This window comes from Oncorhynchus mykiss, chromosome 13, assembly GCF_057628025.1.
Source record: "Oncorhynchus mykiss isolate SJ-2025 chromosome 13, ASM5762802v1, whole genome shotgun sequence".
NCBI lineage: Eukaryota > Metazoa > Chordata > Actinopteri > Salmoniformes > Salmonidae > Oncorhynchus > Oncorhynchus mykiss.
The window spans coordinates 58,195,230-58,326,585 of record NC_143034.1 but is presented as its reverse complement, the minus strand read 5'-3'; the positions used below and the strand labels follow the sequence as shown (position 1 = coordinate 58,326,585).

Below are 131,356 nucleotides of genomic sequence, written 5' to 3'. Positions count from 1 at the left end.
TGAAAAGCATCCCCATAGCATGATGCTGCCACCACCATGCTTCACGGTAGGGATGGTGTTCAACAGCTGTGTGTGCCTGGTTTTCTCCAGTCATAGCCTTATGCTCTGAGTCTTTCACATGCATTTTTGCTTACTCCAGGTGTGCTGTCGTGTGCCTTTTTCTCAGGTGTGACTTCAATCTGGTTATTCTCCTATAAAACCCAGATTGGTGAAGTGCTGTAAAGACGGTCGTCCTTCTGGCAGGTTCTTCCATCTCAGCCAAGGAACTCTGTAGTTCTATCAGAGTGGGCATTTGGTTCTTGGTCACCTCGCTCAGTTTGGTCGGACAACCAGCTCTATGCAGAGTCTGGGTAGTTCCATATTTTTTTTAATTTCCCAATGATGGAGACCACTGTGCTCATGGAAACTTTCAACACTATAGAAATAGTTTTATAGCCATTCCCAGATATATTCCTCCTTGCAATTGTATCTAGTCGATCACAGGACAGTTCCCTGGACTTCATGGTATAGTTTCTGCTCTGACATGCGCTATCAACAGTGGGAACTTATATAGACAGGTGTGTTTCTTTCTAAATCATGTCAAAACAATTGAATTGGCCACAGGTGGACTCCAATCAAGTTCTAGTGACATCTCAAGGATGATCAGAGTATATTGGATGCACCTGAGCTCAATTTGGAGTGTCATAGAAAAGTGGTGTGAATACTTAAGTAAATAAGATATTTCTGTAAAAAAATATAGCAATTTAAAATCAGGCTTTAATTAAACAAAATGTCATTTTTAGGTGTATGAATAATATAATATAAGGGGTATGAATTCTTTCTGAAAGCGCTATAGAGAGAATACAGTAGACGGCATGTGTGAAAAAGTGATTTATGATCTATTTTTAGTGTCACGTGTTTATGCCCTTTTATGGACATCCTGTCTGGATGTTCTCAAGCTATCAAGAGTGAGTGCTTATGTAATATGATAGTGCAGCTGTTCCTTTGAAGTAAAGTACACTGCTCAAAAAAATAAAGGGAACACTAAAATAACACATCCTAGATCTGAATGAATGAAATATTCTTATTTAAATACTTTTTTCTTTACATAGTTGAATGTGCTGACAACAAAATCACACAAAAATGATCAATGGAAATCAAATTTATCAACCCATGGAGATCTGGATTTGGAGTCACACTCAAAATTAAAGTGGAAAACCACACTACAGGCTGATCCAACTTTGATGTAATGTCCTTAAAACAAGTCAAAATGAAGCTCAGTACTGTGTGTGGCCTCCACGTGCATGTATGACCTCCCTACAACTCCTGGGCATGCTCCTGATGAGGTGGCGGATGGTCTCCTGAGGGATCTCCTCCCAGACCTGGACTAAAGCATCCGCCAACTCCTGGACAGTCTGTGGTGCAACGTGGCGTTGGTGGATGGAGTGAGACATGATGTCCCAGATGTGCTCAATTGGATTCAGGTCTGGGGAACGGGCGGGCCAGTCCATAGCATCAATGCCGTCCTCTTGCAGGAACTGCTGACACACTCCAGCCACATGAGGTCTAGCATTGTCTTGCATTAAAAGGAACCCAGGGCCAACCGCACCAGCATATGGTCTCACAAGGGGTCTGAGGATCTCATCTCGGTACCTAATGGCAGTCAGGCTACCTTTGGCGAGCACATGGAGGGCTGTGCGACCCCCGCAAAGAAATGCCACCCCACACCATGACTGACCCACCGCCAAACCGGTCATGCTGGAGGATGTTGCAGGCAGCAGAATGTTCTCCACGGCGTCTCCAGACTGTCACGTCTGTGCTCCGTGTTAACCTGCTTTCATCTGTGAAGAGCACAAATCTTATTGCAAGAACTGGGAGCTCTTTAAATTTGAAAATATGGTAGTAATCTTGCTAAGACCAGAAGAGCTGAGGAGGAAAAGGTGATCATTAAGATAACTTCCCTTTCTCAGAGGTCCCCAGCCAGCCTCTCGGGAGAGGAGAAGATGGAACTAATTGAGTTACAAAATAAACTGGATAATATATATAGATTAAAAGCAGAAGGAGCCTTTATTAGATCTAGGAAAAAACGGATAGAGGAAGGATAACATAATTCATCCTATTTCTTTAGACTTGAGAAATTTCACTCTAAAAATAACACTATCCATAAGTTAAACATTGATGGTGTTATTACAGACGACCAACAATTAATCGCTAAATACTGTAGCAATTTTTACAGAAAATTGTATAGCTGTTCGTACTGTCAGGAATCCACAGATATGTTTTTTAACTCACAGAATAATGTTCACTCTATCAGTGATATAGAATCTAAACAGTGTGATGAACCCATCAAAGTTGAAGAGATTATAGAGTCTATCAAACATCTAAAGAACAATAAATCACCAGGTGTTGATGGAATTACATCAAAATTTTACAAATTATTTTCTGAACACTTCCTATTTGAAGTCTTTTTAGAGAGTATTAAAAACAATGTTCTCCCTCCTACAATGAGTCAGGGGTTAATAACACTGATACCTAAGCCTAAAAAAGAAGTGATGCTCATCGACAACTGGCGTCCAATTCTTAATAATGACTATAAGATATTAATTAGCCTTACTACTTGCAAAAATAATTAAAGAAGTCCTGGATGCAATCATTGATGAAACACAGTCTGGCTTCATGAGGAACAGACATATTTGAACTCATAGCTGTCAAAAATTGTGTGACACCTTCATATTACGGTATTCCAGTAAAAGAAGAACTTACATATTTAGGCATAATCATTACAAAGGATCAGAAGTCTAGAGGCTTACTAAATTTTAACCCTCTTATTAAAAAAACCCAGAAGAAGCTAAATCAATGGCTACAGAGGGACTTATCTTTAAAAGGTAGTCCTAATAACCAAGACTGAAGGTATCTCTAGACTAACATATGGCGCTCTATCTTTATATCTTGACAGTAAAATAAGCAAGGAGATAGATCTGATGCTTTTCAACTTTCTTTGGAGAAACTGTACCCATTACATTATTAAAACTGTTGTAATGAACACTGTTGTAATGAACACTGAATTTTCTGGACTTTACTACTTTAAATAATACTTTTAAGATCAATTGGATAAAACAATTCCTAAGAAGACCAACTTCTATCTGGAATTGTATTCCTCATCATGTCTTCTCTACTTTTGGTGGCCTTAACTTCATGTTGTTTTGCAATTATAATATTGGAGTTCCAGTGAAACTTTCTGCTTTTCATCGACAGGTTTTCTTATCATGGTCCTTAATTTATAAACACAATTTTTCTCCACACAGATATTATATATGGAATAATCGGGATATATTGTATAAAAATACTTCTTTGTTTTTAGAATATTGGTTCCGAAATAATATCATATTGGTGAGCCAACTGGTAAATGCAGAGGGTATTTTACTCAGTTATAAGGAATTATTATCACTTTACAAGGTTCCTGTAACACCTAAAGATTTTGCAGTTGTTTTAGACGCCATTCCCTCAGGTGTTGCTATGTTATTCAGGAACGTGTCAAGACCTGACCCTCAGAGCCTACCTTCTGTTGACCCTGTTGACTCATCAGGAGGAAAGATTTGTTTCTCTTTTGGTCCATTCAACAACAGAGAGATACAAACCTTGTTTCAGCAGGATGTTGTATCTATACCTTATGTCATGCCTTATTGTACTCTGAAGCATTTATTTGGGCTGCAATTTCTGAGGCTGGTAACTCTTAATGAACTTATCCTCTGCAGCAGAGGTAACTCTGGGTAGTCCTTTCCTGTGGCTGTCCTCAAGAGAGCCAGTTTCATCATAGAGCTTGATGTTTTTTGCGACTGCACTTGAATAAACTTTCAAAGTTCTTGACGTTTTCCAGATTGACTGACCTTCATGTCTTAAAGTAATGATGGACTGTTTCTCTGCTTATTTGAGCTGTTCTTGCCATAATATTGACTTGGTATTTTACAGAATCTTCTGTATACCACCCCTACAACTGATTGGCTCAAACGCAATAAGAAGACACCTGTTAATTGAAATGCATTCCAGGTGACTACCTCATGAAGCTGGTTGAGAAAATGCCAAGTGTATGCAAAGCTGTCATTAAGGCAAAGGGTGGCTACTTTGAAGAATCTCAAATATAAAATATATTTTTATTTGTTTAACACTTTTTGTTGTTGTTGGTTACTACATGATTCCATGTGTTATTTCATAGTTTTGATGTCTTCACTATTACTCTAGAAAGTTGTAAAAATAAAGAAAAACCCTTGAATGAGTAGGTGTGTCCAAACTTTTGACTGGTACAATGTGGGTATATATGCCAAGATGGGGCCTTTAAATGTATTTATTTTTTAACACAGATTTTTTGGGTGATTGAGAAATGCTTTCTGTGTTAACTTAAACAACTCTAAAACCAGATTCAAAGAATGTAGAAAATATAATCAATCTATATAAACTCAGTAAAAAAAGAAACATTCCTTTTTCAGGACCATGTCTTTCAAAGAATTTGTAAAAATCCAAAACTTCACAGATCTTAATTGTGAAGGGTTTAAACACTGTTTCCCATGCTTGTTCAGTGAAACATAGACAATTAACGACCGTTCCACAGGTGCATGTTCATTAAGACACTAACAGCTTACAGATGGTAGGCAATTAAGGTCGCAGTTATGAAATCTTAGGACACTAAAGAGGCCTTTCTACTAACTCTGAAAGACACCAAAATAAATATGCCCGGGGTCCCTGCTCATCTGTGTGAACATGCCTTAGGCATGCTGCGAGGAGGCATGAGGACTGTAGATGTGGCCAGGGCAATAAATTGCAATATCCGTACTATGAGACGCCTAAGACAGCGTTACAGGGAGACAGGACGGACAGCTGATGGTCCTCGCAGTGGCAGACCACGTGTAACAACACCTGCACAGGACCGGTACATCCGAACATCACACCTGCGGGACAGGTACAGGGTGGCAACAATTGCCCGAGTTACATCAGGAACGCACAATCCCTCCATCAGTGCTCAGACTGTCCGCAATAGGCTGAGAGAGGCCGGATTGAGGGCTTGTTTGCAGGGAGCTGTTGTAAGGCAGGTCCTCACCAGACATCACCGGCAACAACGTCGCCTATGGGCACAAACCCACCGTCGCTGGACCAGACAGGACTGGCTAAAAGTGCTCTTCACTGACGAGTCGTTGTTTTGTCTCATCAGGGGCGATGGTCGGATTTGCGTTTGTCGTCGAAGAAATGAGCATTACACCGAAGCCTGTACTCTGGAGAGGGATCGATTTGGAGGTGGAGGGTCCGTCATGGTCTGGGGTCGGTGTGTCACAGCATCATCGGACTGAGCTTGTTGTCACTGCAGGCAATCTCAGCACTGTGCGTTACAGGGAAGACATCCTCCTCCCTTCCTACAGGCTCATCCTGACATGACCCTCCGGCATGACAATGCCACCAGCCATGCTGCTCATTCTGTGGGATTTCCTGCAAGACAGAAATGTCAGTGTTCTGCCATGGCCAGCAAAGAGCCCGGATCTCAATCACATTGAGCATGTCTGGGACCTGTTGGATCGGAGGGTGAGGGCTAGGGCCATTCCCCGCAATAATGTCTGGGAACTTGCAGGGTCCTTGGTGGAAGAGTGGGGTAACATTTCACAGCAAGAACTGGCAAATCTGGTGCAGTCCATGAGGAGGAGATGCACTGCAGTACTTAATGCTGAATGTTACTTTAGATTTTTAGATAGGTTTCTCAGTTGTTGAATCTTATGTTAATACAAATATTTACATATGTTAAGTTTGCTGAAAATAAACTCAGTTGACAGTGAGGACTTTTCTTTATTTTTTAGTTTATATATATTTTTGAACTACTGGGAGAATTGAAAATGCCCAAAACAATTAATTTAGCACTGCATTAGCCATGGCTAAATTCTTAGGATTGCAGGAAAATGATTTATATGCAAAGATGTATCTACACTGCCAAGATGTGGCCTTTAAAAATGCCACTAAGCACCCTTTGATCCAGAAAAAACCCTGCTATAGTATATATCACACACTGAGTTGATGATTGAGGGACAAAATTCTTGCTTCGACAGAATAGGTAGAATGGTATGGTTCCCAGCCAAGGTTGAGTTTGTGCCATTCCCAGCTATCCCTTCAGTTCGCTAGCTACAGTTTTACCTCTTCAGACTTTTCGATAGATGTTTGAGAATAACATATCGTTTAAATTAAGTGAATACTTAGTGTATTACATAGCGTGTTGACTATTCTACATTTTATTGTAATTATGTTATGTTGCAATTTGTTGGTCATATTGTGTTTATGTGCATTTGTTATTACAGGCATGGTTGGCACTGAATCTGGGAAGGAAACGGCTGGAAAGAGCACAGTTACAAGGGTCTCCTTTTTTAGGAGCATCACAGAGTAACACGGATGGTAACACCATCAGTAACACGGACGGTAACCCCAACAGTGAACCATCCTCTGAAGATCATCATGCATCATGGAAACCTAAATAATTTATTGGATGAGCGCTCTATCAGTCATGCTGCCATATTTTTGGGGAGTAGGTTATTTTGCTTTTCTAAGGTGTGATAATTTTGTTGAAAAACACTTTGGCTCAATGTTTGGCTGGTGCACTGTTTCAAGATTATTAGCAGAGACATCAGTGGGTCAGGAATTTATGTACCACCTGCATCAATTCAATCAGCCAAAACATACATAGATTGATTAATGATAAGGTTATCCCTAAAAGCAATTGCTTTATTTTGAAATCAAGTTGTATTTGTCAAGTGCTGAATTCAACAGGTGTAGGGTGTACTGTGAAATGCTTACTTAAGAAAGGAAACGATAACAATAAAATAACAACAACCAGGCTCTATACAAGGAGTAACAGTACTGAGTTCAATGTGTAGGGTACGTGGTAGTTGAGGTAATATGTAGGGGTAAAAATGACTAGGCAATAAGGATAGATCATTAACAGAGTGGCAGCTGTGTGTGTGTGTGTGTGTGTGTGTGTGTGTGTGTGTGTGTGTGTGTGTGTGTGTGTGTTGGAGTGTCAGTGTAGCCAGTGCAAAAAAGGGGGGTCAATGTAAATAGCCGGGGTAGCAATTTGATTAGCTGTTCAGCAGTCTTATGGTTTGAGGGTAGAAGCTGTTAAGGAGCTTTTTGGGTAGCAGAGGGAAGTCTATGACTTGGGTGGCTGAAGTCTTTGACCATTTTTAAGGCCTTCCTCTTACCCCATCTGGTGTAGAGGTTCTGTATAGCAGGGAGCTTGGCCCCAGTGATGTACTGGGCTGTACACACTACCCTCTGTTGCGCCTTGTTGTCGGATGCCAAGCAGTTGCCATACCAAGAGCTGATGCAGCCAGTCAAGATGCTCTCAATGGTGCAGCTGTAGAACTTTTTAAATATCTGAGTGCCCATGCCAAGCTTCCTGAGGGGGGAGAGGCGTTATCATGCCCTCTTCACAACTGTGATGTCTTTGGACCGTGATCGGTCCCTAGTGATGTGTACAATGAAGAACTTGAAGCTCTCGACCTGTTCCACTAGATGCAAATGGGGGTGTGCTCAGCCCACTGTTTCCTGTAGTCCACTATCATCTAATTTTGTCTTGCTGACGTTGAGGGAGAGGTCGTCCTGGCACCCCACTGCCAGGTCTCTGACCTTCCTGTAGGCTCTCATCACCGGTGATCAGACCTTACTTGATCTTGATTTCAAAGGACATGAAGACAAATGTATTTCTAGCTATTTTAATCATATGTACCATATTAAAGGCTGTTGAGGCCATACTATAATTCCAGTTGGGGGCATGGGCGCTGCCATGTTGGTGGGAGCATGGTCACTGATGTCTGACATGGGTAAATCCATTTGAATTTAATCACTTTTTAACAGCAACTCTTTTGATTTGAACAAAACCTCACATATGCATACTGAACCAAAATATAAACGCAACATACAACAATTTCAAAGATTTTACTGAGTTACAGTTAATATAAGGACATCAATCCATTTTTAAATAAATTATTTAGGCCTAATCTATGGATTTCTCTTGACTGGGCAGGGGTGCAGCCATTGGTCAGAATGAGTTTTTACCCACAAAAGGCCTTTATTACAGACATACTGTTTACAAGTGGTCTACAGTTGTAAGGCCAGTTGGACGTAGTGCCAAAATATCTAAAACAACGTTGGAAGCAGCTTATGGTAGGGTAATGTACTTTCAATTATCTGGAAACAGCTCTGGTGGACATTCCTGCAGTCAGCATGCCAATTGCACGCTCCCTCAACTTGAGACTGTGGCATTGTGTTGTATGACAAAATTGCATACAATTCTAGGATCTTTTATTTCAGCTCATGAAAAATGGGACCAACACTTTACGTGCTGCGTTTTCATATTTTTGTTCAGTGTATTTTATAATTTCGTGAAAGGAAAAATGAAATGGGGTATCTAGTGCAAGCAACTCGTGCTTGTCTTTTACTTTCAATTTATCCACCAGCTGATCATTCTTTTTAGTTTATTGAAAAGCTATTTAATGGTACAATGATACTGAACACTATGGCTTGTCACAAATGAAAACAATTAAACTTAGTGTTTCACAATCATTCAACTACTACTGCAGCTATATAAAGGACATGTTCTGAATTACAATGCAAAAATATGACGTATAGCTTCTTTAACCTTTTAATGTAAATTATTTAACGTGTACACTTCGGTTCAACTTTGATCTCCTTGGCATTCAGGTCCAAAAAGTAACTTTCTTACTACTTATTCCATGATCAAACATGTAGGAAAGTTTTTGTTTAAATCAAAAGGGATGCTTTAAAAAAGTGATCGAATTCAAATATTTTTACCCACTTGCAAATATTTCTCTCATGGCTCTCATCAAAGGCTGGAATACGAACCACATGGAATTGAGTTATTTGTTAAATGCAAAGATACTTGTATGCTTTATAATGTATTTATTATGGGTGTCTCTTGTTATTGTGGAGCATGCAGGTGGAGTTTTAACCAAATTTACAATTTAAGAAATATTCTCAAAACAAAGTTGTTACTACAATTTGTGGACCTAAGAAGGCAAGTGCTGTGTGCCCCATTCTGGCATATTGCACACACACACTGCTTTTGGACCGCTGTTGTGTGAGGGGTTTTACTAGGATGTATACAGCTACTACCAGAAGTGACTTTTTCGTAGCAGGTTAGGAGAATTGGGTTAAGGTTAGGGTTAGCTAAAATGCTGTCCTAAACTGCTACGAAAAGTCACTACCGGTTCTAGCTGTACTCCATAAAGTCCCAACCGGATGAGTGTTTTGTGATTCTCGCAGTGCAGCATGGGATAACGTTGGCGTTAGTTCAAACCACTGAGTTAGCATAAGAAGCGACCGAGAGAGATAGTGAGTGAAGAAGAGAAAAACATATTTATTTAAAACTAGCTTTAGCTTGACCGTTATGCCATTTTGCAACTTTGGAAGCTGGGGAACAACAGTTTGTCAAGGGAGAGGGGGTGAAAGAAAGGGGAGATGGAAAAGAGAAGACAAAGGGTAGAAAAGAGGAAGAAAATGGTATTGAAAATAGTGAAATTCCACTTAAGAAATCAAATGTTTTTGATAGACAAAATACATCTGAGGCTTAAATTTACTGGGATTGATTCCCCATCTGTATTATGCTTTTACATTTTTTTTAAACACTTAAGAGCATGATGTGAACAAAATATAGACCAACAATTTTAGCAACATTGCAGTTTATTACCAAAATAAATATATAACAGAAGGGCAAAGTAAACCATATGCAATGCACAAAATAACAGTGTATAAATAATGTAAGTGTTTGAGGGGAAACGGATGGTGATGCAGCTAGAGTGTAGGTGGAAAGAGGGTTTAGTTTGTGGATAGGTGGGAAGAGAACATCATGCAATTATTGACAATTTGAAATACATATATTTAATCGTTCTTTGTCCGAGGGAAGTTTAAAAACCCAGCAAAAAGCTACAATAAACAAACCCATGCCATGGTCAACACAATAGTTAAAACATGCATGGAATTGTTGAGAGTACTATATTGTTGAGAGTACTTTATAAAGGCAGTGCCTGTCTGCTTGTTATTGAACTGCCCATTTTTTTATATATATATATTGCCTCTAAGTCCTTTTGTAAGCTTGTTTTGTGTGGGGAGGAGGGTTACGGATGAAGCTGCTGTGGGTGCCGGTGTTGTCTGGAACGTCACTTGGGAAACAAATGGCACAAAGCACTGTCCAGGGCAGTTCAGGACTGGACCAGTCCACCACTACTGGTGCCACAGACATTCGGGGCTACAGACAGCTGGCGCTTCGGTGAATAGCTGCATCTTTGAAAGTGCATGATTGAAAGTGGTCCAACCGGGGCTGTGTGTTTTTAGTTTTGGCCTGCCCTGCTAGGTTTTGGAGGTAAATGTTATACATGCTCTTCTTGGTTGTACTGAGGGGCAGCAGGGCAGGTTTTTGCAGGCTGCAGAGGCTCTGTGGCTTGTGGGCATGGGTGAGGGAGCTGAATGCCCTGGAGGAGCACTGACACGTCCTGAGTTTTCTGCCTGCTGTTGTGCCACTGCGCTCAGGTGTTCTGGTTCACTTCATACAGCTGCAGTGTGCTATTGGTCACCACCCGCTGCCTGATCTTCTTGTAGTCCCACGGAATGAGGGTCCACCTTGTCCGAGCTGCCTTACCCTTCTTCTGAGGACTAGGGTAGAAGCCACACAGTCAGGTGAACACGGTCTCTACCTGATAAGGGAACTTATATGTTTAAGTAATGACTAAAGGATTCCACCCTGAAATCATATAATTGTATTAAATGTTAGTAGTCAGTGTGGCTTGGTTGGGTTGTGTTTCGGAGGACGCATGGCTTTCGACCTTCGTCTCTCCCGAGCCTGTATGGGAGTTGTAGCGATGAGACAAGATAGTAAGTAACTACTAACAATTGGATACCACGAAAAGGGGGTGTTAGTAGTCATAATTCCATAATATGTGTGACTAGATTCTTGTGTTGCTGTGTGGTGGTGTGAGAGTTGAGAGAACAAAGGACAACAGGAAAGAGGCTCCTTCCAAGGTCCCTCTTATCTGGGGAGGAAAGGAATGGCGAGAAACTGCCAAGGCGGGTAGAAAAGTGATAAACTGTGTGTGTGTAAGTAGGTGGGGGTGAGAGTTATAAAATGACATGTCTTTGCATTTTGGACTTTAGAACGTTCTCTGAAAAAACCTTACGGACCTTTTGCAGAAGTTGAGTCTTTGCCAAATGATTATTAAACCCAGGTTCTTACAAACATTGGGGATTGGTCAAGCTTAAATAATTGTTTAGTTATCATCATTGGGATTGAACATTTTGGTGACACTACCACATGGCAGCGGTCAGGCCACTGGCAGATTTACCCCCACTTCCCCGAGTGCATCTCCTTGTGATCTCCACTCCAGGGATACAGGTATTGTTTTTTTGTGACCGGATGCAATCAATCACCAGCCTGTCTTGGTGAGGGACAGCATAAACAATCTGGTCTTTGTCACGCTGGCTCAGCTTCTTCCACAAGGATTTTATAGTGAAAGCTGTCTGGTTTGACCGAGTGGGGCCAGAGGAACTATGTGGCTCTACCAGGTACTCTGCCAGCTTGTCATTGTTGGCCATGCCAGTGAAGCCATCCTGATCCACAGCCTGTAATTACATAAGTTTTGAGTGCTGTGATAAAATGTAAATCATGTCTTCAACCCGATCGACAACACAACCCCTGAAATGGTGAACTAGCATTTCCAACTACCACACCAGGGACTTCTGTAGTGTCACCAGGGATGGACTCAAGCATCTCTGCTGTGATGTCATCAGATACTATCTCTGGGATGTCAGAGAGACGCAGAGCATCAACAGTTCATCCTCTGTTCCATCCCTGAAGTCCTCATCTTCTTCGAGTGATGTGCTCCAGCATCTTATTGGCTGCCTCTGCATGCATATTCTGGAGGGGCTGGCCGGTCTGGTTTTACAGGTACTGAATACCTATGAGTTATCCTGGAAGAGAATGTATATTTAGAACATTCAAAACTTTACAGAAGGCAGAAATAATTTGTTCCACTGGCTGTCCTTCAAGGAGGTAGAGCTGGAAATTGAGTTTATTTGGCACTGGTTCCTATACATAAACTCTTTAACCTGTCTACGATATTGGTTCCCAATTGGGAATCAACCCTCCCACGTTCAGCTGAAACGGTGGCGCATGGAACGCAAAAATATTCTTAAAAATATTTAACCTCCACACATTAACAAGTCCAATAGCTCAAATGAAAGATAAACACCTTGTTCATCTAGCCAGCAAGTCAGATTTCTAAAATGTTTTACGGCAAAAACATAGCACATATATATGTAAAACCACCACCAGACACAGCTCATTTGAATAGCCAAAACATGCAATCAACAAACGCAGGATTAAAAAATAAATCGCTCACTAACCTTTTGAAAATCTTCATCAGATGACAGTAATATGACATGTTACACAGTACATATATATTTTTTTCAATAATATGCCATTTATATCCATAAATGTCCATTTACAGTGAGTTCACGTTCAGAAATTACTCAAAAATGCCCGCAGGAAATCTATGTAGCGCGGCAAGATAACGTAAATAGACATCATAAACTTTGACTAAATATACATGTTCTACATATAGTTAGAAAGATACACTGCTTCTTTATGCAACCGCTTTGTTAGATTTATTTTTAACGTTACAGAAATCGCACACTATTCAATATGCTGAGACAGCGCTCAGTTCCAAGCTACATTTCTACGTAATGTTGGAGTCAACAGAAACACAGATTTAAGCATAAATATTCCCTTACCTTCGATGGTCTTCGTTCAGAATGTTCTGGAAGGCTTCATACTTACCCAATACATTGTTTGGTTTCAAGTCTTGCGTCTTTGTATTAGCTACTGCTAATAACATCAGCTGAAATGCACCCAAAACGTCCTCTGGTCCGGAAAAGTTGCGCATCAAAACTTCAAAATTACATATTATATGTCGACTAAACAGGTCAAACTAAGTGCAGAAGCAAGCTTTATGATGTTTTAGACACGCAAAACAAACTTCAATTCAATCGGCCATCGTCTGCCCTTCTCTTGAGTGCTGGAACAAAGGAATGGCTGGGACCAATTCGCGCCCCTACGCACAGCCTATTCTCTCGTGGCACGCACTAATTTCACTCCCATAGGGTCAATTCTCGCGGGATTTGAACGATTCAAAGCTCTACTGAAAGAGGACATCTAGCGGAAGAGATAGAAAGTGTCCCCAGAATCATAACTGGTTGGGAAGGGTGGGGGCCATGACGTCAAAGTTGCTCCAACTTTCATGGCCACAAAAACTAGTTTGGAAGAATGCCTGCCCTGTGAGTTCTGCTATACTTACAGACATAATTCCAACGGTTTTAGAATCTTTAGAGTGTTTTCTATTTTTGCATATATTAGCAATTTTTGACAGATTTTTTTTTCAGTTTACTAGGGGTACCCAATCTCTCCAAAGGGGGCATATGTCTGCCATATCCTTAACAGGTTTTAATATAAGTATCCACAAAAAAATTCCTCAATCTGAATGTGGTTATAATAATAAGGTCAATGTAATTAACATTTTGATAGACAAAACTGGGATAAATCTGTTCAGATGAAGATGGAAGGACTCCAGAGATGTGGCGCTTCTGGCACACACATTTTGACATGAGGCGAAGTTGAGAAGAAGTGGGTCTACAGTAGACTGCTGTGAGTCTTTCTGGGTAGGTCTCTAAAAGCTTTCCGCACCTGGATTGTGCAACATTTGCCTATTTATTATTATCAAAATTCTTCAAGCTTTCAAATTGGTTTTTGAACATTGCTGGACAACCATTTTCAGGTCTTGCCCTAGAATTTCAAGCAGATTTTTAAGTCAACTAACTTGGCCACTCACCGTCTTCTTGGTAAGCAACTCTAGTGTAGATTTGGCCTTGTGTTTTAGGTTATTGTCCTGCTGAAAGGTGAATTCATCTCCCAGTGTCTGGCGGAAAGTAGGCTGAACCAGGTCCTCTAGGATTTTGCCTGTGCTTAGCTCCATTCACTTTATTTTTTTACCCTGACCCCCCCAAGTCCTTAACGATTACAAGCATACCCATAACATGATGCAGCCACCACTATGCTTGAAAATATGGAGAATGGTACTCAATAATATTCCCCAAACATAACACATTGTATTCAGGACAAAAGGTTAATTGCTTTGCCGATTTTTTGCAGTATTATTCGAGTTCCTTGTTGGAAACAGGATGCATGTTTTGGAATATTTGTATTCTGTACAGGCTTCCTTTTTACTGTCATCTAGGATAGTATTGTGGAGTAACTATGTTGTTGAGCCATCCTCAGTTTTCTCCTATTACAGCCATTAAACTCTATAACTGTTTTTTAAAATCGCCTTTGATCTCATAGTGAAATTCCTGAGCGGTTCCCTTCCTCTCCGGCAACTGAGTTCGGAAGGACATCTGTAGCTTGTTGAGGGGAGAATGGCTCATAACAATGGCCAAAACGGAGCAAATGGAAGGGTATCAAACACTTGGAAACTTTGTTTGATGTATTTGGTAACATTCTGCACCAGTCATTACCACGAGCCCCATCTCCCCCAATTAAGGTGCCACCAACCTCAAATCAAATTTTGTTTTGTCACATACACATGGTTAGCAGATGTTAATGCGAGTGTAGCGAAATGCTTGTGCTTCTAGTTCCGACAATGCAGTAATATCCAACAAGTAATCTAGCTAACAATTCCAAAACTACTACCTTATAGACACAAGTGTAAGGGGATAAAGAATATGTACATGAAGATATATGAATGAGTGATGGTACAGAGCGGCATAGGCAAGATACAGTAGATGGTATTGAGTGCAGTATATACATATGAGATGAGTATGTAAACAAAGTGGCATAGTTAAAGTGGCTAGTGATACATGTGTTACATAAAGATGCAGTAGATGATATAGAGTACAGTATATACATATACATATGAGATGAATAATGTAGGGTATGTAACATTATATTAGGTAGCATTGTTTAAAGTGGCTAGTGATATATTTTACATCATTTCCCATCAATTCCCATTATTAAAGTGGCTGGAGTTGAGTCAGTGTGTTGGCAGCAGCCACTCAATGTTAGTGGTGGCTGTTTAACAGTCTGATGGCCTTGAGATAGAAGCTGTTTTTCAGTCTCTCGGTCCCAGCTTTGATGCACCTGTACTGACCTCGCCTTCTGGATGATAGCGGGGTGAACAGGCAGTGGCTCGGGTGGTTGTTGTCCTTGATGATCTTTATGGCCTTCCTGTGACATCGGGTGGTGTAGGTGTCCTGGAGGGCAGGTAGTTTGCCCCCGGTGATGCGTTGTGCAGACCTCACTACCCTCTGGAGAGCCTTACGGTTGTGGGCGGAGCAGTTGCCGTACCAGGCGGTGATACAGCCCGACAGGATGCTCTCGATTGTGCATCTGTAGAAGTTTGTGAGTGCTTTAGGTGACAAGCCGAATTTCTTCAGCCTCCTGAGGTTGAAGAGGCGCTGCTGCGCCTTCTTCACGATGCTGTCTGTGTGGGTGGACCAATTCAGTTTGTCTGTGATGTGTCCGCCGAGGAACTTAAAACTTACTACCCTATCCACTGCTGTTCCATCGATGTGGATAGGGGGGTGTTCCCTCTGCTATTTCCTGAAGGCCACAATCATCTCCTTAGTTTTGTTGACGTTGAGTGTGAGGTTATTTTCCTGACACCACACTCCGAGGGCCCTCACCTCCTCCCTGTAGGCCGTCTCGTCGTTGTTGGTAATCAAGCCTACCACTGTTGTGTCATCCGCAAACTTGATGATTGAGTTGGAGGCGTGCGTGGCCACGCAGTCGTGGGTGAACAGGGAGTACAGGAGAGGGCTCAGAACGCACCCTTGTGGGGCCCCAGTGTTGAGGATCAGCGGGGTTGAAATGTTGTTGCCTACCCTCACCACCTGGGGGTGGCCCGTCAGGAAGTCCAGTACCCAGTTGCACAGGGCGGGGTCGAGACCCAGGGTCTCGAGCTTGATGACGAGCTTGGAGGGCACTATGGTGTTAAATGCCGAGCTGTAGTCGAAGAACAGCATTCTCACATGGGTATTCCTCTTGTCCAGATGGGTTAGGGCAGTGTGCAGTGTGGTTGAAATTGCATCGTCTGTGGACCTATTTGGGCGGTAAGCAAATTGGAGTGGGTCTAGGGTGTCAGGTAGGGTGGAGGTGATATGGTCCTTGACTAGTCTCTCAAAGCACTTCATGATGACGGAAGTGAGTGCTACAGGGCGGTAGTCGTTTAGCTCAGTTACCTTAGCTTTCTTGGGAACAGGAACAATGGTGGCCCTCTTGAAGCATGTGGGAACAACAGACTGGGATAGGGATTGATTGAATATGTCCGTAAACACACCAGCCAGCTGGTCTGCGCATGCTCTGAGGGCGCGGCTGGGGATGCCGTCTGGGCCTGCAGCCTTGCGAGGGTTGACACGTTTAAATGTTTTCCTCACGTTGGCTGCAGTGAAGGAGAGTCCGCATGTTTTAGTTGCGGGCCGTGTCAGTGGCACTGTATTGTCCTCAAAGCGGGCAAAAAAGTTATTTAGTCTGCCTGGGAGCAAGACATCCTGGTCCGTGACGGGGCTGGTTTTCTTTTTGTAATCCGGGATTGACTGTAGACCCTGCCACATACCTCTTGTGTCTGAGCCGTTGAATTGAGATTCTACTTTGTCTCTATACTGACGCTTAGCTTGTTTGATTGCCTTGCGGAGGGAATAGTTACACTGTTTGTATTCGGTCATGTTTCCGGTCACCTTGCCCTGATTAAAAGCAGTGGTTCGGGCTTTCAGTTTCACGCGAATGCTGCCATCAATCCACGGTTTCTGGTTTGGGAATGTTTTAATCGTTGCTATGGGAACGACATCTTCAACGCAAGTTCTAATGAACTCCTGTGCTTTGTATTGACTGGGTGTATTTATACACTATCCAAAGTGTAATTAATAATTTCACTATGCTCAAAGGGGTATTCAATGTCTGCTTTTAGTATACCCATCTACCAATTTTTTGTTTTCCCTTTTTTTTAACCAGGTAGGCCAGTTGAGAACAAGTTCTCATTTTCTATTGTGATCTGGCCAAGATTAAGCAAAGCAGTGCGACACAAACAACAACACAGAGTTACACATGGAATGAACAAACATACGGTCAATAACACAATAGAAAAGTCTATATAGTGTGTGCAAATGAGGTAAGATTAGGGAGGTAAGGCAATAAATAGGCCGTAGTGGCAAAGTAATTACAATTTAGCAACTAAACACTGGAGTGACAGATTTGCAGAATGTGCAAGTAGAGATACTGGAGTGCAAAGAAGCAAAAAAAATAATGAATAACAATATGGGGATGAGGTAGTGGATGGGCTATTTACAGATGTGCTACGTACAGGTGCAATGATCTGTAAGCTGCTCTGATAGCTGATGCTTAAAGTTAATGAGGGAGATATGAGTCTCCAGCTTCAGTGATTTTTGCAATTCGTTCCAATCATTGGCAGCAGAGAACATAAGGAAAGGCGGCCAAAGGAGGAATTGGCTTTGGGGGTGACCAGTGAAATATACTGTTACGGATTTCTTCCGGTGAAAGAGAGGAGGACCAAAACGCAGCGTGGTTATTCATAAACATCTTTAATGAAAGATGAAACTACGAATAATATACAAAAAAAAACAAGAAACGTGAAAAACCGAAACAGCCCTATCTGGTGCAACAAACACAGAGACAGGAACAATCACCCACGAAACACTCAAAGAATATGGCTGCCTAAATATGGTTCCCAATCAGAGACAACGATAAACAAATGCCTCTGATTGAGAACCACTCTAGGCAACCATAGACTTTACTAGACAACTCCACTAACTACAATCCCATAACCTACAAAAAAACCTAGACAAAACACACCACATAAATACCCATGTCACACCCTGGCCTGACCAAAATAATAAAGAAAACACAAAATACTAAGGCCAGGGTGTGACATATACCTGCTGGAGCGTGTGTTACGGGTGGGTTCTGCTATGGTGACCCGTGAGCAGAGATAAGGCGGGCTTTACCTAGCAAAGACTTATAGATGACCTGGAGCCAGTGGGTTTGGCGACGAATATGAAGCGAAGGCCAGCCAACGAGAGCATACAGGTCGCATTGGTGGGTAGTATATGGGGCTTTAGTGACAAAACGGATGGCACTGTGATAGACTGCATCCAATTTGCTGAGTAAAGTGTTGGAGGCTATTTTGTAAATGACATCGCCGAAGTCAAGGATCGGTAGGATAGTCCATTTTAATAGGGTATGTTTGGCAGCATGAGTGAAGGATGCTTTGTTTGCGAAATAGGAAGACAATTCTAGATTTAATTTTGGATTGGAGATGCTTAAAAAAGTCTGGAAGGAGAGTCTGGAAGGAGAGTTTACAGTCTAACCAGACACCTAGAATATGTGGACAACTACAAATACCTAAGTCCGAACTGTCCAGAGCTGTGATGCTGGACGGGCGGGCAAGTGCGGGCAGCGATCGGTTGAAGAGCATGCATTTAGTTTACTTGCATTTAAGAGCAGTTGGAGGCTACGGAAGGAGAGTTGTATGGCATTGAAACTCGTCTGGAGGTTAGTTAACACAGTGTCCAAAGAAGGGCCAGAAGTATACAGAATGGTGTCGTCTGCGTAGAGGTGGATCAGAGAATCACCAGCAGCAAGAGTGACATCATTGATGTATACAGAGAAAAGAGTAGGACCGAGAATTGAACCCTGTGGCACCCCCATAGAGACTGTCAGAGGTCCGGACAACAGGCCCTCCGATTTGACACACTGAACTCCGTCTGAGAAGTAGTTGGTAAACCAGGCGAGGCAGTCATTTGAGAAACCAAGGCTGTTGAGTCTGCCGATAAGAATACGGTGATTTACAGAGTCGAAAGCCTTGGCCAGGTCGATGAATACAGCTGCATAGTATTGTCTCTTATTGATTGCGGTTATGATATCATTTAGGATCTTGAGCGTGGCTGAGGTGCACCCATGACCAGCTTGGAAACCAGATTGCATAGCGGAGAAGGTACGGTGGGTTTCGAAATGGTCGGTGATCTGTTTGTTAACTTAGCTTTCAAAAACCTTAGAAAGGCAGGGTAGGATAGATATAGGTATGTAGCAGTTTGGGTCTAGATTGTCTCCCCCTTTGAAGAGGGGGATGACCGCGGCAGCTTTCCAATCTTTGGGGATCTCAGACGATACGAAAGAGGTTGAACAGGCTAGTAATAGGGGTTGCAACAATTGTGGCGGATAATTGTAGAAAGTGAGGGTCCAGATTGTCTAGCCCAGCTGATTTGTATGGGTCCAGATTTTGCAGCTCTTTCAGAACATCAGCTATCTGGATTTGGGAGAAGGAGAAATGGGGAGGCTTGGGCAAGTTGCTGTGGGGGGTGCAGAGCTGTTGACAGGGGTAGGGGTAGCCAGGTGGAAAGCATGGCCAGCCGTAGAAAAATGCTTATTGAAATTCTCAATTATAGTGGAATTATCGGTGGTGACAGTGTTTCCTAACCTCAGTGCAGTGGGCAGCTGGGAGGAGGTGCTCTTATTCTCCATGGACTTCAGTGTCCCAGAACTTTTTGGAGTTTATGCTACAGGATGCAAATTTCTGTTTGAAAAAGCTAGCCTTTGCTTTCCTAACTGCCGGTGTATATAGGTTCCTAACTTCCCTGAAAAGTTGCATATCGCAGGGGCTATTTGATGCTAATGTAGTATGCCACGGAATGTTTTTCTGATGGTCGAGGGCAGTCAGAACTGGAGTGAACCAAGGGCTATATCTGTTCCTGGTTCTAAATGTTTTGAATGGGGCATGCTTATTTAACATGGTGAGGAAAGCACATTTAAAGAATAACCAGGCATCCTCTACTGACGGAATGAGGTCAATATCCTTCCAGGATGCCTGGCCAGGTCGATTAGAAAGGCCTGCTCGCTGAAGTGTTTTAGGGAGCGTTTGACAGTGATGAGGGGTGGTCGTTTGACCGTAGACCCATTACGGACCCAGGGAATGAGGCAGTGATCGCTGAGATCCTGGTTGATGACAGCAGAGGTGTATTTAGAGGGAAGGTTGGCAGGATGATATCTATGAGGGTGCCCGTGTTTACGGATTTGGGGTTGTACCTGGTACGTTCATTGATCATTTGTGTGAGATTGAGGGCATCTGGCTTAGATTGTAGGACGGCCGGGGTGTTAAGCATGTCCCAGTTTAGGTCACCTAACAGTATGAACTGAAGATGGATGGGGGGCAATCAATTCACACATGGTGTCCAGGGCATAGCTGGGGGCTGAGGGTGGTTTATAACAAGCGGCAACGGTGAGAGACTTGTTTTTGGAAAGGTGGATTTTTAAAAGTAGACGCTCTAATTGTTTGGGTACAGACCTGGATAGCATGAGAGAACTCTGCAGACTATCTCTGCAGTAGATTGTAACTCCGCCCCCTTTGGCAGTTCTATCTTGTCGGAATATTTTATAGTTAGGGATGGAAATTTCAGGATTTTTGGTGGCCTTCCTAAGCCAGGATTCAGACACAGCTAGGACATCCAGGTTGGCAGAGTGTGCTAAAGCAGTGAATAAAACAAACTTAGGGAGGAGGCTTCTAATATTAACATGCATGAAATCAAGGCTTTTACGGTTGCAGAAGTCAACAAATGAGAGCGCCTGGGGAACGGGAGTGGAGCGAGGCGCTGCAGGGCCTGAATCAACCTCTACATCAACAGAGCTGGAGTAGGATAAGGGTACGGCTAAAGGCTATAAGAACTGGTTGTTTAATGCATTCGGAACAGAGAGTAAAAGGAGGAGGTTTCTGGGCACGGAAGAATAGATTCAAGGCATAATGTACAGACAAGGGTATGGTAGGATGTAACCTAGGCAAGATGTAAAATGAACGATTTAGCAGCTTGCTTAGTTCAAATTGTCAGACTAATTTATTCAACATGCGAGGTGATTTCGATGTTTCCCTTCCTACTGAGGATGGGGTTATAATTTCAATCACTGAATCAAATATTAATAACATGGATAGGAATTGAATATGGCCTATGCTTGTCAAAAACAGTCAGTGGTTTTTATATATAATTTATCTGTAACCTAATCTGACCCTCAATCTACTGCATTCTAATAACAGCTGATCGGCGATTGCGAAAGAACTGTGATGATGACACACAATTGATAACTTCCAATTTCATTAACCAAACATGGACATTAATAATACAAGGCAACAACAACAATAAACGGAAGTTATAGGCTATTTATTACATCGGTTTGCCAGCTCCAGATAGACTACACAAGTGGCACAAATTGATTTACAATGACTCCAGTGATATCATTTCAACATAGTTATTGTATCAAATGGTAGGCTACAGTAGCCTACATAGGCATATAAATTAATAGGCTACTTGATTTATTTAACTAGACAAGTCAGTTAAGAACTAATTCCTAAATACCACTACGGTCTACCGGGGAACTGCATTGTTCAGGGGCAGAAAGACAGATTTTTACTGTCAGCTCTAGGATTCGATCCAGCAACCTTTCAGTTACTGGCCCAGTGCTCTAACCACATTTAATGTCCGTTTTATTGTCGACTTTTTTCCCATAACAGAAGCATGTGAGGGAGTTCTATAACTTCTATTTCAAAATTCTACTGCGCATAAAAGCTTATTTAACTAAATGTTTTTTTTAGGGTGTAGATCTTTAATATTGCAGATAGATTGTAGTTTCTATCAATGTAATTGATGTAAAAGAGGGGTAAAAAATGCAAAAAAATAATAATAATAGATGCAGATAGACTGCATGACCTATTAACTAAAATATGGGTTCATGATTGTAATTAAACTTTGTCATAGATAGTTTGGTCAAATAGATGCAGCCTCCCGGGTGGCGCAGTGGTTAAGGGCGCTGTACTGCAGACCCCTAACCCGGGCGACGCTAGGCCAATTGTGCGTCGCCCCACGGACCTCCCGGTCGCGGCCGGTTACGACAGAGCCTGGGCGCGAACCCAGGACTCTGATGGCACAGCTGGCGCTGCAGTACAGCGCCCTTAACCACTGGCCCTATCTGCATCTATTTAACCAAACTATGACAAAGTTTAATTACAATCATGAACCCATATTTTAGTTAATAGGTCTAGCCTATGCCTATTGAAATGACTAGTCAATCTCCCAAATAGACCATTTACAGTGCCTTGCGAAAGTATTCGGCCCCCTTGAACTTTGCGACCTTTTGCCACATTTCAGGCTTCAAACATAAAGATATAAAACTGTATTTTTTTGTGAAGAATCAACAACAAGTGGGACACAATTATGAAGTGGAACAACATTTATTGGATATTTCAAACTTTTTTAACAAATCAAAAACTGAAATATTGGGCGTGCAAAATTATTCAGCCCCCTTAAGTTAATACTTTGTAGCGCCACCTTTTGCTGCGATTACAGCTGTAAGTCGCTTGGGGTATGTCTCTATCAGTTTTGCACATCGAGAGACTGAAATGTTTTCCCATTCCTCCTTGCAAAACAGCTCGAGCTCAGTGAGGTTGGATGGAGAGCATTTGTGAACAGCAGTTTTCAGTTCTTTCCACAGATTCTCGATTGGATTCAGGTCTGGACTTTGACTTGGCCATTCTAACACCTGGATATGTTTATTTTTGAACCATTCCATTGTAGATTTTGCATTCCTGTATTTGGCTCCATCCATCTTCCCATCAATTTTAACCATCTTCCCTGTCCCTGCTGAAGAAAAGCAGGCCCAAACCATGATGCTGTCACCACCATGTTTGACAGTGGGGATGGTGTGTTCAGCTGTGTTGCTTTTACGCCAAACATAACGTTTTGCATTGTTGCCAAAAAGTTCAATTTTGGTTTCATCTGACCAGAGCACCTTCTTCCACATGTTTGGTGTGTCTCCCAGGTGGCTTGTGGCAAACTTTAAACGACACTTTTTATGGATATCTTTAAGAAATGGCTTTCTTCTTGCCACTCTTCCATAAAGGCCAGATTTGTGCAATATACGACTGATTGTTGTCCTATGGACAGAGTCTCCCACCTCAGCTGTAGATCTCTGCAGTTCATCCAGAGTGATCATGGGCCTCTTGGCTGCATCTCTGATCAGTCTTCTCCTTGTATGAGCTGAAAGTTTAGAGGGACGGCCAGGTCTTGGTAGATTTGCAGTGGTCTGATACTCCTTCCATTTCAATATTATTGCTTGCACAGTGCTCCTTGGGATGTTTAAAGCTTGGGAAATCTTTTTGTATCCAAATCCGGCTTTAAACTTCTTCACAACAGTATCTCGGACCTGCCTGGTGTGTTCCTTGTTCTTCATGATGCTCTCTGTCATGTACTGTCATGTTGTCTTGTCTCTGTCCTTTCCCTTCACCCTGTCTCCCTCTGCTGGTCGTTGTTAGGTTACCTTTTCTCCCCCGCTTTCTCCCAGCTGTTCCTTGTCTCCTCTAACTACCCATTCACCCCGTTTCCCACCTGTTCCCTTTTTCCCTCTGATTAGGTCCCTATATCTCTCTCTGTTTCTGCTCCTGTCCTTGTCGGATTCTTGTTTGTTTGTGTCATTCATGCCTGAACCAGACTGTCGTCATGTTTGCTGTAACCTTGTCCTGTCCTGTCGGAATCTGCCGGTCTATCTGAGCCTACCTATGTTTGGTTATTAAAGAAGCTCTGTTTAAGTTAGTTCGCTTTTGGGTCCTCATTCACTCACCGTAACAGAAGAATCCGACCAGAATGGACCCAGCGACTTCGGATCCTCTCCACTCAGCCGTCGAGATCCAGGGAGCGATGCTAGGCAGACACAAGCAGGAATTGTCTGCTGCTCGACATGCCGTTGAGACCCTGGCCACCCAAGTCTCCAACCTCACAGAACAGGTTCACCATCTCCGCCTCGATCCACCGGCCACTTCCAGGGCTTTCGAATCTCCGGAGCCCAGAATCAATAACCCGCCGTGTTACTCTGGGGAGCCCACTGAATGCCGCTCGTTCCTCACCCAGTGTGATATTGTGTTTTCTCTCCAGCCCAACACTTACTCCAGGAGCACTGCTCGTGTCGCCTACGTCATATCTCTCCTTATTGGACGGGCTCGTGAGTGGGGCACGGCAATCTGGGAGGCAAGGGCTGAGTGTACTAACCAGTATCAAGACTTTAAGGAGGAGATGATACGGGTTTTTGATCGATCTGTTTTTGGGGAGGAGGCTTCCAGGGCCCTGTCTTCCCTATGTCAAGGCAATCGATCCATAACAGACTACTCTATTGAGTTTCGCACTCTTGCTGTCTCCAGTGGCTGGAACGAGCCGGCCTTGCTCGCTCGTCTTCTGGAGGGTTTCCGCGCAGAGGTAAAGGATGAGATTCTCTCCCGGGAGGTTCCTTCCAGCGTGGATTCCTTGATTGAACTCGCTATTCGCATTGAGCGACGGGTTGATCTTCGTCACCGAGCTCGTGGAAAGGAGCTCGCGCTCTCCGTCGCCTCCCTCTCCGCATCACTACCATCTTCCTCTGCCGGCTCGGGTGCTGAGCCCATGCAGCTGGGAGGTATCCGCATCTCGACTGAGGAGAGGGAACGGAGAATCACCAACCGCCTCTGTCTCTATTGCGGTTCCGCTGGTCATTTTGTCACTTCATGTCCAGTAAAAGGCCAGAGCTCGTCAGTAAGCGGAGGGCTACTGGTGAGCGCTACTACTCCTGTCTCTCCTTCAAGATCCTGCACTACCTTGTCGGTCCATCTACGCTGGACCGGTTCGTCAGCTTCCTGCAGTGCCTTAATAGACTCTGGGGCGGAGGGCTGTTTTATGGACGAGACCTGGGCTCGGGAACATGACATTCCTCTCAGACAGTTAAAGGAGCCCACGGCCTTGTTCGCCCTGGATGGTAGTCCTCTCCCCAGGATTCAGCGTGAGACGCTACCTTTAACCCTCACTGTTTCTGGTAATCATAGTGAAACCATTTCTTTTTTAATTTTTCGTTCACCTTTTACACCTGTTGTTTTGGGCCATCCCTGGCTAGTTTGTCATAATCCTTCCATTAATTGGTCTAGTAATTCTATCCTCTCCTGGAACGTCTCTTGTCATGTGAAATGTTTAATGTCTGCTATCCCTCCTGTTTCCTCTGTCTCTTCTTCACAGGAGGAGCCTGGTGATTTGACAGGGGTGCCGGAGGAATATCACGATCTGCGCACGGTGTTCAGTCGGTCCAGGGCCACCTCTCTTCCTCCACACCGGTCGTATGATTGTAGTATTGATCTCCTTCCGGGAACCACCCCCCCCGGGGTAGACTATACTCTCTGTCGGCTCCCGAACGTAAGGCTCTCGAAGATTATTTGTCTGTAGCTCTTGACGCAGGTACCATAGTCCCCTCCTCCTCTCCCGCCGGAGCGGGGTTTTTTTTTGTCAAGAAGAAGGACGGGTCTCTGCGCCCCTGCATAGATTATCGAGGGCTGAATGACATAACAGTGAAGAATCGTTATCCGCTTCCTCTTATGTCTTCAGCCTTCGAGATCCTGCAGGGAGCCAGGTTTTTCACTAAGTTGGACCTTCGTAACGCTTACCATCTCGTGCGCATCAGGGAGGGGGACGAGTGGAAGACGGCGTTTAACACTCCGTTAGGGCACTTTGAATACCGGGTTCTTCCTTTCGGCCTCGCTAACGCTCCAGCTGTCTTTCAGGCATTAGTCAATGATGTCCTGAGAGACATGCTGAACATCTTTGTTTTCGTTTACCTTGACGATATCCTGATTTTTTCACCGTCACTCCAGATTCATGTTCAGCACGTTCGACGTGTCCTCCAGCGCCTTTTAGAGAATTGTCTTTTTGTGAAGGCTGAGAAGTGCACTTTTCATGCCTCCTCCGTCACATTTCTCGGTTCTGTTATTTCCGCTGAAGGCATTAAGATGGATCCCGCTAAGGTCCAAGCTGTCATTGATTGGCCCGTCCCTAAGTCACGCGTCGAGCTGCAGCGCTTTCTCGGCTTCGCGAACTTCTATCGTCGTTTCATCCGTAATTTCGGTCAGGTGGCAGCTCCTCTCACAGCCCTTACTTCTGTCAAGACGTGCTTTAAGTGGTCCGTTTCCGCCCAGGGAGCTTTTGATCTCCTCAAGAATCGTTTTACATCCGCTCCTATCCTTGTTACACCTGACGTCTCTAGACAGTTCGTTGTCGAGGTTGACGCGTCAGAGGTGGGAGTGGGAGCCATCCTTTCTCAGCGCTCCCTCTCTGACGACAAGGTCCACCCATGCGCGTATTTTTCTCATCGCCTGTCGCCGTCGGAACGTAACTATGATGTGGGTAACCGCGAACTGCTCGCCATCCGGTTAGCCCTAGGCGAATGGCGACAGTGGTTGGAGGGGGCGACCGTTCCTTTTGTCGTTTGGACTGACCATAGGAACCTTGAGTACATCCGTTCTGCCAAACGACTTAATGCGCGTCAGGCGCGTTGGGCGCTGTTTTTCGCTCGTTTCGAGTTCGTGATTTCTTATCGTCCGGGCTCTAAGAACACCAAGCCTGATGCTTTGTCTCGTCTCTTCAGTTCTTCAGTAGCCTCCACTGACCCCGAGGGGATTCTCCCTGAGGGGCGTGTTGTCGGGTTGACTGTCTGGGGAATTGAGAGGCAGGTAAAGCAAGCACTCACTCAAACTCCGTCGCCGCGCGCTTGTCCTAGGAACCTTCTTTTCGTTCCCGTTCCTACTCGTCTGGCCGTTCTTCAGTGGGCTCACTCTGCCAAGTTAGCCGGCCACCCTGGCGTTCGGGGTACGCTTGCTTCCATTCGCCAGCGTTTCTGGTGGCCCACCCGGGAGCATGACACGCGTCGTTTCGTGGCTGCTTGTTCGGTCTGCGCGCAGACTAAGTCCGGTAACTCTCCTCCTGCCGGCCGTCTCAGGCCGCTTCCTATTCCCTCTCGACCGTGGTCTCACATCGCCTTAGATTTTGTCACCGGACTGCCTTCGTCAGCGGGGAAGACTGTTATTCTTACGGTTGTCGATAGGTTCTCTAAGGCGGCTCATTTCATTCCCCTTGCTAAGCTTCCTTCTGCTAAAGAGACGGCACAAATCATCATCGAGAATGTTTTCAGAATTCATGGCCTTCCGTCAGACGTCGTTTCGGACAGAGGTCCGCAATTCACGTCTCAATTTTGGAGGGAGTTTTGCCGTTTGATTGGGGCTTCCGTCAGTCTCTCTTCCGGCTTTCACCCCCAGTCTAACGGTCAAGCAGAACGGGCCAATCAGACTATTGGTCGCATCTTACGCAGTCTTTCTTTTCGCAACCCTGCGTCTTGGTCAGAACAGCTCCCCTGGGCAGAATACGCCCACAACTCGCTTCCTTCGTCTGCGACCGGGCTATCTCCTTTTCAGAGTAGCCTCGGGTACCAGCCTCCGTTGTTCTCATCTCAGCTCGCCGAGTCCAGCGTCCCCTCCGCTCAGGCTTTTGTCCAACGTTGCGAGCGCACCTGGAAGAGGGTCAGGTCTGCACTTTGCCGTTATAGGGCGCAGACTGTGAGAGCTGCTAATAAGCGTAGAACTAAGAGCCCTAGATATTGTCGCGGTCAGAGAGTTTGGCTCTCCACTCAGAACCTTCCCCTTAAGACGGCTTCTCGCAAGTTGACCCCGCGGTTCATTGGTCCATTCCGTATCTCTCAGGTCATTAATCCTGTCGCAGTGCGACTTCTTCTTCCGCGATATCTTCGTCGCGTCCACCCGGTCTTCCATGTCTCCTGTGTTAAGCCCGTTCTTCGCGCCCCCGCTCGTCTTCCCCCCCCCCCCCCATCCTTGTCGAGGGCGCACCTATCTACAGGGTCCGTAAAATCTTGGACATGCGTCCTCGGGGCCGTGGTCATCAGTACCTAGTTGACTGGGAGGGGTACGGTCCTGAGGAGAGGAGTTGGGTTCCCTCTCGGGACGTGCTGGACCGTGCGCTGATTGATGATTTCCTCCGTTGCCGCCAGGTTTCCTCCTCGAGTGCGTCAGGAGGCGCTCGGTGAGTGGGGGGGTACTGTCATGTACTGTCATGTTGTCTTGTCTCTGTCCTTTCCCTTCACCCTGTCTCCCTCTGCTGGTCGTTGTTAGGTTACCTTTTCTCCCCCGCTTTCTCCCAGCTGTTCCTTGTCTCCTCTAACTACCCATTCACCCCGTTTCCCACCTGTTCCCTTTTTCCCTCTGATTAGGTCCCTATATCTCTCTCTGTTTCTGCTCCTGTCCTTGTCGGATTCTTGTTTGTTTGTGTCATTCATGCCTGAACCAGACTGTCGTCATGTTTGCTGTAACCTTGTCCTGTCCTGTCGGAATCTGCCGGTCTATCTGAGCCTACCTATGTTTGGTTATTAAAGAAGCTCTGTTTAAGTTAGTTCGCTTTTGGGTCCTCATTCACTCACCGTAACACTCTCTGCGCTTTTAACGGACCTCTGAGACTATCACAGTGCAGGTGCATTTATACGGAGACTTGATTACACACAGGTGGATTGTATTTATCATCATTAGTCATTTAGGTCAACATTGGATCATTCAGAGATCCTCACTGAACTTCTGGAGAGAGTTTGCTGCACTGAAAGTAAAGGGGCTGAATAATTTTGCACGCCCAATTTTTCAGTTTTTGATTTGTTAAAAAAGTTTGAAATATCCAATAAATGTCGTTCCACTTCATGATTGTGTCCCACTTGTTGTTGATTCTTCACAAAAAAAATACAGTTTTATATATTTATGTTTGAAGCCTGAAATGTGGCAAAAGGTCGCAAAGTTCAAGGGGGCCGAATACTTTTGCAAGGCACTGTATAACGGTTTTTAGTCACAATGTCACAATTGCCAGAAAATTGCCTAACATTACAATTATTAATTCATCCGAGAGTTTCTAGCATAGAGATTTTGAGATCCTCTGTCCAACTTTCATCCCTCAAACTCTCCTGTTGGATTTATCTATAGTTATGCACATGGATGGTTCAAGCCTTGAATGCTGATTGGCTGAACATGTGGCATATCAGACCATATACCACAGGTATGACCAAATAATTGTTACTGTTCTAATTGCGTTGGTAACCCGTTTATAATATCAATAAGGCACCTCTGTGGTTTGTGGTATATAGCCGATATACCACGGCTAATTGCTGTATCCAGGCACTCCACGGTGTGTCGTGCGTAAAGAACAGCATTTAGCTGTTATAGCCTTCCTCACCTCCCCGGGCCGTATTGTTTAATCATAGCAGTCAAATTAGTTAAATCGTCATCCATTGATGGAAAATTATTTTAATGAGGGCGAATTATAATTTCTCTTGCGATATTTAAATTCCTTTATTAGTCCCTTTAGCTCTCAAGAATTTTGATGGCAACCCGAATTGTTCTTCTTACGTCGTTACAAATTATGCCGATATTTCTTCTTAATTTGCTCGATAATGTTACGCAAAAGTTTTTTTGGCCTAAATGTGGCAACTCCCCTTGCTGCAGAAAAAAAACCATGTTGGGCTAGTTGTGTGCGGGTTATGAATACCTGGCAACCGTAAAAAGTGGCGTTTATGTAGACGTAGATGGACGTAGATGGTGCGTTTTATGTTTGCCCAATTTGTGAAGAACATTTGCAATTCACACTCCGACCTGTGAAAGGCAGCAATACGCAACAAAGCGTGTAGTCTGCCAGAAAACTACACGAAGAAGAACAAGAGCAGCCCGTGTAAAAAACATTAACATCCGGCGGCATCATCACCTCTTCGTTTAGCTAGGTAGTTGTGCCTCGTATTTTATAGTTGTTCATTTCACACAGCGACAAAAATGCCAACACTATGTTCAGCATACAACTGCAAAAATCGCGGTCCGAAAGCTGATGTAGGATTTTTTAGGTACGTTTTACCGTCTTGCTCGAGAGAGACACGTTAACTCTATTAGCCTTGGTATATCAGCTATATACCAAGGCTACCAAGAGGTGCCTTATTGATTTTATAAACTGGTTACCAACGTAATTGAAACAGTAACAATTATTTGGTCATAACTGTGACGCCTACTATGGGGTACGGTAGCTAGCTATGGTATTGTTAGCTGAAGTAAAAGTTATAGCTAGCTAGTACAAATAACGTACGTGTGCAGGAGGAAACCTATGACAAAAAAGCTTAATTAGCTGGATTATATGTTCTGTTGCGATACTGTTCTCTTATAAATCTACAAATCATTTATGGATTTACTATTCATCATGTGATACTTTTGTGATACCAATTTGCTGGTGTATTAATGTTTCTGGTAACAGTTTCCCCAAAAATGACCCTGAAAGACGCAAGCGATGGATTATTAATATGAAGTGGAAAGACTGGAATCCGCAACACCACCACCGTGTGTGCTCCATTCACTTTGAAGACAAGTACATTTGCCGGATGGACAAACGTCAACGTCTCACGCCAGACGCAGTCCCGACCATTTTTGACTTCCCAGAGAACTTTCAAAAGAAGAAGGTACGCTGAAACCAAACATGTATCTAGTGAGATACATCCCAAAGTCAGAACTAACTACACAAATAATACGGTTTATGATAACTAGATGTACAATATTGTAAAGTGTGATTTAAATTAAATGTGTTCCTTCTACAGGCATCCATCCACCCACAGAGTAGAAGAGCCAGGGTAAGGCACTGGAAGAGGCTAACTCAGTGGCTGTATTTTGCATCACACATTGCACATTAGTGTCCATCTTGGTATTGCATTTGATGTAACTCAGCTATGTTTTCACTTGGTAAGTGAAGCATTGATATGTAAATTAATAGCCTACACATGTTTAAAGTACAATCGTCCACACAGTAATGGTGGTCATTATCTTTGTTTTTGGCATGCAGAGTGATGGGTTGCCAGAGAAGTATACTGCTGCCCATGCTGTTACAGTGGCTGAACCGGTCACAACACCAAGCCCCACCGTCACATCAGAGACGAGCAAGCCGGCTAAAGACAATGCTAAGTAAATAACCTTGTGAATTTAAGTGAAAGTTACATTTGCTCTTTTTGGAATGCACAATGTCACTGTAGAGCAGTATGGTTTCTACCTGTGTTCTAGTTCTTGCTTTTTCAATTGTCAACTTCTATTTTGACGGATCAGAGCTCCAGAAAAAGTTACCTCTTCAAGTTGGTATATCCATGTAGATGAAGAAATCCAAATGGCTGAATCCCTCCCAGGTTTCTTCCACAGTGATTACTGTCTACCACACGTGAGTGGCTCTAGGTGGTCTGATTGGACTGTTGCTTTGCCAGATATACAGGGATTATTTACTGGGTTTTTGCATTATGTAGACATTTAATAACATTTCCCTCATATTGATCTTTGCAGAGTATTCGCTGGGGATTCAAAGATGATGTTGCCCCGAAGGTAAGTTGTTTGCTCACTGGAATAACCTGTAGCGTATGCTATATACCAATAGCTTATGCTAAGAATTTGATAAACAATGCACTTTATTTTCAGGTGGCATGTGAGAACATGGAGTTCCAACTTCCACCTCTCAAGCACATAATAGAGGTAATGAAGGATGTGTAAACATTCAGTCTCTAATACAGGGTTAGGGATAGAGCCTCCAAGTTGATCATTGATTCATTGGCCTGTCTTTTTCTAATATGTCTCACTCTGGATCGAAAACCAATAAGAGTGTCATTAAAACAGTACTATACATTGTCTCCCATTCTTACCCAGATCACAGAGGCATGGGAGTGGCTGGGTATGGACATTAGAGGGCCACTGCCCCTAACACCGAACGGACACCAGTACGTTCTGACCTTGACAGACTTCTACTCCAAATGGGTGGAGGCCTTCCCCCTGAGAGGTTGTAGCTCTACTGAGGTAGCGCAGCATGTCGCTGAAGTCATCTCTCACTTTGGCTTCCCTTTTGGAATCCTTGTTCGACTAAAGAGGAAGTTTACCAGTAAGGTGAGGCAAAATATATTTTGTCACATACTTACTGTTACACATACCTTGCAACAATCTTGAGGTTAGTTCATATATGCACTAGCGGTCAATAGGTCCAGAGTGGTTCATTAGACAATCGTATGAGGTGTTTTTATATTTATTCATGTTTTAGATCAACCTTGCCTTAAACAGTCATCTGAAGCTGAGGGGGTTCTCTCTCTTATACCGTCATCGGCAAGTTGGATCACTGGATCTGGCCACACAGACCCTGATCAGCAGGTTTGTGTTTTAGACTCATTCCTTTGGTTGGTTTTTAATGTCATACTCAACTTTGACCATGGTGGCCTTCACCCCAACAGGATGGTGTCTGATCTTGTGAAGGACCATCCAGACAACTGGGATGTCTGCCTCCCTGCAAAGGTTTTCAGCCTGTGTTTCAAGGAGCACCCCAAGACCAAGCAGAGACCTTTCTCTCTGCTGTGCTGCAAAGGACCACAGCCGGTCACCACCCCTAGGGATCTGTCTGTAAGTTTACTCTGTAGTTATAGCTTAACTTTTATCATAATGGATTGAATTTCAATTGAATGGGTGTGTTTCTGCCTGTCCTTTTTATATTTCCTACAGTTCAGTCCTGCAGAGCTCAGAGAGAGTTCCTTTGCAATCCAGTCAAATCAAGAGGGTGGGCATGACACTGATCCGCAAGGTGAGCGCAATCCCTGTACAATACGACATATCTCACACTGTGGTGGTGGTTAAAGGGACACTTCAGGGTTTTGGGAACTTCCCCTGCTTCAGATGAACTTCTGGATATAATGTCTCTGTGTCCAGTATGATGGAAGTTAGTTAGTATTGGCTCACAAAACTGCCTCTAAGTAAAAAAGGAAATTGTAATGAGATTAAAAACCATAACGATGCTGTTTATAAGGAGTACAAGTAACGAATCAATGTGCAGGGGTACAAGGTAGTTGAGGTAATACAATATCTATTATACAGGTAAACACTCTTGGTAAATAGTATGGTCTACAGCTTATCGTGAGGCATAACTCAGGCGAGCAGAACCTCGAGACTTACTTAATATTAGAGATCGCGCACCAGCTGTTCACTTTCCTAAAGAGGTTTGAGAATAACTTTGTCAACATATCTATTGTTCAAGTGAGTATTTGGTGTGTTAACTGTTCTAAATTGTAATTGTCTTATGTTATGTTACTAGCATAATTGTAATTGGTTGATCATATTGTGTTTATCTGTTATTACAGACATCGTTGGCATTGAATCTGGAAAGGAAACAGCTGGAAAGAGCACTGTTACGAGGGTCTCCTTTTTAAGAAGCAACACAGAGAGTAACAACACTGACGGTAACACATATGGTAACCCAGACGGTAACCCGGACAGTCGCACGGAGGGTAACCCTGACGGTAGCACGGAGGGTAACCCCGACGGTAGCACGGAGGGTAACCCCGACGGTAGCACGGAGGGTAACCCCGACGGTAGCACGGAGGGTAACCCCGACGGTAGCACGGAGGGTAACCCCGACGGTAGCACGGAGGGTAACCCCGACGGTAGCACGGAGGGTAACACCAACAGTGAGCGATCCTCTGAAGAACATCATGCCATGGAAAACTGAATAATTGATTGGATGAGCGCTCTATCGGGGGTGTAGTTTTTATTTTTATCATTTTGATTAGAAACACTTGTCTTATGGTTGTTTGGCTGGTGTACTGGGTCATGATTGTTACACAGGAGGATGATAGGAGTTTATGAACCAACTGGATCAATTCAAAATCAGTCAAAACATAATGCATAGCAGCATAGATGATGGAATAGTGATAAGCTTATCCTAAAAGCAATGTCTTTATTTTTCACTGTAAACTTTATTTTTTTCTTCCAGTAAATGAATCCAAACATGCGTTATTGTAGTACATTATTGAAGTATAGACATTTTCACCTTACGTTATTGTAGCATATACTGTAGATATTTTCACCTTACCTGATCTTAGAAAAATCCACTTGAATGCTCCTCCAACTGGTAATTAGTAGTAGGAAACGTATCTATCGTCCCTGAGCTCTGACTTCTCCCACACGCTGACCTCTGACGTCACATACTAAGGAAATTACTTCCATAACAGCATTTTCGGCAGTTAAATGCAACAACATTATTTATAAAAAGCAATCTTGTTATTGTTTTTGAACACTTAATTGTTTACAATCATAGCTGTACTTTTTTTATGGTTGACGTAGTTTGTTGGCCATTAGCCAATCGGCGAGTTCAAAGCTTGTGAATGTATCTAACTGGGATTTACGACTTCACAACTGGTAAATACTACCTTCCCCAATTGGTTATGAACGCAGGATTATTGAAGGAATGTTTGTTTTATGCCTTGAATAAGAGACTGAACAATCTAAAAAACAAACATTTGTTTATACAAAGATACTTACATTATGAAGCATGCATTTATTATGGGTCCCTTCATTGTAGAGCATGCCGGTGTTGGAGCTTAACAAAATGTACAATTATGAAATATTCTCAAAACAAAGCTTGAGTTTTTACTTCACTGCACGGACAGCTGGGGTGTATTCAGTCCGCCGATTCTGTTGCAAAACGTTTTTTAAACGAAACAGAATTTACCTCAATTTTCCAATAGAATTTACCCGAATATGACCAATAAACTCTTGTTTTGGTACTTAATTGGTAAACATCTCGCCAACTTGTAGTTCTAAAACCCGGTAATGAGTTACCTCTAGTTGGGGAAATAATAGGGGTTTGGAATAACTGCCTAAAATAAGGTCTGAGGAGGTCTTATATATTTTGTAATATGAGATATCAGTCAGTTAACATTACCTTTATGAATTCATAAATGCACAGAAAGTGACGTAAACTGATGAAGATTATCTCAGAACAAAACGTTAGATTTCCTAAACCTGTGTTAACCACATACTTTATTATCGGCGTATATTCAAAACCGCCATTAATTTCCCAATAGGCTTTGGCTAACGAACCATGGCGGAGTTCGCAAAGATGGTTACCCCTTCTGCCTGTGGAGTGAGTTAATGCCTACAAAAATACGCCATTACTAGTTCTCTGAATACCCTCCGCTGTGGTATGGGAAGGATCAGAGATATTAGAGAAAGGAGATAGGAATCCTATTGTGTAATGAATGAGGCACGTATAACGACCCACCCAGCAGACTGTTGACCAATCGCGTTGACGTTGTCTTGTTTCGTCACGTTGTTGCTAAAATAATCGTCATAAAATCCCTTCCCAAAGTCAGGGTATGAGTAGAGAAACGTGCATTTTTTTCTCCAAAGAACGCGATGTCACGATTCCAGATAGCAAGTTAATTATCGCACATATCGGAAAATATTTGTAATGTTGTACTTCTTGTTGACAAAATGCAAGCTAATGTTGAGTTTTTAGTTAGCGGCCAATTGACTCCCATTCACTCATTGAAGGAGAGCTCTCCTTGTCCAAGAATCGCCCAGAAGGCACCGCGCTGTCCATTGACGTAGCATGGGCAACGTGCACAATGGTCGTTAATACGATTTCAATGGAGTTTCCTAGCTCATAAAAAGTATCTCTGGTGTTATACACCACTGTTGGATGAGAGCGTTTTGTGATTCTCGCAGTGCAGCGTGGGATAGCGGAGGCGCAACCGACCGAGAGAAATGGTGAGTGAGGAAGAGATAAATAATCTATTTTAAAACTGTGACTTGACATTCTTATGGCATTTTGCTACTATGGTGAAGTAAATGTTGACATGTAGAAACCGTTAATTCCCTCCATTTAGACATATGGTGGGAAACGCTTGATATGGACTCCTTTTGTTTCGCAGCATATTAAGCTAACGGTAACTAGCAAGTCAACAGTAGCTGTTTAACTGCAATCAGCGTTTTGTTTTAGTCTAACTAGACGAGCTAATTATAGCTAAACGTTCACTGCCTGACTTGTTGAAAAGAAAGGAAACTTGCTAATTTATCCTAGACCTGTCTCATTTAGCTAGTTATCTAGCCTTGGTGACACTCGAACATACTTTCCATGTCCATAGAAACTAGGTTACGTTAGCTAGCTAGGTAACGTTAGCTACTGCCCAGATGGCTTGCTATTCGTTTGGTGTCAAGCGTATATTACCACACGTCAGTGAAGCATTGAGTGAATGGGCTAGCTAGCTAACGTTGTCTGGCATCTACTACTGTTGGCTAACTGAACAAGTAATGCAATATTACCTAGATATTTTTTGCTGACTAGTTAGCTACACAAACATCCCATTAGCTATTTAATTAGTTAGCAAGCTAACGTTATACATTTGCCAGCTTGGTAACTAGGTATTTTGACATTTTGTGTCCAGCATCGTTATGTAGCTAGCTAACAGTTAGCTAGCTACTAGCTTTTGAAGACAATGTTAACCAGCCAATGTTAATCAACTAGCTATTAACTGGTGCCAAGTTTAGGTAAAATGTGCTCATAGTCAACCGTCATTTTGTCAGTCAAGAAATGTAGCATTTTCCTCTTCAAGTTAAGCCTAGTCTTTTCAAACATGGGTGGAACTGGGATTTACAGTTGGTGGTGCGGTCTATACCAATTTACTTTGCACGATCCCCAACCTTAAATGATGAAACCCTGTTTCTCCCAAATATTGAAGCCCATAATTTAACTGTACTTTACCCACTATCCTCCAACCCTACATGTTGTCGACATTATTGGGTCCGGCCCAGGCTTGAGGCCTTTAATAATTAGGAAGATGGCTCTCTAGCACTTCTAATGATGAACGAGCGCATGTGGGGCAGTCACCCGGCTGAAGCCTATGTGGCAGATTTGGCTGCTGTTTGCTCAGTTTTCCCCTCTACTGAGATGGTTTAACATCAAACAGTTACATTGGTTCAAGAAAGGCTTCCACATATACAAATCATAGGCCATTGACTAGACAATTAATGAAATGGCAAAGGCAGCGGCACGTTTCACAGTCCTATTCGAGTGTTTCTTATTGTTCACTGGTCAGTTAGCTAGCAAACACAGAGCAACGGCATAGTGGTCCCTGGTACTAAAAGTTTGGGAAACTTTATTTTTTGTCTTAACTCCCTAACTTGCTGTTGTCTTAGGATGTGTTTCTGATGATCCGGCGTCACAAGACGACCATCTTCACTGATGCCAAAGAGTCCACTACGGTCTACGAGCTGAAGCGCATAGTGGAGGGTATCCTAAAGAGGGCACCGGAGGAACAGAGGTTGTACAAGGTATATAGAGTGCATACCCCTTGTGGAGGACAATTACAAAGTGGGGGAGTAAGAAATGGCCAGGCCAATGAGTCATTTGTTCTATTTGTATATATAAAAAGATTTGTGATGTAGGAACTCCCCAAGTCTAAGAGGAAGTTGATTTTATTAAACCCAAACAATACCCCAAAGTCTGCTCCTCTCTTTTTCTCTCTCCTGCCCTCATTTGTGGTGCGTGTGTATATTGATTAAATGGTTAACTTGATGGTGGTGTTACATATCTACCCTCTGCTCTGACATCTCTCTTGTATCAGGATGACATGTTGCTGGAGGATAGTAAGACTCTTGGAGACTGTGGCTTCACAAATCAGACAGCCAGACCTCAGGCCCCAGGGACTGTTGGATTAGCTTTCCGTCTCGGTGGTGAGTATTAATTTTTATGTTACGTAGTATCTGCCCCGTGTTTCAAAACATTCACTCTGTTTTATTCTGATGTTGAGCTGCAAGATGTCTGTCAGAATGGCTGTGAAATAGTTTGTTTAACAGAAACAAATTACAACTTCCTTGCACCCCTAAGTTTATCCCTCTACTAATGCCTCTTGCTTCCTCTGTTTCCCTTTGATACTCTTCACTCTCTCCTTATCAAACAAATCTCTCCCTCCCTTTCAGATGATGCATTTGAGCAGCTGAGGGTTGAGCCCTTCTCCAGCCCCCCAGAGCTTCCTGATGTCATGAAGCCTCAGGACTCTGGCAGCACAGCCAATGAGCAGGCTGTGCAGTGAAGGAAGCAGGGAGGGGGGGGGGGGGGAGGGGGTCTGGGAAGTGGTGCTTTGGATTAGGTAGGCTGGCTTTACAGACTGCTTTAGGGTAACATGCGAGTGTACCGGTGAGATCTTTAACTTTGCAGGAAGAACATGAATTCCCTCTCACACAGAGTATTTTCATGTTATTCCTGAACTAGCCTCACGCATGTTTAGATTCACTCACAAGATCCCTCAACAAACATTTCTAATTTGTCAGGCCACTGTCAGTAAGGGGGTTGGGGGAAAATGAAAAGTACCTCCTAATTTAATTCATACTAGGCTTTTGGAGGGTGTAGCCTGTGTTTTGGCTTGGTGGGGATTTGAGAAGGGAGTGGCTATTACATTTTTAGAATGCCCTCTTGCTGATTGCTTTTTTTTCTTTATTCAATATTAATATTACAATTTAGCGTTTTTTTTAATTACTCCTTGGTGGTAGTATGTGGAGCAACAAACGGTTTGTGAGTTTGTTATTAGCTTATCTAGATAACATACGCATGAATGGATCTATAATAAACACACAAACATGTTGATGCCATGACATAAAATGTATAGCAGAACACATGTACTTGCACACACGGATGGACACACACACAGAATGGTGTGAAGATTTACAATCGTCAGTTTTTATTTCAGTGTAAAGGTATTAAGCTTTCCCACTATCTGGTTTTTGTTTGCTTGTTTCTTTACCTTTGAACCTTTGCACTGGAGTTCCTGTGTAATTTTCTCCCCTTGATTCTCTATACAAAACTGTACCAATTTGACCCCCCCCCCCCCCCCCCCCCCCCCTCTCTCCCTCTTTTTTTTGGGCTGAAGTGTAAATGGAAACCTTCAGGGGAAAGAGACAGGCAGGAATCACTAATCTTTTGTGATAAACAAGCATGAAGGTACAAATTACTGGTGTTGAATTGAAATAGGTGTAAACTCTCAATTAGATTCAACAACCTGACTAGGGTGGTTGTCATGCCCTTTTTTTAAGATATGATGGAAATGGTTCACCAACAAGCTCTTTTAAAACAGGACTTTATGAAACAAGCAACACCTGTAATTGTCTTGAGTTGACATTAAAAAAAAAAAACATTTTCTTTGTCACCTCCTGTGTGGTATATTGCTAATGGACTTTGTGAAAGATTTTGTGCCATTCACTTTACTTGGTATTTGTCATTCATATGGTGAAATAAAATCAGTTCAGTGAAATTTGAAATTGCCAAGATTGTATGGTAGTGTTATACTACAGCCAGAAAGAGATGAGCTCTTGCACTTGCTTAATCTATTAAACTAGCTACAGCAGGAGAATGTGTTTGTAGCAGGCTGGATGAGAGCCAGTCAAAAATGTGGCTAGCTAATTTATATAGATAAAGGGTCAGGTAGGTAACTTTATTAATTTACACAATTGAGGATGAAGTGGATTAGCGAGTTAGCTATAACACAATAATATCCTATTTATTAGTTACCTTTAATATTTGTTAATAAATTACCTTGGTAAAATGTTTAATGGCTAGCTAACCTGTAATTTAGTGTGTTGGCTGAGCAAGCATGTCCTTTTGCATCAACTATATTTAAATGAATTAACTAAACATCAGTAAATAGGGTATTTAGCATGTTTTCGGTGGTCCTCGATCGTTTCGTTGGTCCACTCATCTTTCGTGATAAACAAAGGTACAAATTACTGTCTGAGTCAACAATCTGTTGTGGTTATCATTCTCTTAAGATATGATGGAAATAGTTCGCCAACATGCTCTTTTAAAAACAGGACAACCACAAAGTCCTTTTGTTGACATACAAACAACCCATTTGTCAGCCCCTGTATGGTATATTGTTATTGCTTTCGTTAATGCACACTATTATGTGAAATGCTTTTGTGCCATTCACTCTGTCATTCATATGGTGAAATAAAATCCGTTCAGCAGTAAAATTAGGAAATGTTCAGGATTTTATGATAGTGTATTATACTACCGCCAAAAGAGGGTGATGTACTTTTTTACTGTATTACGCTAGCTACAGCAGAATGTATTTCCCAGCGCCTGTCGGGATGGGCATTGGCAGTTGAATCTGAATAAAGAAGTTTAATTGAGTATAGTTTTAATTATTTGGGCTGATACAGCCAAAACAGTAGGTGGCAGCATGCACCTATAGCATTTTTCTTCGTACCCACTGGTGTCAAGTACTTAAGTAAAAAATACTTGAAAGTGCTACGTAAGTAGTTTTTTTGGGGGGGGGGTATCTGTACTTTACTATTTATATTTTTTGGCAACTTTTACTTTTGCTACATTCCTAAATCAAAATAATGTACTTTTTACTACATACATTTTCCCTGACACCCAAAAGTACTCTACATTTTGATGGGAAAATGGTCCAATTCACACACTTAATATCAAGGGAACATCCTTGGTCATTCCTACTGCCTCTGATCTGGCGGACTCACTAAACACAAATGATTCGTTTGTAAATTGTGTTGGAGTGTGCCCCTGGCTATCTGCCAATAAAAATGGTGCCATCTGGTTTTCTTAATATAAGGAAGTTTCACTTTTAGTCATTTTCTATTAAGATATCTTTACTTTTACTTAAGTATGACAATTGAGTACTTTTCCACCACCACAATAGTTCGTACTGCAATAATATCAAAGACGACCCCGTACAGTAGATGGCGGCAATACACCAGTAGGTGTAGTCTGCCATAATACTTTAAAGAAGAAGATTCTATTTTTGTTTTTAGCAGGATGGATGAGAGCTAGCTAGCTAGACAGAACAAATATTCAGCTATCTAATTTATTTGCATCTCAGGTGTCAGGTATCTAATTTAAGCAATCTACACAATTACTGATGTGGACATAGTGGATTAGCAAGCTAGTTCGATATAACGCAATAATAGCCACTTTACTAAATTAGCTAGTTTAGTTACCAGTATGTATCTGTGATAATAAATGACCCTGTATTATACATTTTAGATCGTTAGCTAGCCTGTAATTTAGTGTGTTGGCAGACCAAGTTCTGAACAATCATGGCATTATCCATAAACTATTTAAAGGAGTGAATCAGCAAAACAAATAAAATATTAAATACGGTATTCAGGATAACGTTACCGTTTCGGTGGTCCTTTATCAAACATTTTCCACTGCGCTCAGCATCACGCACACGCATGGATAATAATTATGTTGAGTCGGCTGGTCGAGCTGTGCTCGAAATGATGCAGCGTGAATGGGAGCCTCTTTCTCAAGACGAACTGGAGCAACGATTGGACCGAACAGTGGAAGAAATTCTGGAAGCTGACCTCCTAGCAAAGGTTCAGGACCAGCCTGGACCAATCTACCTACAACTGTCTCAGCTGGTGGAAGAACCTCAACAGCAAAACCAAATTCGGTCAACAACAGAACTTACAACACTTTCTCATGTAGAAGAGGAGTCTGAATCTCAACAGTTAACTGATGCTGAGGAAAACGCTGCAGTTCAGGTAGCCTTCAGTAGGCCTTCTTTTCTTCACTGTTGTGGCTTGATCTATTTTTCCATCCCCACACTAATGCAGATTTGAGATGACACCATTTGCTGTGCACAGATCTGATTTATGTTTATTTTAATTTCTCAGTACATTACAGATCTCCTCCAGAATTCAAACTCAAGATACAATCAGAGCCGTATGGCAGGACGTGCCCGTTTATCCCTGTCCCACACTGTTCTCCTGTCCCTCACCCTCCTCTCCAAGCGCCTCAGCTATCGCTCTGTGTCTACCAGTTTCCGCCTGGAAAAAGGAAACATTCATAGGATCTTCTTTTCCTTTTGTGAGCGTGTGAACACACTTGAGGACCAACAAATTAGATGGCCAACTGGTATGTTGACTGCTGTTCAGTGTGGATCAATTCAAAGTGTTATACAAACGTTTTCAGCAGGGACCCCATTTTATCCGCCAGTATTTCTGGGGACCCCATTTTCCCCCCAATCATTTCTTGCCACCCCAAATCAGATGACACAACCTTAAAATCAGTCAATGTAGATTTTTACATCAACAAATAACCTTAAATTAATTGCATTAATTTCAAAATGAAAAGGCATCAATACATTTACTCAAATGTTTTCCAATTATCTTTCACAAAAACGTTTGTATATTGTCCTATACAATTTTTTTGGGGGGGGCGACCTCCCCCCCACCGACGTAGAATATCACTGAATTACAATATCCTGAAATGTTCACCTTCAAACAATTTACACACTATTTACTCCATCACCCATGTTTGTTTCTGGTCATTCTCTCCTCCAGGCATTGAGGCTATTGAAAACCTCCCCCCCCTCTCCAGCCTGCTGGGGAAAGCCAAAGGCTTGGAAGAGAAGGGCGTCCCCAGGGTCCTGGGAGTCTTGGGGCACACCCGCATCCCCATCCGCCTGCCCATTGGCAAACAGGATGTGGAGAGCATGATGCCAGAGGTAAAGAGGATGAAGGAGGCCCATCCCGACTCCTGGCTGAACCTGGAGCTGGTGTGTAACCATACAGGCAGGTTGATACACTGCAGAATCAGCAAGGGATCAGACCTGGATAGAGCCAGTGCTCTGAGGGACAAACTCAAACAGCTCCCTGAGATGATGCCCCCAGGGACCTGCCTAGTGGCTCGAGTTGGATATCCAGCCTCTGCCCAGATATTGACCCCGTACGCAGTGGGTTGTAGCCTCAGGGGAAATCTTTACAACAGGTCCCTGGAAGCACATTTTTACCTCCTGGACCAGGCTGTGGCTGACCTGAAAGCCAGATTTGAAAGGCTCAGGTATTTGGACATGGGGAACTATGAAAGAGCCAAAGCAGTTGTCCTCACTGCTTGCATACTCCACAATGTATTTCTGGACATGGGGAAAGTGGTCAACGGACAGGTTGAGAGGGAGGCAGGGACACAGGAGGGAGAGGGGGAGTGTGATGAGGAGGGTGTGAGGAGAAGGGAAGCCATCGCAGATTTGCTGTACAAAGAGTTGGATTCTGGAAGTACATAAAGTGATTTATCATTTTTGTGTTTGTATTGAGATAAAATATACAATATAAATTCTGTTAAAAAGGAAGAGTATCACAGCAATATCTTGTATTTTATACATATGTAGGATTATTTGTATCCTATGGCAGATCTATGTACAATATGCCCTGTGTAGCCTTCTTCTCATTCACAGGTATTACAGGGAATTCCTGCAGTGAACTCCTTTGTCAAATGGTGTTATTATAGCATAATAAAAACGTATACAATGACAAATCATGACAACACAAAGTAGCTGAATGGTTGAACGCTTAAGAAACATTTGCATGATGCAGTCTTTCATTCTATGCACAAGCTTCTATATATTACACAAAATCCAAAAGTTTTTAGTTCCATGAGAACTCCTTTCCTCGGGTGTGCTGTACTGCTACTCTGGCAGCTGGAAACTGTTGTTTTGACTGTGAGACAAACCGGAGATTGCACGGGCTAGATTATTGATGGCCTCTATCTTCCTCTCCTCCAGGGCCTTCTGCTGGGCCCACATGTTCATCTTCCTCTCCTGCAGCTCCATGTACAGCTGCAGGACATCCTGGGGGGGCCTGGAAGCAAAGGGGGCAGCTGTCAGGGAGGGTGTCGGAAGGATGGGGGTAAACCGCTTGCTGGCAATAGCCTTGCCCAGCTTGGTCCCATTGAGTTTGGACCTGCGCTGTGCCTCGATCTCCTCTCGACTCTTCCCCAGGACCACATGCATGGCCTTGAAGAACTCCCAGTGGACACTCTGGGCCCCCAGTCTCTTGGACCTCTCAGCGTTTTTCCTGTATGTGGCCAACATGTTACGCCACTTCAGATCACACTCATAGGCCTTGACTGTGACATCTGTGCTCCCAGCTGCTCTTAGCTTGGCAGTCACTCTCTCAGCCACTGTCTCCCACAGTTTCTTTTTCTTGCACACTGGCTGGTCAAAATCCTGGTCCATTTCGAGGCGGGTTTGGACAAGTTGCCATGTGGCTTGTAAAGTCCATACAAACTCTGGAGAAGGGAAGTTGATAAATGTGTATATATAAAAACAATATGATTCAAATACATTTGTTAAATGTTGTTTATTAATTTGTCATGTGTTTTCCTCATAGCCCGTGTGTTTACAGAAACTTGCCCTATTGAGAAACTTTGAGAGCCAATTCAATTTATTCTGATAAATATCAGTGATAAACCACAAACTCATCGAGCTCCTCGCAAATAACGATGAATGCAATCTGCTGACAAGTTGCACTGACCTGCTTTCGATTTATCTGGATCCAAACTGGACGCCGTTGGAGTTTCATCTCCTTCAATACTCTCTGTTACAACCGTCTCAATAACATCCATTGTGTTACTCAGTGACAATGACATTTGTTTGAAGTAGGATATGACAAGCAATTCAAACCAATAATTTAACAACTCTGCTATGGCATGCGATAATTTTTTCCCCCGCATCAACTAAAACGATGAATATAACAACAACCCCATACTTGTTTCCAGCACCTCCCAGTGAGCGGAGCAATTGCATCGTAGAGCAATATGGAAAATGTAGTTTTTACAGTTCTAACGAAACAATATGTATTTTGCTTACTTAACAACCATCACCAGTTGCTATAGATATGGCTTGAAACGAGGAGTCATTTATGCATGTTTTGGGAGTTGTTATTTTTCATAGAGAAATATTACTTAATTCTGATAGTTGTAAAACAGCTGAGACTACAAGGCCCATGATTAAATAGAACGACCCACCCCTTCACACATCCCTCCCCCCTTTTCGTGGCGCCTCCTGTTTATCGTCCAGTTAAAAGATGGCGTTAGCGGCCAGCTAAAACGATTATTCTTCGTTTGATTGAATTAATTATGTCGGTGGGAATAATTAGTCATTGCAAATACTTTATTACTCTTGAGATGGGACTTAAAAACATAGATTATATCACTTGTGTTCGCACAATAACGCACCGTGATTGTTTGTTGGGCCTTCTCGCATACAGAGGCCTGTTTTTTTAGGGAGTGGACGAGAGGTTGACAAACTTCAACTCCCAGCAGCATTGCTGAGAAGTTGGGTCAAAGGGTAATTTCTTCCACTTGTCATGCCGGTATTTGTAGTATTTTTGTTCTTTTCCAGAAATGTTTTACACATTTTTTTTAATGGATTAAGATTTAAATACACTAGAGGAGATCATTTGTTAACCATGTTTAATACTGTATAACTTTATGATGTAGCTTAAGAAAATTGAAAAGTAAAATGCACAAAAATAATGATCCACATTTCTGCCCCTCAGTCCCCCTGTCATCATCCATGTCATCACTTTCTGTTTGAAGTGACTTGTTAGTGAGGATAAGCAGAAGAGCAGGTGGGTTGGAGACAATTAGTGGCATCATGGCGTCAAAGCCAGTGCCAGGGATCCATAAACATGGGACATGGGCAGGCAACCCCAGAGAAGTGTCCTCAGCCTCCCCAGAGACCTCTCTGACCTGGTGCCTGTCACAGCTCTCTAAACCAGAGAGAGCAGCAGCCGAGGACCACAAGCCAGGCACTGCAGGGCTGGACACCAGTGGACACAAACAGCTGGCCAAAAGGGTCAAAGCTGGGCAGTGGCGAGCACTGGTGGCCATCCGCACACAGCACATTAAAGGAGGAAGCAGTGGGATAGCTCGATTCCGAGGCCAGGGTGGACTGCGCACTCTCCTGGACCTGCTAAAGCACCCTGAGTGTTCCAGGAAGACTCTGGACCTGGCTCTCAGCATCCTGGCTAACTGCTGCACTGAGAGACAGACACGAGTTGAGGTGAGACAGAAGGGTGTAGGACAAATCAGGGCTGCTACACATTTACATTGATTGAATATGAATGTTTAGTATGAAAAGTTGGACAGTGGTGACTTACATTATGATATTTAATGTTTTTCTCCCCTCTAAAGGTTAGGAAGCTTGATGGAATATCTATTGTGGGCAAGTGACTATCACAATAAGTTTAAATCATTCATTTCACATGATGGTGAGAATTTCAGAAATGTAAGTTTGCTCTTCCTTTCTTAGTGGGCATTTTGAAGAAGAATGTAGCCATGGAGACAATCCAGAACAGAGCAGCCCGGGCCTTGGGGAACTTGGCCATGGACCCAGAGAGTTCCACACTTATCCACTCTGCCGGTAAGTAAAAAAAAAAAATTGTAATGATTTTGGCTGCCTGTGTCTGTTTGTACATCACTTTCTGATGGTATTTTTGTTTAGTAGTACAGTACCAGTCAAAAGTTTGGAAACGGTTTCTCTTTATTTGTACTATTATCTACATTGTAGAATAAGAGGGAAGACATCAAAACTATGAAATAACACATATGGAATCACGGAGTAACCATAAAAGTGTTAAACAAATCAAAATATATTTTGTATGTTTTATTCTTCAAAGTAGCTGCCTTAATGACAGTTTTGCACACTCTTGCAATTCTCTCAACCAGCTTCACTTGTCCTGTTGATAAACAAATGATAGTCCCACTAAGCACAAACCAGGTGGTATTGCTGCAGAATGCTGTGGTAGCCATGCTGGTTAAGTGTGCCTTGAATTCTAAATAAATCACTGACCGTGTCACCAGCAAAGCACCCCCACACCATCCTCCATGCTTCACAGTGGGAACCACACATGCGGATATCATCTGTTCACCTGCTTTGTGTCTCACAAAGACATGGCGGTTGGAACCAAAAATCTCACATTTGGACTCATCAGGCCAAAGGACAGATTTCCACCGGCCTAATATCCATTGCTCGTGTTTCTTTGCCCAAGTCTCATCTTAGTGGTGTCCTTTAGTAGTGGTTTCTTTGCAGCAATTCGACCATGAAGGCCTGATTTCATGCAGTGTCCTCTGAACAGTTAATGTTGAGATGTGTCTTGTACTCTGAAGCATTTATTTCTGAGGCTGGTGATTCTTAATGAACTTATTCTCTGCAGCAGAGGTAACTCTGGATCTTCCTTTCCTGTGGTGGTCCTCATGAGAGCCAGTTTCATCATAGCGCTTGATGGTTTTTGCGACTGCACTTGAATAAACTTTTAAAGTTCTTGAAATTATCCGGATTGACTGACCTTCATGTCTTAAAGTTCTATTAAAGACTGTCATTTCTCTTTGCTTATTTGAGCTGTTCTTGCCATAATATGGACTTTTTTTTTTTTTTTTTTAACCAAATAGGGGTATCTTCTGCGTACACCTGATTGGCTCAAACGCATTAAGAAGGAAAGAAATTCCACAAATAAACTTTAACAACTCACATCTGTTAATTGAAATGCCTTCCAGGTGACTACCTCATGAAGCTGGTTGAGAGAATGCCTTGACAGCTTTGCACACACTTGGCAAAGGGTGGCTATTTTGAAGAATCTCAAATATAAAATATATTTTGATTTGTTTAACACTTTTATGGTTACTACATGATTCCATATGTGTTCTTTCGTAGTTTTGATGTCTTTACTATTATTCTACAATATCAAAAATAGTAAAAATAAAGAAAAATCCTTGAATGAGTAGGTGTGTCCAAACTTTTGACTGGTACTGTATAAGTTGAACATTAGATTTTGTCCCTGAAAAATAATTGCTTTTCTGTTTTCGACACAGGTGGTGTTCCACTCCTGCTCCTCTGCGTCTCTCTTGCCTCTGCCCCATCCCCTCCCTCTGATGACCCACTGGAAGCCCCTTCCTCTAAACTAGAGTGTGCTCAGTCGGCTGCCCGTGCCCTCCTCTACCTTGCAGACACCCCCTCAAACCGCCTTTTACTGCTCACCCAGGGTAGTCTGACTGCTCTCGCCCCGCTCATTGCTCCAGAGTACCCTCTGGGGCTGAGGAGAGCAGCACTCCGGACCCTCCATGAGCTCACCAGGAGCTGTGGTGTAGAGTGTGCTAGAGAGGTGTCCCGATCTGGGGTTCTAGCTCAGCTAGGTGTCATGGCTTCGGGAGAGGCCGCTAAACCTTTTGAGGAGCTTGCGTTGAAAACCCTGGCCAACATGTGCACTCAAGGCTGCTTACGTCCTCTGGTGGGTTCCCTGGGGGTAATCCAGAAGTTTACGGAGGAGGTCAAGAAGGACGGCCTGAAGTCTGGAGTGTTCCTCAAGGCTCTCTGCTTATGCTGCAAAGAGGCAGTGAACCGGGCCAAAGTGAAGGAGAGTGGCGGTCTGGAGGTGTTGATTGGCTTCCTTGGTGTCCATCAGAGCCACCCCCTCGACCGATTGGTCATTCTGGCTTGTGTTGACTTTGTCTATGACGAAGCTGCCCTGGAACAGTTACAAGAATTGGGAATAGTCCCCCTGCTAGTTGCTCGGTTAGTGGAGCTGGCTAAAGGTGAGGAGCCATCTGCTGGGAAGATGGATGTGAGCCTCACCTCTACCATGTTTGCTTCAGAGCTGCTGTCTACGTCATGTTTCGACTCATTTGACTTCCCTCCCCCAGAGGGGAACAGGAAAGAGGAGATGGGGAAGGAGCATGTCCTTGGGTCATCCAGCTTTCTTAGCCTGAGGTGAGTGAACAGACTCACCTTTGCCCCCCTCTGAGTTTGTGCACCTGTGATTTATTTGAGTTTTGTAAAAATGGATATCTGACCTGTCCTATTGCTGCTCCTCCAGGTCCTGGTTGGTGTCTGAAGGTTTGATCTCCTCTGAGGGGGATCTTCTTGACTCTCCTGGAGGCACGGAGGGAGATTGGGGGAGTCTTCATATCCCTTCTTCTTCTCCCCAAACCTCTTCCACTGACTGTCATTCCCCTTTAAAATGCTTATCTCCTACCCGCTCACTACCTTCCTCCACTCCCTTATCCGCACCCAAATCTCTGAGTCAATCCACCCCCTCTACCTCAATGAGTTCTCCAGCTCAGGTCCACATGTCATCTCCCTCAAAAACCGCTGATCTGTCTCCCTGTGTCCCTCTGCCCTCCTCTACCTCCACCCCCCAAGCCCAGCCCGGCTCCTCTACCTCCACCACCCAAGCCCAGCCTGGCTCCTCTACCTCTGCTCTCCCTTCCTCAACTATCCCACCCCTCACTTCCGTCTCCCCATCCAAGTTCTCCTCCCCTCCACGGAAAAGGCCACGTGTCCCCTCAACCACCCGCTCCAGTGTGGTGCCCCTCGACACCCCTCCCACAGTGTCCCGACCCCAGGCCTATCACCACCCCTACCACCCTGAGCCTTGGGCCCCAGAGTCTCCCATCCTGCTGCTGCTCTCACGCTTCTCTCACGCCACGGACCCCAGCGCTGCTCTGGTCAACTCGGGCATCATCTCTGGCCTACTGTTCTACCTCAGCCAGCATCAGGACCCCAGCGGCAGGTGCTTCCGCATGCTGTGCCGGCTGAGCTGCAACCCCAACTGTCTGCAGGCGCTGGTCAGGACTGGCTCAGTGGCTCTGATCCGCCATCACCTGGTCCAGAGAGGGAGTGACCCTGAGAGTTGGGGAGCTGGAGAGAGGCAGACTGATAGGGTCAAGGCCAAAGTGAAACAGCTTGGTAAGTTTAATTGATGTACTTGGTCATAAAGTTTGGTTTTTAGTTTTATGTAATAGTACTGCTGTAAATTTTGGGGTATAATTTCTTGTGCATTTGTGTTTAGGTCTTGCTCTGCTTAGTAATCTACGTGTTCAGTGTGAGTCTGGATTTGGTTCTGGAGTACTGAGCCATGTGATTCTGTCAGGCTCAGAGTCAGACAAGCTGAACTGTGCTCTGTCTCTACCACTAGTAAATGGGTAAGCCAAATTGTCTTGTGTGAAATGGCACTGGTGGAATGTTAAGAAATACCAACTGAAATCTGACATCAATTTGTGTTCCCTAACAGTAACAAGGTTCTCTTGAAGAAACTTCTTCTAGACAACGGTGGTCTACTCTTGGCTCTGGAGCCCCTTGGATGTAATGAGGACGAGGAAGAGGAAGACCATCACACCAGTGAATGCCGACGACTCCTCTCAGATTGTCTCAACTCACCGCAACATGTCTCCGCCCCCCAGCTCCACTCTCTATATTTCTCCCTGCTGATTGGATGCCTCTCTAGTCTGATGGGTTGCCCCAAAACAGTACTGGCTAAAAGAAGGTGCAGGGTACTCAGTCCTATCAAACCCCTGTCAGTCTCACAAACCGGTGAAGCTTCACCCCCTCCCTTAAAAAAGCCTCGTCTGGTCAATATCTGTGCTTACAATGACTCAACCTTTGACCTCCTCTTCCTGCTGGATGATGGGAGCCAGGTGTCAGCCAATAGGGAAGCAGTGGCTGGGGCCGAGGGAACCGAGGTGGTGGGGTCAGAGTACTTCAGGGCCCTGTTGAGGGGGAGCTTTGGAGAGGCTCAAGGGAGAACTGGGGAGGCCATCCCCATCAGGGATGTGAGCCAAGGCATGCTGCTACCTGTACTGCACTATCTGCATGGCTGTCGCCTGAACAAGGATGGAGAGACTGCAGAGGAACAGGGGGATGAGACGGAGAGAGAAGGCAGAGGAGAGTGTCAGATTTTGGGATCCTTGGCCTCTGAGGGGCTGGGTGTCTGGAGAGACGGGGCAGAAGAACCCTCACCAGAGGCACAGAGCTTCCAGAAGACCCCCCTAGCTGAGACGATGATGGGGGCCTGTAGGTTTTTGGTGACAGAGTTGCAGAGGGAGGTGGAGGATCTGTGTGTGTCTTTGCTGTCCTGCTCTGCCAAGAATGCTGGTCGAATTGCAGACGTTGGCAAAAAGCCTCCATCTAACATGGACCAATATGGATCAGAGGGAGAGTCTGCTGACGAGAGCCTGGCAAACCGCACATCTGGACTAGAGTTGAGTGGTTCTGAGGCCCAGACAGACTCCTTGGCCCCCACAGTGACAGCAGGCCAGGCTGAGTCACTACATGGCTCTGGACTCCAACCCTGTCAGCAGACAGAGGGTAGACGGCACTCTGCCCCTGGACCAGGCCAGAAGGGCATTAGTGCACCAAAGACAACCTCAGGACTGGAGACTTGTGTCAATCCGCTGAAATCAAGTTCTGCCTCAAAGTGCTGCAAAAGACGTTCTAAACTGCGGAGTGTTTCAAACACACAGAAGGTTGTGGATTCTGTACAGGACTCTAAAGGTGGTCCTGGTAGATGGACCCTCCTACCACAGGTGTATTGGTTTTCCCAACGGTACAGCTATCCTGGACTGGGTAGGGCCTGCCTGTCCCTACTGCTGGGCTCTCAGGGCTTCTCCCAGCCCCGCCCTTCTTCCCTGGCTGCAGACTGCCTGCGCAGACTGGCCAGAGAGGCAGACTGTACAGAGACTCTGAAACGTGACCTAGTGAGTCTGGCCACCATGGCCCTGAGCTGAGAGGGGGAGGGCTAGGAGGAAAGAGGGGTGTTGGATGGAGATGGAGGTGAGGAGAGGAGAACATGTGATTGTCTCTCCAATGACACTGAAGTTAACGTTTGTCATTGTGAGAAGTCTTCACAACATGATTAGCCTTCCTTCCTTGTGAATATATGTCTTTGTCTCACAACACATAACCTTTTATATTCCAAAATTGGTGTTTACAAAGTAATTGAAGTTTGAATGATTTTCTTCAGAATATTACATTTATATTTAAAGGAGTCATGCTGCCATTTAAAGGGATGGGTTCTCAGACAGTGAATCATGAGGAAAATAATTATCTCATGGTGCACTGTAAATTAAGTTGTATTATAATGAAAACATTAGCATAATGTAATATGCTAAATACTTTTGTTGCATGTAAATGTTAACTTTTTTTTATATTTTCAGTTTGATTTTGAAATATACACAGCTGTCCTGTAAATGTCCTGTATTGACTTGGATGACTCTAATAATCAGGTGGGACTGGGTGCCATGTTGTATATGCTGTAAATAAAGTGAACTTTAGGAGTAGCTGCAAGGTGACGATAACAGAGATCAGCTTTCACTCGCCTCATGTGAATCCACGCTCCTCAATAAATCTGCTTGGATGTCTTTCTCTTTTGTCCTGTCTGAAAAGGCATACTGTATCTAAAGGACAAGACAGATCAACACGAATGTTGGCTATGCGCAGTAGATCCCCTGCTCGGTGCTCAGACGAACAGTGGTGATTCAACATGTAGAATTGTCGGGAAATGAACAGAAAATGACAGCCAATGTTCTGTGGTTAGAGGTAAGAGCAAGGCCACACCCACTACGCACAGCCATCGTCTGTGTTGGTCTGTCTTGTCCTCAATGTGTGTTTGGCGTTCAGAACTGGAATATATGTATGTTTACATACTAGTTCCATTCATCTTACACATAATATCAGACAGTTGGAGGTAAACAAATGAGAAGCCACTGTGTGTGTGTGTGATTACAGTAAAAGTAGTATATATTTTTTATTTCTATCTGACTGGGAGCACCACAGTCAGTAGTGTTGCTAATTGGCCCCTTGGTCAGTAGCATAATGCCAGGTTCATTAGAGCTATTCAGCACGTAGTAATCAGGGAAGGTGGATGATCAGCATAGAGTTAGGTTTCCTTAGTGGCGGAGGCCCTCATAACCCTCAGGAAGAGCATTTTCATGAGGGTTGTGGAAGAGAGAGTGGTTGCCATCACCCCAGGGCCATTTCTGAAAGAGAAAGTTGTTTTCATCATTCAGGATAGATTGGATAAAACTAGACCTATGTTCAGAAAGACATCCCACTACTACTAACAATCCTAACATGTAGATGAACTGTGAGTGAAGTTAGTCTGTTGGTTATCAGAGTGCCTCCTGTATCACCTTGGTGCGGATGCGAAGGTGTGAGTAGGCCACAAACTCAGGGGGTTCATGGGAGTGCTGTTGCATCTTCATGTAGGCGTTGGCGATGCAGACGGCAACACCAGGTAGAGCCAACACAAACGACAGGATCTTCCAGGTCCTAGCTGTGGAGGTCAAACCATTTCCGCTAGATCAGATTCAACAGTTCTGTGTGACCCTGAGTTATCAAGGCTTGGGTACATCACAACACCAGCATAACTAAGTAACAGAGCAGCTCAAAAACACTGATGATCCAGTTCAGATTTCAGTGACTCAGCCTTGGTTCCTTGTCTCAGGCTCTGACATGCAGGACAGAAGCGCCTCAATTACAATATGATACATTTGTAAGTCACCTGACAGGCCTAAATACAGCAGAGCACAAACATTTAATGAATGTAAGAGGAAGACTGCCAACTTTCCACAAACCTCTGTTAATATTAAACCCAGAAGCCCAACTCAACACAAAAGGTGCAGGCAGTAGAGCAGAGAGAGAATATAACACAATATGAGAAGAGTTAAGTACTTTACACACACCTGATCCTCCCTCATGGCCTGCGTGTGATGCAGCAGATAATACCCTGCGGGCCGCCATCGATGCAGGAGACGCCATTCCTGTGGAGTACAGACAGACAACTCTTAAACCAATGGACAGAGGATAGAACTGGAAATTAGTTTCTATGTTTGTGTAGACAGAGGCAGTAGGCTATGTTCAGATGAGTAGATTTATTCCTTTTAGAAAAGAGCTATTATATTTAAAGGTAATTTATTACACCCTATAGACAAGATGAAATCATCCAGGTCTAGGCCCACACATTATCCATGTTAAAGGTTTGTATTGTGGCTCCTCTACCCCAGCAACAGTAAGTAGGTCAAGCTGAAGCTCTCAATAAACCTCCATAGATAAGATACCCATTAAAATGGCTCACAATACATGTTAACTGACAGTAAATGTCGAACCTAGTCATTTTCAAATGAAGTCAAATACATTTTATAAATATTGGGTTTTAAATACCTAAATTAAAAGTAAAGTTTCAAAACAGACAGAAGCCATGCCATAGGCCTGTTGATATTACTGGTGATCTGAAATGGGAAACACTTGGGAAGCAAAAATTAAACAAATACCATAACATCTGTAAAACCTTTCTGTTCTTTATCCAAAAAGTTTAACTCACCTTTAATTTTGTTGGTCAGTCTTTTGTCCCTTTCTCTTTCTGCACCTTTATGTCTGTTTGTCCTTCAGCCTGACCTGGACTGAACAGAACTGTGAGACTCCTCCCTGTTGCAACCTGTCTGTCTGCCAAGAAATATCAAGTTTATATTTGGTCAAGTGCAAAAGGAATGGGATGGGTGTTTGACATTGTCTGTTGTGTTTTTGTTTTTGATTGGTGTTTTTAAATCACTGATGAAGGATTTTGTTTTTAATTTGCTGTTTTATACTCTTGTGAATTCAATGGTTTTTACTAGATTACTTGTACTTTTTCATGTTGTCTGTCTGTACTTTTTTTGTAATGACTTGGTGCTGCCTATCTTGGCCAGGGCGCTCTTGAAAAATAGATTTTAATCTCAATGAGCCCTTGCTGGTTAAATAAAGGTTAAATAAATAAATACATAAAATTAGTATTTTTGTTAACTGCACATGAGATGTGTGTGTGTACTGAAAAATTAATTAAAATCTGCGGTAGACCTATCAAACCAGCGCGGTGTACAGGAGTAGGATCACCCTGTTTGAGGAGAACTTTCCTGCAATGCTGGAAATTTAAAACCTCTGAACTTTGTAATTTGCACTTTGAAATTTCAGACTTGATTTTCCGTTAAGAAAAAATATACATTAGGCTAATTATAATCCACATAATAATTCACCGTTTCTGTTGCTGCAGGATTATTTTCCTGCTGTGTAAATGCTAGGCACTTTTGCACTTGACCAAATAAAAACTTGATATGCTAGGCATTTACACTAAAACCGGCTACAATTAAGATCCTACACCTGTAACAGTCATAGGTCGCAGTTTTGTTCAATTTAATTCTGCGCATGACCACATCCACGTGAGATTGAGATTACCATGAACGACATCACATATTGATCAGATGGCGGGAAAGGGTCTGAAATGGGAAAATAGCGCCTGATGAAGCTTTGAAATAGATGGTCTGTATTTCCTTTATGTTTTTGTTTAAGAGTTCACAAGAGCAAGCAATTCAGCACACCTCATTTCATAGGGTTGGCATTTGTAGAAAAATGTATTTTCATCAACTATACTTCAGTGACATAGAGTATGGTCCGTGTCCGCCTGTACAATCGGAAATAGTGAATATGACTGATAGGTGTGTCTGCTAATTATGGTGCAGCTGACCTGTCCTTTTAATTTACTGAAGTCTGACTTGAATCTGGTCCAGTTGGAACGTGTACAAGTTCAGGAATAGCTCCCACTGTGTGTCACAGGGTAACAGTATGCCCAGATCTCCGGCCGGTTAGTCAGTGGCAGTCACAGTGCAGCACCCATACCTCTTCCTAGGCAGTGAGCGTTCGATGCCTACAGACTGCAGCCTGAATTTTGTATTGCTTAATGTTGAGCTATCTCTCTCATAGTGTGTGTGTGTGTGTGTGTGTGTGTGTGTGTGTGTGTGTGTGTGTGTGTCAGATAATAGTGTCCATGGTGTAGGCCTACCGTATTGAAGCTGACAGAACCATGGGTTTAATGCTGCACATTTGGGTTTGAAATGAAATACTGAATATTGACATTCAAAGAAGAGATAGCAAATAGGTCTAGAAGTGTAGTATTACTTCACTATAGATAATTATCATATCAGAACAGTAGCGGTGCGTGGGTAAGAAAAGCCATATTACAACCTATGTGTAATAATTGCGTTGTTTGCTCTATAACCTGTTAGTTCATGTGCCTTGCGGCCTTGATATATAGACCTAAAGGCCGAGACAATAAGACACAGTGGCAGAATAAATTCAACTACAGCTTTGTTTCATCACAAAAGCGACAAGCAACCTCTGTCCAGTGAAGTCCACAAAGCATATTGCATGTAACAAACAGCTAGCTACATGACCTACAGCATGATCAAGCAAGTTACTGTTTCCGACATTTTCGGCCCACTAAACAACTATGGATTTAGAACCACGGAGAGTTACCGCAAGTCGCAAAGGAAACAGGAGCTGCCTACACTATTCCAGCACCATTTCAATTTCAACATTTCGACATCATCAAATCACCTATGCTTAGTCTAATACAGTGACAACTAAAATATACCAAAAACATTTACTCCAATCGACGTAAGAAAAATATGATGTGGCTGTTGATGTTTCTGAATTCTGTGTGCTCGTTCATGCAAGAGGAATAAACATGTTGACTCACCCTACTTGGAGAGAAATGCCAATGCCATCCTCCTCTCTTTCATGTTGACGAAACGATCCATCACTTTTTCATACAGTACACAAATGTATTGTTGTTGTCTTAGGTTACCTGGCTAAAATGCTTGCTCGCTAGCTAGCCTAACTTTCTTTCATGAACCATGTTAGCAAGTTAACATTGACCTTCTACATCTAGCTACATATTGAATGTCCATCCTTTCAGGCCAGGGGCACACTGTACGAATTAATGGTTGGATCAGAATCGGAGTAATGATCATTGGCCAGTACGGAGAATTAAGTAAAACCACAAGTCCAAATCCATATCTCCATCCATGGCTAATTTAGGAAAGGGACAATTTCTGCCGATGACTTATGCTCTCGATACGATTTGATAGGAGTCACACCAAATCCAAGTTGGCTACTCTTGACACTTTGTTTTGGTGCACCAGGACCATTCACAGTTGAGCTCACTCAGTTTAGATCAACGCTGATTGGCTATTATTTTATACTTTTTTCATCATGGGAGGTCAAATGCTTGCTGGCTTCCTTTGCATTCAATGCTACAGGTGGCTACAATGTCATACTCTTTTGGAACTACACATACAGTGACAGAGGGGCGCTGTTTCACTTGCTCGGAAGCTTTCTCCGGTGAGATTCAGTACAGTCTTGCCCAAATGTTTTGAATGACACAAATATTAATTTCCACAAAGTCTGCTGCCTCAGTGTCTTTAGATAAAAGTCAGATGTTACTATGGAATACTGAAGTATAATTACAAGCATTGCATAAGTGTCAAAGGCTTTTATTGACAATTACATGAAGTTGATGCAAAGAGTCAATATTTGCAGTGTTGACCCTTCTTTTTCAAGACCTCTGCAATCCGCCCTGGCATGCTGTCAATTAACCATCCTGACTGATGGCAACCCATTATTGTATAATCAATGCTTGGACTTTGTCAGAATTTGTGGGTTTTTGTTTGCCTACCTGCCTCTTGAGGATTGACCACAAGTTCTCAATGGGATTAAGGTCTGGGGAGTTTCCTGGCCATGGACCCAAAATATCAATGTTTTGTTCCCCGAGCCACTTAGTTATCACTTTTGCCTTATGGCAAGGTGCTCCATCATGCTGGAAAAGGCATTGTTCGTCACTAAACTGTTCCTGGATGGTTGGGAGAAGTTGCTCGCGGAGGATGCGTTGGTACCATTCTTTATTCATGTTCTTAGGCAAAATTGTGAGTGAGCCCACTCCCTTGGCCGAGAAGCAACCCCATACATGAGTTGTCTCAGGATGCTTTACTGTTGGCATGACACAGGACGGATGGTAGAGCTCACCTTGTCTTCTCCGGACAAGCTTTTTTCCGGATGCCCCAAACAATCGGAAAGAGGATTCATCAGAGAAAATGACTTTACCCCAGTCCTCAGCAGTCCAATCCCTGTACCTTTTGCAGAATATCTGTCTCTCCCTGATATTTTTCCTGGAGAGAAGTGGCTTCTTTGCTGCCCTTGACACCAGGCCATCCTCCAAAAATCTTGGCCTCACTGTGCGTGCAGATGCATTCACTCACACCTGCCTGCTGCCATTCCTGAGCAGGCTCTGTACTGGTGGTGCCCCGATCCCACAGCTGAATCAACTTTAGGAGACGGTCCTGGTGCTTGCTGGACTTTCTTGGGCGCCCTGAAGCCTTCTTCACAACAATTGAAGCACTCTCCTTGAAGTTCTTGATGATCCGATAAATGGTTGATTTAGGTGCAATCTTACTGGCAGCAATATCCTTGCCTGTGAAGCCCTTTTTGTGCAAAGCAATAATGATGGCACGTGTTTCCTTGTAGGTAACCATGGTTGACAGAGGAAGAACAATGATTCCCTCCTTTTGAAGCTTCCAGTCTGTTATTCGAACTCAATCAGCATGACAGAGGGATCTCCAGCCTTGTCCTCGTCAACACTCACACCTGTGTTAACGAGAGAATCACTGATCTGATGTCAGCTGGTCCTTTTGTGGCAGGGCTGAAATGCTGTGGAAATGTTTTTTTGTGGATTCAGTTCATTTGTATGGCAAAGAGGGACTTTGCAATTAATTGCAATTCATCTGATCACTCTTCATAACATTCTGGAGTATATGCAAATTGCAATCATACAAACTGAGGAAGCAGACTTTGTGAAAATTAATATTTGTGTCATTCTCAAAACTTTTGGCCACGACTGTACATTCAGCCTCTTGTGATTTGAAGGAAAAGGATTAAACACAAAATATACATTATTTTATATGTTTTTAAAATATTATTTTCTTGGTGATTTTTGTGGGGAAGCCTGGCCTCTCTTGGCATCCATGAATGCACGCCAACCAACCAACTCAATGTTTTTTTTACGGTCTGGGTACAGTATTTTTACTGACCACCAGATGGGGCATTGTGTGCCTATGGCAGGATATCCAATTGACAAAGATTTTCACCCTCCTGTTTGGTGTTTCTCTAACTTGCCTAGATGCCTATTACTTCTCCCTCAACATCCATATGTGATCCTAGAGAAAATTATGCCTCACTGTAATTTCCCAAATATTTTTGAACCTACTTTCAGTAGGCTATTAGTTCCCTGAAATCAGTTCAACTCCTCTTCAGCCTACAAGACTGTCTTTGTGTGTTTATGATGTGTGTGTAACCTTGTGAGTTTCCTCTGTGTCTCTGTGTGTAATGTGTGTGTAACCATGTGAGTTTCTTCTGTGTGCGATGTGTGTAACCATGTCCGTTTTGTCTGTGTGTGATGTGTGTAACCATGTGAGTTTCCTCTGTGTCTGTGTGTATGATGTGTGTAACCATGTGAGTTTCCTCTGTGTGTGTGTATATGATGTGTGTAACCATGTGAGTTTCCTCTGTGTCTGTGTGTATATGATGTGTGTAACCATGTGAGTTTCCTCTGTGTCTGTGTGTATATGATGTGTGTAACCATGTGAGTTTCCTCTGTGTCTGTGTGTATATGATGTGTGTAACCATGTGAGTTTCCTCTGTGTCTGTGTGTATATGATGTGTGTAACCATGTGAGTTTCCTCTGTGTCTGTGTGTGAGCCAGCCTGTCCTTTTATAAGTGTGAATCCTTTATTTTCACACTATTTGTTGAGTGTTCCCGTCTCTGTCTGAGGAGCTTCCAGCTCCAATGCAAACAGCAGTGAGAGCCAGGCGTGAAGTCAGGCTGTCAGGGTTAGGGTTAGCCAGTCATGCAGGCAAGCAGTCTGGTCGTCTGGCCCTGTGTTATTGTAGGCACATGTTATGTTTTACTGTGTGTGTGCATACGCACTCATCAAGGCTTACATTGATACACACACATTCACTCACACACACACACACACACACACACACACACACACACACACACACACATATACACACATGCAAAACTCGCACACTTTGACTGTATGCTTTCAAAATGCCAAGATAAAGATTGAGATGGCGTGAGCGGTTAGTGCCACCCTGGCATAGCGTTGACAATAAGTTGAGAGCATGTGCCCTGTTAGACGAGTCGAATCAGGCCATGCCAGCTCCAGAGGGGCTCCTGGGTCTGATATAGACCATTTAGTACTTCTGCCCCAATAAAGTCACTTCACACTTACACCAGTCAAAAAGAACTCAACCAAATTCTTTCTAGTTATTTTCTTTCTTTGTCTTGGTTTAGTCACAGAAATGACATGGTCAACCATGGTCACATCCATGTTGTCTGTATCAGATGTATTGTGAGGGGTGATCCATTGTTGTTTAAAGTCATTTTGCTGTGGTACAGAGTTGCATATCCAAACATTACGACATGGGTCTTGAAAACATAGTATACTGAGCATTTGATGAGGGCACTTCGAACAGCTAGTCCGTCAATTCGTGTCTGTATTTTTTATGACCCTGAACTGAATTTAAACACTGTTCTGCATCACTGTCTTGGACAGTACCAGAGCTCATTTGTATTTTTCACACACTGTCTGGTGGGTAGCAAATGAGGTTGGGACTAGGCAAGTCATGATCAGATGAAGTAGAAACGTTTCAAATCAAGACCTGTGACTATTACGTCGTTGGAAAGCTTTTCAGCTCTGCCGATTGCACGAAGGGCTTGAATATTTCCTTTAGAGGTTTTGACTGTCGTTCAGTAGGAAGAGAGGGAAGAGGTGAGGGATGGAAGATAAAGAAGCTCTGTAAGGACACACCTTCATGTGAAATTCTATGAAAGTGGAAATTGCAAACAGCATAGACAGGGTAGATATACTGCCTTGGATGTGGAGAGATAGAGATGCAGGGAGAAAGTGAATATTGAGAGTTAGAGGACATGTAGAAACAGCTATCAGGGGAATGAGATGGGCAGTAGAGATACTGACACAGAGGGGTCAGCTAGAGGGTGCTTAGGAGTGGGTGTAAAGTGGGAGGGGTCTGGTCAAGACACAGGGCAAAAGGTTCAGAGGTTTAATTCCCTGTGGGTACAGTCAATCTCTCACTATGTTCACTAATGCAAACATGTGCACCCAACAGTACTGTGTTTACTTATACACTGAACAAAACTATAAACCCAACATGCAACAATTTAAAAGATTTGACAGAGTTACAGTTTATATAAGGAAATCAGTCAATTGAAATAAATTCATTAGGCCCTAATTTATGGATTTCACATGACTGGGAATACAGATATACATCTGTTGGTTACAGATACCTTAAAAAAAAGGAAGGGGCGTGGATCAGTCAGTATCTTGTGTGACCACCATTTTCCTCATGCAGCACAACACATCTTCTTCGCATAGAGTTGATCAGGCTGTTGATTGGGGCCTGTGGAATGTTGTCCCACTCCTATTCAATGGTTGTGCGAAGTTGCTGGATATTGTCGGGAACTGGAACTGTCGACCCAGAGCATCCCAAACATGCTCAATGGGTGACATGTCTGGTGAGTATGCAGACCATGGAAGAACTGGGACATTTTCAGCTTCCAGGAATTGTGTACAGATACTTGTGGCATGGGGCTGTGCATTGTCATGCTGAAACATGAGGTGATGGCGACGGATGAATGTTACAACAATGGGCCTCAGGATCTTGTCACGCTATTTCGCTACATTCAAATTGCCATTGATAAAATGCAATTGTGTTTCTTGTCCGTAGCTTATGCCTACGCATACCATAACCCCAGTGCCACCATGGGGCACTCAGTTCACAGTGTTGACATCAGCAAACCGCTCGCCGCCATACACGCTGTCTACCATCTGCCCGGTACTGTTAAAACCAGGATTTATCTGTGAAGAGCACACTTCTCCATTGTGCCAGTGACCATCAAAGGTGAGCGTTTGCCCACGGAAGTCAGTTATGAAAACGAACTGCAGTCAGTTCAAGACTCTGGTCAGGACAACAAGCATGTAGAGGAACTTCCCTGAGACGGTTTCTGACATTTTGTGCAGAAATTCTTCAGTTGTGCAAACACACAGTTTCATCAACTGTTCGTGTGGCTGGTCTCAGACCATCCCACAGGTGAAGAAGCCCGGATGTGGAGGTCCTGGACTGGCGTGGTTACACGTGGTTTGCGGTTGTGAGGCCGGTTGGATGTACTGCTAAATTTCTCTCTATGGTAGAGAAATTAACATTCAATTATCTGGCAACAGCTCTGGTGGACATTCCTGCAGTCAGCATGCCAATTGCACACTTCTTCAAAACTTGAGACATCTGTTGCATTGTGTTGTGTGACAAAACTGCACATTTTGGAGTGGCCTTTTATTGTCCCCAGCACAAGGTGCACCTGTGTTATGATCATGCTTTTTAATCAGCTTCTTGATATGCCACACTTGTGAGGTGGATGAATAATTTTGGCAAAGGAGAAATGCTTACTAACAGAGATGTAAACATATTTGTGCACAAAATTTGAGCGAAATAAGGTTTTTGTGCATATTGAAAAATTCTGGGTGACTTTTAATTCTGCTCATGAAACATGTTACCGACACTACATGTTGCATTTATATTTTTGTTCAGTGTAATTCAATACACAAAATAAGGACAATGCACTACCAGCTGATGCAAAAGGATGCAAGTTTCAAGTTTTATTTGTCACGAGTACAGTGAAATGCTTAACTTGCAAGCTCTTCCCAACAGTGCAGTAGTCAATATCAAAATAGTATATACAAAAAAACATGAGAAATAACAAAGAAAGAAAAATGCATAGAGTTGCTAAAGCATAGACACGTATCCATCAGACTATCTCACTCTGTTTTCTAAGTGGCTGGACAGAGACCCTGCCTGTCTGTTTTGGTGGGGTAACCCTGGCTGTAGACACTAAAACAAACCTTTAATACTGAGAATACACCATCAATATTGTCACTGTCTGACTCAGTCAGCAGGGGATTTGGAATGGAGACGGAGACGGGGAGCGATGTGAGGGCTTTATAGTGGAATCTTCCATATACCGTCACTGAGAGTCAACAGGGAAATGGAGGTGTCTGTGGACAGAAAGGCGGTTAAGTGTCTATTGTATGATCTTTCTTTCACATTGAGTGAATTCATCTGACAAAGCTTGATAATCTTAATAACTGAACGTCAGGAGCAATATTAAAATTGAATTAATTATGGTCTTAAAATCCAGTATGGTGGACTTCAGTTCGGTCTTAAGGTGTCAAATATACTCAGTAATATACTCAGTTATTGTAACCAGTGGTTAAATAGCTGGGAAACAGTGAAAGGGTTGAGTTCTATTGGACTGATTGGACTGGTCATTTTATGCATATGTAGGGGCTGAAAAGTGTTAATTATGAGATGATTTTAGCATGCCAAGTTGCCAACAGACTCATTTAAATGCAACAGTATGTTCATAACCCTTGACTTATTCCACATTTTGTTGTGTTACAGCCTTCATTCAAAATTGATTAAATGTATTTTACTGCACACACTACCCGATAATAACAAAGTGAAAACATGCTTTGATGAAGTTTTGAAAATATATTCAAAAATGAAATACAGGAATATCACATTTACGTAACTGTTTATGTAGGGTAACTTTGGCAGCGATTACAGCTTTGAGTCTTTCTGGGTCAGTCTCTGAGAGTGTACCACACCTGGATTGTGCAACATTTTCCCATTATTCTTTTCAAAATTATTTAAGCTTTGTCAAATTGCTTGTTAATCATTGCTAGACAACCATTTTCAGGTCTTGCCATAGATTTTCAGATAGATTTCAGACAGAACTGTAACTCGGCCACTCAGAAACATTCACTGTCTTCTTGGTAAGCAACTCCAGTGTTAATTTGGCCTTGTATGTTAGGTTATTGTCCTGCTGAAAGGAGCATTTCATCTTCCAGTGTCTGGTGGAAAGCAGCATGAACCAGGTTCTCCTGTAGGATTTTGCCTGTGCTTAGCACCATTTTGTTTATTTTTTTAATCCTAAAAAACTCCCTAGTCCTTATCGATTACAAGCATACCCATAACATGATGCAGCTACCACTATGCTTGAAAATATGGAGAGTGGTACTCAGTGATGTGTTGTGTGGGATTTGCCTCTGTCACACTCTGACCATTATTTGAGTTTTTTGTTTCTATGTTTTGTTTGGTCAGGGTGTGATATGAGTGGGCATTCTATGTTGCATGTCTAGTTAGTCTGTTTCTATGTGTTTTGGCTTGATATGGTTCTCAATCAGTGGCAGGTGTTTGTCGTTGTTTCTGATTGGGAACCATATTTAGGTAGCCTGTTTTGTATTGTGGTTTGTGGGTTATTGTCTATGTTACGTTGCATGTTAGCACAGTGTTTTGATAGCAGTCACGGTCGTCTTGTTAGTTTGTTTGTTAGTATACTTTGTGTTTTTTTCCGTCTTTCATTAAAATCATGCATTCACACCACGCTGCGCTTTGGTCTACTCAATACGACGATCGTGACAGCCTCAAACAAAACAATTTGTATTCAGGACAAAAAGTTAATGTGGCTTTGCCACATTTTTAAAAGTATTACTTGAGTGCCTTGTTGCAAACAGGATGCAGATTTTGGAATATTTGTATTCTGTACAGGTTTCCTTATTTTCACTATGTATTCTAGGATAGTATTGTGGAGTAACTACAATGTTGTTGATCCATCCTCCATTTTCTCCTATTACAGCCATTAAACCCTTTAACGTTTTTTAAAAAATCACCTTTGATCTCACAGTGAAATTCCTGAGCAGTTCCCTTCCTGTCCTGAAACTGAGTTAAGAAGGATGCCTGTATCTTTTTAGTGACAAAGGGATGTTCAATGTCTGCTTTTTTACCAATAGGTGCCTTCTTTGTGAGGCATTGGGAAACGTCCCTCGTCTTAGTGATTGAATCTGTTTGAAATTCACTGCTCGACTGAGGGACCATACTGATAATTGTTTGTGTGGGGTACAGAGATGAGGTAGTCATTCAAAAAATCATGTTAAACACTATTATTGCACACAGAGTGAATCCATGCAACTTATTATGTGACTTGTTAAGCAGATTTTTACTCCTGAACTTATTTAGGCTTGCCATAACAAAGGTGTTGAATACCTATTGACTCAATACTTTTCAGCTGTTCATTTTTAATACATTTGGGACAATTTCTAAAAACATAATTCCACTTTGACATTGTGGGGTATAATGTGTAGGCCAGTGACAAAACATCTCAACATAATACATTTTAAATTCAGGCGGTAACACAACAAAATGTAGAAAAAGACAAGGGGAATGAATACTTTCTGAAGGAACTGTCAGAAAAACAAAACAATAGGCTCGGCAGCACCTCCTACTGGAGATTTGATCCATTTACAGTTATCCTTTGGTCTCCCATCACAAGGTTTTATGTAAGCCCTACTAAGCCACGAAATGTGTCACCAACTGTTACCAATGTGCTATCGTGAGAATTATTGTTAAGAGATCTCCACTTAAAATCAAAAATATATTCTGTGTCACTATGGAAGTCATTCCAAAGTGTAGGTTTAACAGAGCAAATGAAATGTGGCCATACTTTATCAATCATTAATGATGCTATTTAGGCCTGCAAAGTAATCAACAGAATTTTTTTCCATTCAACCCATAATTAAAATTGTAAAAATAAAATAGTCCTATGGTTTCAAGCTCTGGTTGATTTAAAATGTAATGATATTTAGTTATATTGAATTGTGTCTGGTTGTCAACGCAACCAAATATCAACATTTGAAGGAGATCCAAACGTCTCCAGCTCATCCAAAAAATGAAATTTAAAGAATAGGACTAAATGAATATCAAACTTTATTTAAAGTGCATTTGAAGTTTGATTTGATTTTGTCCTATTCTATAACTTGATTTTTGGTTGAGATGGAGACATGAATCCAACATATCAATTATTAATTTGTAGACAAACTGAGTCAGTTGCACAGATGGAACTATCCAATCAGAAGAGAAATCTCCTTACAATATAGATTTTTATTTGTGTTGACAACCAAACACAATTCAATATCACTTTTGAAATACAATACATAGCCTATTAACTAAGCCCAAGTTAGCAAATGATATGTTGGATTCATGTCTTCAACTCAACCAAAAATAAAAGTTAAAGAATGGGATAAGCCAGTAGCTCAGGTGGAACTACCCAAGCAGTGCATACGTATCCTTTAAATGTTGATATTTGATTGTGTTGTCAACCAAATTTACTTTTGTAATTTCTTAAATAGCCTAAAGTTAAAGCTGTTTTACAAACAAAGGTAACATTCAACCTTAAAATTAGTAATAGATCCATGGCCACAGTTTGAGGTTACTGTAACTATATATTTCTTCCTATGTAATCATATAAAGAGTGCATGATCAAGATAGCATGCATAGGTCATCGCAGGTCTGTGGAGATCTTCACAATTGCTGTAATAATCTGTGCAGAATCTCGAACGACATTGATCACTTGCACCATGTAATTTTAATGTAATCTCAACTGCAATCCAGGTCATGTGGTTGTGCTGTTAGATGAAACACAGTGATATCACATTCATCTGTTGTATAAATAAATGTCTGACATTTGAACTTTGCTATGCTTTTAAATGATTGAAAGTGCAGTGATAGACCTTTGGGTGAACCATAATTCATAAAACCATAATTCAGACATTGTTTTTCCATGGGAATTTGGTTGTGCTTTTAGACGTTTGAAAGCAGTAATAACACAATGCAAATCCAACTAACTTTTGTCTGTCTTTTTGAGTGGGTGAGAATATAGGTTGTAACTTCATTGGTCAATGTCTCAACCAAATATTACCCAATTATCCATGTTGAAATGACATAGTGTGCCCAGTGGGTTATCTCAGTCTGAATAAGAGGCAGTAATTATTACAGTGTTAATGGAGCTGTCCATTACTGCGTGCCTGGCCTATGGGGCAGGAAACTGTAGATCACCCAACTGGGCCGGCAGCTAGACTCTTGGCCATTCTCGCTCACTGAGAGCTTGGCAGAGTCATGATGTTTTGACAGGCCAGCCCGTCTGTATGTGACCCTCTCCCTCTCCTGTCGGTTTCATCAGTCTGGATTCTATAGGACTGTTTAAACAGCCCCACTCACCACCTCCTCCTCCTGGCACCCCTGCTCCTGCTGCCCCCGGCCTGCATTTCTTTAAGCTAATTTCCTGCAATTCTCAGAATTTCTCCATGGAGCCGAGATGCATTTTGCGGTTTTAAAGTACATTTCCTGCATTTCTACACATTTTGCCATGGAGTTGAAAGATATAGATGCAGTTTTTTAAGCAATTCTACCACAGGGGGTTGGTGGCACCTTAATTGGGGAGGACAACCTCGTGGTAATGGCTGGAGCATAATGAGTGGAATGGTATCAAATACATCAAACACATGGTTTCCATGTGTTTGATGCCATTCCATTTGCTGCGTTCCAACCATTATGTGCCGTCCTCCCCTCAGCAGCCTCCACTAGATTATACATATTCTGCCATGTAGCTGAGAGAACATTTAGCAGTTTAAAGATAAATTCCTGCAATTCTATGCATTTTGCCATGGCTGGTTCTTTTGCTCAAATTTATTAACAACATCAATACTGTTAAATGCATTATTTGGGGAATTTTCTATTCCCCTGAATGTTTCACTTTTATATTGGTGATTGTTAGTTCTCAAAGATGATATAATAAAAACTTATATAGGTCTATTATTTTTTCTACATATTTGATATTTGGTTTCAGTTGTTTGAGTTTACACTGAAATAATTGTTCGTTTTTTTACAGAGGGTTCTACTTGGAAACCAAAAGGTTTCTATGGCGATAGCCGAACCCTTTTTTTCTAACAGTATAGGTAATAGTGCAGCTCATGTTGGATTCCATACTCCCCCTGTCCATATCCCTGCTGCTGGTCAGCTTTTTGTCTTTCATTTGTGTGTCCTGGAGGATCCAGCTCGGCCAACCTGAGTCGTGTATCTACTCAAAAGCTTCCCTTGCATCTCTCTGTTCCGCTACTGTTGTCAAGGTTTTTATATCCATTACTACTGCAGTGATTGAATTTGACTGCAAATATTGACTGTTTGAGTTGTCCATCTGTGAGAGGGTGCATGGTGGTCTGTCAGAGGGATATTTTATTGCAAACAGATTTGTCATCAGACACAACCCCCACCTGTTGGTTCAGCCACATCCTCTGGTATGTCCGTTGCACCTGCACAGCTAGGGAGGTGAGCATGCTTTTCAGACCTTTCTGTGGTTCTTTGTGTTCTCTTAACTTAGTTTTGATATGCTACACAGAGTTGAACACTAATATTGAGAACCCCCAGCTGTGGCCAGAGCAACTTACGAGACTGAAGCAGCATAATGCCCGAAGAGCATAAAACCACGTAGGCCTAACACTCTGGAACCTCAAGGCTAAACTGCGGTAAGCAATTAAAAAAATACATGACAAATAATTATGTCATGTGTCCAGCACCATATTTGTCTGGGTTTGAAACATGTTTCTGAAGAGATAGTTGTTGACATTCAGAGGATGAATGAGGACCTAGGACAGATGTAGTGGGCACAGGTTTATCTCAGACAGACACACACACACTAGTAGTTGCATTTACCTCAATCCTAAGAGATGAAAAACATGATTGCAAATCATTTGAATGCACACACCTTCGCACAGGCATGTGAGAACCTGTCAGAAACTAAGAATTGACTGATTGTTATGTATGTATGCCTGTGCTGCGGTGGCACACTGTCTTGCGACGTCTCAGTGTGTGTGCTTGCATCAGTGTAGGTGCATGCATTCATCGTGTGTTGTGTTTGCAGGAACTACCTGTTCAGCCCCCTCCTCCTTACCAACTATGAGGTTGTCTCTATGGTATGGTGTGTTTTTCCTGTCTCTGTTTCAGTCTGTGTGTTCAGTGAGGCACGGTATTTTCAGTTTGACTGACCACACATAAATAGCCGTCCAGATGTCTGTCCACACATTGCATACCCTGTTCTTCTCACTTCCTCAAAGAGCCAACACTGTCTATACCACCACTTTCTGCCCTCTCTCTTCCCTCTCTTTCTTCCCTCTTTCTGCCTCTTTCTTCCCTTTTTCTTCCCACTTTCTTCCCTCTTTCTGCCTCTCTTTCTTCCCTTTCTTCCCTCTTTCTGCCTCTCTTTCTTCCCTTTCTTCCCTTTTTCTGCTTCTCTTTCTTCCCTTTCTGTTCCCTCTTTCTGCTTCTCTTTCTTCCATTTTTCTTCCCACTTTCTTCCCTATTTCTGCTTCTCTTTCTTCTTCTCTGCCTCTTTCTTCCCTCTTTCTGCGTCTCTTTCCTCTTCTCTGCCTCTTTCTTCCCTCTTTCTGCCTCCCTTTCTTCCCTTTCTTCCCTCTTTCTGCCTCTCTTTCTTCCCTTTCTTCCCTCTTTCTTCCTCTCTTTCTTCCCTATTTCTGCCTATCTTTCCATTTATCTCCCTCTTTCTTCCCCCTCTTTCCTATTTCTTCCCTATTTCTTCCCTCTTCCCAATATCTTCCCTCTTTCTGCCTCTCTTCCCTCTTTCTTCCCCCTCTTCCCTCTTTCTGCCTCTCTTCCCTCTTTATTCCCCCTCTTCCCTATTTCTTCCCTCATTCTGCCTCTCTTTCTTCCCTCTCTTTCTTCTCTCTTTCTTCCCTCTTTCTGCCTCTTTTTTTCTCTGAAAATAACCAGTGTTCTTTGGATCCTCTCATCAATGTATTGTGTTGACATTAATTGTGCAGTGCACTGACCACACAGAAGCTGTGGGTTTGGACAATGTCTTCAAAAAGATCCCCGTGAGTGAAATGACCAGAAAATATACATGCAGAGGTCAAACGTGGGTGAGGGAGTCATTTTAATCATTTATGTCTAAGAAGTTAGGAGTTCTATTCAGAGCACCACTATGAGAAACAATATGCAGGTGTGCTTTCAGTTCTATACAATCATGAAAATAACCAGAGTTCTTTGAATTCCACTCATTAAATTATTGTATATTGTGTAAGGTTTTGGATATCAGCGTTGTGCCATATAGACTATTTTAATGTTTTATATCCTCATATATTCGGCAGTCATGGAGGTGTAGGTGGACAGTGCGTGTTAGTGGTAGCAGCCCTCACACAGCACAGAGGAAGTGGAGAAGACCGTAGATCATGTGTGAGTAAATGAGGGACCACAATCCCATGTATGGACCAATGCCTCTTGTTTACGAACTGAGGTGAAAACTAAGAGTACAAACAGTGTAATAAAAGGTTTTAGACAGGTTATTTTGAAGGAACATTTTTACAACGTCTCACTGTAGAATAATTATGGAAAAATCCCTTTTCATCTTTTAAGAGAGGAGGTGGCATTGAGGAATATTTCAACCTGGTTGCACAGGTTTCCACATGAAACATTTATACCAACATGCTTTTCACTGAGCCTTACAGTGCCTGGCAGAAACAAACTACTCTAGAATGATGTCATATTTATCCTGCAATTTACTGGGCCTTTTTCTGGGCTGTTTGTGTACATTTCAGACATTCTGTTTGCGTGTTCTCATTCTTTTCCCTTTCCCTTATTTTTTAGGAGGCGTACAGTCACACCTGTTTAGTAAAAACAAGACGGTCATTAATTAACCTAATGGGTCTTGTTTGGAACACCTGACTGTGAAAGCTCTCTCTACCACTCTTCATCATCATCATCTCTCTCCCCAGAGCAACAGCCCTATCCATTTAAATTACACCGGTCAGTGGACTGGACTGTTGTTTATAGAGGTTTTGTGTTAGTTTGCCCGAGTGTATGTTTTCTACATATACATGTATTCCCGTGTGGCACAGCAGTGGTGGAAGAAATACCCAATTGTCATACTTGAGTAAAAGTAAAGATAATTTAATAGAAAATGACTGAAGTAAAAATGAGTCCCCCAGTAAAATACTACTTGAGTAAAAGTCTCAAAGTGTTTGGTTTTAAATATACTTAAGTATCAAAAGTAAATGTAATTGCTAAATATATTTAAGTATCAAAAGGAAAAGTATAAATCTTTTAAAATTCCTTATGTAAAACAAACCAGACTGCACCATTTTCTTAGATTTGTTTCATTGACGGATAGCCATGGGCACGCTCCAACACTCAGACATCATTTACAAATGAAGCATGTGTTTAGTGAGTCCTCCAGATCAGATGCAGTAGGGATGACCAGGGATGTTCTCTGGTTAGTGAGTCTGCCAGATCAGAGTCAATAGGGATGACCCGGGATGTTCTCTGTTTAGTGAGTCTGCCAGATCAGAGGCAGTAGGGATGACCAGGGATGTTCTCTGTTTAGTGAGTCTGCCAGATCAGAGGCAGTAGGGATGACCTGGGATGTTCTCTGTTTAGTGAGTCTGCCAGATCAGAGGCAGTAGGGATGACCAGGGATGTTCTCTTGATAGGTTTGTGAATTAGACCATTTTTCTGTCCATTTTTCTTCCTTACCATCTAAACCAGGCTTCCTCAACTGAAGGCCCACAATACAAATGTAGCCCGCGGGTGGTTTTATTTGCCCCCCCCCCTGAATCTAGTTGATGATCCCTGATCTAAACAATGATCTCACACTTATCACCTCTTTGAAGCATTGTCTTAACCCGCTCATCACACACAAATCACATTGCCATGTTAATATACTGGCTGGCAGCAATCCAGCTGATCAGCAACCTGATGTGTCTTTGGATGGGCAGAGGTGGGCCTGACTGCCTGTCTAGAGGGAGAGGGGGAAATGGGGCAGGTGCTTTGGTGCAGCAACGGCCAATTGCAGGCTAGAGGGCAGGGCTGGTTAGGAGGAGGGTATCAAAACCAGAATTGTATTTAAGGCGTGGGCAAACACTGGAGCTGTCTACTTGTGCTGTGCCCCTGTCCAGCCGGCCAGTTTCTCTCTCTCTCTCTCTCTCTCTCTCTCTCCTTGTCTTTCTGTCTGTCTGCCTGTTTTTCTCTCTGCCGGACCAGGTCTCCTCCACCATGCTGGTAAAAGCGCTCCTTCAGACCTCGCTGGTCCTATGGCTGGCACAGTACACACTACAAGGAGGTAAGAGACATAACCAGACTATCTGTGTGGAGGATAGAATAGCTGATGGAAGAGTGATGAGAGGAATGTGAGAGAATATGACAGAATATGAGAGAAAGTGAGAACGTTGTCTAAAGGATGTAGATCACAGGTGAGAGAAGAGAGAGAAGAAGTAAGGATTGGGAAGGATAGAAAGAGAGATTAAGACATGCCACCATAATTTCTTAAATTGTAGAGTTGGCACATCAGAAATTGTATTTTTAATTAATGTTGGAGTAGTTTCACGACTGTCTTTTATAATAGCATTCAGACACGTTACGTTGTGTTGTGAAACACTGTACAGTAGGTGTCAGCACAGGACTGCTTGTTACCACCTTAAATCTTCACGGGTGCTTGCTTAGTGCACAGCAGTGTAAATTGGACTTAAATGTTTAAAAGTTAATTATTTATTAGTTTATAGAAGTTTCCGAAGATATTGTATTGTTCTGTAATTTATGGATTTGCTTGTTTCTCAACTTGTTTCTCAACTATAAGAATATTTAACAATTGTAGTTTGATTACTTAAATGGTTATGCATGTATAATATTCATATTATATTCATATATAAAACAACATTTTTGTTGTTGGATGTTGCATTGTGGTCCACATTTAGTTACCTATTACACACAACTTGTATTGTCCCAATTAAATTGAAATAACATTTGAATTATACGATATGTTTAATATAACATTAATTCCCTAGTTGTGAAATTCCTTTGACACATGTAGTCAAATTCTCTTCTAAAAAAAGAAGCTCTAAAATTCACAGAAAAAATCTGTAAATAATTGCCAGCATAATTGCTTTAATTGAATAGTTGAGAATAAAATGAAAACAATTTAAAATTGTATGGAACATTTGAACAATTCAGAGTAACTACTTTGTTTTAAACCCTGACAACATGCATTTTATGTTTCTGGTGACTTTATCTGAGAGGTCTGGAAGGCCTGTCAACATACAGATGTAGGATCTTTATTTGAGTCAGTTTGCTACAGCAGGAAAATAATCCTGCAACAACAGGAAATGTGAATTATTATGTGGATTATAATTAATTGATATTTTCCTGGGAAAATCAAGTCTGAAATTTCAAAGTGAAAATTACAAACCTCAAATACACTACAAGTTTCACATTTCATGCATTGCAGGACATTTCTCCTGCAACATGGGGATCCAATTAAGATCCTACACCTGTACAGCTGAGTGACAGATAGCTGTAGACATGTTGTTAAACTATCAGGAATCAACTTGGGTATCATGCTGAGATATCTCTGCAAAACCGCCCAACTGACATTTATGTGTCAAATTTCCAATGTCCGTGTCAGATCAGGGGAAAAAATGGGCCTACGTGGTCCTTGCTGCCTGGATCTCAGTGAAACAGACCTGCTCCAAGTCTGGTGACCCCGCTAAGCCTCTGTAGTTTCATCTCGTCTGATTGCTTTGAATCAAAGCATGGGAAGGTGAGGTGGCAGCAGCGGTCCAAATTTGACAACCTGTTGTGAAAGAAGCCTTTACAACCTGCACACAGTCCCTCCTTTTTGTCTGTCTCTCCACTCCATCAATGGGAATGTCTGTTTCTCTTCCCTCAAGCTGCCCAGTTGGAGCTGAGTTTGCATGGGATGGGAGTGAGATGTTCACTACTCATCATCCGATGACATCATTTAATATTTAATCAGCTGTAGTGTTTCAAATGCTTACGTTATGGATGGTGTAACACTGGCACTGGCCAACAGGAAACGATGAAGGCATCATCTCTCTCCAAACCACAGCATAGCAGCATAGCATACTTCATAGCATACTTCATAGAGTGATTTGCAATTCTGTTTTTCATCTCTATTAGGAGTGAAACCTCAAAGTGGCGGTATGGGAAAAATGTTACCCAGGGGTAAGTGCAATTATTAGTCTCTGTATGTCTGTCTGTCTCCCCTACCCCCACATCTCTCTCCTCTCTCTCTCTCTCTCTCTCTCTTCTCTCTCTCTCTGTCTCTCTCTCTCTCTCTCTCTCTCCTCTTTCTCTCCCTCTCTCTCTCTCTCTCTCTCTCTCTCTCTCTCTCTCTCTCCTCTCTCCTCTTTCTCTCTCTCTCTCTGGGTGCAGGGATGAGAGGTGTAAAAGCTGGAGGTCAGTGGAACTTCCACCAACAATCAGCCCCTCACAGATTCTGTCTTATCTCAGGACTGCACTCAATTGACCCGTCTTGAGCATGGTCTAAACTAATTTGCTCAACTAAATATAGCTTCAGATTAAGTTGTCTGGCATTTAGAATTAAAAACGGAAAGTGGTGCAATCGTCAATGAGAAATCGGACTTAGATTCTGTCTTGCAATGCTCATCCTCCTTATTAATGATTTAATATAGACTCATATGATACAACGTTTAGATTTTTTTCCCACCATAGAGAAACATGCTCCACTATGGTGCATCACTGATCACTGACGTCTCACATCTCCCTGTGGTGTCTTGTGGTCTTCCAGGGGCTGGTGCTCTTGGGATACAGGGAGGCTACGGAGCCAAGCCCGCCAAAACCGGAGGAGCTGGGGGTAATATTGATTGATTGCCATGTTTATATTTTTAGTGCTACCAATCATCATTCATAATTGAATTTATGTACCATCATGACCTGTCTTTCTAATGAATCACAGGTGGTCGTTATCCAGGGGGGGCTCAGCAGCTTGGAGGAGGTGAGTTTCTCAAAGATAGAGCTAAACCACGTACACTGAGTCTACTGTACCAAACATTAGGAACCCCCTCGCCCTAAGAACAGCCTCAATTCCCACGGACATGGACTCTACAAGGTTGTCAAAGTGTTCCACAGGGATGCTGGCTCATGTTGACTCCAATGTTTCCCACAGTTTTGTCAAGTTGGCTGGATGTCCTTTGGGTGGTGGACCATTCCTGATACACAATGGAAACTGTTGAGCGTGAAAAACCCAGCAGCGTTGCAGTTCTTGACACAAATCGGTGTGCCTGTTCAAATGTTCAAAGGCACTTCAATCTTTTGTCTTGCCCATTCACCCTCTGAAAGGCATGCATACACAATCCATGTCTCAAGGCTTAAAAATCATTATTTAACCTGAGGCCCCTTCATCTACACTGATTGAAGTCACTTTAACAAGTGACATCACATAAACTGACCAGGTGAATCCAAGTAAAGGCTGTGTCAGGTGTTCTTAATGTTTTGTATTCTCACTGTAAGTATTCTCTGTTTGATTCAGCTTGTGTTTATATACTCTTGTTCAATGTGTTATTTGTGTGTATCAATATGTGACATGTCTCCACTGTCTTTCCCAAAGGGGGATACAGAGGCCCAGGAGGGGCCGGGGGTAGGGGAGGATATGGTAACGGAGGCCAGGGAGGCTATGGTAATGTCTACTACTTAACTCAAACAGTCTCTGAACAAGGCTTGTTAAGATGAAATGTCTTAGTAACTTAGGTTTACATGAAATCCACAAAGGTTACAGTGGGGCAAAAAAGTATTTAGTCAGCCACCAATTGTGCAAGTTCTCCCACTTAAAAAGATGAGAGAGGCCTGTAATTTTCATCATAGGTACACTTCAACTATGACAGACAAAATGAGAAAAAAAATCCAGAAAATCACATTGTAGGATTTTTAATGAATTTATTGGCATTATGGTGGAAAATAAGTATTTGGTCAATAACAAAAGTTTATCTCAATACTTTGTTATATACCCTTTGTTGGCAATGACAGAGGTCAAACGTTTTCTGTAAGTCTTCACAAGGTTTTCACACACTGTTGCTGGTATTTTGGCCCATTCCTCCATGCAGATCTCCTCTAGAGCAGTGATGTTTTGGGGCTGTTGCTGGGCAACACGGACTTTCAACTCCCTCCAAAGATTTTCTATGGGGTTGAGATCTGGAGACTGGCTAGGCCACTCCAGGACCTTGAAATGCTTCTTACAAAGCTACTCCTTCGTTGCCCGGGTGGTGTGTTTGGGATCATTGTCATGCAGTCTTCCCAGCCTGGTGCAGGTCTACAATTTTGTTTCTGGTGTCCTTTGACAGCTCTTTGGTCTTGGCCATAGTGGAGTTTGGAGTGTGACTGTTTGAAGTTGTGGACAGGTGTCTTTTATACTGATAACAAGTTCAAACAGGTGCCATTAATACAGGTAACGAGTGGAGGACAGAGGAGCCTCTTAAAGAAGAAGTTACAGGTCTGTGAGAGCCAGAAATCTTACTTGTTTGTAGGTGACCAAATACTTATTTTCCACCATAATTTGCAAATAAATTCATTAAAAATCCTACAATGTGATTTTCTGGATTTATTTTCTCATTTTGTCTATCATATTTTAAGTGTACCTATGATGAAAATTACAGGCCTCTCTCATCTTTTTAAGTGAGAGAACTTGCACAATTGGTGGCTGACTAAATACTTTTTTGCCCCACTGTATATGCTAAAAATGTCTAACTCTTGCAGCAGTTTTCATTGTTGATTTAAATATTCATTCATTTATTTTAATAAATGTCTACATTATATGACTTCTTCCCATTTGTCTGATTGTAGGTGCTGGTCTGGGAGCAGGAAATGGCCAAGGAATGGGGATGGGAGCCGGACTGGGCTCACAGGGTGGGAAACCACGTGGAGGTGGAGGTGAGTGTGACATTCAGGACAAGAGATGTTTTATTCCAAAGTTTGTACTAACAATGCAGAGTAAACATCATCTGTCTGTTTGTCTGTGTTTGTCAGGATACGGTGGTAATGGCTATGGCACACAGCCAGGTACGTGTTTGTTCTGTTACCTGGTATTTGTTTGTATAGAACACATCATATTTAAGATCCTCAAGACCGTCTCCTCTGTCTCTGTCTGTTGGATCATAGTTAAGTTGAATTTGGGCCATTGTCTGTGAGTGCAGATTGGTTCTCATCTAATAAACCAGAATGTGATCTTGGAATAAAATAATAATAACTCCAGGGGTGGAGATTTAAGCTTTCTGTTTGTGGTTATGTGGTTAAAGGACATTATGTAAAGAGTTATGTGTTGCATGTCCTTTGACCTTGCTACTTGTCTTGTTGCTAGGTTACGGGGCTGGAGCTGGAGCCAGAGGCTATCCACGACCAGGTAAGCAGCCAATCCCTGCTGGCCTGAACCATCTAAAGGCCAATACTATAGTCTAGTATTTTACAAGCCAGGGTTCATATCTTTTACAGCTCACACCTCAAGCACTTAATTCATTGAACAAACTGTCAATCCCAATCAATAAATCAGTGGGGATTTCCATATTACGCATCTTACAAATTGTCATCTGCACACTGTACACTGTACAGTGTACGTTAGCCAGCTGGGTCCTACATAGACACCAAGCATCTGTAAACTGGCTTTACAGATGTAGGATCTTAATTGGATTTTTTTTAGTTTTTAATTTATTTTCCACTTTGAAATTTCAGACTTAATTTGCCCTAACGAAAAATGTATTAACCCCTACATAAATATCCATTAAACTGACTGGTTTTGTTGGGGATTTTTTTATAATGTTACTTAGATTGACGCACAGGTGCGTCAATTTACTCTTAAAGATGAATTCTAATCCACATAATAATTCACATTTCTTGTCGCAGCAGGATTATTTTCCTGCTGTAGCAAATTGGCTGAAATTAAGATCCTACATCTGTACAAGCAAAGTGGTTGATTGCTGCAAAGCCTCTATACCTCATACACTGCATGTGGAGTTCGATCATTCCAATTGACAGTGCCCCTTTGCAAACATTAGGTGCTGGAGCTGGGTATCCCAATGGACAGGGATCTAAGGGACCAAAACCGGGTAAACTTTCCAATCCTGCTGTGTCAGTCTGTGTCCGCATTCATGTTTGTTTGTTTTTACCTGCGTTTTTCAGTTTCTGCCTTCATGTCTGCTCTTCGTGTTGCCGTTTTCAATCTCTTCTGTGTAATCAGTATTTATGCCTTTCGCTGATTCAGTCAGACATGGTGTAAATGCATGTTGTTTTCTCAGTGCATTAACAGGTGTCTATCTACTTACCATCGATGGTTGTCTTTATTTTACAGCTGCCAAATTCTTTCAAATGGGCAGCCATATATACACTGCTCAAAAAAATAAAGGGAACACTTAAACAACACAATGTAATTCCAAGTCAATCACACTTCTGTGAAATCAAACTGTCCACTTAGGAAGCAACACTGATTGACAATAAATTTCACATGCTGTTGTGCAAATGGAATAGACAACAGGTGGAAATTACAGGCAATTAGCAAGACACCCCCAATAAAGGAGTGGTTCTGCAGGTGGTGACCACAGACCACTTCTCAATTCCTATGCTTCCTGGCTGATGTTTTGGTCACTTTTGAATGCTGGCGGTGCTTTCACTCTAGTGGTAGCATGAGACGGAGTCTACAACCCACACAAGAGGCGCTACCAGGAGACAGGCCAGTACATCAGGAGACGTGGAGGAGGCCGTAGGAGGGCAACAACCCAGCAGCAGGACCGCTACCTCCGCCTTTCTGCAAGTAGGAGCAGGAGGAGCACTGCCAGAGCCCTGCAAAATTACCTTCAGCAGGCCACAATTGTGCATGTGTCTGCTCAAACGGTCAGAAACAGACTCCATGAGGGTGGTATGAGGGCCCGACGTCCACAGGTGGGGGTTGTGCTTACAGCCCAACACCGTGCAGGACGTTTGGCATTTGCCAGAGAACATCAAGATTGGCAAATTCGCCACTGGCGCCCTGTGCTCTTCACAGATGAAAGCAGGTTCACACTGAGCACATGTGACAGATGTGACAGAGTCTGGAGACGCCGTGGAGAACGTTCTGCTGCCTGCAACATCCTCCAGCATGACCGGTTTGGCGGTATGTCAGTCATGGTGTGGGGTGGCATTTCTTTGGGGGGCCGCACAGCCCTCCATGTGCTCGCCAGAGGTAGCCTAACTGCCATTAGGTACCGAGATGAGATCCTCAGACCCCTTGTGAGACCATATGCTGGTGCGGTTGGCCCTGGGTTCCTCCTAATGCAAGACAATACTAGACCTCATGTGGCTGGAGTGTGTCACCAGTTCCTGCAAGAGGACGGCATTGATGCTATGGACTGGCCCGTCCATCCCCCAGACCTGAATCCAATTGAGCACATCTGGGACATCATGTCTCGCTCCATCCACCAACACCACGTTGCACCACAGACTGTCCAGGAGTTGGCGGATGCTTTAGTTCAGGTCTGGGAGGAGATCCCTCAGGAGACCATCCGCCACCTCATCAGGAGCATGCCCAGGCGTTGTAGGGAGGTCATACAGGCACGTGGAGGCCACACACACTACTGAGCCTCATTTTGACTTGTTTTAAGGACATTACATCAAAGTTGGATCAGCTCCAAATCCAGACCTCCATGGGTTGATACATTTGATTTCCATTGATCATTTTTGTGTGATTTTGTTGTCAGCACATTCAACTATGTAAAGAAAAAAGTATTTAATAAGAATATTTCATTCATTCAGATCTAGGATGTATTATTTTAGTGTTCCCTTTATTTTTTTGAGCAGTGTATATTGTTGTGGTGTGATTGGAATTGTGTTAGTAGTAAAGTATGTAAGTGGGTGTGTCTGTGTATGGTTATGTTCGTGGATCAGAGCATCGTATCTGCATGAGTCCGTCCTATAGTCGCCAGTGTTGAGTAATCACTATTGTGGTCTTCAGGATATGGTGCAGGAGCTGGAGTGCCCAATGGACAGGGTGCTAAACCCAATGGTTAACATCTGCTACCCTGTGTGTTTGTCTGTCTATGTGTGTCTTTGTCTCAGTTCTATAAAGGTGCATGTTGCATGTAGACACATTATGCCACAATCATGATATTGATTGTGTAAGTTTACATACTGTCTACATATGGTGTAGGTATCATTTTCAGTCATAGTTTTGTTTGAATGCTATTGAGACACCATGCCAATATCTATTGCCATGTGTGGATCACAGCCCCTGTCAGCATGTTGTGGTTGTGGGTTTTGTTCCTAACTTTTTAATAGGGATTTGGGTTTTTCTAACCGCATGTGTTTGTCCTGGGTCTTCTTGACCAATCACTAGAAAGTGACTCCTAACGATGATCAAAGTATTCTATTTTCAATTTGATATTTGAAATCACATTGTCATATAGAATTCTAGCTTCATTTTGGTGTTCAGACGCCAGTCTTTTTATTGGTTGGTTTATGGGTTGATCTTTTTGAATAACCACTGTTGTGGTCTCCAGGGTATGCTGCAGGAGCTGGAGGAGTTCCCACTGGACAGGGTGCTAAACCATCCAAACAGGGTAAACCTCGCTTTCCTTGTTTTCATGTCATCTCTTTCTAATAATTAGTCTAGAACATAACGTTTCATACGTGCACCTGGTGGCCTTTCCTTCTTCTCTGATCTGGTTCTCTATACTTACTAAGTGCTTTCAAGGTTTCAGCGTCAGTGCTCGAGCCGCTGGTATATCCAATGGGCTTACGGTTTGACGTGGATGTTTTGTGAGTCTTGTGGATGTTTTTATTTTTTTAATTTTACCTTTATTTAACTAGGCAAGTCAGTTAAGAACTAATTCTTATTTTCAATGACGGCCTAGGAACTGTGGGTTAACTGCCTTGTTCAGGGGCAGAACGACAGATTTTTACCTTGTCAGCTCGGGGATTTGATCTTCAACCTCCCGGTTACTAGTCCAATACTCTAACCACTAGGACCCTGCCGCTAAGATTCTTGTGTAATTGTCCCTGTAAACGATCTCCGGCTTGTCCGTCAAGTCTGTGTTTTCTGCATTTTCGTTTCTCACTGTCCATCAGGTGGATTTGTCACCCACTGATGTTGACTGTTGTGTGTCTTCGTCTCTAAATGTCACATGGAGACTGGTCTTGGTGTGTGCCATTGAAGTTATAGTGTTTATTGGCAGTGCTTTGTTAGGTGTGTGACCTCCATGTGGGCGTGTGTTTATACCAGTGGATGCCCTCAGAGAGTATATTTTCACATTAGTCTATTTTGCGTCTGTTGTTTCCCTTGTGGCTTTTGTTGTCATCTGTTGTTGTTGATCTTAGTCTGTGTCTTAATACGGCTGATGATGTGTCCTTTAACCAAGGCCCATCGTTCTCGGACGATCGCCCCTCATCTTGTCAGTGTTGTGTGTCTTTTTTCTGCCGGGTGCCTCTGCGGGAGGTTTAAGAGTTGCTGGAAAGGGTAATAAGGGTGAAGGTCTAGTGGCACAGGATTTATCAGGAGCAAAAAGCCAAGGACCTGCTGCATTGCCAGATGTGAAGGGGCCTAAAAGCCCTTGTCCTGTTGTTCTTCAAGCACAGGGAGCCGAAAGCTATGGACCGGCAGCTCCAAATGGCAAAGGGGTCAAAGGTTCTGGTCCTGTGGCATCCCATACACTGGGGAATAAAAGCCTAGGACCTCCGATAAACATTAGGAAAGAGGCCAAAAGTCTTGGTCCTGCTGCTCCAGAAGCACAGGGAGCCAAATGCTATGGACCTGCTGCAGTGGCAGATGGGAAGGGGGGTCAAGGTCCAGTAGCTCAACAGCCACAGGGTTCCGGAGGTGTTGGTTCTGTGGTCCCAAAGTCACAGGCGGCTAAAAGTCTAGAACCTCAGGTGCCTGTTGGGAAAGAGGGCAAAAGTCTTGGTCCTGTAGCACAGGGAGCCAAAAACTATAGACCTACAATACCAGATGGACATGGATTTAAAAACTATAGACCTACGATACCAGATTGACAGGGAGCCAAAAACTATAGACCTACAATACCAGATGGACAGGGAGCCAAAAACTATAGACCTACAATACCAGATGGACAGGGAGCCAAACACTATAGACCTACGATACCAGATGGACAGGGAGCCAAAAACTATAGACCTACAATACCAGATGGACAGGGAGCCAAACACTATAGACCTACGATACCAGATGGACAGGGAGCCAAAAACTATAGACCTACAATACCAGATGGACAGGGAGCCAAACACTATAGACCTACGATACCAGATGGACAGGGAGCCAAAAACTATAGACCTACAATACCAGATGGACAGGGAGCCAAAAACTATAGACCTACAATACCAGATGGACAGGGAGCCAAACACTATAGACCTACGATACCAGATGGACAGGGAGCCAAAAACTATAGACCTACAATACCAGATGGACAGGGAGCCAAACACTATAGACCTACGATACCAGATGGACAGGGAGCCAAACACTATAGACCTACAATGCCAGATGGACAGGGAGCAAAACACTATAGACCTACAATACCAGATGGACAGGGAGCCAAAAACTATAGACCTACAATACCAGATGGACAGGGAGCCAAAAACTATAGACCTACAATACCAGATGGACAGGGAGCCAAACACTATAGACCTACAATACCAAATGGACAGGGAGCAAAACACCAAAGACCTACGATACCAGATGGACAGGGAATCAAACACTATAGACCTACAATACCAAATGGACAGGGAGCAAAACACTATAGACCTACGATACCAGATGGACAGGGAGACTAAAACTATAGACCTACGATACCAGATGGACAGGGAGCCAAACACTATAGACCTACAATACCAGATGGACAGGGAGCCAAAAACTATAGACCTACAATACCAGATGGACAGGGAGCCAAAAACTATAGACCTACAATACCAGATGGACAGGGAGCCAAAAACTATAGACCTACAATACCAGATGGGCAGGGAGCCAAAAACTATAGACCTACAATACCAGATGGACAGGGAATCAAACACTATAGACCTACAATACCAGATGGACAGGGAGCCAAACACTATAGACCTACGATACCAGATGGACAGGGAGACTAAAACTATAGACCTACGATACCAGATGTACAGAGAGCCAAACACTATAGACCTACAATACCAGCTGGACTGGGGCTCGTTAGAGACTCCTCTTCACCTGCTATTTTTTTCAGTCATCCCATTGTTAGTTGTCAACTGGGATGCATATCATCTTCCTGTTGTTTGTCTATGATTTCCTTCCAAAAGTGTTTGTGAATGTTGCTCTTCATCTAATGATTTAATATGTCCAAATTGGAAAAGCATTTCATTCAGTTGTGACAAAAAATTTGAAGTGACCTTCAGTTAACATTTACTTGACTTCTTAGCTGAACATGTTGATGTGTGTAGTGAAAGTATGTGAGTGTGTGGTAAAATGTGTATAGATTTAGCAGGTGGAAACTTGTGGAATAGACACCGGCTGGAATGCACTTTTAACCAATCAGCATTCAGGATTAGACCCGGCCGTTGTATGAAATGTACTGTACCTCTACTGGTTGTTGAGGGACTGGTGATGGTGGAGCAGAGCAACCTATTGAACAGGGTGCTAAAGGCAACCGTGTGTTTGCCTGTCATCCCGTCTGTAGCTCAGTGTGTGATCTTGTCTGTGTCTGTGCCCTGGTGTCTGTTCTATGTATCAGTGTTGCGCCACAGAGGACGGATTGGTTCATTCAAAACTCTGACTTACATGCTAATCCGAATTCATCCCCTGACTCTGACAGTCTAAATATAGAGTCTCTGCTACATCCTCAGTTTAGCTTTCGTTTAGAGTGAGTGTCACAGTTTAATAGTGAACACTGCTTGTTGCGTGCTGGGGTGTTCAATATGCTGTGTCATATTGGGTTCCTGAAGTATATGTATGGTTCATATTAGTTGCAGTACAAGTGTCGCTAAGACTGCATGTCCATGACTAACGTACCGATTCAACAACTTGTCAATATGTTAGCTTTTACTGTATGTCACGTGTTTGGTCTGTTTGTATATATTTTTGTACCTAATGAGTCATTGTTGTGGTCTTCAGGATATGGTGCAGGAGCTGGAGTGCCCAATGGACAGGGTGCTAAGCCCAATGGTAAACATCTGCTACTCTATCTCTGTGTGTCTGTCTCTGTCAAAAGTTTAAACTCTAACAGCAGGAAGATATATTACAATCAGATTGCTGCTGAATACCCTGTTTTAGGTTGTGTTGAATAACCAGTATTATGGTCTCTATGAAGTGGTCCAGGATGTGGAGTGCCCAATGGTCAGGGTGCTAAACCTAAACCCCATGTTAAACCTCTGCTACTCTGTTTGTTGTTTCCCTGTCTGTTGTTTTGCTGTCTGTTGTTTCTCTGTCTGTTGTTACTCTGTTTGTTGTTTCTCTATCTGCTGCTTCTCTGTCTGTTGTTACTGTCTGTTTCTCTATCTGCTGCTTCCCTGTCTGTTGTTATTCTGTCTGTTTTTACTGTCTGTTGTTGCCCGGTCTGTTGTTGCTCTGTCTGTTGTTTCTCTGTCTGTTGCTTCTCTGTCTGTTGCTTCTCTGTCTGTTGTTGCTCTTTCTGTTGTTGCTCTGTCTGTTGTGTCTCTGTCTGTTGTGTCTCTGTCTGTTGCGGCTCTGTCTGTTGCTTCTCTGTCTGTTGTTGCTCTGTCTGTTGCTTCTCTGTCTGTTGCTTCTCTGTTTGTTGTTGCTCTGTCTGTTGTTTCTCTGTCTGTTGCTTCTCTGTCTGTTGCTTCTCTGTCTGTTGCTTCTCTGTCTGTTGTTGCTCTTTCTGTTGTTGCTCTGTCTGTTGCGGCTCTGTCTGTTGCGGCTCTGTCTGTTGCGGCTCTGTCTGTTGCTTCTCTTTCTGTTGCTTCTCTTTCTGTTGCTTCTCTGTCTGTTGTTGCTCTGTCTGTTGTTGCTCTGTCTGTTGTTACTCCGTCTGTCTGCTACGTACAGTATTGCAGGATGCTGGTATTTCTAGATGATATTGCCCTTCTGACAAATATCACTGTCTAGTGTGTGGATATCAGCTGGTGACCTGCTATGATCTGTTAGGGATTTTTAAGTACACTGTTGCTGTACATTTTGACTGGATGCCTAACTTCCCTATTGAAATAATTTTATTGTTGCTTTTGTGGTATTTGATGCAGTTTTACGCAGTGTTCAGACATGCATTCTTTAAACGGTATGTGGTGGTTACTAACCAGTGTTGTGGTTTTCAGGATATAGTCCAGTTGCTGGTGTTCCTAATGGTGCTAAACCCAGTGGTGTTATACCCAGTGGTGATAAACATAGTATTGCTCTACCCATTGGTGCTATACCCAGTGGTGATATACCCAGTGGTGCTATACCCAGTGGTGCTAAACCCAGTGGTGCTAAACCCAGTGGCACTATATCCAGTGGTGCTATACCCATTGGTGCTATACCCAGTGGTGCTATACCCAGTGGTGCTATACCCAGTGGTGCTAAACCCAGTGGTGCTATATATACCCAGTGGCGCTATACCCTGTGATGCTAAACCCATTGGTGCTATACCCAGTGGTGCTATACCCAGTGGTGCTATACCCAGTGGTGCTAAACCCAGTGGTGCTATACCCAGTGGTGCTATACCCAGTGGTGATAAACATAGTATTGCTCTACCCATTGGTGCTATACCCAGTGATGATATACCCAGTGGTGCTATACCCAGTGGTGCTAAGCCCAGTGGCGCTATACCCAGTGGTGCTATACCCATTGGTGCTATACCCAGTGGTGCTATACCCAGTGATGCTAAACCCATTGGTGCTATACCCAGTGGTGCTAAACCCAGTGGTGCTATACCCAGTGGTGCTATACCCAGTGGTGCTATACCCAGTGGTGCTAAACCCAGTGGTGCTATACCCAGTGGTGCTATACGCTGTGGTGCTAAACCCAGTGGTGCTAAACCCAGTGGTAAACCTCTGATACCATTACTAAATGTCAGAGTCTCTATCTCTATTTCTCTATTGCTGTATCTTTCATTACTTGTGAGAGAACTCAATGGTCATTGATAATATCTACAGAGATAACCATTGTTGAGTAACCAGTGTTGAGTAACCGTTGTTGTGGTCTCCAGGATATGGTCCAGGAGCTGGAGTTCCCAAAGGTCAGGGAGCCAAAGGCAATGGTAAACCTCTGATACCTTGTATGTGTCTACGTCCGTCTTCACTGTTTGTCTTTCTATCTCAAAGTTGAGGTTGAGCTTTCTGGTGCATGTTGTGTGGTAATTCCAAAGTTTGTAGCATATTATGCATGCATGTCTGTGTTGTATGGTACTCTATCTTTAGAACAAAATTGGGGTTATGTTCCTGAACACAAGCAGCTAGTGTTCAAATCAAAATTGTATTTGTCACGTGCTTCGTAAACTAGAGGTGTAGACTAAGAATGAAATGCTTACTTACGGACCCTTCCCAACAATGCAGAGAGAGAAAAATAGAAAAATAATAAAACAAGGATTAATTAAAAACACTACGAGTAACGATAACTTGGCTATATACACAGGGTACCAGTACAGAGTTGATGTGCAGGTGTCCGGGGTGACTAGGCGACAGAACAGATAATAAACGGTAATGGAAGCATATGTGATGAGTCAAAAGACTTGGTGCAAAAAGGGTGAATACAGCTACCCAGATACAGCAACCCAGATACAGCTACCCAGATACAGCTACCCAGATACAGCTACCCAGATACAGCAACCCAGATACAGCTACCCAGTTACAGCTACCCAGATACAGCTACCCAGATACAGCTACCCAGATACAGCTACCCAGATACAGCTACCCAGATACAGCAACCCAGATACAGCTACCCAGATACAGCTACCCAGATACAGCAACCCAGATACAGCTACCCAGATACAGCTACCCAGATACAGCAACCCAGATACAGCTACCCAGATACAGCTACCCAGATACAGCTACCCAGATACAGCAACCCAGATACAGCTACCCAGATACAGCTACCCAGATACAGCTACCCAGATACAGCTACCCAGATACAGCTACCCAGATACAGCTACCCAGATACAGCAACCCAGATACAGCTACCCAGATACAGCTACCCAGATACAGCTACCCAGATACAGCAACCCAGATACAGCTACCCAGATACAGCTACCCAGATACAGCTACCCAGATACAGCTACCCAGATACAGCAACCCAGATACAGCTACCCACATACAGCTACCCACATACAGCTACCCAGATACAGCTACCCAGATACAGATTCCCAGATACAGCTACCCAGATACAGCAACCCAGATACAGCTACCCAGATACAGCTACCCAGATACAGCTACCCAGATACAGCTACCCAGATACAGCTACCCACATACAGCTACCCAGATACAGCTACCCAGATACAGCTACCCAGATACAGCTACCCAGATACAGCTACCCAGATACAGCGACCCACATACAGCTACCCAGATACAGCTACCCAGATACAGCTACCCACATACAGCTACCCACATACAGCTACCCACATACAGCTACCCAGATACAGCTACCCAGATACAGCTACCCAGATACAGCTACCCAGATACAGCTACCCATATACAGATACCCAGATACAGCTACCCAGATACAGCTACCCACATACAGCTACCCACATACAGCTACCCAGATACAGCTACCCAGATACAGCTACCCAGATACAGCGACCCACATACAGCTACCCAGATACAGCTACCCAGATACAGCTACCCACATACAGCTACCCACATACAGCTACCCAGATACAGCTACCCAGATACAGCTACCCAGATACAGCTACCCAGATACAGCTACCCAGATACAGCTACCCATATACAGATACCCAGATACAGCTACCCAGATACAGCTACCCACATACAGCTACCCACATACAGCTACCCAGATACAGCTACCCAGATACAGCTACCCAGATACAGCGACCCACATACAGCTACCCACATACAGCTACCCAGATACAGCTACCCACATACAGCTACCCACATACAGCTACCCACATACAGCTACCCAGATACAGCTACCCAGATACAGCAACCCAGATACAGCTACCCAGATACAGCTACCCAGATACAGCAACCCAGATACAGCAACCCAGATACAGCTACCCAGATACAGCTACCCAGATACAGCTACCCAGATACAGCTACCCAGATACAGCTACCCACATACAGCTACCCAGATACAGCTACCCAGATACAGCTACCCAGATACAGCAACCCAGATACAGCTACCCAGATACAGCTACCCAGATACAGCTACCCAGATACAGCAACCCAGATACAGCTACCCAGATACAGCTACCCAGATACAGCTACCCAAATACAGCTACCCAGATACAGCTACCCACATACAGCTACCCAGATACAGCTACCCAGATACAGCTACCCAGACTCACTATTTAACTAACTATTTATCAGTCTTAGGGCTTAGGGATAGAAACTGTTCAGGTTCCTGTTGGTTCCAGACTTGGTGCATCGGTACCGATTGCCATGCAGTAGCAGAGAGAACAGTCTATGACTAGGGTGGCTGGAGTCTTTGACCATTTTTATGGCCTTCCTCTGACATCGCCTGGTATAGAGGTCCTGGATGGCAGGGAGCTCAGCCCCAGTGATGTACTGGGCCATACTCACTACCCTCTGTAGCGCCTTAAGGTTGGTGTTTGCTAGATATTTGTGCATGGCTATAACCTATGCGATGACATACTAGGATCAAGGGCAGAATGTGCTGTGCAGGTGGTATTGATCAATTGTCTATAAGCAGTGTTGAGTAACAGTTGTTGTGGTCTCCAGGATATAGTCCAGGAGCTGGAGTTCCTACTGTATCTGGTGCTAAAAATGTTAAACTTTTGCTACCCTGTAGTTGTTTCTGTTTCTATGTTTATTTCCCTGTGTCAGAGGTGATCTGCACACTCTCACTGTATTGCATGTTTGGTGATACCGATATGAGTAGGTCTTTGTCAGTTTATGTGTCAAGACCATTTGAATAGATTTGAGAATGTAGCGCTAAGTAACAGTTGTTGTGGTCTTCAGGATATGTTCCAGGAGCTGGAGTTCCCAGTGATCAGGGAGCCAAAGGCAATGGTAAACCTCTGATACCCTGTCAGTATGTCTCTGTCAGTCTTTGTGCAACTTGTCTGTCTGTGTCAAGGGCAGCATGCATTGTGTTTGCAAATGCTTTTGATTTATGTTTTTCTGTTGTAACAACTGTTGTTGGTTCCAGGATATGGTCCAGGAGCTGGAGCCACCAACAGTGCTAAAAGCAATGGTAAACCTCTTTCTGAGTGTTACAGGTCTATCTCCATCTCTGTTTCTTTGTTGCTCTCTTATGATAAGATACATCACTTCTGTTTATAATAAGTACAGAGCCAAGATGTATTGAGTGACAAGTGTTCAATAATAGTTGTTGTGGTCTTCAGGATATGGTCCAGGAGCTGGAGTTCCCAGTGATCAGGGAGCCAAAGGCAATGGTAAACCTCTGATACCCTGTCTGTTTGTCTCTGCCTTTGTGATGCATTGCTGCATGTCTGTAACCTCATCTGTTTGTTAGAATTAGCATATTGAGGCCATTGACAGATAGAGTGTGCCCAAGCCAGTGTGATAACACTAAATGTTGATGCTGGTTTGGTCTGTTGTAGAACAGGGTTGAGTAAGAGGAGTTGTCGTTGCTTCCAGGATATGGTCCAGGAGCTGCAGCACTAAGTGGTGCTAATCCCAGTGGTGCTAATCCCAGTGGTGCTATACCCAGTGGTGCTATACCCAGTGGTGCTATACCCAGTGGTGCTATACCCAGTGGTGCTAAACCCAGTGGTGCTATACCCAGTGGTGATAAACCCAGTGGTGCTAAACCCGGTGGTGCTAAACCCAGTGGTGTTATACCCAGTGGTGCTAAACCCAGTGGTGCTAATCACAGTGGTGCTAAACCCAGTGGTGCTAATCACAGTGGTGCTAAACCCAGTGGTGCTAATCACAGTGGTGCTAAACCCAGTGGTGCTAATCACAGTGGTGCTATACCCAGTGGTGCTAAACCCGGTGGTGCTAAACCCAGTGGTGCTAAACCCAGTGGTGCTAAACCCAGTGGTGCTAAACCCAGTGGTGCTAATCACAGTGGTGCTAAACCCAGTGGTGCTAATCACAGTGGTGCTATACCCAGTGGTGCTAAACCCGGTGGTGCTAAACCCAGTGGTGCTAAACCCAGTGGTGTTATACCCAGTGGTACTAAACCCAGTGGTGCTAAACCCAGTGGTGCTAAACCCAGTGGTGCTAAACCCAGTGGTGCTAATCACAGTGGTGCTAAACCCAGTGGTGCTAATCACAGTGGTGCTATACCCAGTGGTGCTAAACCCTGTGGTGCTAAACCCAGTGGTGCTAATCACAGTGGTGCTATACCCAGTGGTGCTATACCCAGTGGTGCTATACCCAGTGGTGCTAAACCCAGTGGTGCTATATCCAGTGATGCTAAACCCAGTGGTGCTATACCCAGTGGTGCTATACCCAGTGGTGCTATACCCAGTGGTGCTATACCCAGTGGTGCTATACCCAGTGGTAAACCTCTGTTACCATCACTAAATGTCAGAGTCCGTATCTCTATTGCTGTATCTTTCATGACTTCAGACAAAAGCCAATGGTCATTGACGAGATCTACAGAGCTAACTTGTATTGAATAACAGTTGTTGTGGTCTTCAGGATATGGTCCAGGAGCTGGCATTCCCAATGGTCAGGGTGCTAAACCCAATGGTTAAACTATGGCTACCTTGTCTGTGTCTACAGCCCTATTCAATGTGTGTCTTTCTATCTCAAAATTGAGGTTGAGCTGAATGGTGCATGCTGTGTGGTAATGCCAACGTTTGTGGCATATTATGCTTGCATGGTCTGGTCATTTTTAGAACAGTGTTGAATAAAAGCTGTTGGTTTTAGGATATGGCCCAGGAGTTCCAAATGATCAGGGAGCCAAAGCCAATGGTAAACCTCTGATAACATGTCTGTGTCACACTCTGTCTCTCTGTATCAAAGTGGAGCTTCTTTGACTGTATGTTGCATGATAAGTACTACAAAAGTTGGTGCGATGTGACTCCTGAACGTTGAGAAGGATTAATATATTTGTGCATGGCCAGAGGGGAAAGGTCCCAGGGCAGCATGTTTTGTGCTCATGCAAGTGATTATTCACAATAAGTCAGTGTTGACAGTGTTGCGTAACAGTTGTTGTGGTCTCCAGGATATGGCCCAGGAGTTGGAGCACCCAACGGTGGTAAAGGAAATGGTAAACCTCTTTCTGAGTCTTCATCAGTCTCTATTTCTCTGTCACTTTAGAGGTAAACTGGCACCTTTCTCTTAGTCCACCAATCACTGGGTGACGCTCTTTTTCCTGGTCCTTCGAGCCAGACATTTAAGTACTCTGAACCATTCCATCAGGCCAAATAAACATGTTATTACAGTGAAATGCTATAGCATCTCTTATTATAAATAAGGTACTGAATCTCAGATGATAAGATCTACAGAGAACTTATGTTGAGTAACATGTATTGAGTAACAGTTGTTGTGGTCTTCAGGATATGGTGCAGGATCAGGAGTTCCCAATGGTCAGGGTGCTAAACCCAATGGTAAACATCTGCTACCCTGTCTGTGTCTACGTCTGTCTTCAATGTTTGTCGTCCATGTCAAAGTTGAGGTCGAGCAGGATGCTGCATGCTGTGTGATAATGTTACAGTTTGTAACATATTTTTGCATGCCTGTTGCCAGTTCATTGAGCATTTTGTAGAATTTGACCGATCTATGGATGCTGGCCTGGTCAATTGTAGAACAGTGTTGAGTAAGAGTTGTTGTGGTTCCAGGATATGGTCCAGGAGCTGGAGCACCTTACGGCGCTAAAAGCAACGGTAAACCTCTGATACCCTGCCTGTCTGTGTTGCATGCTGTATGATACTCTATCTTTAGAAGAGTATTGGTGATAAGCGCCTGAACACATCCAGCTAGTGTTTGCTAGATATTTGTGCACGGCTATAAGCTATGTGATGAAATACTAGGATCAAGGGTAAAATGTCTTGTACAAGTGGTTTTGATCAATTGTCTATAAGCAGTGTTGAGTAACCGTTGTTGTGGTCTCCAGGATATGGTCCAGGAGCTGGAGTTCCCAATGGTGGTAAAATCAATGGTAAACCTCTTTCAGAGTGTTACAGTCTCTCAATCTCTATTCATCTGACACTCTCCTATGTTTAGCTACAGAACCTCTGATGATCAGATCTACACAGCTAACTTGTGTTGAGTAACTAGTGTTCAATAATAGTTGTTGTGGTCTTCAGGATATGGTGCAGGAGCTGGTGTTCCCAGTGATCAGGGAGCCAAAGGCAATGGTAAACCTCTGATACCCTGTCTGTGTGTCTCTGTCTGTCTTTGTGCATCTTATCTGTCTATGTCAGACAACATGTGTTGTGTTTATGCAAGTGGTTTTGATTTTCTATAAGCAGTGTTGAATAACAGTTTTTGTGGTCTTCGGGACATGGTCCAGGAGCTGAAGTTCCCAATGGTGGGGCTAAAAGCAATGGTAATGCCAGTTTAAATCTCAGAGTTTAAATAACTAGATGGCACACATTATCATAACCTACAAAATAAAGTGGGACCCCTGTAAGGACAATAACACAGTAGGAGGAGACAGGGTGATATGTTTCTTATTTTAAACCACTCTCTGTGTGGTGGTGTTTTTCATGGTCCTTCGAGCCGGACATGTAATATATAATAATACAGTATATGCCATTTAGCAGACACTGTTAAGCAAAGAGACTTCTAGTCACGCATGCATACATTTTATAAATGGGTGGCCCCAGTGGGAATCAAACTCACAACTCTTAGTGTTGCAAGCGCTATAACAGAGGGACATTATATATTATAAGCTACAGAGCTAACTTGTTTAGTGGTCTCCACGATATGGTCCAGGAGCTGGAGTTCCCAGTGATCAGGGACCCAAAGGCAATGGTAAAACTCTGTGTCTGTCCTTTTTTTCTATTTTCCTTTGTGGCTGTAATATTGTGTAGGTAGCACTGTTGAGTAACATTTGTTGTGGTCTCTAGGATATGGTCAAGGAGTGGGAGATCCCAATGGACAGGGTGCTAAAGCAACCAAAACTGCTAACCCCATACAATCTAGCTGTCTGTGTGTTATATCCACCTGCATGTGCCATTAACTGCCGTTTGTAGCGATCAGTTTGTATCAATGGCTCAAGTGCCTTAGGAAAGTATTCAGACCCCTTTACTTTTTCCTCATTTTGTTACATTACAGCCTTATTCTAAAATGGATTAAATAAATAAAAAATCCTCATCAATCTACCCACAATACCCAATAATGACAAACCGAAAACAGGTTTTTAGACACATATCTGGAGAAGGGTACCAAAAAATGTCTGCAGCATTGAAGGTCCCCAAGAACACAGTGGCTGCCATCATTCTTAAATGGAAGAAGTTTGGAACAACCTTGACACTTCCTTGAGCTGCCCGCTCTACCAAACTGAGCAATCAGGGGAGAAGGGCCTTGGTCAGGGAGGTGACCAGGAACCTGATGCTCACTCTGGCAGAGCTCCAGAGTTCCCCTGTGGAGATGGGAGAACCTTCCAGAAGGACAACCATCTCTGCAGCACTCCACCAATCAGGCTTTTATAGTAGAGTGGCCAGACCGAAGCCACGCCTCAGTAAAAGGCACATGACAGCCCACTTGAGCTTGCCAATAGGCACCTAAAGGACACCCAGACCATGAGAAACAAGATTCTCTGGTCTGATGAAACCAAGATTGAACTCTTTGGCCTGAATGCCAAGCTTCACGTCTGGAGGAAACCTGGTAACATCCCTGTGACGCATGGTGGTGGCAGCATCATGCTGTAGGGATGTTTTTCAGCAGCAGTGACTGGGAGGCTAGTCAGGATCGAGGCAAGATGAATGGAGCAAAGTCAGAGAGATCCTTGATGAAAACCTGCTCCAGAGTGCTAAGGACCTCAGACTGGGGCAAATGTTCACCTTCCAACAGGATAACGGCCCTCCAACAGGGTAATGGCCCTAAGCACACAACCAAGACAACACAGGAGTGGCTTTGGGACAAGTCTCTGAATGTCCTTGAGCCAGAGCCTGGATGTGAATACGATCGAACATCTCAGGAGAGACCTGAAAATAGTTGTGCAGCGATGCTCCCCATCCGACCTGACAGAGCTGGAGAAGATCTGCAGGGAAGAATGGGAGAAACTCCCCAAATACAGGTGTGCCAAGCTTATAGCATCATACCCAAGAAGACGCAATGCTGTAATCGCTGCCAAAGCTGCTTTAACAAAGTACTGAGTAAAGGGTCTGAATACTTATGTAAATGTGATATTTACGTTTTTATTTTTTATAAATTAGCAAAAATGTCTAAAAACCTGTTTTTGCTTTGTCATTGTGCGGTATTGTGTGTAGATTGAGGAGGGGAAAAAACTATTTAATCAATTTTAGAATAAGTCTGTGAGGTAACAAAAAGTGGGAAAAGTCAAGAGGTCTAAATAATTTCCGAAGGCACTGTATATGGTATTACCCTCTATGAATGATGCACCTGTCTTGTTGGCTCTATGTTTGTGTTTTAGAAGCACACTGGAAGCTTTTGATGAATTGCTTTAGGGATGGTTGACTTGAAATTTGACCTGAGTTGCAGGTTTGTCTTATTTTCACTGTGGCTTGGATTTGTGTAAACATATCTTTCTGATTGGTCACAGTTATGTCGTAAGCATGGATGTTGAGTGTCACAAGCTACGGCCTAATCACAGTGACATATAATGTGCATGGATGTTGAGTGTCACAGGCTACGGCCTAATCACAGTGATATGTAATGTGCATGGATGTTGAGTGTCACAAGCTACGGCCTAATCACTGTGATATGTAATGTGCATGGATGTTGTGCTCTGCAGGCTTGGAGCCAATAGCAGCATTATGTGATGAGTGCTCGCTGTATGTTTTCCTCCACAGGTAACAGGGTCAATCACAATGCGATGAGTTTAGGGATCGTGTCGCTCAGTCTCAAGTCAATCACAGGGTTTTGTGCTGAGCTTTGTTGACTTATTCCACAGGCTACGGTGCCGGAGCAGGCAGCTACCCTGGGGCAGGAAACAACGGCTATGGAGCAGGTAATGGTACTGACACCGACAGACAGAAACCTAACCAACATCTTCTCTCCTTTCAATGGATGGCTCACTATTCTGTGGCATAAAGAAAGTAATTGGAAACCAAACCTGACACAGGTTCCATGTTATCTCTTCACAGTACATTCTAATGCATGTTAGGTGATGTAATTGAAATTCATTTAAAAGTAGATGATCGCTTGAGTAATGCAACCGGTCTTGGACAAGGAGGATACCCCCAGAATGGAGCAGGCAAAGCTTTTCGCTTTGTCTTTCTATTTCTGTCTCTCTTCATTTATCTTTGTCTTTCTATTTCTGTCTCTCTTTATTTATCTTTGTCTTTCTATTTCTCTCTCTTTATTTATCTTTGTCTTTCTATTTCTGTCTCTATTTATCTTTGTCTTTCTATTTCTCTCTCTTTATTTATCTTTGTCTTTCTATTTCTGTCTCTTTATTTATCTTTGTCTTTCTATTTCTGTCACTTTATTTATCTTTGTCTTTCTATTTATGTCTCTTTATTTATCTTTGTCTTTCTATTTATGTCTCTCTTTATTTATCTTTGTCTTTCTATTTCTGTCTCTATTTATCTTTGTCGTTCTATTTCTGTGTCTCTTTATTTATCTTTGTCTTTCTATTTCTGTCTCTTTATTTATCTTTGTCTTTCTATTTCTGTCTCTTTATTTATCTTTGTCTTTCTATTTCTGTCTCTTTATTTATCTTTGTCTTTCTATTTCTGTCTCTTTATTTATCTTTGTCTTTCTATTTCTGTCTCTTTATTTATCTTTGTCTTTCTATTTCTGTCTCTATTTATCTTTGTCTTTCTATTTCTCTCTCTTTATTTATCTTTGTCTTTCTATTTCTCTCTCTTTATTTATCTTTGTCTTTCTATTTCTGTCTCTTTATTTATCTTTGTCTTTCTATTTCTGTCTTTTTATTTATCTTTGTCTTTCTATTTCTGTCTATTTATCTTTGTCTTTCTATTTCTGTCTCTGTCTCTTTATTTATCTTTGTCTTTCTATTTCTGTCTCTGTCTCTTTATTTATCTTTGTCTTTCTATTTCTCTCTCTTTATTTATCTTTGTCTTTCTATTTCTGTCTCTTTATTTATCTTTGTCTTTCTATTTCTGTCTCTTTATTTATCTTTGTCTTTCTATTTCTCTCTCTCTTTATTTATCTGTCTCTTTCTATTTCTCTCTCTCTTTATTTATCTTTGTCTTTCTATTTCTGTCTCTTTATTTATCTTTGTCTTTCTATTTCTGTCTCTTTATTTATCTTTGTCTTTCTATTTCTCTCTCTCTTTATTTATCTGTCTCTTTCTATTTCTCTCTCTCTTTATTTATCTTTGTCTTTCTATTTCTGTCTCTTTATTTATCTTTGTCTTTCTATTTCTGTCTCTTTATTTATCTTTGTCTTTCTATTTCTCTCTCTCTTTATTTATCTGTCTCTTTCTATTTCTCTCTCTCTTTATTTATCTTTGTCTTTCTATTTCTCTCTCTTTATTTATCTTTGTCTTTCTATTTCTCTCTCTCTTTATTTATCTTTGTCTTTCTATTTTTTTCTATCTAAATCAATTTTTCCCTCTCTCACTCTTGCTCTCTATCTCAGGTGCCAGTCTGGGACAGGGAGGATACCCCCAGGGTGGAGCAGGAGGATACCCCCAGGGTGGAGCAGGAGGATACCCCCAGGGTGGAGCAGGAGGATACCCCCAGGGTGGAGCAGGAGGATACCCCCAGGGTGGAGCAGGAGGATACCCCCAGGGTGGAGCAGGAGGATACCCCCAGGGTGGAGCAGGAGGATACCCCCAGGGTGGAGCAGGAGGATACCCCCAGGGTGGAGCAGGAGGATACCCCCAGGGTGGAGCAGGAGGATACCCCCAGGGTGGAGCAGGAAAACCAGGCAAAGCTGGCGGTGGTGAGTCTTTTACTTTGTTGCCATGCTTTTCTCTTTATTTCTCTCTTTCTTACTTCTCACTCTCTCTCTCTTTCTATTCTATTTTTTCTCTTTCACTCTCATTTGCCCTCTCTCTCTCTCTCTCTCTCTCTCTCTCTCTCTCTCTCAGGTGCTAATCTGGGACAGGGAGGATACCCCCAGGGTGGAGCAGGTGGATACCCCCAGGGTGGAGCAGGAAAACCAGGCAAAGCTGGCGGTGGTGAGTCTTTTACTTTGTTGCCATGCTTTTCTTGTTATGGTGAGTGAATGAGGACCCAAAAGCGAACTAACTTAAACAGAGCTTCTTTAATAACCAAACATAGGTAGGCTCAGATAGACCGGCAGATTCCGACAGGACAGGACAAGGTTACAGCAAACATGACGATAGTCTGGCTCAGGCATGAAACACAACAAACAAGAATCCGACAAGGACAGGAACAGAAACAGAGAGAGATATAGGGACCTAATCAGAGGGAAAAAGGGAACAGGTGGGAAACGGGGTGAATGGGTAGTCAGAGGAGACAAGGAACAGCTGGGGGAAAGCGGGGGAGAAAATGAAACCTAACAACGACCAGCAGAGGGAGACAGGGTGAAGGGAAAGGACAGAGACAAGACACAACATGACAGTACATGACAGTACCCCCCCACTCACCGAGCGCCTCCTGGCGCACTCGAGGAGGAAACCTGGCGGCAACGGAGGAAATCCTCGATCAGCGCACGGTCCAGCACGTCCCGAGAGGGAACCCAACTCCTCTCCTCAGGACCGTACCCCTCCCAATCTACGAGGTACTGGTGACCACGGCCCCGAGGACGCATGTCCAAAATTCTACGGACCCTGTAGATGGGTGCGCCCTCGACAAGGATGGGGGGGGGGGGGGGAAGACGAGCGGGGGCGCGAAGGACGGGCTTGATGCAGGAGACATGGAAGACCGGGTGGACGCGACGAAGGTATCGCGGAAGAAGAAGTCGAACTGCGACAGGATTAATGACCCGAGAAATACGGAACGGACCAATGAACCGCGGGGTCAACTTGCGAGAAGCCGTCTTAAGGGGAAGGTTCTGAGTGGAGAGCCAAACTCTCTGACCGCGACAATATCTAGGACTCTTAGTTCTACGCTTATTAGCAGCCCTCACAGTCTGCGTCCTATAACGGCAAAGTGCAGACCTGACCCTCTTCCAGGTGCGCTCGCAACGTTGGACAAAAGCCTGAGCGGAGGGGACGCTGGACTCGGCGAACTGAGATGAGAACAGCGGAGGCTGGTACCCGAGGCTACTCTGAAAAGGAGATAGCCCGGTCGCAGACGAAGGAAGCGAGTTGTGGGCGTATTCTGCCCAGGGGAGCTGTTCTGACCAAGACGCAGGGTTACGAAAAGAAAGACTGCGTAAGATGCGACCAATAGTCTGATTGGCCCGTTCTGCTTGACCGTTAGACTGGGGGTGAAAGCCGGAAGAGAGACTGACGGAAGCCCCAATCAAACGGCAAAACTCCCTCCAAAATTGAGACGTGAATTGCGGACCTCTGTCCGAAACGACGTCTGACGGAAGGCCATGAATTCTGAAAACATTCTCGATGATGATTTGTGCCGTCTCTTTAGCAGAAGGAAGCTTAGCAAGGGGAATGAAATGAGCCGCCTTAGAGAACCTATCGACAACCGTAAGAATAACAGTCTTCCCCGCTGACGAAGGCAGTCCGGTGACAAAATCTAAGGCGATGTGAGACCACGGTCGAGAGGGAATAGGAAGCGGCCTGAGACGGCCGGCAGGAGGAGAGTTACCGGACTTAGTCTGCGCGCAGACCGAACAAGCAGCCACGAAACGACGCGTGTCATGCTCCCGGGTGGGCCACCAAAAACGCTGGCGAATGGAAGCAAGCGTACCCCGAACGCCAGGGTGGCCGGCTAACTTGGCAGAGTGAGCCCACTGAAGAACGGCCAGACGAGTAGGAACGGGAACGAAAAGAAGGTTCCTAGGACAAGCGCGCGGCGACGGAGTGTGAGTGAGCGCTTGTTTTACCTGCCTCTCAATTCCCCAGACAGTCAACCCGACAACACGCCCCTCAGGGAGAATCCCCTCGGGGTCAGTGGAGGCTACTGAAGAACTGAAGAGACGAGACAAAGCATCAGGCTTGGTGTTCTTAGAGCCCGGACGATAAGAAATCACAAACTCGAAACGAGCGAAAAACAGCGCCCAACGCGCCTGACGCGCATTAAGTCGTTTGGCAGAACGGATGTACTCAAGGTTCCTATGGTCAGTCCAAACGACAAAAGGAACGGTCGCCCCCTCCAACCACTGTCGCCATTCGCCTAGGGCTAACCGGATGGCGAGCAGTTCGCGGTTACCCACATCATAGTTACGTTCCGACGGCGACAGGCGATGAGAAAAATACGCGCATGGGTGGACCTTGTCGTCAGAGAGGGAGCGCTGAGAAAGGATGGCTCCCACGCCCACCTCTGACGCGTCAACCTCGACAACGAACTGTCTAGAGACGTCAGGTGTAACAAGGATAGGAGCGGATGTAAAACGATTCTTGAGGAGATCAAAAGCTCCCTGGGCGGAAACGGACCACTTAAAGCACGTCTTGACAGAAGTAAGGGCTGTGAGAGGAGCTGCCACCTGACCGAAATTACGGATGAAACGACGATAGAAGTTCGCGAAGCCGAGAAAGCGCTGCAGCTCGACGCGTGACTTAGGGACGGGCCAATCAATGACAGCTTGGACCTTAGCGGGATCCATCTTAATGCCTTCAGCGGAAATAACAGAACCGAGAAATGTGACGGAGGAGGCATGAAAAGTGCACTTCTCAGCCTTCACAAAAAGACAATTCTCTAAAAGGCGCTGGAGGACACGTCGAACGTGCTGAACATGAATCTGGAGTGACGGTGAAAAAATCAGGATATCGTCAAGGTAAACGAAAACAAAGATGTTCAGCATGTCTCTCAGGACATCATTGACTAATGCCTGAAAGACAGCTGGAGCGTTAGCGAGGCCGAAAGGAAGAACCCGGTATTCAAAGTGCCCTAACGGAGTGTTAAACGCCGTCTTCCACTCGTCCCCCTCCCTGATGCGCACGAGATGGTAAGCGTTACGAAGGTCTGTTATGGATCGATTGCCTTGACATAGGGAAGACAGGGCCCTGGAAGCCTCCTCCCCAAAAACAGATCGATCAAAAACCCGTATCATCTCCTCCTTAAAGTCCTGATACTGGTTAGTACACTCAGCCCTTGCCTCCCAGATTGCCGTGCCCCACTCACGAGCCCGTCCAATAAGGAGAGATATGACGTAGGCGACACGAGCAGTGCTCCTGGAGTAAGTGTTGGGCTGGAGAGAAAACACAATATCACACTGGGTGAGGAACGAGCGGCATTCAGTGGGCTCCCCAGAGTAACACGGCGGGTTATTGATTCTGGGCTCCGGAGATTCGAAAGCCCTGGAAGTGGCCGGTGGATCGAGGCGGAGATGGTGAACCTGTTCTGTGAGGTTGGAGACTTGGGTGGCCAGGGTCTCAACAGCATGTCGAGCAGCAGACACTTCCTGCTCGTGTCTGCCTAGCATCGCTCCCTGGATCCCGACGGCTGAGTGGAGAGGATCCGAAGTCGCTGGGTCCATTCTTGGTCGGATTCTTCTGTTATGGTGAGTGAATGAGGACCCAAAAGCGAACTAACTTAAACAGAGCTTCTTTAATAACCAAACATAGGTAGGCTCAGATAGACCGGCAGATTCCGACAGGACAGGACAAGGTTACAGCAAACATGACGATAGTCTGGCTCAGGCATGAAACACAACAAACAAGAATCCGACAAGGACAGGAACAGAAACAGAGAGAGATATAGGGACCTAATCAGAGGGAAAAAGGGAACAGGTGGGAAACGGGGTGAATGGGTAGTCAGAGGAGACAAGGAACAGCTGGGGGAAAGCGGGGGAGAAAAGGAAACCTAACAACGACCAGCAGAGGGAGACAGGGTGAAGGGAAAGGACAGAGACAAGACACAACATGACAGTACATGACATTTCTCTTTATTTCTCTCTTTCTTTCTTCTCACTCTCTCTCTCTTTCTATTCTATTTTTTCTCTTTCACTCTCATTTTCCCTCTTCCTCACTCTTGCTCTCTCTCTCTCTCTCTCTCTCTCTCTCTCTCTCTCTCTCTCTCTCTCTCTCAGGTGCTAATCTGGGACAGGGAGGATATCCCCAGGGGGGAGCAGGGGGATACCCCCAGGGTGGAGCAGGCAAATCAGCAGGTAAGGCCTATTAATTATCACATTTTTGCACTCTCTAGTTCTAATTGTCTATCTTTCTCTGGTTCTCTTAATCTCTTATTATCTCTCCCTCCTTTCATTTTCTCTCTCATTTCCATTTGCCATCTTCTTTACTCGATTTTTGATCTCAGGTGCCAATCTCCTCTTTTCTCTTTATGAAATATCCCACAGTACTCTCTCTAAGAATGATGTGCTGTGCTCTAATGTTTTTTGGTTGTCATCACAGGTTATGGTGATCAAATGGGAGGAGCATACCCCGGGGCTGGAGCGGGCAACGGCTATGGGAATGGTGAGTCAGCATGCTTCCCCTTGTCAAATTCCTTTATTAAGGTCAAATTCCTTAAAATATAACTGCAGTTTGAGGACACTGTAAACTGGAGTATAGAGCATTGACGATGAAATACGACATTCAATTGATATGTTGGGAATGACTGAGGATTACAGTAGCAGTGTGAAACATAGCTGCCTCTCTAGAGACGGAAGACAACTGCACCAAAGTTGTCACTGAGAAGAGATCTTAAATGAAAGAAGACAGATCCTCAGGGTCTGAATGTGACCTCGACTTCTTTTGTTCTCATGCAGGTGGAGGCCCAGCTGGTGGGGCCAATGCAGTGCCTGCAGGTATTCGGCATGTGTCTCTGTCTGTCTGTCTGTCTGTCTGTCTGTCTGTCTGTCTGTCTGTCTGTACATGACATGCACCTGTCCTTATCTGTTAACCTTTCTATCCCCTGTACAGGAAGTACTGTTGGGGAAAACTTCTGCCACAACATTTAACAAGCCCATGCTAAAGCTAGAGGAGCTGGAAAGCTGCATGCAGTGTTGTTTGGGAACTTTGTTTGAGACTAAACGTCTGCTTTCTTGTCAAGGTTTTTAACATGCCCCCTCTTCTCCACAGGCTATGGCAATGGCTACGGTGCTAGTACTGGAGGCAATGGTTATGGACCCGGTAGGTCTCATCATCTATAGCCAACCAACTAACATCTGTGGGTGGCTGACCAACTAACTGACCCGCTCACATACAGACATAATTATAATTGATTGATGATTATAATTATGTTTCAGGGATTGGGTACCCAACAGTGTTAGCGGATGGTGCTGCTGGGCTGGGAGGCAAGGCAGGGAAGGGAGCAGGAGGTAACCATTCATAAACCAGTAACAACTCATTCTTTTTAATTTTATTTCACCTTTATATAACCAGGTGGCCAGTTGAGAACAAGTTCTCATTTACAACTGTGAGCTGGCCAAGATAAAGCAAAGCAGTGCGACACAAACAACACAGAGTTACACATGGGATAAACAAACGTACAGTCAATAACACAATAGGGGCCTCCCGGGTGGCGCAGTGGTTAAGGGTGCTGTACTGCAGCGCCAGCTGTGCCATCAGAGTCCCTGGGTTCGCGCCCATTCTCTGTCGTAACCGTCCGCGACCGGGAGGTCCGTGGGGCGACGCACCGGGTTAGGGAGGGCTTGGTCGGTAGGGATGTCCTTGTCTCATCGCGCACCAGCGACTCCTGTGGCGGGCCGGGCGCAGTGCGCGCTAACCAAGGTTGCCAGGTGCACGGTGTAGCCTCCGACACATTGGTGCGGCTGGCTTCCGGGTTGGATGCGCGTTGTGTTAAGAAGCAGTGCGGCTGATTGGGTTGTGTATCGGAGGACGCATGACTTTCAACCTTCGTCTCTCCCGAGTCCGTGCGGGAGTTGTAGCGATGAGACAAGATAGTAGCTACTACAACAATTGGATACCACGAAATTGGGGAGAAAAAGGGGTCAAATTAAAAAAATAAAATAAAAGATAACACAATAGAAAAGTCTATATACAGTGTGTGCAAATGTAGTAAGATTAGGCAGGTCAGGCAATAAATAGTCCATAGTGGCGAAAATAATTACAATTTAGCAATTAAACACTGTAGATGTGCTGAAGATGAATGTGCAAGTAGAGATACTGGGGTGCAAAGGAGCAAAATAAAAAATAACACTATGGGGATGAGGATGGGCTATTTACAGATGGGTTATGTACAGGTGCAATGATCGGTAAGCTGCAGCTGATGCTTAAAGTTAGTGAGGGAGATATAAGTCTCCAGCTTCAGTGATTTTTGCAATTCATTCATAGCAGCAGAGAACTGGAAGGAAAGGCGGCCAAATAGGATTTGGCTTTCAGGGTGACCAGTGAAATATACCTGCTGGAGCGCATGCTATGGGTGGGTGCTGCTATGGTGACCAGTGAGCTGAGATAAGGCGCCAGTAAGCAAAGACTTATAGATGACCTGGAGCCAGTGGGTTTGGCGACCAATATGAAGCGAGGGCCAGCCAACGATGAGAGCATACAGGTCGCAGTTGTGGGTAGTATATGGGTCTTTGGTGACAAAACAGATAGACTACATCCAGTTTGCTGAGTAGAGTGTTGGAGGCTATTTTGTAAATGACTTCGCTGAAGTCAAGGATTGGTAGTATAGTTGGTTTTACGAGGGTATGTTTGGCAGCATGAGTGAAGGATGCCTTGTTGCGAAATAGGAAGACGATTCTAATTTTTACAATTTAATTTTGGATTGGAGATGCTTAATGTGAGTCTGGAAGGAGAGTTTACAGTCTAACCAAACACCTAGGTATTTGTAGTTGTCCACATATTCTAAATCAGAACCGTCCAGAGTAGTGATGCTAGACGGGCGAGCAGGTGCGGGCAGCGATCGGTTGAAGAGCATGCATTTAGTTTTGCTTGCATTTAAGAGCAGTTGGAGGCCACGGAAGGAGAGTTGTCTGGCATTGAAGCTCATCTGGAGGTTTGTTAGCACGGTGTCCAAAGAAGGGCCAGATGTATAGCATGGTGTCGTCTGCGTAGAGGTGGATCAGGGAATCACCAGCAGCATAAATAATAACTCAATATGGTAACTACTCTACTCTATGGGAACTTGACTCGCTCTCAGTAAGATGAGGAAGGTCAGTAACACTTTCTATGAGGTATATATACAAATAAGGCATTATAGTGCATTATAAAACTTGCATAAGCTGTCATAACAACTCATAAGTAGTTATAACATCCTAATTTAGGATCATACTTAGGCCTACTCAAAACAAATAACAATTGTTCAAAGTCTGCATTGTGAGAGGTAAGATGTTATAATCATATAACATGTCGTGTGTCATGTAACAGTGTGGACGCTAGGTGTAATGTAACCGTGTGGATGCTAGGTGTAATGTAACAGTGTGGATGCTAGGTGTAATGTAACAGTGTGGATGCTAGGTGTAAGGTAACAGTGTGGATGCTAGGTGTAATGTAACAGTGTGGATGCTAGGTGTAATGTAACAGTGTGGATGCTAGGTGTAATGTAACAGTGTGGATGCTAGGTGTAATGTAACAGTGTGGATGCTAGGTGTAATGTAACAGTGTGGATGCTAGGTGTAATGTAACAGTGTGGATGCTAGGTGTAATGTAACAGTGTGGATGCTAGGTGTAATGTAACAGTGTGGATGCTAGGTGTAAGGTAACAGTGTGGATGCTAGGTGTAAGGTAACAGTGTGGATGCTAGGTGTAATGTAACAGTGTGGATGCTAGGTGTAAGGTAACAGTGTGGATGCCAGGTGTAATGTAACCGTGTGGATGCTAGGTGTAATGTAACAGTGTGGATGCTAGGTGTAATGTAACAGTGTGGATGCTAGGTGTAATGTAACAGTGTGGATGCTAGGTGTAATGTAACAGTGTGGATGCTAGGTGTAATGTAACAGTGTGGACGCCAGGTGTAATGTAACAGTGTGTACGCTAGGTGTAATGTAACAGTGTGGATGCTAGGTGTAATGTAACAGTGTGGATGCTAGGTGTAATGTAACAGTGTGGACGCTAGGTGTAATGTAACAGTGTGGACACCAGGTGTAATGTAACAGTGTGGATGCCAGGTGTAATGTAGCAGTGTGGATGCCAAGTGTAATGTAACATTGTGGACACTAGGTGTAATGCAACAGTGTGGATGCTAGGTGTAATGTAACAGTGTGGATGCTAGGTGTAATGTAACAGTGTGGACGCTAGGTGTAATGTAACAGTGTGGATGCTAGGTGTAATGTAACAGTGTGGACGCTAGGTGTAATGTAACAGTGTGGATGCTAGGTGTAATGTAACAGTGTGGATGCTAGGTGTAATGTAACAGTGTGGATGCTAGGTGTAATGTAACAGTGTGGATGCTAGGTGTAATGTAACAGTGTGGATGCTAGGTGTAATGTAACAGTGTGGATGCTAGGTGTAATGTAACAGTGTGGACGCTAGGTGTAATGTAACAGTGTGGATGCTAGGTGTAATGTAACAGTGTGGACGCTAGGTGTAATGTAACAGTGTGGACGCTAGGTGTAATGTAACAGTGTGGACGCTTGGTGTAATGTAACAGTGTGGATGCTAGGTGTAAGGTAACAGTGTGGATGCTAGGTGTAATGTAACAGTGTGGATGCCAGGTGTAATGTAACAGTGTGGATGCTAGGTGTAATGTAACAGTGTGGACGCTAGGTGTAATGTAACAGTGTGGACGCTAGGTGTAATGTAACAGTGTGGATGCTAGGTGTAAGGTAACAGTGTGGATGCTAGGTGTAATGTAACAGTGTGGATGCCAGGTGTAATGTAACAGTGTGGATGCTAGGTGTAATGTAACAGTGTGGACGCCAGGTGTAATGTAACAGTGTGTACGCTAGGTGTAATGTAACAGTGTGGATGCTAGGTGTAATGTAACAGTGTGGATGCTAGGTGTAAGGTAACAGTGTGGATGCTAGGTGTAATGTAACAGTGTGGATGCTAGGTGTAATGTAACAGTGTGGACGCTAGGTGTAATGTAACAGTGTGGATGCTAGGTGTAATGTAACAGTGTGGATGCTAGGTGTAATGTAACAGTGTGGACGCTCGGTGTAGCAAATGTCTCCCATTTGGAAATAACTCTGGACCATGCCAATGTTCTGCCAACCATGTCTTGTCAATATCTCCTAGTTGTCTTCATCACTTTAGGGGACCTCTATCTAACCACAGAGTTAACCGCCCAGGGGTTCATTGTTTGTTTTATGCCTCTGCTATTCTAGGTCTTGGCGCAAGAGGATATCCACAGGGACAGGAGAAATATGGTGAGGAAGTCACCCTGAGATGGAAGAAGAGGGGTCAAGAAGTGGATGTTTTCCCTAAGATGTCCTGTCTTGAAAAGATAGAGGGCATCAACAAGCAGGATGTACACATGGAAGGAGAATAACTTTCACCATAATTTATGTCACTAATAACATCACACTCCAAAACGCTCCCTGGACATGTCACGGTGTAATACCTAATCACTTACTCTAAACACTCCGAATTACCATTGGGAATGACCATCTGAAACATACCTGATCAATTCATCCATAATCATGTAATAATCCATAATCCTGTGATAATCCATAATCCTGTGATAATCCATAATCATGTGATAATCCATAAATGTGCACCATATGGATGACCCCTTTAACCAGACAGTTATGTTTGAAAAACATCTGTTGGGGGAATGCCAGCTCATCAAAATATGCATGTTCAGCACATCATTCATGACATCATCGGGATGATGACATCTACATATATCTTCATTCTAAAGGACACATAGCGAAACAAATTGAAGTCTCTCCATTTGATGATTACCTTCACACAATCATACACACATTCTGTGTTTCACTTCTCATCTGACACACTCTCTATGCTCACTCTGATCAGCTCTGTGTAATCCATGTTTGTTTAACTCGCATGCCTCCTCCTTCATGCAGTACCCTGTGTGTGTCTGTAGGGGGTGCTGGCTCTGGTCCTGGTGGTGCTCTGCCTTATGGGGGCCAGCCTGTGGTACCTGCTGGGCTGTGGCCTGATGGTGGGAAGTTGGGCGGGTACGGCCCAGAGCCCTACGGGGTTGCTCAGCCTATGGGACTGGGGCATGATACTGGCCTGGGTAAATACACTCTAAAGAGAGGGGAGGGTGAACAAAGGAAGAACAAGAGAAAATAGAGGCAGAAAAAAGACTGAAAAAACAGTGGTCAGGAAAAATAAAGAGGTAGAGAAAGGGTGAAAAGTAGAGAGATGAAGAGAAGGATTAGACAAAGAAAAAAAGCAAGTCAGTGATGAACACTGAAGCAGCAACAGAGGGACTCAAAGGTCACTGTCACAGGAAAGCCAGTAATCATTGTCATTTTACACATTTGCATACAGTTGATGCCATAATTGAGTCATATGTTTTCCATGCATTGATGTGGTCTGTGGGGTGGGAGGAGAGATGATGAGACTCTATAAGCGACCCTTGTGGTGTTCCACAGGGGGAGGAGTCAGTCAGCTTCCTTACAATGGAGCCCCAGTCAATACTGCTGGACTGGATGGTAAGAGCATTGTGACCCAAGGAATCTTTTGTATTACAATTACTTGCTGTGACTTGTGACCCTGCTTATACAGTGTGGATGTGTGAGGAAGAATAAAAACTGTTTGTGTGTGTGGTTGTGAATGTTTATGTGAGGTCTTGTTGTAACAGTATTAGACACAATTAAATACACTTGTTGTAATAAACTCTCCCAGCAGGTGATGGAAGCTTCCCTTATGGTGCTCAGCAACTGGGCCTTGGTGGTGGTGATGGAGGCAAATCCTCTGGCAAATATGGTGAGACTGGTAGTGTGTGTACAATGTGCTTGTTTGTGTGGTAATTTCTCTCTAAACCTGTCTTGCTTCTGCTGTCTCTGACTATCTCTCTAAAGGCAACGGTGGATTGCCACAGGGTGCACAACAGGGTGCACAGCCTTATGGACCTGCGACTGGTGGTGGGAAACCACCTTGCAAAAATGGTACATGTCTTTATGTACAGTACATGTCCGTTTGTCCAAAATGTGTCGTCTGTCGCTATACGTATGTGTTTGTGTGTCCGCACGTCCATCTGCTCATGTGCTATATATGATGTGTGTTTTCTGTAGTTTTTCTGAATGTGTTTGTTGTTCCTCCTATTTACATGTGGGTACTTGTCTCTTGTCGTTTCAGGAAACGGAGGGGGCTTTGGAGCACAGCCAGCAGGTGATTAAACTCACAACCACATCCCCTACACTGCTTGCCTCAGGAAATGATGTGTGTGGTAACTGCTTAAGGTGTGAATGCATGTGGGTGAGGAAGAGCACACATTTTTCAGTGTTAGTCTGTTGTGAGTGTTCTGTGCGTGTCTTGTAAATGTCCCTTGTGTCTGTGTGTCCTGTTTGTGGTAAATATTGTTACGACTCATCTTGTCACTGCTTAGGCTATGGTCAAGGACAGCTGGGTGCAGGTCAGAGTGCCCCCTACAGTAACGGTGAGTTATAAAGTCACATTCCCTGACTGAAAGTCCTGCTCTCTTCTGTCAGAATAACCATATTAGTTCCTATCAGTGGAGGCTGGTGAGGGGAGAACGGCTCATAGTAATGGCTGGAATGGAGTAGATCCATTCCAGCTGTTATAGTAATTATTGTATAGAGAGGGAGATTATTGGTTAGAATGGAGTGGATCATTATAGTAATTATAGTATAGAGAGGGAGATTATTGATTGGAATGGAGTAGATCATTATAGTAATTATAGTATAGAGAGGGAGATTATTGATTAGAATGGAGTAGATCATTATAGTAATTATAGTATAGAGAGGGAGATTATTGATTGGAATGGAGTAGATGGAATGGAGTAGATACATTCCAGCTGTTATAGTAATTATTGTATAGAGAGGGAGATTATTGATTAGAATGGAGTAGATCATTATAGTAATTATAGTATAGAGAGGGAGATTATTGATTAGAATGGAGTAGATCATTATAGTAATTATAGTATAGAGAGGGAGATTATTGATTGGAATGGAGTAGATGGAATGGAGTAGATACATTCCAGCTGTTATAGTAATTATCGTATAGAGAGGGAGATTATTGATTGGAATGGAGTGGATGGAATGGAATGAAATGTGTTGCATTCCATTTCATTGACTCCATTCCAGCCATTACTGTAAACCATCCTCCCCTCACCAGCCTCCACTGGTTCCTACATCTAACCAGGGATGTCCATTAACACCGTTGCATTTTTGTTTGTTTTGTCGTTTGGTTGTTTTGTTGTCTGCTGAACTAACAAAACCTAAACCTCTGACTGTGTGTCTCCTTCAGGAGCAGGAGGGAAGGAAAGCAAATATGGTGGTGGTGGACTGACTGGATTCTTTGGAAATGGAGGGTACAAAGGTGGGTGGGATGAGTGTTTGTTACTCATTTATGCTTGTCTCTGTGACTGAGCACATGAAGTCACCTTACTAGTCATTTAGATCAGAGCTTCATGATCTACCTTGTTTTATTGTCCTCTTTAACCAGCTGCTTCACTTAACAACATTTCTTATCTCTCTCTCTCCTTCTCTGTCCAGGTTAAGTCAATCAGCTGAGGCCTTCTTGAAGTGAATATTTGTTCCGTTCCGTCATGTGTTCATGGTGATGTTTGTTGTTTGGTCTGTTGTTACATTTAGCTATTCCATTTTTGTTTTGTATTTGTGTTTTTTGTTTATGGTTCTTGTCTTTTCTATTGTTGTGTGTCTGTCCCCTCTCTTCCTCTACTGGTTTTGGAGATTGTGTTGCCAGTGTGTTTGTGTTCATATCCATTTCACACTAAAGGGCAGAAAGCAACCACATAATGTCTGTCAGTCTCCTCATTCTTTTAACCTTGGCACCAGTATTGTAAATGTACTGTATATGTGATGTGGGGGTTGAGTTTTAAGACTGAAGCTCTATGAGTTTAAATCAACACCAAATAAAATAAAATTCAAAGACCTGTTCCCAAAACCTGACACCTGAGTTCTTCTGAGGTCATTATAAAGGGGGATATTCTCTGGGACATTGTGATGGACAGTACATACAGAAGATGTAATGTGTATGGAAAAACGATTCCTTAATACCGCAGTATGCCAGTGGTTTTTGTTCATGACATAGTACTTCTTATGTTACTGTATTGCTATTACTGACAATGTATCCCCAAAGACCTTTATCATGTTCCACAACGGAAATCGTTTTGTCGTTATCTCAACACGGCAGTTTGTTTCATTCGTCTTTTGCATGGCGTCACCTGAACTTCATCCGTGCACAGGAAACCATAGCCCTTCCTCTCTCAAGTAATGCAACTGTGCCTTCAAACAACTGATATCTCACATACAGTAAACGAAACCAAATGCAACATAACGTAACAATACAACACCTGACAGAAAAAGAAATGACAGCTATGCACGTGCTCATCTTGCATCAACATGTACATATTGCCTGATTGTTAACTTCAGAGAACTTTGCATTTGAGACATAAACAAGATCTCCCTGTGTGTGCTATAAGCATTTTATTATGCATAAAGTAACCCAATCATTCAACAATCTGAAACTGAATGCAAGCTACCTTGTAAATTAACACAAACAAGTACAAAACAAGCAACTAATACTCCCAATTGTTTTATTTAAATGTAACCTTTATTTAACTAGGCAAGTGAGTTAAGAACAAATTCTTATTTACCACGACGGCCTACCCCGGCCAAACCCAGACAATGCTGGGCCAATTGTTCACCGCCCTATGGGACTCCCAATAATGGCCAGATGTGATTTGAACCAGGGACTGTAGTGACGCTTCTTGCACAGAGATGCAGTGCCTAAGACCTCTGCACCACTCGGGAGTTCAAAGATACAGTATAGAAAACAAACCACATTTTAACAAAACATTTATTTTATTATTTTAGGTTGGAGAAATCTACCTGAAAAAAGATGTGGGGTTTTGACATAGATCACCATGCATACCTCTAAAATCGACCAGACTCCCTGTTCCCTGTACTGAGGCTCTTGTTGCCATGGAGATTGGGTCCGTCCAACAAGACTCCCATACTCACCAGCATGTCCTTTGGAATGAGACGGGAGTGGCGAGACACATAAACCTTCTCCAGGTGGGGATTCATAGGGGAGGGCACATAGTCCATACAGGCGGAGCCACCTAGACTGGGGGCACACACCGCCTCCCACTTGTAGAACATTTGGCCATGCTGGAGGTTGCAGAGATCCTCCTTCACCCCGGCTGTCAGCTCCTTCTCACATTCTCCTAACAGGTCGTCATTCCACTTGTCGTCCTCGTCCCACACCTCAAATCTCAGCTTCTTACTGGTTGACAGATCCACGGTTCCCAGGTCATAGCTCATTGCCCAGCTGGGGTTGTTGTTGTTGTAGATAACTTTAGTGCGTCCGATTATCTGGCCTGCGAAAGCCACCTTCACATAGCCGTCAGTGGCAGTGGTGTGGTCTCCCCACAGGTTGGCCCCTCTCTGAACAGTGATGACCACCCGCGCCAGGCCCTTGCGGGTGGGGCAGCAGTCGGCGCTCACCCCGGGGTTGTTGTGGCAGCTGCAGACGCAGGAGTCTCTGTGGTCACTTTTGATGCCAGTTTGACAGGGTTCAGAACAGTTCTTCCACAAGGCCTTCTCCAGGATGTAGTCGCTGATGGCCTTGCGCAGGTGCTTCCGAGCTGGGTTGGTGGTGGGCAGCAACTCATGGAGAGATTCCAGCGAATAGGAGACGATGTCCGGATAGTGTGGTAGGGAGTTCAGCCATTCCTTGTAGGAGGCGGGATATTTATCAGCAGAGAAGAGGAGCTCTGGTTCTGTGGTGTGGCCACCTTTCACCTCTGTGAACCTGTAGGGTGTCAGAGGGGGAAAAGGTTTTTGTGAGGGGCAGTACACATTTCAGCAAGGGAGAGTATGTATTGATTAGGGAAGTGTGAAGAGAGAGAGAGACAGAACTAAAGAAATTGTGTGAGGGAGAATCTATATGTGAAAGAGCAGCAGACTATAATTCCCCACCTATCATTGAAGACACTGGAGAAGCTGGCCTTGCTCTCTGTCTTAGACTTATCCTCCTGGCAGTGCTTGAACTCAGTCTTCAAGCTGTTGCTGTCACCCACACTGGCAGACGCCTCCACATCCAGACACATCTTCACCTCCTCCGCACTGAGACCCTGCAGGCTGGCCTGGCACTGCTTGATACTGGTCACAGACTGCACCGTTCCACCCAGGCTCACCTACACACAGGATGAGAGGTAGAAAGTAATGTAATTTCCCAGAGAGATGCCAGTAAACTGCACATCTAGGGGCAAACATCCCTAATTTTGATATGTAGTTTGTGTGCCTATTGCCTTGATGATTTCCCACATTGATGTTGACCATCTCTCTCCCTCACCTTGGTAATGTAATGCGTGCCAAAGTTATCAATAAGCTTGTAATAACGTTGTTTGTTTTCTTGTTGATATATTTTGGGGAGATTCTTCACTGCTGTCTTGAATTCTTTGTGTAACTTGGGCTGGCCAGATACTCGATAGCTATTTGTGGAGAGAGAAAAGAGAGAGGGGGGTTAATGTTGTATGGATACAGACAAGCCCTCATAAAATGAAATGAACATGCAAAAACACACTTGTATTTACAATCCCCGAAGGAAACTGAGATGAGGTTTCACAGAGACACATGGGTAAAATGAGCTCATGCTGTGTGGGCCACCTGATGTTTACCTGTAATACCCGCAGGACACACTGTGGCTTGTGAAACTGAACTTGTCACTCTTGGTTTTCTCCATGGAGTACTCAGCCAATTTGGAGTTGGTTCCAGCGAGCATAATCTTCCCACTTTTTGATCCCTTCTCTAACTCTAGATTGACCTGCCAGTTATTCTCCACAGAAGAGCCACTGGAGCTGACGAGAGACTCGCTGGAGCGATGGAGTTTACTGGACACTTTCATACTACACTGGTGGTTTGGTCTCCAATCCACCACTGCCAAAGGAAGCCTCTGTTGTTTCCCTTCCAGATAGGGATTCTTACAGAGGGTGCAGGTCTTGTCTTTGCGTTTCCACACGTTCATGTCAATGACAAAGGCTCCTTTGCGTTTCATTTTGGTGATGTCAAAGCCTTCCCCTGCTAGGTTGGTTCCAGGAGCAAATTCTGCCTCTTTGCACTCATTGGCTGAGCCGATGGTGCATGATTGGCAACTGGGACGAGGAATGGACAACATAAGCCCTGCCCAGAGGCACACTATCAATAAGGACATTCTGGATGAGGTGAGATGTTTGCGACGGGCAGCTACAAGTCACTGTTTCATGCTGAAGAAAAGAAAAGTTATTTGTGAATTAAAGGTCAATTATTATAACGAAGTAAAACAATTATTGATAACCAAGATATAACATACATAACTTATTACAAGTCAGCATGCAAACGTAACCTATAGGCTAGATCATAAGCTAACAATGTTTACCATATTTTACACAAACATATGAAAACTTGGTGCTGGTCTACATGGAACTTCTACAAAAATATTCCCAATTACCATAATGGTTATTGTTGAATTCTACTTCCGTCATCATATTCATTCCCTGAATTGAATCCTCAATGGAAATGAATCTTGACCCTCAACTATGAAATACATAATAGGGTATAAGCATAACACTTGCATAATCTCAATCTTGTTCTATTTCATCCCACTTGTTATTTATTTATTTCAAAGGCCACTCTCTTAATGACTGTACAGTTTTTTTGGTGCATATTTTGTTCAATTTCTCTTTCTTTTGTTATCTATTGTGGTAGTAAATGTGTTACCGCAGCCTACTATCAAAGTCAAATCCAATTATTAGAATGTGTACTCAAAAATAATATTTTTTGTCCATATTCACATATCTACTTGTGTATGTTTCCTTTCTATAAAATTGGTGCAAAGCAAAACTAAATATACAGCATTAAAACTCACCTTTGACCAGTCTGTCCACTATGTGATGGATGTGAGAGGCTGGGGCAATAATGTACCGTAATTAAGTTCCTTTTTGATATAGGAAAAGGTGTGATCGTACTCAAACGGGACGAGCAAATGGAAGGTTGAGGGGATGTTGGTCTCAGTATAGACGACGCAAAAGAGTGTCTGCCACAGAATAGAACATTCTGTGGTTTCAGATAGCGAGAATTGAGCGGAGGAGGGGTTGGGGTGGTGGTCTGGTGTGCTGCTCAGTGGAAAAATATGACAGTGGTCTTTCAGTTAAATGCCTTCATCTGACAGACCATTTACTTTGTAATTTCTCTGAAGTGGTGGTGTGGGTTGATAAAATGAAACTGTTGAGAAGATAATGATAGCCTACTAGGTCTTGGAAACCCTTGGTAATGTGATATAAGAAGGAATTTACCTTCTCAATTATAGAACAGCTAATTCAATATAACAATCTACATGTATGTTCTGAAATGACCAAATATAATCAGTTTGTTACAGTAAAAGAGGCAGAGCAATATGAGCTGGCCATAGATAACTGAAGGAAGAATGGTTTTAATTATGTCTAATAAAGTTTTTACATTTTCAATATGACATTACACCATTACACTAATAACAACAAACACATAACACACAACAAGACAGAAAACAAGACAGCAATCAATCATTCAATCAATCAAATGTCTTTATAAAGCCCTTCTTTCATCAGTCACAAAGTGCTGTACAGAAACCCAGCCTAAAATCCCAAACAGCAAGCAATGCAGGTGTAGAAGCGCCGTGGCTAGGAAAAACTCCCAAGAAAGGCCGGAACCTAGGAAGAAACCTAGAGAGGAACCAGGCTATGAGGGAGGGCCAGTCCCTTCTGGCTGTGCCGGGTGGAGATTATAACAGAGCATGGCCAAGATGTTCAAATGTTCATAGATGACCAGCAGAGTCAAACAATAATAATCACAGTGGTTGTAGAGGGTGCAACAGGTCAGCACTGCAGAGGTAAATGTCAGTTGGCTTTTCATAGCCGATCATTCAGAGTATCTCTACCGCTCCTGCTGTTTCTAGAGTTGAAAACAGCAGGTCTGGGACAAGGTAGCACTTCCAGTGAACAAGTCAGGGTTCCATAGCCGCAGGCAGAACAGTTGAAACTGGAGCAGCAGCACGGCCAGGTGGACTGGGGACAGCAAGGAGTCATCAGGCCAGGTAGTCCTGAGGCATGGTCCTAGGGCTCAGGTTCGAAAAAGAAAGAAAGAAAGCACCCTTCAAGCATACAGTACTAGTCAAAAGTTTGGACACACCTACTCATTGAAGGGGTTTTCTTAATTTTTACTATTTTCTACATTGTAGAATAATAGTGAAGACATCAAAACTATGAAATAATATATATGGAATCATGTAGTAACCAAAGAAGTGTTAAACAAATCAAAATATATTTTATATTTGAGATTCTTCAAAGCAGCCAGCCACCCTTTGCCTTGATGACAGCTTTGCACACTCTTGGTATTCTCTCAACCAGCTTCATAAGGTAGTCACCTGGAACGCATTTCAATTAACAGGTGTGCCTCGTTAAAAGTTAATTTGTGGAATTTCTTTCCTTCTTAAGGCGTTTGAGCCAATCAGTTGTGTTGTGACAAGGTAGGGGTGGTATACAGAAGATAGCCTTATTTGGTAAAAGACCAAATCCATAGTATGGCAAGAACAGCTCAAATAAGCAATGCGAAACGACAGTCCATCATAACTTTAAGACATGAAGGTCAGTCGATGCGGAAAATATCAGGAATTTTGAATGTTTCTTCAAGTGCTGTCACAAAACCATCAAGCTCTATGATGAAGCTGGCTCTCATGAGGACCAACACAGGAAAGGACTACCCAGAGTCACCTCTGCTGCAGAGGATAAGTTCATTGGAGTTACCAGCCTCAGAAATTGCAGCCCAAATAAATTCTTCACAGTAGACTGCTTGGATCAGGCCTTCATGGTTGAATTGCTGCAAAGAAACCACTGCTAAAGGACACCAATAATAAGAAGAGACTTGCTTGGACCAAGAAACACAGGTAATGGACATTAGACCAGTGGAAATCTGTCCTTTAGTCTGAGTCCAGGTTTGAGATTTTTGCTTCCAACTGCTGTGTCTTTGTGAGACGCAGAGTAGGTGAATGGATGATCTCCGCATGTATGGTTCCCACCGTGAAGCATGGAGGAGGAGGTGTAATGGTGTGGGGGTGCTTTGCTGGTGACACTGTCAGTGATTTATTTCAAATTCAAGGCACACTTAACCAGCATGGCTACCACAGCATGCTGCAGCCTACCATGTAGGCTCATTTCCAAATGTGTAGGAAGTTAAACCATGTTTGAGCGAGATTCCATTCATCCACTCATCTAGAGAGAGAGAGGGAGTGAAAGAGCGGGAGGGAGAAAAAGAAAGAGTGCAAAAATCTGTGTACAACGTAAAACACCAAATAATGCATGCAGAGCCGATACCCACTAATTATCCAAATCCAGAAAAGAGACGTTAAATTCTACAACCAACTAAAAGGAAGCGATTCCCAAACCTTCCATAACAAAGCCATCACCTACAGAGAGATGAACCTGGAAAACAGTCCCTTAAGCAAGCTGGTTCTGGGTCTCTGTTCACAAACACAAACAGACCCCACAGAGCCCCAGGACAGCAACACAATTAGACCCAACGAAATCATGAGAAAACAAAAAGATAATTACTTGGCACATTGGAAAGAATTAACAAAAAAACAGAGCAAACTAGAACGCTATTTGGCCCTAAACAGAGAGTACACAGTGGCAGAATAACTGACCACTGTGACTGACCCAAATTTAAGGAAAGCTTTGACTATGTACAGACTCAGTGAGCATAGCCTTCCTATTGAGAAAGGTCGCCGTAGGCAGACCTGGCTCTCACGAAAAGACAGGCTATGTGCACACTGCCCACAAAATGAGGTGGAAACTAAGCTGCACTTCCTAACCTCCTCCCAAATGTATGACCATATTAGAGACACATATTTCCCTCAGATTACACAGACCCACAAAGAATTTGAAAACAAATCCAATTTTGATAAACTCCCATATCTATTGGATGGAATACCACAGAGTGTCACAGCAGATTTGTGACCTGTTGCCGCAAGAAAAGGGCAACCAGTGAAGAACAAACACTATTGTAAATACAACCCATATTTATTTATGTCCCCTTTTGTACTTTAACTAGATTTGCACATCGTTTCAACACTGTATATAGACATAATATGACATTTGAAATGTCTTTATTCTTTTGGAACTTGTGAGTGTAATATTTACTGTTCACTTTCTATTGTTTATTTTACTTTTTTGTGTTTTTTTTGTTTATCCATTTCACTTACTTTGGCAATGTAAACATATGTTTCCCATGCCAATAAATACCCTTGAATTTAATTGAGAGAGAGAGAGAGAGAGAGAGAGAGAGAGAGAGAGAGAGAAAGAAAGAAAGAAAGAAAGAAAGAAAGAAAGAAAGAAAGAAAGTGTGGAAACAATATTTTAGATTCATATTTAGAGAAACATTCATATGCTCCTAGTAACTAAGTTATTACTTTTTGGTAAACAGTTGTTTTTTAATTGAATCACAATCTATACAGTCAATTAGAATTATTAAGCATACCTCCAACAATATAGGGACAATATATTTTCTCTATTCTTTGCGCTCTCACAACTACAGAATCTTATCAGATAGAAACGCACCCATATAATAATATAATATATGAACACACCCAGGAACACAATTATGCGCTCCAATTGGTTTAGTAATGGCGTGTTCATGTTATAGGCATTCTTATTGGCTAATGAAGGGTGAACATCGAGCGCAAGCTGCGAGGGCTGGTTGATTGACATGGCTCCCGCCACCCTGGCTGGCACTACAGTCAACCTTTCACCTTCTTATCCAATGTGCATTTTTGTGTATTTTAAAATAAACGTTGCTATTGTAGGCCTACATTTGTTAACTACGTGAAAGTAATTAGAAAAAATACATAGGAGAAGATGTAAGATTAATGTACAAATAACTATTTTTTCTTCATGTTTCCTAAATTCTAGAGAGGATAGCCTAATTATTGGTGCAGCCATTATTAAACATTATTCCAAAATAATACCAGACAGTGACTGGTGAGGTATGTATCCCTGTCTCCCTTGTGCTGTTTTCTCATAAAAACCCAGTGTCAGTCCCCCGCAATAATTCTCTTCAGTACCGCTCTATACCAACATTGGATTAGAGCGTCACTGTCCGGTACAGGGCATCAATCATCCGATGCGAGGGACTCGACGCCGGCGAATAAACGCGTCACATTTAACAAGAGTTTGGACGGAATCTTTATGGGAAATGGGGGTACCAATACGAGAGAAGATTTGGACACGAAAATCTGTATTGTTTGGTGTCGGATTGACATCTTCCTTATTCATATTTGTTTGAAATCTCCCGGTGCAAATCACAGCAGTAGCACGCTAACGCGTTCCATCGCACTACATCTGTAGTTGTTGGTCGGTGACAAACTAGCTACCGTTAGTTAGCTGTAACCAGAATATGGATATTTTTGTAAAGACAATAGAGATGATTGTGCTCGAACGTTTAGCTGAATTTACGTTATGACCTGTTAACGTTAGTCCTGTATTGGAAATCTGACCGCTAAACCCATTCCTCTGTAGTCAGTGGTATCAAGGTGACGGATGGAAGTAGCTAAGCTAAAGCCACTGGACTTGTGAACCGGTGTAGATAAACTAACTATGGCTAATGCTATGTGCCGTGGAATGTTGTACGCTAGCTAGCGACATATTGAGTAACTAGCTAGCAGCTACCATGAATTATATTGTGTTAGCTAACCTCCGACAGATGTTGGGTGGTATGTCGGCAATCAAATGTAATATGTAATGTATACCACGGGCTTACACCATGTATGTGGTTGGCCTCGTCCTTGTCAACCCCTGTGGTTGACACAAGTATCGGTTTTTAAAAGCAAACAGCGGGATAAAAACGCTGTCACCGGGTAGTGGTGCTGAAAAGAAAGAACATATTTTCTGTCGCTAGCTCGCTACAGTACTGTAGCAATGGGAGCTAGCTAGCTATGTAGCTAGCAGCACATTATAGCTAGCTAACCCCCCCCCCCCCCCCCCAGATTTTATCAATGGTGTCTAATAAATTTTTATTCGCAATAATTCTATTATATGTGTATATAGGTGTACAGTCATTATTTTACTTTTTTGGCGGCGTCGTTTTAACTATTTTGGTTGCTATGGCATTTTTAAATGGACCCAGACTATTAGACTGGGCGAATTCACCTCCTCATCTTCAATTCAACAAATACGTCCTGACTGGATACCGACCAATATCTTCTGTCCAAGACTGTGTAAGAAGCCTTTTTTACATGCACAACGAACTGGGAAACATATACACACATGGTGAGTTTAAATATTTTGAGCTTAAGATAACTTGCTGGCTGGCTAGCTAAATTTCTCTAGAAATAAATGAGTGGGTTTGCTAGCTAGCTAGCAACAGAGCAGTGCAGATCTTGCCTGGGTGAAGGCTTTGCTATGGAGCGATTTCAGTGCAAACAGAAACAATTTGAATTCAATATTTTGGTATTAAGATATTCAATTTAAATTCTGTATTTTTCGATTTGTAATGCACAAATTGAGTTATTGAATTCATGAATTGCACTTGTATTTCATGATTTGAAACTGAATTGAATGAATATTGCATTCCGTTTTAAAATTCAATTTCAATTGCATTAAATATTCAAATACAATATTTATATATTCAATTTAAATATGGTATATATTGCTTTCATTGTCTGTGTATTAAGTTTACAAAATATAATTTCAAGTTTAGCAAAGTTTCATATATTCAACTTCTCAGATGCGTTCAGATTCACTAATCAAATTTAGTTCTTTAAATTCAGATTCAAAACTAGAGACATCATCCTGGTACTTTGCTAGCAAGGAATAACAGATAGAATCACACACTCCAGGGTTCTCTCCGGGATATTTTAACAAGGTGGTGCTGCAGAGTACGGCTGAGGGGAGTTCTGGAGCAGGGCAGTGATTTTTACATTTTTAACACGTGTAAGTGCAATTTCCTCCAATCTAGAACAAAAAATAATCTATTAAATGCAAACAAAAAAATATTTTTTTACATAGTGGTGCAGACCGTCTACAAGGTGGCGCAGCACTGCACTTACATTGGGGAGAACCGTGCGCTCTGTGTTATTAAACAGGTTTCAAGCGTTTTCTAAAGCTAATGTGTCATGTTGAATTTATCTTCTTCCAGTGAATTTGTCTCTAGCGTTTTAACTCTTTGGGCTATAAGCTATTATGACCCCTTTGCTGAAAGCTAAAATTGGAACATGGATGTGGTTTCTGTGACCATGCTTATGTGATGAGAACCTTGCCTGAGATTTGAAGACGTGTTAGTTTGACATGTTAGACATATTAGTTTCAAGTCTTCGGCAAGGGTACTCATTATAATGTGACTGACTTGGTGAAGACTTTGTTAACCTGCTGAGCTAAAGCCTAGGCATTGGTTATGTGACTTGGATGGGTCTCTTCAAGGAGGAGGTCAAAGGGGGGTGAATTGTAACAGCTGGTTCATGGACCATGCTTGCATGATGACTACCCTGAGACCTGAAAAGTTGCATTGTCTGGCACACAGGAGACCTGGGTTATAACCTAATCATGTCTTCCGGTCTCAGGCAAGGTTGTTCATCACATGCATGGATCACCAAACCACCGCTGTTGTGCTCTCATTAAATGTGGTAAACAGATTCTTATGCTTCTTTTTGCCACAGAAAGTGTTGTTCTACGGTAGGCCTGAGTTCGAACCCAGTCAGTTATATTGATGCCGTCAGTATGAGGTCTAAGGTGGGTGAAATGTAACCAAGATACACACTCTTTTAAAACTTCTTGGCGCACCCATCCCGTTAGCGGGATCATTTTCGTCAACATCCGCTGAATTGCAGAGCGCCAAATTCAAATTAAATTACTACAAATATTTAATTTTCATGAAATCACAAGTGCAATATAGCAAAACACAGCTTAGCTTGTTGTTAATCCACCTGGCGTGTCAGGTTTCAAAAAAGATTTACAGCGAAAACAAACCAAAGGTTTGTGAGGACATCTCTCTCAGTAGACAAAACATTACAAACAGCTAGCAGCAAAGTAGATTGGTCACAAGTCAGAAAAACAATAAAATGAATCGCTTACCTTTGATGATCTTCGGATGTTTGCACTCAAGAGACTCCCAGTTACACAATAAATGTTCCTTTTGTTCGATAAAGATTATTTTTATATCCAAAAACCTCCATTTGGTTGGCACGTTATGTTCAGTAATCCACAGGCTCGAGCGGTCACGACGGGGCAGACAAAAAATTCCAAATAGTATCCGTAAAGTTCGTAGAAACATGTCAAATGTTTTTTGTAATCAATCCTCAGGTTGTTTTTACAATAAATAATCGATAATATTTCAACCAGACCGCAGCTTTTTCAATAGGACAGAGAGAGAAAATGTCTGCTCCAAGCTGTTGGCGCATGCAAAACTCTGCTGGCACCCAGCCATCCTCTGACACAATGTGATCGTTCTCGCTAATTTTTCAGAATAAAAGGCTAAAACTATGTCTAAAGACTGTTCACACCATCTGGAAGACATAGGGAAAGGAATCTGGTTGATATCCCTTTAAATGGAGGGAAGGCATGCAATGGAACAGGGAGCTTTCAAAATGAGAGGCACTTCCTTGTTGGATTTTCCTCAGGTTTTCGCCTGCAATATCAGTTCTGTTATACTCACAGACAATATTTTGACAGTTTTGGAAACTTTAGAGTGTTTTCTATCCTAATGCATATTCTAGCTTCTGGGCGGGAGAAATAGTCAGTTTCATTTGGGTATGTTTTTCATCCAAACATCAAAATACTGCCCCCTACACACAACAGGTTAATGAGTAACCTTTATTTTTTCATTTAGCCTTTATTTAACTAGGCAAGTCAGTTAAGAACAAATTCTATTTTTTACAATACTGGGCCAATTGTGCACCGCCCTGTGGGACTCCCAATCATGGCCGGATGTGATTCAGCCTGGATTTGAACCAGGGATTGTAGTGCTGCCTCTTGCACTGAGATGCAGTGCCTTAGGCCCCTGCGCCACTCAGGAGTCCTTCCTGTAGACACTTGAAGACTTTTTAGCTTCCTGAACTCATCCATATGGGATTTAGCTAAGTGGGCTAACAAAGTCTTATGACATGCTGGAGAACCGGTTCAAACCCAGTCAGTCACAAGAGCAAGATTAAATAGGGAGTGGAAAAGCTATCCTCAGAAGGGCTATGACAGGGCAATTCAACTATATTCTTATGGGGGCCAAATTGCATTTATTTTTGTCACACTCTATTACATGTCCTGTGTGCATCATAGAGGGGAACAGAAGGAAGGACAATATTCAAGAGAGTCTTAGAGAGTCCCATTCAGGAATAGCTTATAGCCAAAATGGCACGCACATTAGAGCCAAATTAATCGGAAGAAAATAAAATAAACATGCCACATTGGCTTCAGAAACTGCCGGAACCCTGTTCAACCTGTGGAATGTTTGATTCAATCTGTTAACTTCTACCATTTCTTGCTGACAAAGTACCAGGATGTTGCCTCTGGTTTTGAATCTGAATTTAGAGAACTGAATTTGAAAATGTATTTAATTCAATTGAAATTAAACTTTAAAAATATTAATTCAATTCAGTTTTCAATCATGAAATACAAGTTCAATTTATTTATTCAATGATTCAATTTGTGCATTACAAATTCAAAACTGTTGAATTCAAATAAAGTTTCTGTTGGCACTTAAGTCGCTCCGTACTGTGACCAGTGACAGCAGCCATGGAAAGTGTTAGCTGGCTATGGTTTTACCATAGGCAAAACCAAAGACAAATCTCATCACCAACTGATGACTAATATAATAAGCTTTATGTAAAGTTTTGGTTGCACTTGGTAGTACATTACAGCACAGAATAAACTGGTAATAACGTGGTAATTATGTGAGAAAGTATGGTAACAAGTTTTAGATATTCACAATGAATTTGCCCACATACTCTTAGAATTTCAGTATGTGTTGGGCAGAGAAGGAGAAGGCTAAGGCTGTCTGTGTCTCTAAAAATCCTCTTCATTTTCAGATTGAAGTGACCAAGATTGCATATGAAACCATGGTCTCTAGCATAGGATTCTTGATGACCTCAAGTGAAGTCAACTTGTTGAGTGTTGAGTTTTAGTGTCAGCCAACTCCTTCCATTTTACTTACAGCACACCCTGCCAACAGTCATTAAAACAGACAGGATTAGTGATCACCAGGGCAGGGGGGAATTTATTCCTGAAAGGAAGAGGAATCCTTTATTAAGACCAGGAATGATTGATTGATTGGCAGGCAGCTCAGCCTCTCCCTTACTATGCAATTTGTCATTCAGAGAAAGTAATTAAAAGAAAAAGGATGTTCAGAGAAAAAGGTTTGTCATTCAGAGAAAAAGGTTTGTCATTCAGAGAAAAAGGTTTGTCATTCAGAGAAAAAGGTTTGTCATTCAGAGAAAAAGGTTTGTCATTCAGAGAAAAAGGTTATTGCAATATTCTTGCAGCATAATAGCATTCAGAAAATAGGCTACATAAATACGGATGTATGACTCATTGGGTCTCATTGGGTGAAAGCGTCTGCTAAATGGTATATATTTATATATTTCAAGTTGGTGAAGTCACACAGGTCCCAATTTTGGTAGTATATGGCACCTGAAAAACAAATAAGATCACACAAATGGAGTCCACATGCTACATTTGCACAATAGGTTCAACAGCTGGAGTACTTTTGGATAGAAACACGCAACTCCTGTCTAAAGAGTAGCAATCATACTTTGGACCGCTTCGGCTGTGTTTACACAGGCAATCCAATTATATTTTTTACACTAATTGTTTTTTTGGCCAATCAGATCAGCTCTGAAAAATATCTGATGTGATTGGTCAAAATCCCCAGAATTGGGTTGCCTGTGTAAACGCAGCCTTAGAGAGCCTGTCCAGTTGTACTGTTCAGTAGTGCTGAGGGAGGGGTACAGAAGAGATCACACTCAAAATAGATGTTAGACAGGAGGCTGGTGGGAGGAGCAATAGGAGGGCTTATTGTAATGGCTGGAATGGAATAAATAGAACGGTATCAAACATGGAAATCACATGTTTGACTCCATTCCATTTATACCATTCCAGCCAAAACAATGAGCCTGTCCTCCTATAGCTACTCCCACCAGCCTCCTCTGATGTTGGATTGCATTGGTATCACCTGGACAGGACAAATGATTTTACATTCGGAAAAGCAGAGTGAGCGAAAGATCGGGAAGAAGGCAGGATGTGGAGGAGTGATATGTGTGTATCAAATTTCAAGGACCTGATTTTGCTCACCAAGCACATCCCAATAGCCTAAGTTAAGCAACCTACAACACATCTCTGTAGTTTAAGGGTAATTCCATGGTAACGGAATTACGCTGCGCTTTTTCACAGGAAAGAACTGTGATCTTTGCATCTGCACTGTTTTCCAGTAAATGTTTTAATTGTATTTACTGTGCAGGGATCTCCCAAAGAACGTAAGAGGGAAAAAAAACAGTGCCTTCAGAAAGTATTCATACCCCTTGACTTATACCTCTTTTTTTTTGTTACAGCCTAAATTCAAAATGGATTTAAATTTTTTTTATCTCATCCATCTACACACAATACCCCATAATGACAAAGTGAAAACATGTTTAAACATTTTTGCAAATGTATTGAAAATTAAATGCAGAAATATCTAATTTTAATAAGTATTCACACCCATGAGTCAATACTTTGCAGAAGCACCTTTGGCTGTGATTACAGTTTTGGGTATGTCTGTATCAGTTTTGCACATCTGAATTTGTGTTTTTTCTCAAGTTCTGTTAAGTTAGATGGGGAGTGGCGGTGAACAGCAATTTTAGTCTTTCCACAGATTTTCAATAGGATTAAAGCATTCCAGCATTGCTTTGGCTGTATGTTTGAGGTCATTGTCCTGTTGGAACGTAAATCTTCTCCCCAGTCTAAGGTCATTTGCACTCTGAAGCAGGTTCTCATCAAGGATTTGCCTGTATTTGACTCCATTCATTGTTCCCTCTATCAGTCTCCCAATCCCTGCAGCTGAAAAGCATGTCCATAGTATCATGCTGCCAGTACCATGCTGCACAGTAGGGATGGTGTCAGACGGTTGATGTTCTGTGCCTGGTTTTCTCCAGACATAGCGCTTTGCATTCAGGCCAAATAGTCAAATTTGTCTCATCAGACCACAGAATATTTTGCCTGATGCTATCAGTCTACTTGCATTTTTGCTAACTCCAGGCATGCTGTTGTGGCTTTTTCTCAGAAGTGGCATTTGTCTGGACACTTTCCATTAAAGTGCTGTAGAGACTGTTGTCCTTCTGGCAGGTTTTCCCATCTCAGCCAAGGAACTCTGTAGTTCTGTCAGTGTTCATTGGGTTCTTGGTCACCTCCCTGACCAAGGTCCTTCTTGCCCGTTTGCTCCATTTGGTCAGAAGGCCAACTCTATGCAGAGTCTGGATAGTTCCATATTTTTTTTGTTTCCCAATGATGGAGACCACTGTGCTCTTGGAAACTTTGAACACTACAAGTTGTTTTATACCCTTCCCCAGATATATGCCTCATCACAATCTTGGAGATGTACTAGTTCCTTGGACTTCATGGGATTATTTCACCTCTGACATATATAGACAGGTGTGTTTCTTACTAAATCATGTCCAAAAAAATTAATTGGCAACAGGTGGACTCCAACCAAGTTGTAGTGACATCCCAAGGATGATCAAAGGAAATTGAATAAACTTGAACTCAATTTGGAGTGTCATAGCAAAAGAGTGTGAATACTTATGTAAATGAGATATTTCTGTATTTCATTTTCAATAAATTTGCAAAAATCTTGAAAAAATACGTTTTCACTTTGTCGTTATAGGGTATTGTGTGCAGATGGGTGAGAAAATACATATATTTAATTAATTTAGAATTCCCTCTGTAACAACAAAATGTGGAATAAGTGAAGGGGTATGGATACTTTCTAAAGGCACTCAGTTTATTAGGTACACCCATCTAGTACCGGGTCAAACCCCCCTCTTGCTTCCAGAACAGCCTGAATTCTTCAGGGCATGGATTCTACAAGGTGTGGTTGGTGTCCAAACATGGCTCAGTTGGTAACAAGGGACTTAACGTGTGCCAGGAAAACATTTCCAACACCAGTACACCACCGCCACCAGTCTGTACCGTTGACAGCAGGAGGGATGGAGCCATGGACTCATGCAGCTTAGGCCAAGTCCTGACTCTGCCATCAGCATGTCATAACAGCAACCGTGATTAGTTGGACCAGGAAAAGTTTTTTCATTCCTCAGTTGTTCAGTGTTGATCACGTTCCCATAGGAACCTCCTCTTCTTGTTTTTAGCTGATAGGAGTGGAACCCGGTGTGGTCGAGTTGACCGACGAGTTGTGCGTTCCGGAATGCCTTTGCACTGCTCCGTTATTTTCCTGTTTGTGGCCTGTCTGTTAGCTTGCACGATTCTTGCCATTCTCCTTTTGACCTCTCTCATCAACGAGCTGTTTTCGCCCACAGGGCTACGCTGGATGAATGCTTTTTGTTTGTCGCACCATTCTCAGTAAACCCTAGACCCTGTCATGCGTAAAAATCCCAGGAGGCCGGCCATTTCTGAGATACTGGACAATCGTACCACGCTCAAAGTCACTTATGCCTAGCGTTGAACACCTAGCGTTGAACACCTAGTGTCCAATCAAACAGTAACTGGATGCCTTTTTGCCTGCCACATGACTCACTGTCTATAGGACCGAACCATTTAAAAAATATTTTTTTATTACTTAATTTGTTATCATATAAGGCCATTGTTTGCTCTAGATTGCAGGAAATTGCAGTTACAGGTGTTCATAAATCTTGGCTGTACTCTGCAGCACCTCCTTGTTAAAATATCCTGGGGAGAACCCTGGTGTGTAAGTTGGTCAAAGTAGTCATTGTACATAGTTGTTTTTTGCTTGCCATACAGTCTCTGTGTAATTCTGTTACCGTGGGATTGCCCTGTAGTGCAGCAGTAATTGTTGCTGAAGCTAAACAAGAGCTTGTGGAAGGTGAAAAAAGGTGTCTATGCAGTAGCGCTATGCCGTATTGATAATGTGATTGGAAATTCATAACACATTTGACATTTTCTGTAATTTCATTGGAATATAATAACAGGTGAAAATAAACTATCCAGTACAGTAGTGAAAACTGCAAGCGTTTTGTATTGGTAAACCTGGTGCTAGTTGTCAGCAAGATTTAGGCCTATTTGACCGAACCCTGATCATCCCCTTCACCCCTTCCTGACAGGTATCCCTCTGCTCTGCTTCCTGTTCCTCATCCCGCTCAACTTCCCCTGGTCCCAGATCAGTGTGACATGGCTGGGTGTGGTCCACTTCCTGGCCTGTCTGTCCCCCCAGCTGGGCTCTGTGCTCTACCACCTCTTCATGAACCACGAGGGAGGAGAGCCTGTCTACCACACCCTTCTCACCCTCGACATGTGTGGCATCTGCATGATCAACACGCTGGGTAAGCAGAGGGGCTTCTGGGTAGCAACTAAAAGCTCTCTACTCTCATTCTTTCTTTCATTCTCTCTACCTTTTTATCTCCTTCTCTTTTATTTCTCTTCTAGCCTTTTGTTTTCTGTGTACTCTCTCTGGTGCAATCCATTTTTAATTTACATATATGCAAATCATCTTGAGTATCCAATAACCAGTGGGTCGTTCCAGCAATTTGGTGCATTTCAAGATGTGTAACTTGGTAGGGGAAAAAAAGTTTGAATTCACACTATGTCATAAAGAGCACATGTATAACCTAATAAAAATAAAAACATTTTCCCATCGCGTAAATAATGACTATAGTAAGTACCTATTAAGTACCTAATAAAGTATTATTATTATTATTAAACCTTTATTTTGACAGGCAAGTCATCTATATATACAGTACCAGTCAAAAGTTTGGACACACCTACTCATTCCAGGGCTTTTATTTGATTTTTACTATTTTCTACATTGTAGAATAATAGTGAAGACATCAAAACTATGAAATAACACATATGGAATCATGTAGTAACCAAAAAAGTGGTTACTACAAATCAAAATATAAAATATATTTGCCATCAAGCCATCAAGCCACCCTTTGCCTTGATGGCAGCTTTGTGTGCATGATTCTCTGGGATGGGAATATTTGTTGTGGTGTAGTTCAATGACTCTGACTTTGTGTGTTGTGTTTGCCTCAGGAGCGCTGCCCATCGTCTACAGCACCCTGCTGTGCTACCCATTCACCCGCACAGTGGCTCTGCTCGTCTACATCCTGCTGTCCAGCTACGCTATCTACTCGGCCATCACGGCGCGGAGTAGCGTGCGGCGCCTGCGCTCCTTTGCCTGGCAGGCCCTGTTCCGCTTCTCCTTCTTCCTGCTGCGCTGGGTGGGCGTGGGCGGCGGCAGCCCCACCTCGCTGCAACACTTCCTCACCATGGACGCGCTGGCTGTACTGGGCGGGATCATCAACATCTCGCGCATCCCAGAGCGCTTCCGCCCGGGGCTCTTTGACTACTGGTGCAACAGCCACCAGATCATGCACGTGCTGGTGGTGGGCTCCATCCTCTACCTGCACTGGGGTGTGCTGGACGACCTGCTCTGGATCAACAGCCACCACTGTCCCTCAGACTGAGCCCCACCCTGCCTGGAGGGGGACCAGCGGGGAACAGGGTTTAGGACCTCTGGGGGGGGGCTGTTTCAATAGGTAATGCTTGGGAAGGGAAGATGGGAGGTGTTCATGAAGACGTGCATGGAAGACCAGATAAAGTGTTTTACATAATAAGGATTGATGCAGGCTTTGACACATGTGCAAGACTGTTCATACTGTATCTGTGTCCACCTTGCCATTATACATGCGTTGCTATTTATATTAGGGAATATTGGCTCACTGGTCAACACACACACACACACACACACGCACACACACACACACACACACACAGCAGAGGATCTGTGAAGATTACACACAAAGGAGATTAAGGATTTGATATCAGAAATACACATAGAAATGTCTACCAAAAAAATCATGATATGCAAGTGAAGTTACACTTGAGCAATAGTTGATTTGCTGTTGACTTATCCTCATGTGTTAATTACCATTTCAACCTATGTCTTTTATCAAAGTGGATCCGTCAATGATGCATTCATTCTTTCTGAAGTATTTTTCAGATGTCATTCTATTGCAACCTATGCAGCACATAGCATATAAACTTCAGAACAAACACACACACCGTACACACTCACAGCGTAGCATGCATACATGCTAGTAATGCACAAGTAATGCACAAAGCACTCCCAGACCCGTCACAGAGTCCTATGGAACTACTTGAGTTACTGTGTATTAGAGAGGATATTCTCCCTCTCATTATTTATTCCATGTTTGTTTGTCTTTCTCCCTTCTCTCTGGCTTTGTCTGTCTCTCTGTGGTCAGGTATGGGTGAAGGGTATGGATGACTGGCTATGGCTAACTGGGTATGGGTGAAGGGTATGGATGACTGGGTATGGGTTAAGGGTATGGATGACTGGGTATGGGTGAAGGGTATGGATGACTGGGTATGGATGACTGGGTATGGGTTAAGGGTATGGATGACTGGGTATGGGTGAAGGGTATGGATGACTGGGTATGGGTGAAGGGTATGGATGACTGGGTATGGGTTAAGGGTATGGATGAAGGGTATGGATGACTGGGTATGGGTGAAGGGTATGGATGACTGGGTATGGGTGAAGGGTATGGATGACTGGGTATGGGTTAAGGGTATGGATGACTGGGTATGGGTGAAGGGTATGGATGACTGGGTATGGGTGAAGGGTATGGATGACTGGGTATGGGTTAAGGGTATGGATGACTGGGTATGGGTGAAGGGTATGGATGACTGGGTATGGGTGAAGGGTATGGATGACTGGGTATGGGTTAAGGGTATGGATGACTGGGTATGGGTGAAGGGTATGGATGACTGGGTATGGGTGAAGGGTAACTGGGTATGGGTGAAGGGTAACTGGGTATGGGTGAAGGGTAACTGGGTATGGGTAAAGGGTAACTGGGTGAAGGGTAACTGGGTATGGGTGAAGGGTAACTGGGTATGGGTGAAGGGTAACTGGGTATGGGTGAAGGGTAACTGGGTATGGGTGAAGGGTAACTGGGTATGGGTGAAGGGTAACTGGGTATGGGTAAAGGGTAACTGGGTGAAGGGTAACTGGGTATGGGTGAAGGGTAACTGGGTATGGGTGAAGGGTAACTGGGTATGGGTGAAGGGTAACTGGGTATGGGTGAAGGGGTTCATTCCTTGGCTTGTTAGTGCTCATTTTGTTTGATGCATTGTGCCATTGAAAATACAACCATTTTGAATAGGGAATCATGACAGATTATCCACGTTTACAATTGCTATTGTTGAGTTGCATTAAGTTACTCTTTATTATTGGTTGACCTTAATCTCGTGAGACAGTGCTTTTTATTTATTCATCAATATCTATTTAAAGTGACAATTCCTCACATTTAATTGGTTTTGAATCCGGATTATTAGAATTAGTTCATGACTATTAAGTTAAAAATATATATTTTGTTGTTGGTTATTGTAATCATGTTTGGCACATACTGTAGTCAATGAAAAGGGCACATAACGTCTTAAATGAAGATGCCTAAAACAGACTGGATGTCTCTCTTTATAATACCTGAACAATAGTTACATGACTGCAATATGGATCTTGTTGACTGAAAAGGGAAGTTCTGCCACCAAACAGATACCAAATGTTTATTACACTACGGTATAAGAGAGACCGTTTGTGATTCGTTTTTTTTAAATTAGAATGCACCATTATTTTTTGACTACTAGAAACCAGTAGGTTCCCCTGGGAGGGTGGAAATGGCCGACAGCTAGGCTACTTTCTAGGCTTTTAACTGTCCGAGGCCAGATAATGATTTGGTATGAGGCACTGCATTCTATGCCAAAGCTGGACATTATTACTACATAACATAGCCCAGTTTGACTCTTTGCACTTTGTTACCCTTAGAGAGGTACAATAATGTAGTACCAAGCTGACCTGTGCCGTATAGTATTTCGTTAGACAATTGCAACCAAGCATGAATGAACCCCTAACCCTCTCACCATTTTCACAACCAGTAACCCTGAGCAAACTATTTCTGGTTACTCAGTTTTAAAGTCAAAATTGTTGCCACTAGTTTCTGCACTGGCATTTGAGCTTATGCTCTGAGGAACAGTACAATGTTTACTTTTTGGATTACTTTTGTGTTTTATAGATTTTGTTCAACGATTGACTGTATGTGGAAGGTTGAGACGAAGCGGTTTGTTTTATTAATCTGCTTTGTTCTGAGGGACCTTTAACCTAGTCGGCCCATGGACTAGTTAAGTTTGCATGTTTCTATGTAACATTGCACTTTTGTAACCTGGTGCACACACTCACACATACCCACACTAATAACCACTTCACTCACGAGTTGCCAAATGATGTGTCGAGGGCCTCCGTTGTAGCACATACTTTGCTCACATTGAGTCAAGGGTGAGGGAGAATGTCCCAGCCTCTCCCACACAGGCCTCAGACTGCAACCCGACCCTGACTAGTGTTAAACCGTTTCTCAGCCCCCGTATGAAACCACCCCTGTCATGGTGAGTACATTACAGCCATGGCCCCTTGTATCGTCATAAGCTGAAATTGTATTACAGCGCACTGAATGAAACTGATTATTAATGCATGTTAGTAGCTCTCAAACGGAAAGTCATTGTCTCATACGAGGACTTTAACTTAGTATTAGCCAAATGCTTGTGCATTGTAACATATGACACGTCATGTGTCAGTCACTCCAGCTAAGAGCTTTTACATGCTGTCAGGGCAGTGGACCATGAGTGTTAAGAGAGGAACATACTACATACAGTATATACTAATACAGGAATATGAGGGACTAGAACAGAGGCAATACAACTATATCAAATAAACTGCACTGTTTATTTATTTTCAAAAGGGCTTTGGATCAAAGTGAATACCAGTAATGAAACTTATTTAAAGTCCATGTAAATACATGTATGTATGTAGATTATATATACATACAGTGCAAACAGTATATAACGCTGATACTTTTTATACATGTAA

The 131,356-nt window shown here is 43.1% G+C and overlaps 9 protein-coding genes across 62 annotated transcripts; 6 read left to right on the top strand and 3 right to left on the bottom strand.

Moving 5' to 3' along the window:
- Window positions 1-29,631: 29,631 nt before the first annotated feature.
- LOC110486672 (uncharacterized) lies at window positions 29,632-33,783 on the top strand. Of its 2 annotated transcripts, none has more exons than XM_021558442.3 (12): window positions 29,632-29,725; window positions 30,244-30,445; window positions 30,581-30,613; window positions 30,823-30,941; window positions 31,080-31,188; window positions 31,308-31,346; window positions 31,440-31,493; window positions 31,665-31,898; window positions 32,050-32,156; window positions 32,237-32,402; window positions 32,502-32,580; window positions 33,134-33,783. In XM_021558442.3, exons 2-12 carry the CDS (start codon window positions 30,290-30,292, stop codon window positions 33,499-33,501), a joined length of 1,464 nt encoding a protein of 487 aa, XP_021414117.3. In that variant the 5' UTR covers window positions 29,632-29,725; window positions 30,244-30,289; the 3' UTR covers window positions 33,502-33,783. The 2 variants fall into 2 exon arrangements, with proteins under 2 accessions (XP_021414117.3, XP_021414116.3); XM_021558441.3 differs by having other exon boundaries at window positions 29,634-29,842.
- Window positions 33,784-35,351: 1,568 nt separating this feature from the next.
- On the top strand, window positions 35,352-39,089 carry LOC110486673 (elongin-B). The gene is made up of 4 exons (XM_021558443.3): window positions 35,352-35,543; window positions 36,972-37,106; window positions 37,400-37,508; window positions 37,755-39,089. The coding sequence occupies exons 1-4, from the start codon at window positions 35,541-35,543 to the stop codon at window positions 37,865-37,867; spliced, it is 360 nt and encodes a 119-aa protein (XP_021414118.1). The 5' UTR covers window positions 35,352-35,540; the 3' UTR covers window positions 37,868-39,089.
- A 1,478-nt stretch (window positions 39,090-40,567) lies between these two features.
- LOC149978939 (uncharacterized) lies at window positions 40,568-43,107 on the top strand. Its single transcript, XM_090196966.1, has 3 exons — window positions 40,568-41,336; window positions 41,469-41,709; window positions 42,138-43,107. Exons 1-3 carry the CDS (start codon window positions 41,025-41,027, stop codon window positions 42,854-42,856), a joined length of 1,272 nt encoding a protein of 423 aa, XP_090053092.1. The 5' UTR covers window positions 40,568-41,024; the 3' UTR covers window positions 42,857-43,107.
- LOC110486670 (uncharacterized) lies at window positions 41,425-44,256 on the bottom strand. Its single transcript, XM_021558439.3, has 2 exons — window positions 44,106-44,256; window positions 41,425-43,860 (listed from the first exon to the last, which is right to left on the bottom strand). Exons 1-2 carry the CDS (start codon window positions 44,218-44,220, stop codon window positions 43,259-43,261), a joined length of 717 nt encoding a protein of 238 aa, XP_021414114.1. The 5' UTR covers window positions 44,221-44,256; the 3' UTR covers window positions 41,425-43,258.
- A 348-nt stretch (window positions 44,257-44,604) lies between these two features.
- On the top strand, window positions 44,605-51,768 carry LOC110486668 (armadillo repeat-containing protein 5). Of its 4 annotated transcripts, none has more exons than XM_021558437.3 (8): window positions 44,605-44,920; window positions 45,132-45,637; window positions 45,769-45,799; window positions 45,887-45,997; window positions 47,446-48,340; window positions 48,447-49,318; window positions 49,422-49,554; window positions 49,644-51,768. In XM_021558437.3, the coding sequence occupies exons 2-8, from the start codon at window positions 45,230-45,232 to the stop codon at window positions 51,133-51,135; spliced, it is 3,942 nt and encodes a 1,313-aa protein (XP_021414112.3). In that variant the 5' UTR covers window positions 44,605-44,920; window positions 45,132-45,229; the 3' UTR covers window positions 51,136-51,768. The 4 variants fall into 4 exon arrangements, with proteins under 4 accessions (XP_021414112.3, XP_090053091.1, XP_090053089.1 ...); XM_090196963.1 differs by having other exon boundaries at window positions 44,626-44,945; XM_090196965.1 differs by lacking the exon at window positions 45,769-45,799 and having other exon boundaries at window positions 44,617-44,945.
- A 346-nt stretch (window positions 51,769-52,114) lies between these two features.
- LOC110486671 (cytochrome c oxidase subunit 6A, mitochondrial) lies at window positions 52,115-53,866 on the bottom strand. The gene is made up of 4 exons (XM_021558440.3): window positions 53,730-53,866; window positions 53,092-53,169; window positions 52,540-52,682; window positions 52,115-52,386 (listed from the first exon to the last, which is right to left on the bottom strand). Exons 2-4 carry the CDS (start codon window positions 53,165-53,167, stop codon window positions 52,297-52,299), a joined length of 309 nt encoding a protein of 102 aa, XP_021414115.2. The 5' UTR covers window positions 53,168-53,169; window positions 53,730-53,866; the 3' UTR covers window positions 52,115-52,296.
- Window positions 53,867-71,115: 17,249 nt separating this feature from the next.
- LOC110485206 (uncharacterized) lies at window positions 71,116-109,150 on the top strand. 50 transcript variants are annotated; one of them, XM_090196949.1, is made up of 41 exons: window positions 71,116-71,318; window positions 73,172-73,216; window positions 73,803-73,868; window positions 73,971-74,009; window positions 74,622-74,690; window positions 75,851-75,937; window positions 76,034-76,066; window positions 76,365-76,406; window positions 77,056-77,106; window positions 78,984-79,034; window positions 79,528-79,587; window positions 83,115-83,165; window positions 85,147-85,197; window positions 88,091-88,141; window positions 88,281-88,325; window positions 88,477-88,527; window positions 89,744-89,794; window positions 89,975-90,019; window positions 90,273-90,317; window positions 90,607-90,657; window positions 90,889-90,933; window positions 91,164-91,208; window positions 91,357-91,408; window positions 91,552-91,598; window positions 94,131-94,187; window positions 95,786-96,091; window positions 96,240-96,329; window positions 100,268-100,345; window positions 100,590-100,652; window positions 100,946-100,984; window positions 101,259-101,309; window positions 101,426-101,497; window positions 105,410-105,451; window positions 106,132-106,287; window positions 106,649-106,708; window positions 106,902-106,982; window positions 107,078-107,164; window positions 107,355-107,387; window positions 107,605-107,655; window positions 108,486-108,557; window positions 108,734-109,150. In XM_090196949.1, the coding sequence occupies exons 1-41, from the start codon at window positions 71,252-71,254 to the stop codon at window positions 108,736-108,738; spliced, it is 2,583 nt and encodes an 860-aa protein (XP_090053075.1). In that variant the 5' UTR covers window positions 71,116-71,251; the 3' UTR covers window positions 108,739-109,150. The 50 variants fall into 50 exon arrangements, with proteins under 50 accessions (XP_090053075.1, XP_090053038.1, XP_090053044.1 ...); XM_090196908.1 differs by having other exon boundaries at window positions 71,117-71,318; window positions 106,905-106,982; XM_090196912.1 differs by lacking the exon at window positions 78,984-79,034.
- Window positions 109,151-109,668: 518 nt separating this feature from the next.
- Window positions 109,669-113,391, bottom strand: LOC118936277 (perforin-1-like). The gene is made up of 5 exons (XM_036941384.2): window positions 113,112-113,391; window positions 111,886-112,470; window positions 111,561-111,699; window positions 111,185-111,402; window positions 109,669-111,017 (listed from the first exon to the last, which is right to left on the bottom strand). Exons 2-5 carry the CDS (start codon window positions 112,416-112,418, stop codon window positions 110,138-110,140), a joined length of 1,770 nt encoding a protein of 589 aa, XP_036797279.2. The 5' UTR covers window positions 112,419-112,470; window positions 113,112-113,391; the 3' UTR covers window positions 109,669-110,137.
- Window positions 113,392-117,330: 3,939 nt separating this feature from the next.
- LOC110486665 (progestin and adipoQ receptor family member 4) lies at window positions 117,331-128,033 on the top strand. The gene is made up of 3 exons (XM_021558433.3): window positions 117,331-118,539; window positions 126,525-126,743; window positions 127,453-128,033. The coding sequence occupies exons 1-3, from the start codon at window positions 118,266-118,268 to the stop codon at window positions 127,884-127,886; spliced, it is 927 nt and encodes a 308-aa protein (XP_021414108.1). The 5' UTR covers window positions 117,331-118,265; the 3' UTR covers window positions 127,887-128,033.
- The last annotated feature ends 3,323 nt before the right edge of the window (window positions 128,034-131,356 follow it).

Excerpts from the sequence above, each read along its gene's own strand:
- LOC110486673 (XM_021558443.3), top strand. Across the intron at positions 37,107-37,399 it reads AGGAACAGAGGTTGTACAAG|GATGACATGTTGCTGGAGGA; the intron begins GTATATAGAGTG and ends CTCTTGTATCAG. Across the intron at positions 37,509-37,754 it reads ATTAGCTTTCCGTCTCGGTG|ATGATGCATTTGAGCAGCTG; the intron begins GTGAGTATTAAT and ends CCTCCCTTTCAG.
- LOC110485206 (XM_090196949.1), top strand. The coding sequence starts at position 71,252 with ATGCTGGTAAAAGCGCTCCTTCAGACCTCGCTGGTCCTATGGCTGGCA. Across the intron at positions 76,067-76,364 it reads TGGCTATGGCACACAGCCAG|GTTACGGGGCTGGAGCTGGA; the intron begins GTACGTGTTTGT and ends TCTTGTTGCTAG. Across the intron at positions 85,198-88,090 it reads TCAGGGAGCCAAAGGCAATG|GATATGTTCCAGGAGCTGGA; the intron begins GTAAACCTCTGA and ends TGTGGTCTTCAG.
- LOC110486668 (XM_021558437.3), top strand. The coding sequence starts at position 45,230 with ATGGCGTCAAAGCCAGTGCCAGGGATCCATAAACATGGGACATGGGCA. Across the intron at positions 45,998-47,445 it reads CACACTTATCCACTCTGCCG|GTGGTGTTCCACTCCTGCTC; the intron begins GTAAGTAAAAAA and ends TTTTCGACACAG. Across the intron at positions 49,555-49,643 it reads TCTCTACCACTAGTAAATGG|TAACAAGGTTCTCTTGAAGA; the intron begins GTAAGCCAAATT and ends GTTCCCTAACAG.
- LOC110486670 (XM_021558439.3), bottom strand. The coding sequence starts at position 44,220 with ATGTCATTGTCACTGAGTAACACAATGGATGTTATTGAGACGGTTGTA. Across the intron at positions 43,861-44,105 it reads TCCAGATAAATCGAAAGCAG|AGTTTGTATGGACTTTACAA; the intron begins GTCAGTGCAACT and ends TCCCTTCTCCAG.
- LOC110486665 (XM_021558433.3), top strand. The coding sequence starts at position 118,266 with ATGGTGTCTAATAAATTTTTATTCGCAATAATTCTATTATATGTGTAT. Across the intron at positions 118,540-126,524 it reads GGGAAACATATACACACATG|GTATCCCTCTGCTCTGCTTC; the intron begins GTGAGTTTAAAT and ends CCTTCCTGACAG. Across the intron at positions 126,744-127,452 it reads CTGCATGATCAACACGCTGG|GAGCGCTGCCCATCGTCTAC; the intron begins GTAAGCAGAGGG and ends TGTTTGCCTCAG.
- LOC110486672 (XM_021558441.3), top strand. The coding sequence starts at position 29,775 with ATGCCAACACTATGTTCAGCATACAACTGCAAAAATCGCGGTCCGAAA. Across the intron at positions 31,189-31,307 it reads GTGATTACTGTCTACCACAC|AGTATTCGCTGGGGATTCAA; the intron begins GTGAGTGGCTCT and ends TGATCTTTGCAG. Across the intron at positions 31,347-31,439 it reads AAGATGATGTTGCCCCGAAG|GTGGCATGTGAGAACATGGA; the intron begins GTAAGTTGTTTG and ends CTTTATTTTCAG.
- LOC118936277 (XM_036941384.2), bottom strand. The coding sequence starts at position 112,418 with ATGTCCTTATTGATAGTGTGCCTCTGGGCAGGGCTTATGTTGTCCATT. Across the intron at positions 111,403-111,560 it reads GCACGCATTACATTACCAAG|GTGAGCCTGGGTGGAACGGT; the intron begins GTGAGGGAGAGA and ends TCCTGTGTGTAG. Across the intron at positions 111,018-111,184 it reads TCCAGTGTCTTCAATGATAG|GTTCACAGAGGTGAAAGGTG; the intron begins GTGGGGAATTAT and ends GACACCCTACAG.
- LOC110486671 (XM_021558440.3), bottom strand. The coding sequence starts at position 53,167 with ATGGCGTCTCCTGCATCGATGGCGGCCCGCAGGGTATTATCTGCTGCA. Across the intron at positions 52,683-53,091 it reads AGGCCATGAGGGAGGATCAG|CTAGGACCTGGAAGATCCTG; the intron begins GTGTGTGTAAAG and ends TGACCTCCACAG. Across the intron at positions 52,387-52,539 it reads ACCTTCGCATCCGCACCAAG|AAATGGCCCTGGGGTGATGG; the intron begins GTGATACAGGAG and ends TTTCTCTTTCAG.
- LOC149978939 (XM_090196966.1), top strand. The coding sequence starts at position 41,025 with ATGGATAATAATTATGTTGAGTCGGCTGGTCGAGCTGTGCTCGAAATG. Across the intron at positions 41,337-41,468 it reads AGGAAAACGCTGCAGTTCAG|TACATTACAGATCTCCTCCA; the intron begins GTAGCCTTCAGT and ends TTAATTTCTCAG. Across the intron at positions 41,710-42,137 it reads ACAAATTAGATGGCCAACTG|GCATTGAGGCTATTGAAAAC; the intron begins GTATGTTGACTG and ends TCTCTCCTCCAG.